The sequence below is a fragment of the Aplidium turbinatum genome, chromosome 3, assembly GCF_918807975.1.
Source record: "Aplidium turbinatum chromosome 3, kaAplTurb1.1, whole genome shotgun sequence".
Taxonomy (NCBI): domain Eukaryota; kingdom Metazoa; phylum Chordata; class Ascidiacea; order Aplousobranchia; family Polyclinidae; genus Aplidium; species Aplidium turbinatum.
In genome coordinates, this window is record NC_137474.1 from 20,787,110 (window position 1) to 20,906,922 (window position 119,813).

The window sequence follows — 119,813 nt, forward strand, 5'->3', positions numbered from 1 at the left end:
TCGCAGCATCCCAATTGTGCCGAAATTATGTTAGTGCATGGCCAGGTTAGTGTAAACGTAAATCGAGGCAATCATCTCGCAATGAGCTATTAATTTGTTATCGGTACCTGGTTGAACAATTAACGTTATTTTGTGATAATTCAACGTCGCAAGATGTCGAATTAATGTAAAACAAACGTCAATTTCTTCTTGAGCATTGTTACGCAGGCAGCAAAATTCGTTATTTTTGCATTGACTTCACGTCTGTAGACGTTGAATCAATGTAAAAATGATGATTTTTGGTCTCTGGGTACGCAATATAACCCGCCAGGAAAATTAAATCGATTTGTGCTGACTCGAACGTTGAATCAACCCAAAATTAACTTAAACCCAAAATTAACTTTTCCCCTCTGAGTTATTTAACGTAACAACGTGCGTATCGCTACTTTTAGTATTACTACATCATAACAAATCAAACAGTGCGGTCGTGATAGACTACGGTACTCTAGTATATTTTCCGCATTGGTATATTTGATATATATATTTTTTTCGAATACATTGATTCAACGTCTGCAGACGTTGAATCAATGTAAAAACGACGGGTTTTGCTAGCTGGGTTGTGTGCTTTTGTGAATGCAAGTGCAAAATCGCCCATTACGTAATCACAGAAACCCTTTTAGTGGAAGGAAGTCGAGTTGCAACCGTGCTTATCTGTCGACTATTCTTTATTCATATTGCAAAACATTTCTCCAATCTTGGAACAAGTGCATAAGTCAGACATAAATACAAACTTGCATAGACGTTGACAACTAAAAGTAGTCTACTTAGGTTATTTTATCTATAAAAGAAAGTTAAAAACCCGTTGTGTCGAATAGCACGAAACGTGTGTGGCGAAATGTTTGATGCCAGGCATTAGAACTTCGTTCAAAGCATTTTCCCGCAGTGTTCAAAATGTTCTGGAAGAGAACTCCTTTCCATAAAAATAGCAGCTTTTTTCATCTATACTTCTGAACATCTGGTCGGAAACTAGGCGGTTTTCTACATGTGAAAAACTTTCATAGCAAGTATCCAACAGTCATTTTACCAGAGCAATATTGTTAATTGGCTCAAACGGCGAAATACAAACTGGCATAGACGTTGACAACTCAACGTAGCCTAGGTTATTTCATCTATAAAAGAAACCCGTTGTTCGAATAGCACAAAACGTGTGTTGCGAAATGTTTGATGCCAGGCGTTGGAACTTCGATCAAAGCATTCTCCCGCAGTGTTCAAAATAGCGGCGCTGACGCCTTGGGAGTTTCTCATGTGAAGCGTCGCTTTTAGACCTTGCTTTGAAGTACCTGGTGCAAGAAAGTTTACGTAAGTCAGCACTCTTATGATTGCATCACGTGATGTCCCCCCCCCCCGATTGTTCCTCGACCTGACGACGTTTAGTCCTCTCTCAGTTTTTTTCCATTTTATTTTCCTTATTTTTTTTTTTTTTTTTTCTGTGAGGTACGGCGTTTGTCGAATAGTGATGGCGCGTGTCGAGTGACCTCGTTACCGAAAAAGGCAAAAATCGCAGCCCTGGATACAGCCATCTGAAGTTTGACATTTTTCGTTAAAAAAGCCAAAATTTCGGGGGGCAGGGGAACCCCTAAACATTAATATTTTTAAAAATTATTTCAAACAAGGTGTTTTTGTAGTAAATGGAAACTTTTGAGGGGGTAAGACTTAAAAATTTCAAAAGTCGGTTTTTTTGAAGCGGTCCAACGACCATATGACTATAAAATGCCCACATGGTTATTTAGAGCTCTAAAAAGGGCCATTTCTGCCTGATAGGGTTTTCAGATCCTCAAAAGATCTCTGTTAATGGCACCACAACCCTCAAACTTGATTTGACAGAAACAAAGTTTCCAAGGTATTACAAATAATCATGTTTTATAAAAATATTCTGATTGGTTTGGATGTCAGAAGCATTCAAAAATTGAAAAAAACACCTTTATACGGGGCAAAATATTAGGATTTTAGTGACCCACCTAATAGGCCTACCCATGCATTCAAAAATGTTGTTTTTTATTGTTGAATTGTATAGTAGCCTATAGTTTATAATGACCTAGCATAGTATTATTAGTTTTCCAAATTACGTTTTGCAATAGAAGTTGTGGTGCACTGAAAATAGCAAAATTTGCTATACGCTACCCCCACAAGTCAAAAACGAGGGTGGTTCTCAAAATTTAAATGACCGCCATGGACAAACCCTTTGAGATATTGATCTAAAACTTGTGATTCTTTCATTTGGTAGTCTAAGGCATATTATGACAACCTTTCACCAAATCTGAGAGGTATCATATTCGAGATATCTTTATATTGCCTGTTTTCATGTGAAATGACCCTATTTCTCATTTTTTCAAGCTCGATGTGGACCTGGTAGAGTTCATCCCAATTTGGTAATATTTTACACAATTGATTTTTTCTAGAGGTAGCACAACTTTAATATACTGCCATGAGAAAATTTTTTCATGAGGGGGGCTTGATGCACCCTAATCAACATCCTAGTCTGGTGTAGTCTAAGAATATTAGTTTTTTCTTGTAATCTTGTGGTCCTTACAATCACCTCGGCCATTGCCGACGGTAATTTCGAAGAGTGTGGTTAGTCTTTCTCACAAAGACTGCGTTTAGCGTCGCTGCAGCAATTAAGCTTTAATAGGTTGGATGTTTTCTTTCTTGCACCTTGCGATCTTATGAGCGCTACTAAACTAAACTTATTTTATGTTTTCCTTTGCGACCGAAAAAAGCGCGTGACTCGTGACCTGTCATCTTTAAAATGGTGCCTTGGGATTTGCCGCATTTTGATTTGTCAAAGCGGTTGTTTCAGTACGTCTTTAGTTTGTATTGGTTATATTATTGTCATGTTCATTATGATGTCATATTCATATTCCCTTACGCTGACCGGGAACTGAAGTTTGATTGTGACGTAACAAAAGTAAAATCACTCGGAGAAAAGATCAAACGTGACTTTCTCTCTCCAGGAATTGCCAGCTGTGGCAGTTGCCGTAACAACAACAGTGCAGTGAGTACCCTTTTTTTTCCACGCAGCGTTGTTGCGGAATTGCTTTGTTCTGTCGGATACTTAGCGTAAAACAAGTTGCGCTGTAGTTGGTTGAATAATTCAGCGTTTAAGAAAAACAAAAATAATTGTAACAAACACTTCATAAGTGTCATGAAAACAGGGTGGGCGAAACATATTTTGCCCACCCTCGTTTCACGGCAGGGTGGGCGTCGCCCACCCGACCCACCCTATTTCGACGCCTATGATTACAATTAACACTTGCAAGTGCAAGGGCGATTAAACTTTTTAACATAAAGAAAAAAATCCAAAAGGTGACAAGTTTCCTGAACTTTCGCCTTGTGAGTCATCAAACACATTTAAAAAAAAGTGATGCTATAAAAGACTCAGCAAGGCAAAATTACAGGAAACCGGCTCAGAGTGACCGCACAAATTTAAAAAAAAAGTAAAAATACGATTAAATAGGCCTATTTAAAACAATACATAGGCTACATAGCCCTATTACATTTTTTTTCTTAGTTTTACAAGAAAACAAAAACGTGCATACAATACAATTTTATTCAGTTATTACCAGTAACACTTCACACTTGCAACAAGGGCGATTTAAACTTTACCAAATTCAAGACTTACATAAATATTTAAGGACGTTGTTAAAATGTTTTATGAAAACAAGAGATTGATTGATTGAATCTTTGTCCTCGGACTGGGAAAGCTTCTTGCAGAACTTAATCCTGGCAGTTTCGCGTACTTGTAGAGGCTTTGAATCACTGACGCAGGCCCGGTCACCGAGATTGACAGAGTGAAGTTTCCGATTGTTGAAGTCTTGTTGCCGGGGAACTATTCCATCCATTAGATGCCGCTGAATGGAGAGCAGTCCTTAACGTGCGTTGCTCAAGCGCACACCCCGAGAGTCGAACCAGCGCCGCTTGATCTTGAAGCTTCTTCGTTCCAGAAGTGACGCGCTAACCAATTGAGCTATCGAGGCGGTTGAAGGATACTGAGAAGACCTTGACATCGGCTATCTAAACTGCTTTGCTTTTGGGGAAAAACATGCGCTAAATTGTTGTGCTTGACAAACATTGCACACAAGCCTACTGTATTGTCAGCTCACGGAATCTTGACCTAAGTGGTAACTTTGCAGTTGCTTGAGAGATTACAAAATTATTTTTTCTCTATGAGGAATCAAAAGTTTTGATATATCTTAGCAGAAACACTATTAGGACGAACTCAATAATTTCAAACTTACATTTTCAAATGTTGGTCTTCAAAAGCTTATTTTCACAAAAGCTTACCTCAAAACGGTGTTGGCCTATATACGGTATTTATTTCAATAAATTTGGACGTTTATGTCATCTGGAGCAAAGTTGTTTGTTAGGTTGAAAGAATCTGAAATCAATGCCTCGTTTTTGTAATGTATCGTAACGTAATCTATCAGTCAGCGCTTTTGTGCCTTTTTGTTTTCGAATACATTTCCGTGACCAATGCTGCCACAGCAAATTCTGAAAAAGCACAAGAAAAAAAGCACAAGATTTGGACACAAAAGCACAAGATTGCAAAATTGAACCTTTGCGACTCATTTTGTGCTAATTTGAAGAATAACATGACTCTGAAATCAACAGTTTAGAGAAGATACATGCTTACCGTATGGTATTAATCACTGTTCTCTTTCGATTCGTGGTCTTTAATTTAATATCACAAAAGGCTAATATATCGATCAGTGTTGTCTTCTTGTATCAAACGTTTAAAATCAGGATCATTCAACCATTGACAATTAAAAGGCTGTTTATAGCCTACCATTTTTTCGTTTTGGGATTTGGAGAATGATTGTCATTATTTGATGCTGATGTAAACTTCATCTGGTATCAAGCAACACAACCTCAGAGTCTGATGACAAGCACATACCGTACTCTCTTCAGATCAAGTTTTTAGTTAATCTTGTCAGGCTTGATAACTCAATGAATAAAATTGGTCAATATGCCTAAGTACAGTACCAGAAACCAGGTTACCAAAACCTTTTAGTTCCAGTCCTTAATTCTCTATCAAACTCAAACCATGGTAGCATAGTTAATATTATTAACTATGGTGGTAGCAACGATTAATTTGACTTTGATCAAAAAACACAAGATTTAGCCAAAAATTGATCGGAAAGCACAAGAACACAAGACCAAAAGTAAAAACACAAGATCTTGTGCTAAAACACAAGCTGTGGCACCACTGTCCCTGACAAAAGATTGGCTTTTGTAATAATGCCATCAACCGCAAATTCTCTCTTTGAATTCTCTCTTTGAATTCTCTGACTGCATTTCAAACGCTATACCATAGGCTACTCAGCAATTTTTCTAAAGCATTGTTACACTTGCACAAAATACATATAATATATCTGACAAAATAAGAGAAATATGTTGAATTGGATTATTTTTATATGGATCGTTTTTCTTGTCTTATAAAACTAAATAAAAAAAAGGAAAAAGGGTTTCTGTCGTTTGGCATAAAAATATGTATATTGAGATTTGAGGTTCACCTTGGTTTGCATTATGGAAAATGAAAATCATAACAAAGAATTGCTCAAAGTGATTTTCACACCTGTTTGATTCTTTGCGATGATATCAATTGTACCGTAGTTTCTGTCAGATCAAACCTGTTCAAATTATACCTTTTAAACTATGGTTCATTCAAGAATACTTTGTATAGGGGCTAACTTTGTAAATGACTTTTGTAGAGACTCTTGACACAGGGCCGGCTACCGAGATTTGCAGAGTGAATTTTTCTGATTGTTGAATGCTGGGGAATTATTTCATGCACTAGATGCCGCTGAATGGAAAGCAGTCCAGAAATGCGCTGCTCAAGCGCATACCCCGAGAGTCTTGGCTTTAAAAGGGCCAATCTGGCAACTCTGCTACGTATACAAATTTTGAGTCACGCATCAAAGAGCAATTTTTCCCTCATATGTACCGTACAATCAGTGTTGCCAACCTTGCGGTTTTCCCGCGAATTTGGGCTTGTTTTTTTCTGGGTTTGCGGGTTTTTTTTAAGACTTGCGGGTTGCTTGTTTTTGGGCTTGTTTTTTTCTGGGTTTGCGGTTTTTTTTTAAGACTTGCGGGTTGCTTTTTTTGGGCTTGTTGTTTTATTTTTATTTAAATATTTCATTTTATTGGTATAATTGTTAGATGTTTTAAATTATTATGACATTTTTAAATGTTCTGGAACTTTTGCTGTTTTAATTTTCTGTTTAAACGGATTTAGTATCTGGGTTCCCTTTGGGACACTGCGCGACAAAGGGAACACTGGAGAAATTTACGAACTGAGCATCTAGTTCATCAAAGGCCGCATCGGCTATGATACTGTTGATGATGATGAGTATCTGGCAACACTAGATTTAGTATCCACCTATGTTGGCTATGTTTAACTAAATTCTTTTAAAACAACAGATTGTTGATCAATGATTAAATTAGAAATACAAACGTTAGTCAGCAGTCTATCACCACGCACAGTTTTGCAATGACTGGGATTGTAACGAATTAATATTGATTACAAATGAAAAAAGGGAGAAATTCTTTGTAACGGTCGCATGTATTCTATTAAGTTTTGATAAAATTTATCGAAAAACATTAAATGAGCATATTGGTTACCGATGTTTGATCTTGTATCATATGCCAACATATAGCTCTAACGTCATAACATAATTTCGTCAATCTCATCAATCGTCAAGTGCGTTGCTAATTCAGCAAATTCTTTTAAGTGTGTTGCTTCGAAACTTATGTAACATATGATTCCATGAGGACACGCGATATACCAAAATTTCAAATAGAAATTTGTAGGGGCCCACGACCGCTTTGAAGGCACCAAAAGGGGTCCACCAAGACAAAAAGGTTGAGAACCACTGCACTAGACACTTTTCAAGAATTCCAGCACACACAACAGTCAACAACTGTCAAATTTATCTCACAATTTTTCATTTTATGTACCGTATTTCAGATTTAATTCCTGATGAGGACACACGTAAGCCTACGTGTCAAAAACGTTTGAGTGTATTTTATTTCAATTATGTTATATTTTATGTGAAATAAAGTAGGCTATGCTAAACCTGCTAAAGTTACTATGTTTTACTTCTCTGTAGAATGTTTTGTATTATAAAAATTTGCCATATTGCAACTTTTTAACTGCTATTTTGACTGTTTTTTGTTGCTTGTTTTTGTGTGAATTTGCTTGTTTTGGGCTTGTTTTTCAAAATTTTTTGCTTGTTTTTGTAACATAACCTGACAACACTGCGTACAATCAGAGTCACTATATGTATAATGTATATGGTGACTCTGGTACAATAAATGACAGGCAATGCCTGCGGTGGTGATATATAGTCTAAGCGTAAAACGTATTGACCTGGAATAAATTGCGACCTTAACAAATTAGGTATCGTTGGAAAGCTTAACTCCTCTAGATTAAGATTTTTACTCTCCTCCAACCAGAGACCCTTGGCAAAAAAAGTTATGGCCGTTTTTTTAGCAGCACTTTGCGTCGGTAGTTTCGAAAGTGCAATTTTCCTTTTGCGCAAGTTTCTAGTCTAATTTTCAACTTTTTCCCCTACGTGCATGGGCGTCCGCACATAGGGGCAAATGGGGTCTGCTGACCCCCCCTGAAAAATTGTTAAAAAGCGAGAACATGCAAAAATAGGCATGAATTCAATGAAGCTGTTCGTAACATTGAATCATACAGAAATGAACAATCAGCCACCAATTTAGTTAATCAGTTCTTGAATAAAAAGTGAAGTCGACGTGGGTCTTTGCCGAATTTTTTTATGACTTTTTGGATGAGCGAATTTTTGTCTGAGTTTATTCGGCTTCTGTGGACACTCATCATACACAGCCCAGATAGCCTGTCGTCAGACATGGTTGATCTGAGCCATGTTTTGACCCGCCTCATTGTGCTGAATGATCTTTCTACCGTCCAAGTAGTGGCGGGGAGGGCAGTAATGTTATCATCGCTTGACGTAGGGGAGACTCAGGTAAGTTGGCCCAGCAAAATGTAAAATTGAATTTGTGAGCTAATAACAAAACATATGTTAAAGCGAATGCTATTGGAGAGTAGAGAATGTATCACTCTAGAAGTGGACATATTCTTGCATCAAACCAACATTCTTAGTTATATAATTTTTCAAGTTTTCCGAAAAAATTAAAATGGGCCATCTTGCCTTCCTGTGCGGGTAATTTGGCCCACCATGGAAGGTAAGTTGGCCACGTGGCCAACATGTCCATCTATGGTATATTAAACAGTGGAAAAGTTCTCTTTCTCCTAAATTTTATTTTCTTTCTAATTATTTCTTGGTTTTATAGAGGCATAGGCTACATACATAATTGTATGGTTTTTAATATAATCTACTATTATAATGCTGTATTTTATCTCAGTAAACTTTTTTTTACATGAGTACACCAAATAAGCTTTCGAAAATAACGAAGGCTGTATCAAATATCATGTAGTTGGAGCGGCATGCTTATATTCCTAACGATCTGGTCACCTTAACGATAGGTAGGACCTTGCTTGCAGTACAATGTACAAACCCCATTTTTGCATGGGTAGGCTACCAACATCGGAACATTTTTTAATGTATCTCCGAAACGGGGTAGGCTATAGCCTACGTTTTAAACCGTCGCTTGAGAAGTGGTTGCATATTTTTCTTTGACTCACACCATTTTTCAACATCTTTAGCCCCTCTTGATACACCTGCTGAGACACATTTCCGCGATTGGTTTTCTTGATATAATTACTTACCATTATTCTATTATTACCATATGGGTTAGGACTTAGGAATAAGTTGTCGCAATCTGTGGCATAAAAACGATGTTAGGAAGTGTATTATTGTTATTGACCGTTTAATGCCGATGTAAAGCCGCGATTTAGCCTACTTACTTGGATACTTGATGATAGGCTACTTCAATCTTGCAAAAATAAGTCATCGTATTAATTAGTCAATTATTATCGTTCAATATAATACCTCATGAAGGCAAATTGGCCATGGTGGCCAACGTACCCACTCACGAAATGGGCCAACTTCCCTGCATGGCAACCATTTTGTAAAAACTAAAATTTATGTCAAACTATCGAGCTTCTAACAACGATTTCACTGTCAAAGTGAGCCTTAATAACTACCCCAGCGCTGCACTCAGTAAATAATAACCTTTCTTATATAGTACGAAAAAACTCACTCGACATCTAAAAAATTCTAAAATCTAAAATTTTTAAAAATCATAATTTTTCATACAAAAATCGTGCTTACATGTTTATCCTGCTTGCTAGAGCCTCCCAACCTGGTGATAAGGTAGTTTCAACAACACTTTCTCAGTATGCGTATGATACGTAACAATAACTATTTTACTTAAAAAATTATTTAGAGTGGGCCAACTTACCTGAGTCTCTCCTACAGCTGGAAAAAGTTCCATATTTTTCACCAAGTCCACAAATTCCAATTCTTCTTGGTCTTTGGACTGAGGAAATTTTCCTTTTATGGTTATGTCATACCACGACATGGCGTCCTGCTGAAAATTGTCAAAGTTGTAGAATTGGTGTATGGTTTTGACCACGGCTTTGTAGTCTGAACGGTCAAATTCGTCCACCTGCGCTGGATGCAGTCGGTATAACATGAATGCCGGCATGTTCGTCTCTGAGAAGCGGCTTTTCAGAGACTGGATTAAAGAGTCCATGTAAGGAACGTAAATGGAGCGGCGATAGTATTCCTCACTGGTGCCCAGTGGCGTAGCCAGAAAAAAATTTTGGGGGGGGCCAAATATTTGATGAATTGAAGAGAACGACAAAGTGTTTGATTTAAGACATCGCCACCTGATGTGCAGTGGCATATCCTGGTGGGTTAAGCAAGGGAAGCAATAAAGCTGGTGAGTGGTTAGAGCGTGCCGAAGGCACGCGTATTCTAGGGGGGTCCGGGGGCATGTTCCCCCGGAAAAATTTTGCAAAATTACACTCAAATAATGGATTATAGCGCTTTCTGGAAATACTTTCAGGGTAATGTTTGTATGAAACTTATTAGCAGATAAACAGCTGTTAACTTATTAAAGGTAGCTGTTACACACGAACGGGCAAAAACTGCTGCTAAAAGTAGAGAACACAAAAAAACTCAGCTACACAAAAACCCAACAGAGTAAGCGATTCTGAAATTGCTTCCACAGATTAGTTAAAAGAAGCGTAAATCGCGTAAACTTTGCGCGATTTACGATTTGCAAAATTTATTGGTGTCTTTCTGTGTGTCTAAAACAAGTCCTGGGGGTGTTAATAGCTAGATGTCTTGGAAAACGATATAAATTTATACAAATTATATTATATTTTTAACAAAGGGTTCAACTTCGGAATCCAAACTTTGAAAATTTGAGGGGGGCCATGGCCCCTTTCGCCCCCCCTGGCTACGCCTATGCTGGTGCCACCAGTATTTGCTCTGAATATTTGACGTACACATTGCCGTGGGACAGATATGGTGACCCCGATTTCTTCGGCTGACTTCAATGCCGCTGTATAAATGTTTTCTGCAAAAAGTGTTTCTGCATTTTGCCGATGATCACAAAACATTGATAAGAGTTTGTCAATGTGCTTCTTGACACCTAACATATTCAGTTAGACTGCCTGAAGAGCTTGGGTGACAGGCTCCAAAACCTATAGCGTTACTACAAAAGTAGCGGTTCCAGAAGCGGTCCGCAGCTGGTGTGCGGTCTGCCGTTCCTTTGCATTCGATTCGTGCTGCACTAAATTCTCCAACTGCCTGTGAATTTCGGTGAAATTTTCCGCGAAGAGTCTTATACTTTTATATTTCGCGCTCCACCTCGTTTCGCATAACAATGGCGTGTTTGGTATTAGGCATCTTTGTTTCGGGCTCTCTCTAAAAAAAATTATTATAGCCTTCACTGTTCCAATAGTGTTCCGTACATCCAAAACTGCATTCAGATTGTTGACCACGAGGTTAAGGCGATGGGCTGAACAGTGGACAAATACTGCCAACGGATAGGCCTACTCGCTTCTAATACGTGCCTGCGTACTACATTTTCTTTGCCTGCCATAGTGGAGCATCCATCGTATCCTTGACCACGTAGTTTATTTAAATTTAGACCGTACTTATTACACTGATTTATTATTGTCCCTGCAATTGTTTCTGCGTCCATTTCGTTCAGTGACGCAAAACCAAGAAACTCTTCTCGAATCACGAGATTTTTTCGTCGAAAAAAACCTCACTCCAATAGCCAGTTGCTCTTTTCCTGAAATGTCAGCGGTCTCATCCGCTAAGATTGAGAAGCCAACGGAATTGTTTGCTTCAGTAACAATTTCATCTCTAAACGTTTCTTCACACAAACTTATCATCTCGCTTTGTATACGAGCCGATGTATACTAAGCATTGTCACTTGCGTGCTCCATGTGATCTTTCAAAATTTGATCACCAGCTTCAATTCTAAAACTTAATAAATCATTCAGATCACCGGACTTGGAATCCTTGACGGTGAAAGTGAACCCACCTTGACCCCCCTAACCGAAAACCTGCGGACGCCCATGCCTACGTGTATAAGAAAGAGACAACTCACATTTGAAAAAATATTTTTTATTTTTAAAAGACGTCACTCTGACGTCATCAAATTCAAATTCCTTGCATATTACTCCCAGCCCATTGATAATAGACCTTTCCAGCAGCTCTGTGCAATGAAGCGTGACGTTGAAAACAATCACGCTGGCTGCTTCATTGGCAAGCACCAATTTGCTTGTGAATACTTGATAACTTGTTGAGTAGTTAGTAGAATCTTCGTAAAAACATGGAATCAACGTTAAAAAACAAGGATCTGACCACAGTCTCTATATTACTAGTAATAAAAGGTTTCTGCAGACTCTTAACCTCAGTTCTGGCTTCTCGGTGTTATGGGAATTGCTAATCATCAATAATTGTAGGATTCAACCAAACGTATAATAATCAATTATTCTATTTGAATAAGAGTACTGATGAAGCCGCCTTTACGGCGGCGAAAGCTCTACCAATAAATTTTTGTAGTTACCAAACCTGATCTATATTACTAGTCTGGAAGCTCAATGGCGTTGCTATGCAAGGGTGTGTCTTAGGATTTGAGACAGCGCCTCAAGTGGCACGTGGGAACTTTGCAATTCGTAGCCATAAGTCTAGGCAGGGTTAGCCGAGTAATGTCAACTGCGGGTTGTTTTAACTTTAAGTAGGCTAAATTCTTATTTGCAGATTACCGCAAAATAGGCCTAGGCTAATTTTTTTTATTACCAGATTATCCTACTAAGTTAGTCTTAAGTTTTTAATATAGAGACTGTGGTCAAATCACAGAATCTGCTTGGAAGGTAGGCTATGCAAATACAGGCATATTGCCAACTATCAACGGTGAAACTGCATGATATTGTGGTTGCAGACTGTTTTTAACTAATGTAGAATGTTTAGGATGTTAGTTACAGTTAATATTTAGCATGACTAAACAAGTAGTTAAAATATGATGTGAGTTTTCAAATTACTAAGGAATTGATTACTAAGGAATTGATAGTTTGAAGTAGTGGTATTTAAAGTTCATAAGTTTCAATGTACCAAGTATATACAGCAGCTTAATAATTGAAGTGCTCAGCGTTTTCCAACCTGAGGGTCGCAACCCCCAAAGGGGTCGCAAAGGTCATTTGAATGTGACATGTGAATTTGACAACCATGTAGCCTATGCAACAGGTAGGCTTTCTTACTCATCCCAACTAAGAACTATTACATTTTTACAAGAACTATTCATTTCAAACTAAGAACTATTACAGTGAAATGACTTTATAAATAGGCTGGGGCTATATTTACGATATAGCCTATAGTGTAATAATAACCTCAATAGTGTTGCCAGATAAGGAACTCTGCCCTAATTTGAGAAAAGTTTAAACTGTTGAAAACTAAAACTTGCATTTTGTAAAGCAATGGATATATTTATGAAGTGGAAAAAGTCCAGCAATAACAGACTTACCACTGAAACGTTTACCGCTTGTATTCAGAGCATGGGTGCAGTTCCGAAACTTGCTGAATACCTCCAGGAGAAGCATGATTATGTCCTGATGAGTGGAAAATTTATGTCTGATCTTATTGAATAGCGCTTTGGTTGGTATCGTCAAACCAATGGAGGTAACTTCTTCATGTCAGTAAAGCAGCTGCTCGAGTCAGAAAAAAGTTCGTTGTTTAAGTTTGTGACAACAGCAAGCGTTGGTATCAGCATCTTGCCTGGTTTCCTCTGACCAATCTCCCCCGGAAATTTCAGACGCTTCCTCTTTCAAATGGCTTGATGATTTCTTTGGTGTAGTTAGCATAGATGATTTATCTGATGTTGAATTGTTGATGCTAATGTTACGTGCTTTGTTAGTGGATACATTGGATTGGACATAGTGAATCTCACCGAAGAAAGTGCTCGGCTTGCAAAGAATTGCTAGTGCAAGATTATAAATGTACATCAAATCCAAGACTGTGTACCAGAGGAATTTGCCCAGTTGTTTGAGGTAGCTGATCGTGGAGGTTTGTCTGCTCCTACAGATGCTCGACTGCACTACATTATTTTCTATATGTTTGTGTAGAGATCCTACCCCAATCAAGGAACTTCAAACATCCTCCGAAACCAGGCAACAATGAGCAACGTGGCAGTCGTGATACCCCCCTTTCAAGGGTTAATATGCTTGCCCATGGCAGCAGGGGACCTGGAGCCACCGGAAACACATAGGCCTAACAATGTTGGCGTTGCAGCAGTATTCATTATCTTTGTTTAATTTTCCAAAAAAATTAATCTATATGGTCTTATAATAGCCTATTGGCGATTCCTAGAGTTAGGAAGGGTTAAGGTAAGGGTAGAGTTAGGAATAAGATTAGCGTTTTCATCTTTGCCCAGGACTAAAAAAATTTACAAAATTCATGTTTTTGTTTTCAACAGCTTTAAACTTTTCTCAAATTAGACCAGAATTCCTTATCTGGCAACACTATTGAAGTAATTATTACACTATATAGTGTAAATATAGCCACAGCTTACTCAATTTTGTGCTGAGTACCCTTTAAAAATGTTACATGAATCAGAAAGACGTTTAGATGTTATCTTTTGTTGATTTTTGTTTTGAGCGGTAGCAACACTCTTAAGGCCCATGTCGTTTTTGAGTCGGAAGTCCCCTTCTCTGTAGTTCTGGGATACCACGCCTACAGTTCGAATGTTTAGCAGTACCGCCAAAACTTCAGATATGGTAAAGTAGCCTACTCTGCAGTGAAGGGATCTAACGTCGAGAGTGAACATTAGACTAACTACTCCGGCATACTGCGCTGTATTTAAGTTACGGTGTTAATAGAAAGCCTATTTTATTTTACAAAGTAATGTGCTATGAAATCAACTTGAAAAGCATACGATGAAAGTATGCTATGATGTTTATTGTACAAATCAAAAACGGATAACAAAATACAACAGGAATTCTCCTTCAATGTTTGCTTTTAGATATGCTTAAATACTTTTCAGAGTGCTACATAGTGCACTGTTCGGCTTATGCGATTGTTTAGCTGTTTTGTTTCTACCATGTAAGAAGTCTTGTAGTGGCAAAAAATATAACCTCATTCGCATCTCCAGCACTTTTTTTATAAGTTCTTTTTTTTTTTATTTCTGACCATCACAGCGAAAACAATACACGTCATCATATTGCTTTATTTGTTCGTTTTACGTATTTTTCAAATTTTCTTCTTTTTTTACATGTGCCAGCTGAAGATGCTATTACTATAGCGAAATCGATTCTTAACTTAATAAATTACACTAAGAGGTTAGATTGTTGTGCAAATGCCAGCATTTGATGAATGCAAATTAGCAGTAACATAACAAGGGTCTAGAAAAGTTCTTCAAAAGCGCCTTCGTAGAGAGTTTCCAGTTAATGGATTGCTGTATACCTTGCACAGTCCAGGTCCGGCAATAAGCTTTCTTCGCAATAGCCATGATATGCATCAGGCAGATTAAGGTTGTTGATTTCATTGCGCAATATGTCAGTGTAATACTGTAATACCCCACTTTTTGAAGAGAATTTCCCTGTCATAGGCGAATTTCACCTTCCAAATCTTCATTCAACTGTAAATACAAATGAATTCAGTAATGCACCATTTTCATCAAGTGCCAGCATACCAGTAATCAAGCCTTAAAGCAGCCGGCGGCCATCGCGGCCATGGCCGCTAAGTAGTGCTTAAATGACCGCCTGTGCTACCTCCTCCGTCGGCCAAGTTTGGCCGCCGGTTTCTTCTAGCCAATTATTTAATTCGCAATAGAATGATCGTGGATTAAATGTCGAAAATATGTAGTATCAAAGAGTGACGCAGAATTAGGTCAGCGCATCATAGTCAATACTGTTGTATTGAATATATCCAGCTGCGATCACCAGTGCTGTAAGTCTTGTTTGCAATTCCCGATGTTTATTTTAACGAAGTGTTAATCCGAAGTGCTAATTTACATCGGCTGGCAATATTGTCGTTTTTATATCGATTCAATGTTGTCGGACATTGAATCGTTGTTAAAAAGGAGAACTAGGTTAGTTGACATCCGTGGGTAAAACACTTGTCTTCATAGTTGAGAACGCTGTGGGTTAGTGACTTCACGCCCTCTATGATGACATCATAAAGGAATAAATGGTCAGGTTTAATGAAAAGCGGTATGCAGTTGAAACAATTTACTGAGCTGCGAACAGTTAAAACAATTTAGGGTCGTTAGATGGTCCCGCAATACCGGATTACAATCCTGATAAAGCATTTAATGCATGGTACAACGATTCTATTGCAGGACGTCGCCCAGACTTCAACAACGCTAAGTGATCATTTTAACATTGTTGCAAGTTTAATGCTACCCAGCAAACATTGTACTTCGGCCCAACGTAGTGTGACAGTTGGTAAAATAATGCTCCTCCGTTGGCACTACGTTGTGGCCGAAGTTGACCCAACGTATCTTGCACCATTCGTCGCAGTTGGGACAACTTCTTTAAAATGTTTGGGCCAACGTTATCTCAACTCTGCACCCAACGTAGTTCATCGTTGGTACCCTACGATGGCCCAACGTATTTTGCACCATTTGTCGCAGTTGGGCCGACTTATTTTAAAATCTTTGGGTCAACGTTATCCCAACTCTACACCCAACGTAGTTCATCGTCGGTACCCTACGATGGCCCAACGTATTTTGCACCATTCGTCGCAGTTGAGCCGAATTATTTTAAAATTTTTGGGCCTACGTAATCCCAACTCTACTGCCAACGTAGTTCATCGTTGGTACCTACGCTGGCCAAACGCACTTTGCACTTTTCGTCGCAGTTGGCCATGCATATTTTGCACTAATCGTTGTAGTTGAGCAACGTTGGTTAAACTTAACCTGCAATTTCAAGTTGACACTGTCCTGATGATCCATATGCCAATATGATGACCATCTTCTTATACTGAGCAAATTTAAGTCAATGATGTAAACAAACGTAAAGTTGTTGAAAAATACATTTATTCGAATGGTAAAATGCACCACCCATGCACAATTCACAGCTACGACAAGACATGCATAAAAGTCTAAAAACACAGTGGACTGAGGTACTTCATGCCTCATCAGAAGACTGCGCCTGGATGTAACAACGTGATCTGTGGCGGCCTCAAACGCAAGTACCTATAAAACAATATGCAACATTTGTAAAGAAAACAGGGATGAAAGAAAATATACTGTACAGTGCAAATTAGGTCGTGTTAGAGCACCGTGAAAGAACAGACTCTAATTGCTACATATCCCATGGATATGTGTATGCAACACCCGGTTATGTTACAATAACAAGCATTTTTTTAATACATCCTAACATGCCTCAGTATGTTTTAATTCTGTAATTCGTAGCCTATACGATGGGGTGGGGAATGGGTATACCGTTATGTTCTATCAACCTCTAACATTAATGCACATTCGTTAATCGTGTTAATGCGGTTTGCCTTCTCTAACCAGTGCAAATTATTATTGTTATCGTTTGATAGATCTTCGAAGTCAAGTCTTAAAATGTGTGTATATTTCTTGAAGTTCTGCTCCAGCAATAAATTAATCGCTGGTTAAGTAAATAAAAATGCTTTTATTGCCCTTATTGAGAGAATAGTAACAATTTGTCAGTGACGGAGAGAACAAATGAACATACCCGCAGTACGTTTTGTAGCAAGACGTTTAAGCCGGCCTCCATCGCGGTCTTCCCACGTCTTAAACCAGTCGCCCAGTTTGTGGTCGATTTCTTGTAGAGTGCATGATTTCGTATTGCTCTGGACAACATCTATAAGTAAAGCAGTTTTGTAAACAAATAATGTTACATCGATTTTTATTTTTACACAATCATCTACAGCAGTGGCCAGCGGCTCTTAACATGTGGGTAATTACTCAATCTGGGGAAGTTTGAGGTCTTCCAGAGGGCAATGAGCAGGACAGTGCAAATTATTACCAATTTTTAATCAAACTTAAATCATTGTTGGGTTTGGCTTTGGCTATTCCATTCAATTGATTGCCAAAGACTAATAAAATTGGTACGAATGGAATTAATTTTATGCTGCTGTTTGGAAGTCTTAACGAGCAGATGCAGAACAACGTGTTCTTGTCGAAGGTTGCTTATTTGTGCGACTTTTTCTCTGACATAAACGCCTTGAACTGCTTGCAGGGCAAATGGACAAGGTTATGGGATTTAATAGACAAATAATAGATTTAAGATGCCCAACATGCTTAATTGCTTAAAGTGGGGTAACGGGTCAGAAAAGGTTAAGAACGTTGCTCTACAGAGTCTACAGTCTGTTTCACGTGCGTGGCACGATCATCAGGAGAGCTGTAATGAAAATAAAAGCGAGGACATCACCATAAGCATAGCCGCCGAACCCAGGAAGGTCGGCCTTCCCGACCTTTTCGCAGAGAAGGCCACCCTTCCCTGCGAAATCGGCCAGATCAACTTTCTAATCTCATCTTTTTTATTGCACACGAGTAAACAGCAGGTGTTTTTCAACTAGATCTAGACTGAGGCATTAATCAGGGATAGTAAACAGCAAATTGACAAAAAAGATTACGAAAAAGGTAAACTTCAGATGCTGCAAAACTTATGATATATCCAAGGTTGCTATTTCATTGAAAATTAATCATGAACAGTAAGTATTCTTTCTGGAGACGATATCATACCAACAAAAGGTGAATACAAAACTTAAACAAACACTTACCTACGACCATGTTCTTTAAGTTTTGCATGGAATCAAAAGAAAACTTTTTCTCTCCACTTAATTTATTTTCCCCTTCCCGGTCCGCGAGACGTAACTTGCGACTTCGTTTAACATCACCTGAGGCATCAATCGATTAACCGTGTCGTATAGGCTTTTTCCTCCTATACGACACAGTTGTTTGAACTGCAATAGAACAGATTGATGTTGAAATGCATAAGCCGAGATCGTTAAAACAGCATAGAAAGCAGACCCATCAAACAGTCGCAGTGCGTACCAGGCTACCAGCATACATAGGCGTCGAAATAGGGTGGGCCGGGTGGGCTTTATTTTAACAAAATATGTTTTGCCCACCCTGTTTTCATGACACCTATGAAGTGTTCATTACAATTATTTCCGCTTTTGTTTTTAGCTGAATTATCCAACCAACTGCAGTGCAACCTCCGAAGACTTGCAATAAACAAGATCACAGATATGCGTAAATCAAACGCACAATACCACATTCCAATTGACAACTTTGAAGGTGGGTATGTAAATGAACCCAAACCTCCAAACAGCAACATTGATACCAACATCAAATTGTTCCAAATTCCAGTTATTAACATCAAGGCTAAATATTTTCACCAAGTTGTCAACTTAAACCTCAAAGATATCAAGCATCTGCTCATGTATTTGGATTAAAACGTAGAGATGGCCTCATCACATCAGACAAAAACTAAAGTCCCGAAAGCTGACGAAATTCTTCTATACCAAACATGATTTTAATGTTTGTGCAGACTAATACTGTGTGATGCTGAAACCAGCTTTGAAATTTTTGTGTTTTCAATATGGAGTTGTGTGATACAAACCATACAACAGCATGTCTGTAAGAATGTGAAGGACTGATTCACACTAAGCGTTTTGACTCCAATATGACATTTGAAATACAAACTAAATATGCACACAATGAATTCAGTTTATTTAAAAATTTCTAAAACAAAACTATATTCTGCCTCATTGAAGCCGAACTGTGACAGTGTGAATCAGCCATAAAAATAGTGGGTTACTCGAAGTCCACTTTGAAACTAGACTGTTTTATTGATTCTTTGATTGTTAAGATCAAGTGTATTTATACTAGAAGAGGACTTCATTTGTTTGAGTAAGTTTTTAAAAGTAGTTCTAATTGATGGGGTATGTTTCACAGTCATAAGATCAATCATTATACACTTTTGACATCGTACCCACTGCATCAGTGCTTGATTTTACTTTAAAAAATCAGTAATTTGCTTGTAACTTTTTTTCTGTACATTTTTAAGAGAAAGTTCTTTGGAAATAAGATAGAAACATGTTACTTCTGCAGCATTTAAGCCAAAAACTAACTTTCTAGTATAAGCGGTTATCAAGATATGGTAAAATTAGCTATTTTCAGCTCGTTTGGTGAAATTGCACGGCCACTAGAGGGTGCAAGAACCCAAAATTATGATAGAAGTATTTCATTTGATATTTGGGGCCATATATCATGACCACTTTTTGAAATTCAATTTTTTTTATTTTTCACTCCACCCTAATGAAAAATTCGTACCGTCAGTTACCTTGAAAAGATCAAGAGAAAAAATTAAAAAAGCTGTAGTCGCTGATCGTAGTTTTCGCAAACATTTTAAAAGGATTAGATATCGATTAGCTAGGCATCGGTATCCGCAAACAAACAAACTGAAAAGATTGAGAGAAAAAAATAGAACATTGCTGATCGCAGTTTCCGTTTTTCCGCAAACATTTTAAAATTTCCGGTAATGCAAACATTTTAAAGTTTCCGGTAATGATTCTAAGAGTTTGCCGAAGTCGCTGAACGCAGTTTCCGCAAACATTTTAAAAGGGTTAAGGTTTAGGGTGTTTCCGCAAACAAACAAACTGAAAAGATCGAGTGAAAAAAAAATAGAACAAAGCCGAAGTTGCTAATCGCAGTTTCCATTTTTCCGCAGTTTCCGCAAACATTTCAAAATTTCTGGTAATGATCCTAAGAGTTTGCTGAAGTCGCCGATCGCACTCGCAGTTTCCGCAAACATTTAAAAAGGGGTAGGCCTACCTCTAAATACCCATTGTCAGGCATTAGACAAATCCTAGACAATGCCTTGAAATTACCGACAATGCCTGAAAGTAGCTACTCTACTTTAGTCTACAATGCCTGACAACCCCTGAAAATGCTATAATGCCTAACAAACCCGTCAACCACTGATAATGATCGACAATGCCTGGAAATTCCCAACAATGCCTGAAAGTAGTTAGCCTACTCCACAATACCTGACAACCCCTGAAAATGCTCCACAACCCCCCAAAAAGCCTACTATGCCTGACAATACCCGACAATGGGTATTTAGAGGTACCGTTTTAAAAGGGTTAGGCTTGATTAGAGTTTCCGCAAACATTTTAACAGGGTTCGGGATTAGGGTTGATCAAAGTTTCCGCAAACATTTAAAAATTTCTTTGAATGATCCTAAGAGTTTTTGTTTGTTTGCGGAAAATTTTTTAAATGTTTGCAGAAACTGTGATCAGCGATTTCGGCTTTTTTTAATTTTTTTCTCGATCTTTTCAAGGTACGAACTGACAGTACGAATTGTTCATGGTACTAATTAGGTTGCATCCGATGCTGCGCAATCTACTTCATAAAACAATCTGCAAAAAACTTGTGGTATATACATAATGCGGTGATAGTAGCAACACTCAAATCCTGATAAAAGCACTTCTTCTTGACATAATAGTCATTTTTATGCCACTTGAAAGTGAAGATACCACTTTTTGCAAAATCGAGTAGGCTACTTCTAAAAATGTTACTTCAAAACCAATAAACAGGTCACGTAATTGCCGTAAAAAGTATTAAATAGTTTACCCTGAAGAATAGATCTGAGTCAACTGAAATAAACCTTACCTGAGTTTCATAATGATCATTCATTTGGGCAGTGCTCTCATAAATGAAAACCTGAAAGTCCCCAAAGCTACGTCTAAAAATTCCTAGATTACATCAAAGTTCCCTAAATCATTATTACATTCGAACAGTTTCACGTTCTGAAACAAAAAGCAAGAGTTAAGCGGTTTAAACAACAACACTAGCAAAAACCATTCTACATAACTTTGTTGTATTAGTGGGCAAAGTCTCACAGCAAAAAGCAGTACGGTATGTTAAATTACAGTGATGTTTAACATTACAGGGATACAGTGAAGATTTCCCAATGCTTATCACATGCTAAAAATGACATAAACTGTGCACGACTATCGACTTATTCATGAGAGCTAATTCGACTAGTAATTACCTAGTTGATTAGTTCATGTGCTTCAGCATCTGTAGCTGAACTCTTCATGAGCCCTTGCCAACTGCAACAATTTAGCTTGATCCCTTAATCCCAGTTTGTCAGCTGACTTCATACCTTGGGTGTGTAGCAAACCAACTAAACTTTCTCACTTTAAACTGTTCCTGTAGTCAGTTTTAATGTTCTTCAAGCTATCCGTACTAACAAGTCATTCAACTGGGGCATTTAAACATGGTAGGGACATTAGGCAAGTGACTACTTTGCTATGAACTCAAATATGGAAGAAAACTTGACAAATAAACTTCCATTCATTCTGTAAGCGAACAAGACAAAACTGCAAATGCAAATGTCGTCCAACTCCATTTGGGTTTTCGCGCGTTTTTTACGATTCACGTCACAGACAATTGTAGTTTCTGACTGCGCATGCGCATCGTCATCTCTTTTTAGCGAATTTTGAAAAAGCACGTTCAGATCAGAGCCACTATATACATAGTCTGGAAAGTCATGTTTTGAGGTTGTTGTTTACAGCGCCACCTAGGAGAGCTATGGTTAAATCACAAAATCTGCTTGGAAGGTATGCAAATACAGGCATATTGTCTACTATCAACAGTGAAACTGTTGATGATATTGTGGTTGCAGACTTGTTTTAAACTATTGTAGAATGTTTAGGATGTTAGTTACAGTTATTATCCAGAAAAATTCGTTTGGTCTACTTTTCTGAGGCTTAGTTTAGCATGACTACAAGTAGTTAAAAGATGATGTGACTTCAAATTACTAAGGAATTGATTAGTTTATAGTTTGAAGTAGTGGTCTTTAAAGTTCATAAGTTTCAATGTATCAAGTGTATACAGCAGCTTACTAATGGAAGGGTTTAATTAGTAAATATTTGTGAAAGCTTTAAGTTGAAGTAGGCTTGAAATTAGTACCGTAATTGGCAGATGCTGCTTAGCCAGCATCATTTTCAAAAACATTGATTGATCAACTAATTCAGTTGACAGTTATTTAAAAAAAGTGTATAAAGATACAACAAAAGTTGATAGGTTTCAATCTGTGGCACTCAAAATAGCCACTCCCAAAAATAATTTGTAAACAAAGAGCATTAGCAAGACAATTTTGAGTAGGCTACTGTACCGGTAAGTATGCAGGTTCAGTAATTTAAAGCAACAATGTCACAAAGGTTACAAGTCCTGAGATTTAACTTAAAACTAGTTAGGCTGAGGGAAGATACAGCAGAATCAGATCGTCGTCGTTCGTATGAAGCAGAAAGTTTATGGTCAGCCGAATGGAAGGACTTGGAGCCAACTTTTCGTCAAGTCATCTAGTGTACGGAGGCCTGTTATTCCATTGGGAGGGGAATAGATGGGACACCCAAAGATAATGTGGTTAGCTGTTTGCTCCGTCGCACCGCACTGACAAGCAGCAGAGTCCCTTATGCCCCAGCGTGTCAAGCAAGCATTGAAGCGGCCAACTCCCGTTCTTATTCGGTTCAGTGTCACCCACTCCCTTCTCTGAAGCTCAGAACCAAGTGGGAGTGAAGAGGCAGGAGAGACATCGAATAGAACGAGGCGAGACTTTATTTTTGGCACAGTGCTCAATTCCTCGGACCAGGCATCTGACGTGCTGAAATCAGCGAGCTGGAGTTTTGCAGCATGCCTTACAAAAGGGCGCCGTGATGGTAGGCGTTGTATGATTGGGACATTGACAGTGGATACGCAATCGTGTAGTATGTGGTTCGGATCAGCACAGGCTTTATTTACCAACGAATCAGATAGGCTACCGTAACGTGTTCCGTATTTGAAGAACCTGGTTTGCGACATATATAGCATCTTAATTGATTACGTACAGACTGGAAATTTGATTGAATAGACCAGTTAAGGCAGTTATGCTGACAAAGGTTATGTTTTGTTTATTTCCTTTGTGTTGTAATTTCCTGTTATCTTAAGCATGCCGTTCTTTGAAGATCAATTAGTCTACTTTGAGACTACTAGCAGACACTAATGCATTAACCGGTTAACCACTACCTTTGTTAGCAATTATCTTTTGTTGTTATTAGCATTACAGTTCATAATCAAATGCTGTACTCTATGTAGGGTTGTGAATTATCTTAGTTATGATTATTTAGTTTGATAATGTCCCAAGTTAAGCGTAAATGGGGTGGAATAAACTGCTGTTTACCACAATGTAACAACACTACAAATATGGGATTTTGTTACTTGTACAAAGTTCCAAGTGATGAAAAGAAAAGGTTTTCTGTTTCAACAGCACAGTGGGAAAAACAGTTTCATCAGGTAAGATCAACACAATAAAATAGTATAATTTTATGCTGTATGTCATGATGGTTGACATTAGTAAAAATTAAGAGCTTATGCCTAGTGAATCACATAATGTGTCACACATATTATGTTTTTTTTTAAATTTAAGCAATAAGCATATGGTGCTCACTGCTACTTTACTCGTATATTGAGAAGATTCACTAATCTAGCATCCCTGTGTAGTGTGTTTGTTTGTTTGTTTATCTTTATCCTGCATTGCGGGAAAGCGGACTTGAGCGCTATGCATCGGTGTACGCTTTTCGACGTACACCTGACCCACGCTGCAGCCGACTGCAATGTCTGTTTCCGGTTGTCTACTCTACTTATGACTTAAATTTGGTACTACCCATTACTCGAAATCGATCACTAGGTAGAGGCAATTATCGTAAAGTTTCTTGCCCAGAGAAACAACAGTAAGTGCGGGTGGCTGAAGTCGAACATGCAAGCTCTCGACTGCGAGCCCAACGCGCTAACCACTCGGCCTCGGCCCCAACGCGCTAACACTAGTTAATTAGTAATGAACACGTGTGCTAATTGTAACATACATTGCTAAATGTTATTTATGATAGGTCATTGATTTTCAGATTTAGTTGGGGATGTCAATAGAGAGAATATGCTACTAAGTAAGGCTTCAGATGCTCTTCTCGTATCGTCCTTACCAGCAATAATTTGGGAAACGTCTGCTACTGGCGCAGATTATGTACCATACTTGCAAGAATAAAGCAGGATCCTCTTGAACATTACTTCGGTCGACAGCATCAAAGAGTTGCATGTGATACTGCGTCTACAGTTCGAATGTTTAGCAGTACCGCCAAAAGTTTAGATATTGTAAAGCACTCTGCAGTGAAGAGATCTAATGTTGAGAGTGAACATTAGACTAACCACTCTGGCATACTGCGCTTTACTCAAAACTGCATAAAACAGTGATTGAAATTGGCACTTTGAGAATCCGTACCTGCATTGAAGGAACTCCGTATCTACAATGCATACTGTATATTCTGGTACAGTAAACCTCACATATAACATACAGTATGGGTATATAAACGAGAATTTTAATCCGCATGGTTTCTTATACTTTTTAGTTCATTCGAATGAATGGGGATTATAAAAGTGGTTTACTGTACTTTCACTGCAACTACATCATTGCCGCATTGGCACCCTTCTGTGTACTTTTTACAGTATTTAAGTTACGGTATAATAGAAAGCCTATTTTATTCTTTATTAAAGTAATGTGCTGTGAAATCAGCTTGAAAAGCATGCTACGATGTTTATTGTACAAATCAAAAACGGATAACAAAATACAACAGGAATCCCCCTTCAATGTTTGCTTTTAGAATTGTTTATACTTTTCGGAGTGCTAGGCCTACGAAGTGCACTGTTCGGCTTATGCAATTGTTTAGCTGTTTTGTTTCTACCATGTAAGAAGTCTTGCAGTGGTAAGTAAAAATATGACTCCTCATACGCATACAGCACTTTTTTTTATAAGTTCAGTTTTTTTTTTTATTTCTGACCATCACAGCGAAAGCAATACATGTCAACATAGCAAGGGTCTAGAAAAGTTCTTCAAAAGCGCCATCGTAGAGGTTCCAGTTAATGAATTGCTGTATACCTTCCACAGTCCAAGTCCGGCAATAAGCTTTCTTTACATTTAGTTTACAATACTCATGATATGCATTAGGCAGATTAAGGTTGTTGATTTCATTGAGCAATATGTCAGTGTAATTCCCCACTTTTCGAAGAAAATTCCCCCTTCATAGGCGAATTTCCACCATCCAAATCTTCATTCAACTGTAAAATACAAATAAATTCAGTAGCCTAATGCACCATCTTCATCAAGTGCCATTAATATCTCCGAACTAAGGTGACCATGTGATGCCATTGTTCTTTAGCATACCAGTAATGTAAAATAAGTCACGTTCAATTGCTATATATAGTATGCAAAAAAATGGCATCCAAAGAAGAACGTTCATTACTGGTATCTCAAAATTATTGAATTAATGCACTTCTAAAGTAGCACCAGCATAATCGTGTATATTGCATAATATGCTTTTGAAAGCTAACTTTTTCAACCTGAAGGCCCTGAAGCAGTTAAGTATTTCATTGGTTAGATTTCCAAATTTCATATTGATAATATTATTATTACAATTTATTTGCATCACACCAATAAGTCCATATTAATTACCATACATGCAAAAAGACAAAAAAAAATACAAGAATAATCACAATATAATAACCCGGTTAACAGATAATGCTGTTGCGGAGAATTGTTAACCAGTAAGCTTTAGGTTTAGATAGTAATAACTATATTTGGTTGAATAGTATTTTGCATGTAAAGAAGTCAAGCTCAACATACCTTATCGAAAAATATAAGATGTTCTTCACTCATGTCTTGAAGAGCTTCCAAGCATTGTGACAACATTTTAATGACTTTTAAGAATTGTATAATTGTAAACCTTTTTGTACACTTATTGCTGCATTGTAAGAAATATATATATATATATATTATATACTGTATTTATGAACATTCTCTATTTGTATTAAGCATATAAATTGTTTTCAAAATCAGGAATGACAGGCCCACAAGTAACATGCTAAAATGTAACATATCTGAAATATTCAAATTGTCAAAATCAACAACTTGGCAGTTCATTTTAAATATGTGAATTAGTTAAGAAATTGGGATGCAACCTAATGCCAAGTTGTTGATTTTGACACGTTATGATAGCCTATAGGTATTTTGTAACATATGTCAAGCAGATCACAAGCAATTAGTAACGGTAGCCACTTCAACAAGAAAAACTTCAGCCATGCCACTGAAACCTCAAGCAGTCATAAGCTAGCCTATGTTTTCTGTGATGTGAAAAAGGGCGAAAAGAAGATGATACAAAGCAAAGTAGTGGTTAACCGGTTACTGCATTAAACCAGTGTTTGCTAGCAGTCTCAAAGTAGACTGATGACCTACAAAAAAATGGCATGCTAATAAAAAATTACAACACAAAGGAAATAAACAAAACATAACCTTTGTCAGCATAACTGCCTTAACTGGTCCATTCAATCAAATTTCCAGTCTGTAGCCTACATAACCAATTATGCTATGTCGCAAACCAGGTTCCCCAAATATGGAACAAGTTACGGTAGGTACCGTATCTGATTCTGCTGTATCTTCCTTCAGCCTAACTAGTTTTAAGTTAAATCTCAGGACTTTTAATATTTATGACATTGTTGCTTTAAATTACTGAACCTACATACTTACCGGTACTCAAATTTGTCTTGCTAATGCTCTTTGTTTATACATTATTTTTGGGAGCGGTTATTTTGAGTATCACAGATTGAAACCTATCACCGTTTTGTTGTATCACATAATAAAACAACTTTATAGACCTTTTTAAAATAACTGTCAACTGAATTAATCGATCAAACAATGTTTTTGGAAATGATGCTGGCTAAGTAGCATCTGCCAATTACGGTACTAATTTCAAGCCTACTTCAGCTTAAAGCTTTCACAAATATTTAGTAATTAATCCCTTCAATTAGTAAGCTGATGTATATACTTGGTACATTGAAACTTATGAACTTTAAAGACCACTACTTCAAACTATAAACTAATCAATTCCTTAGTAATTTGAAAACTCACATCATCTTTTAACTACTTGTAGTCATGCTAAACTAAGCCTCAGAAAAGTAGACCAAACGAATTTTTCTGGATAATAACTGTAACTAACATCCTAAACATTCTACAATAGTTTAAAACAAGTCTGCAACCACAATATCATGCACAGTTTCGCCGTTGATAGTAGACAATATGCCTGTATTTGCATACCTTCCAAGCAGATTCTGTGATTTAACCATAGCTCTCCTAGGTGGCGCTGTAAACAACAACCTCAGGCAGATTTGCCATTGACTTTCCAGACTATGTATATAGTGACTCTGTTCAGATGTCCGCCATTTTTTACAATGTACCAATTACTCGCGTTTGTCAATGCTTTAGATATGGCGTGCTGTGCATATGGATGTAGAAAACGAAGAAAATACAATTCAGATGATAAAAGGAGTAAATATTATTCCAAGATATTTACTAATCTCTCGGATCATGTGTTTGAATGCACCGTTACCAATAATCATATTTTTACACTAGTCAAAACTGTGTCCAAATGTTATTTAAAAATTAGGTTTTACCGCATTGGTAAGAAAACCTGCAAGCAAATACAAGCTAAATTGGTTCGTAAAACGCTTAACAAAAATTCTGTCTTAACAAACGTCTGTAGACGTTGAATCAGTGTAAAAATGACAGATTTTGTTGTATGGCTTGGCTGTAACAGCGCAGCTTTCACGCAAATTTGAGACAGTAACAATGGCGAATGCCTTTTTTTAATTTCTTCAATCGAGATGCGCTGTCTAGTTGTTATAAGATGTTTATGGTTTTTTTAAAGTGCTTGCCTGAAACACATGGTACGGGAAACTGTGGTCCAATTATTCAGCTTAGTGTTGTCATAATTTTTTTCGAAAATAAAATGAAAACTTCGAAAACAAAAATGAACGGAGCACGTAAAAATTGCGAGATGAAACTACAGCCCTGATCAATTTTAAGAAGGCAGAGTATAGTTATTTAGAGCCATAGTAGAACAATAAAAAAACTAGCTGCTGCTAACAAACTTGAAAAACTGCAGCTAAATTTGCAAATTAGTGTTTTATTTTTCAGAATTAGTGATATTCATAGTGATGCATGATTTAGAAAAACATTTCAAATTTTTTTTTTGCTTATCGCAATAACGTAAAAAAATTGAGGGGTTACCGTAGTTCGCCCGCAAATAATGACGTTGGCCCAACGTTCTGTACAACTGCACACCAACATTGGAAAAACCGACTTCCTAATTTTAAGTTTTTTTGCATTTTCATTGTCCCATTACAATTGTAAAAGGAATACGATGAAGCAAACTTAAACAATTCTTCGAAGGTATCTTCAATTAAAATATTTCAAAAGTTGGCAAAACTACACTACCCTCAGCCAACCCGAACAACTGTCAGCCAACGTTGGGCCAAGGAAAAATGTTTACTGGGTATTTACTTGTGGTATCGTTATTGTATTTTGGCCTCCAAGCACGCAGATTTGGCCGCCGAGAAGGAGCTCTCGGTAGGCCACGATGGCTGCCGGAAAAAAAATACGAGTTTTAAGGCTTGAGTAATGTACGTAATTCATATGTGTAAAATAAGTCACGTTCAATTGCTATATATAGTATGCAAAAAATGGCACCCAAGGAAGAACGTTCATTATCGGTACCTCAAAATGTATATATAGCTACGGAATTATTGAATTAATGTACTTCTAAAGTAGCACCATCGTAATGGTGTAAGTTATATATAATTGCATAGGCCTATTATGCTTTTGAAAGCTAACTTTTTCAACACGAAGGCTAACCCTGAAGCAGTTAAGTATTTCATTGGCTAGATTTCCAAACTTCATACACTGCTTCATACCATATTGATAATATTATTATTACTATTTATTTGCATCAGACCAATAAGTCCATATTATTTACAGTAGAATTCGCCTATAACGGCACCTCTAGGGGATTGCAAAAAGTGACGTTATAGCCGAATTGACGTTATAGACGAACTACCGCAAACTATTCCAAAACTGTCTTTTGATTAAAGAAAGAGGTGTATAATCCAGTCAGGTTTACTGTGTACCACCAAACTGACAAAAGTCATGCAGAAAACACAGTAAATTAAGAAATTATTTAAAAAAAATAATCTACAGCAAAAGGTACAGGAAATTTGCGCAATACAGCTCATTACACACAGTGGTAGCAGGCCCGAATTTAGGGGGGGGGCAGTTGCCCCGGGCCTCTTGACTTTTGAAGGGCCCCCCTATGTGGAAAAAAATGTGATTTTGTGTTATTTTTTTCCTTTTGGCCTTTAAAGTTTCTGCAAAATGCTGTGCAGTACTGGACTGATGCTACTGTAAACGTAGAGACGGTTTTTCGCGCCGTGAGCGCAAAAAAATTTTTTGTACGGAGGCCCCCCGATCTAAAAGTGCCCCGGGCCCCCCATCGGCTAAATCCGGCCCTGAGTAGTAGAGAAGTTTATTAGCAAAAAAGGCATTGATCTTCAGCTGTTTCGGTTTTGACACGGATTTTTCTACCACATAGCGTTCAGCTTTTGCTAAATAATGTAGGATTTGCTCGCTATCGTCGTGACTTCGGAAGTATCGGTCTAGTTGTCTGATTGACTTCAGGGCTTCTACTGGGGTTGAAACGGCTTCTACAGGATCGTCGCCATCACCATCATCATCGGCCTCCTTTTGTACGATATCTTCTGCGGCAGTTTGTACATGTATGTCATGCAAAATGTCGCTCTCTGTTACTGTTTCACAAGTTATGACGTTTTCATCACTTTCGGAATACTCAGTAAAATCACACGTTTCTGGAATTAAAGTCCATGCTGCGAACGACGTAGCAAAATATAGGGAAGACATTTTGCAAGCAGCAGCGCTAACTGGATTAAAAGACTGACCGTTCGTGGTGAAGGCTTAAAGTGACGTTATAAACGAACAAAAGACCTCTGGGGACCAATAAAGGGTGCTGTTACATGCAAATTGACGTTATAGGCGATGCTGTTATAGCCGAACTACAATGTACGTAAAAGATAGGAATTCTGCCAGGACCGAGCGAAATGTGACGTAATAGGCGAATTGACGTTATAAACGAAGCCGTTATAGGCGAATTCTACTGTATGTACCATACATGCAAAAAGACATAGGCTAAACAAAAAAATACAAGAATAATCATAATAACCCGGCTAACCGATAATGCTGTTGTGAAGAATTGTTAACGAGTAGGCCTAAGCTGCAAACATTTGGCTAACTCAACACTATTGGCTAGACTATCTCTTTTCTCCTTGTCAGTAACGTCTTCACAATTATCTGAGACTGACAAAAAACTCAAGGATCCATTCCATCACCCACCAGGACAAGAAACAATAACTTACACTGGATATCAAACCTCAATCGTCTTAGGCTACTGTGTGATGTGCAGTCTAACCATAGAAAGAGCTCAACACCTGCTCTCCTGGGCCACATTGAAACGGGCTTTTGCCTGAGGATGGGTTTCTTTTATGTCCGGTTTTCTTTCTCCATCCTATTATTATTATTATTATGACTGCTCATCCACATCAATATTGGAACTGGCAAATTCAATCCACAATACTTTTCATTAGGCTGTCATTCAATACTACATGTGTGCTTTTCTGTTTTTGTTTTATTTTTTGCTATTTGTTTTTTGGGGTTTTGTGGCCGTGCTAACTACTGATATATAGCCTACTACATAATTTTTCATTCAGGCACGTTTTAAACCTTTCAAGGTTTTGCCATCTTTTCCCGTTCGTTAACGTGCTGGTAGGTTTATATCGATTTTTGTAGTTAGTATCTTTTTCGTCCCAGACGCGTTAATGACAAAAAATAAAATGATTGATTGATTCATGATACTAACTCAGTCTGACTGTGTACACTACATTACATGTTGTATACACAGTACATAGCCTAGCCTCTATTATTATGACACCATAATCAGTTAGCATAGGCATAAACTAACTTTTATAAACCGGAAAGATATCACTAGCTTAAGCTTATCATACCTAACTGTACGTCGAAAGTCGAACCTCAGTGAACTTTGTCATTGCTACTCAAGTTCAACTGTAAATCAACGGATTACCTAATTTTAACTAAAAGAATTGAGAACTAACTCACTCACTGGCCACTGCACTCGCGTCTAATTCCCAAAATGGCGAGAAAAGAAATTAAACGACAGAAAGGTGAGAAAGAAATCAAGCGACAAAATAAAATGATTGAAAATGAAAAATGATTTGAGGATGGGAAAGAGAGTAAGAGGATTCTGGATGTCGAGGGACGACGGAAACCAGCTGATCATTGTCATTCCAGATCATATTAAAAAGTTTTTCTTTAAAATTGCTAAAAACAACAATTCCCTTTTTAAGACAAAGTTACCTTGTAAAATTGTTAAAAATCCTTAAAAAATCCTTCCTATCTTCTGTTCTTTCTTTTTGTTTATCCTTCGAAGCGTTGAAAAATCCCGATTTCGGGATAAAATCCTTCAAAGTGGAAGCACTGGCTATGCTTTCATAATATTCTGATGCACCACTAGGGGCGCTGTTTCACGAGCGACAACAACTGCCTTTTTCGTTAGCCTTCCAGATTAGTAATACAGAGACTGTGATTTGACTGTTAAATTTTATTCAAGTTGCTTTTATATGAAAAACAAGCCAAGAATGAAATGATTGTGTATATTTTCAGATTTATTTTCGTCGACTAAAAAATTGCGACTTATCCAGACGGGCATGCACAATAATCGATCATCCAAAAGATTGTTTTATGTAAACTATGAGCACCTGGAATTTTTTGTGTTCGTGATCACATTGTGTTTCTTTACTATCGTTTGTGTATATTGCTCAAAATCCAAGTCGAATGGCAACTGAATTGTTGTCTTGTAAAAGAAAACTTCCATTGATTTGATATTAGGAAACTCTTATCATGGAGAAATTCTGAGAAGGAAATAGTTTCATTTTATAACGAAACAAAATGGTCAAACAACATTAAAGTGCATTGGCCGGGAATCGAACCCGGGCCCCCCGCGTGGCAGGCGGGGATTCTACCAATGAACCACCAATGCTGAAACATTTTCCCAGATCGGAATCGAACCCGGACCGCGTGGATGAGAGTAACGAATCCTAACCACTAGACCACTTGGGATACAATCAAACACTAAATCTTCCACAATTGGATAAGAACGTTGATAACAATCAGTTCGATCTCATTCGGCATCGCCCAAATCTGTGAATTTCCATGAACAGTCCCCATCCTCCACTCATCTCTTTCTGAATGGAACAACAATGGCACGGTTGAGGATTGAAACTCCTTTTATTGCAAGTGGAAGGTTGCACAAAGCTCGCAGCAGCATGTCATCATCTGCCTCATTTCAGAATATCACGTCAGAATAAAATAGACATAAAGTGGTAAAATATTTCAATTAAAAGGAAAACAAATTGTAAATTGGCTAATCAGAAAAATTCAAATCAACAAAGAAGCTATAACGATCAACTTTTTTATCGGAATGAAAGGTTTGTGTATTTTTTCAGATTTATTCTTGTTGTCAAAAGAAATTAAGACTTATGCGGACGAGCATGCATAACACAGGCCAACAAAAAAGATAAAAAAATTTGTGTCTGCAATGTAAGATGTGATTTGGGGTATATTGAGGCTGCTGATTTCAAAAATCACATCAGATTTTACCCATCACATCAGGTTTTTGAGATTTTTGCATGATATTTTTTCTCATAATATTGGCTTTTTGGCCGAATTTTCTCTTACTGTTACCGTTTTATAAAGACCTTATGAGCCAATAGTGTTTGAAAATTTGTCATATTCATGGAAATGATTTTATTTTGTAACACTTGGAGATGTATGATGACCATGACACCATGACTATTGGAGTGACCAACCTATCTTCAGAAGGTACACTAGTCAGAAGCCCCCCTAGCTAGATGGTCCACTGGTCAAATGAGTCACCTAGACCATCTGGCTAGTGGACCATTTGTCTATGGTAGACCATCCAACTTATGTACCTTCTGAGAAAGAACTGTCCATAAACCACTCCTTACAGGCAGGGTGACATGCACTTTCGCCTGAATGCTTAGTACCATTCTACTTTTTGATATATAACATCGGTTTTATCTTTTTCGCTGAACGTGGAGATTTAAGCTTATGTGAAACTTGTCTATGACTCATTCTTATTTGAATTTTCATGTATTCAGATTTTTTCATATTAGCAAGGTGTTAATTCTGTTTGTGGTGTGAATAAGTAGCAGAATGACATCTTCAAAAAAGTGTGAAAATGACCCTGATGTTCTTTGTTACATATGTGGCAGTTATAAGCTACTGTTCCAAACCAAAGCTCTCAGCAGCAACATGTTATCGTCTGCCTCTTTTCAGAATCTCATGTCAGAATAAAATAGACATAAATGTGGTGAAACATTTCAATTAGAAAACAAATTGTAGTTTTGATCAGAAAACTTCAAATCAACAAAAAAGCTTTTAGAAACTTCAACTGTTTTCATCGGAAAGAAATGATTGTGTAGATTTTCAGATTGATTTTGTCGAATAAAAAATTGCGACTTATCCAGACGAGCATGCACACTAATCGATCATCCAAAAAATTGTTTTATGTAAGCTATGAGCACCTGGTATTTTTTTGTGTTCGTGATCACATTGTGTTTCTTTACTATCGTTTGTGTATATTGCTCAAAGTCCAAGTCGAATGGCAACTGAGTTATTGTTTTGTAAAAAAAAAGTTCCAATAATTTGATATTAGGAAACTTTTATCATGGAGAATTTGTGAGAACGAAATAATTTCATTTTATAACGAAACAAAATGGTCAAACAACATTAAAGTGCATTGGCCGGGAATCGAACCCGGGCCCCCCGCGTGGCAGGCGAGGATTCTACCAATGAACCACCAATGCTGAAACATGTTCCCAGACCTGGAATCGAACTCGGGCCGCGTGGGTGAAAGTAACGAATCCTAACCACTAGACCACTCCTGGTACAATCAAACACTAAATCTTCCACGATTGGATAAGAACGTTGATAACAATCAGTTTGATCTCATTCGGCATCGCCCAAATCAGTGAATTTCCATGAACAGTCCTCATCCTCCATTCATCTTTCTCTAAATAGAACAACAATGGCACGGTTGGGGATTGAAACTCCTTTTATTGCAAGTGGAAGGTTGCACAAAGCTCGCAGCAGCAGCAGCAGCATGTCATCATCTGACTCATTTCAGAATATCACGTCAGAATAAATCAGACAAAAGTGTGGTGAAATATTTCAATTAAAAGGAAAACAAATTGTAAAATAGCTAATCAGAAAAATTCAAATCAACAAAGAAGCTATAACGATCAACTTTTTTATCGGAATAAAAAGTTTGTGTATTTTCTCAGATATATTCTTGTTGTCAAAAGAAATTACGACTTATGCGGACGAGCATGCATAATCGATCATCCAAAAGATTGTTTTATGTAAACTATGAGCATCTGGAATTTTTTTGTGTTCGTGAACACATTGTGTTTCTTTACTTTACTATTACTTACTTTACTTACTTACTTACTTACCCACTTACTTACTTACTAACTTCACTTTTACTTTACTTTGCTTTATCGTTTGTGCATAAGTCGAATGGCAACTGGATTGTTCTCTTGTAAACAAAAAGTTCCAATGATTTGATATTAGGAAACTCTTATCATTGAGAAATTGTGAGAACGAAATAGTTTCATTTTATAACGAAACAAAATGGTCAAACAACATTAAAGTGCATTGGCCTGGAATCGAACCCGGCCCCCCGCGTGGCAGGCGAAGATCCTACCACTGAACCACCAATGCTGAAACATGTTCCCAGACCGAAAATCGAACCCGGGCCACGTGGGTGAGAGCCACGAATCCTAACCACTAGATCACCTGGGATACAATCAAACACTAAATCTTCCACATTTGGATAAGAACGTTGATAACAATCAGTTCGAACTCATTTAGCAGAGCCCAAATCTGTGAATTTCCATGAACAGTCCCCATCTCCCATTCATCTCTTTCTAAATGGAACAACCATGATGATGGCACGGTTGAGGATTGAAACTCCTTTTATTGCAAGTGGAACATTGCACAAAGCTCGCAGCAGCAGCAGCATGTCATCGTCTGCCTCATTTCAGAATATCACGTCAGATTAAATCAGACAAAAATGTGGTGAAACATTTCAATTAAAAGGAAAACAAATTGTAAATTGGCTAATCAGAAAAATTCAAATCAACAAAAAAGCTATAACGATCAACTTTTTTATCGGAATGAAAGGTTTGTGTATTTTTTCAGATTTACTCTTGTTGTCAAAAGAAATTACGACTTATGCGGACGAGCATGCATATTCGATTATCCAAAAGATTGTTTTATGTAAACTATGAGCATCTGGAATTTTTTTGTGTTCATGAACAGATTGTGTTTCTTTACTTTACTATTGCTTACTTTACTTACTTACTTACTTACCCACTTTTTTACCCACTTACTTACTTACTTACTTACTTACTTACTTACTTACTTACTTACTTACTTACTTACTTACTTACTTACTTACTTACTTACTTACTTACTTACTTACTTACTTACTTACTTACCCACTTACTTACTTACTTACTTAATTACTTCACTTTTACTTCACTTTGCTTTATCATTTGTGCATATTGCTCAAGTCAATACCCAAGTCGAATGGCAACTGGTTTGTTGTCTTGTAAAAGAAAAGTTCCAATGATTTGATATTTGGAAACTCTTATCATGGAGAAATTGTGAGAACGAAATAGTTTCATTTCATAACGAAACAAAATGGTCAAACAACATTAAAGTGCATTGGACAGGAATCGAACCCAGGCCCCCCGCGTGGCAGGCGAGGATTCTACCACTAATGCTTAAACATGTTCCCAGACCGGGAATGGAACCCGGGCCGCGTGGGTGAGAGCCATGAATCTTAACCACTAGACCACCTGGGATACAATCAAACACTAAATCTTCCACAATTGGATAAGAACGTTGATAACAATCAGTTCGATCTCATTTGGCATGGCCCAAATCTTTGAATTTCCATGAATAGTCCCCATCTTCCACTCATCTCTTTCTAAATGGAACAACCATGATAATGGCACGGTTGAGGATTGCAAGTGGAAGGTTGCACAAAGCTCGCAGCAGCAGCAGCATGTCATCGTCTGCCTCATTTCAGAATCTCACGTCAGAATAAGATAGACATAAATGTGGTGATATATTTCAATTAAAAGGAAAACAAATTGTAAATTGGCTAATCAGACAAATTCAAATCAACAAAGAAGCTATAACGATCAACATTTTTATCGGAATGAAAGGTTTGTGTATTTTTGCAGATTTATTCTTGTTAAAAGAAATTAAGACTTATGCGGACGAGCATGCATGCATGATCATCTAAAAGATTGTTTGATGTAAACTATGAGCATCTAGAATTTTTTTGTGTTGATGAACACATTGTGTTTCTTTACTTTACTATTACTTACTTTACTATTACTTACTTACTTACTTACTTACCTACTTACTTACTTACTTACTTCCTACTTACTTACTTATTTACTTACTTACTTACTTACTTACTTACTTACTTACTTACTTACTTACTTACTTACTTACTTACTTACTTACTTACTTACTTACTTACTAACTACTCTACTTTGCTTTATCGTTTGTGCATATTGCTCAAGTCAATACCCAAGTCGAATGGCAACTGGATTGTTGTCCTGTAAAAGAAAAGTTCCAATGATTTGATATTAAGAAACTCTTATTATGGAGAATTGTGAGAACGAAATAGTTTCATTTTATGACGAAACAAAATGGTCAAACAACATTAAAGTGCATTGGCCGGGAATCAAACCCGGGCCTTCCGCGTTGCAGGCGAGGATTCTACCACTGAACCACCAATGCTTACATGTTCCCAGACCGGGAATCAAAGCCGGGCCACGTGGGTGGGAACCACGAATCCTAACCACTAGACCACTAGACCACCAATCAAACACTAAATCATCCACAATTGGATAAGAACAATTGGAACCGAACAGAGATACTCAACTATAGAAAAGGAAAGTCTTGCAATAATTTGGGGCATTAACAAATTCCGTCTGTTTCTGATGGGAAAACAATTTATTTTGCAAACGGATCATAAGCCATTAACTTTCCTTTCTAAATGGAACAACCATGATGATGGCACGGTTGAGGATTGAAACTCCTTTTATTGCAAGTGGAACATTGCACAATGCTCGCAGGAGCAGCAGCATGTCATCGTCTGCCTCATTTCAGAATATCACGTCAGAATAAAATAGACATAAATGTGGTGAAATATTTCAATTAAAAGGAAAACAAATTGTAAATTGGCTAATCAGAAAAATTCAAATCAACAAAGAAGCTATAACGATCAACTTTTTTTATCGGAATGAAAGGTTTGTGTATTTTTTCAGATTTATTCTTGTCAAAAGAAATTAAGACTTATGCGGACGAGCATGCATAATCGATCATCCAAAAGATTGTTTTTATGTAAATTATGAGCATCTGAAATTTTTTTGTGTTGATGAACACATTGTGTTTCTTTGTTTTACTATTACTTACATTACTTACTTACTTACTTATTTACTTACTTACTTACCTACTTACTTATTTACTTACTTACTTCCTTACCCACTTACTTACTTTCTTACTTACATACTTACTTACTTACTTACTTACTTACTTACTTACTTACTTACTTACTTACTTACTTACTTACTTACTTACTTACTTACTTACTTTCTTACTTACTTACTTACTTACTTATTTACTTACTTACTTACTTACTTCACTTTTACTTTACTTTGCTTTATCGTTTGTGCATGTTGCTCAAGTCAATACCCAAGTCGAATGGCAACTGGATTGTTGTTTTGTAAAAGAAAAGTTCCAATGATTTGATATTTGGAAACTCTTATCATGGAGAAATTGTGAGAACGAAATAGTTTCATTTTATAACGAAACAAAATGGTCAAACAACATTAAAGTGCATTGGCCTGGAGTCGAACCCGGGCCTCCCGCTTGGCAGGCGAGGTGTCTAACACTGAACCACCAATGCTGAAACATGTTCTCAGATCGGGATCGAACCCGGGCCGCGTGGGTGAGAGCCACGAATCCTAACCACTAGACCACCTGGGATACAATCAAACACTAAATCTTCCACATTGGATAAGAACGTTGATAACAATCAGTTCGATCTCATTCGGCATCGCCCAAATCTGTGAATTTCCATGAACAATCCCCATCCTCCACTCATCTCTTTCTAAATCAGCGGTTCTCAACCAGTGGGCCATGGCCCACTGGTGGGCCAGAGAGCATTTTGAATTGGGCCACAGACCAATATAAAAAACCTCTATTTATTTAAGAATTTACTTTCATTTGTGTCACTATACTCAGTGTTGGGCGCGATAACTCATTTTTCAGTTAAGCGATGACGATAATCGATAAACGAAAAATGCCTAAAGCGATAACGATAAACGATAAATCAAAAAAAAGTTAAGCGATAACGATAAACGATAAATTATCGCCGATAATGTCCGATAACGATAATTTTTTTTTTTTTTTGATTAGCGCTGCCCCATCCCATGCAGCACGAACTGTTTTCATCAACATGCCAAAAAATCGAACATAATATACTGTAAAGGGACAAAACTTTTTGTAAGTTATGCATACATAGAATCGCAATAGCGGCAGTGGGTATCGAATCTTCAACCTCTTGATCCAGAATCAAATCACTGGGGTAACCGTTGTGCTTATAATTATAGCCTACCTTCAGATACCAGTTGGATGCTTTTATCAATTGAGTTACACTGCCGCTTACGTGCAGTTGGCAAAATAATTAAATCAAATGAAAATACCAAAGTCAGCAATAATTGAAAAAATTCCCAAAAACGCAAAATGCTTGAAAATTTATCAGTAATCTTAAGCGTTATTGTAGTAAAAATGTGCATACTGTGAAATCCATCACGCTTGTCAAATTAGTCGTGTTTGTTTAAGAACAATAACATAATTATCGTAACTTACTGATAATTTCAGATAATTTTTTTTTGTTTATTTTGTGAACACCATCATTAAAGCAATGGCAGAACGCTGAGTTGTTGAGATAAGAATTACAATGTAGGCACTGTATTAGTGGGAATAAAAATATTTGATTGAGGTAGGCTATGTCACATAGGTAGGCTACAGTAAATGAGAAAGGTTATACTGTATTTAGCATAATTTTACCACGTAACTCGATCCGCCTATTGTCATGCAAAAACTACTACAAGATGCAAAAAATGTGATGTCGGTCTGCATGTTAAATGCTTCAAGCAATATCATATTCCGCAATGACTTGTTTTAGTGATGTTGTGTTACTTTGCTAATTTTCATCTTCATATTTTTGAACTTTCATTTCAATAAAATGCTCGATGACAATAATGACATGAACAAGACATTTCCCATTTATCAGTTTGAGCGATAAGTAAAATGTAATAACGCTTAAGCATTACGCACAAGAAACTTGTAAAATTTGATAACGGATTTGTCTAGCGTCTTATATATAGGACGACTTTTTTCTCAAAAAGTACAAACACAATTAGAAAACAAATAATTGTGATATGTTTTTTAGGTCATAATTATGCAATATTTAAATTTTCCGAAAGTTTTTTTAAGTACTTTCACTTTTGGCACAAATGGGTTAACTTTTTAAGTTAAATGGCACTTACGCATTCGGTTATTATTTTTGGATTAAAGTTATATCGCCAAGCTAGAAAAAAATCGATCTTACAGTCTATAACCGATGTGTTGTTATTGTGTGTGAATTTTGTCTTTTAATCTGAGTTTGTGACGTAACCGCACGTCTCAAGGCAAGTTCTTGCAATTTTAGTTAATCTACTCATCTAAAGATTTAATGCGCTTAAAACAGTAAGTTTCATGTTTTGACTAGAGAGATATTTTTTGACGAGATTATTTTTTTACGACAATTACTAAAAACTAACACATCCAACGAAAAAAGAAAAAAACAAGAATAAAATAGTTGATCGTGAGGTGGCGCGAAAGACCATGTTTTCAATGTAAAAGCGGCCTCGCATTGCGACACTTTAACAAACCACTTGCCAATTTCTTTCGCTTTGCTTCAAAGGAAGTTGTGCCGCCTGTGCGCTTACATTTTAATTGTATAATTCACTCGCGATTGCCCATTGCAGCAAAACAACAAGAGACTTGTTGCATGCATTTCATTGCATTGCAACTCTAAAAATTATTGTGTTTTCAGGGCCGTCGCTGCAGGGGGGCGTGCCCCCTCCCCTGATAACGACCTGTGCACACACACTTCAGGCACTGAAGAAGAACTGGTTTTAATTTTAGTTTCATTAACTAGGTGGCTAGTAAAAATATTACTTTTCATGATCTTTCCACTTGTGTGTTGATCCAAAATAAAATTTATCGGCGATTAATTATCGGCGATAATCAAATATTGCCTTTGGCGATAACGATAAACGATAAATGAAAAAATAATTGAGCGATAACGATAAGCGATAAAAGTTTATCGCCGATAATTATCGCCGATAATGCCCATCACTGACTATACTTATTACATGTTACTATACATGTTACATCAACGTTGAGTCTTTACGGGGTTGCCAGTTTTAATGCCAAATTTCAGAAACTTGGCTTTTTCTTAGGTGGTTTGGCTGGAAAAAATGTTTTGTCAGTTAATTCAATTTTTTGGCATTTTTTCATGATAAGTTACCCAGCAAACATTGATTGCTGGGCCAGCATTGGCTATATGCTGGGTATGTTGGCACAAGGTCGGCAATTTCGTCCAACATTTTGCCAACATTGCCAACAATACGCCAACAATTTCAATACTTCTTATTGAGCGTTGAAAAAGGTCTCAAAGATTTTATTTCAGGTTTATTTGTTTTAAACTTGAAAAATACTAACACAAACCTCTTTTCATGTGGTATTGCTTCAAAACACAGTTGTGTGATTGGTTAACATCGGTCAGAAGCATTGCCAACGTTGTGCCAATTCATAACAATTTTGGCGTTTTCTTTCAAATTATGCAAATGTATGCCATCATTTTGCTACAATTTTAAATTTTAATAATAGGCGATCAATGCTGTTATTATTTTCTGATACCGTACAAGTATATTATGAATATTTAAGACCAGCGTTGGTCAGAAGAGTAGCCAATGCTTTGCCAACAAAGTAGTTTCATTTCAGTTTGTTTATGCCAAACTGAGCAGAGATCTAGAAAAAGGTAGGAGCAACAAAACGCGAACGAGATAACGTGCTTGACCGAAACAGTTTAAAGTTTCCATTAGCCTACACGTTTCCACAAAATAAACAATTGCAACGTTGGCTATATGCTGGATGTGAGGGCACAAGGTCGGCAATTTTGTCCAACATTGCCAACAATATGCCAACAATTTCAATACTTCTTATTAAGCGTTCAAAAAGGTCTCAAAGATTTTATTTCAGGTTTATTTGTTTCAAACTTGAAAAATACTAACACAAACCTCTTTTCACGTGGTATTGCTTCAAAACACAGTTGTGTGATTGGCTAACATCGGTCAGAAGCATTGCCAACGTTGTGCCAATTCATAACAATTTCAGTGTTTTCTTTCAAATTATGCAAATGTATGCCATCATTTTGCTACAATTTTAAATTTTAATAGTAGGCTATCAATGCTGTTATTATTTTCTGATACCGTACAAGTATATTATGAATATTTAAGACCAGCGTTGGTCAGAAGAGTAGCCAATGCTTTGCCAACAAAGTATAGTTTCATTTCAGTTTGTTTATGCCAAACTGAGCAGAGGTCAAGAAAAAGGTAGGAGCAACAAAACGCGAACGAGATAACGTGCTTGACCGAAACAGTTTTACAGTTTCCATTAGCCTACACGTTTCCACAAAATAAACAATTGCAACGTTGGCTATATGCTGGATGTGAGGGCACAAGGTCGGCAATTTCGTCCAACATTGCCAACAATTTCAATACTTCTTATTAAGCGTTCAAAAAGGTCTCAAAGATTTTATTTCAGGTTTATTTGTTTTAAACTTGAAAAATACTAACACAAACCTCTTTTCACGTGGTATTGCTGCAAAACACAGTTGTGTGATTGGCTAACATCGGTCAGAAGCATTGCCAACGTTGTGCCAATTCATAACAATTTCAGTGTTTTCTTTCAAATTATGCAAATGTATGCCATCATTTTGCTACAATTTTAAATTTTAATAGTAGGCGATCAATGCTGTTATTATTTTCTGATACCGTACAAGTAGGCTATATTATGAATATTTAAGACCAGCGTTGGTCAGAAGAGTAGCCAATGCTTTGCCAACAAAGTAGTTTCATTTCAGTTTGTTTATGCCAAACTGAGCAGAGGTCTAGAAAAAGGTAGGAGCAACAAAACGCGAACGCGATAACGTGCTTGATACCGAAACAGTTTGAAGTTTCCATTAGCCTACACGTTTCTACAAAATAAACAATTGCAACGTTGGCTATATGCTGGATGTGAGGGCACAAGGTCGGCAATTTCGTCCAACATTGCCAACAATACGCCAACAATTTCAATACTTCTTATTAAGCGTTCAAAAAGGTCTCAAAGATTTTATTTCAGGTTTATTTGTTTTAAACTTGAAAAATACTAACACAAACCTTTTTCATGTGGTATTGCTGCAAAACACTGTTGTGTGATTGGCCAACCTCGGTCAGAAGCATTGCCAACGTTGTGCCAATTCATAACAATTTTGGTGTTTTCTTTCAAATTAAGCAAATGTATACCATCATTTTGCTATGATTGTAATAATAGGCTATCAATGCTGTTATTCTTTTTATGATACCGTACAAATATAACTTACCGGTACTATGAATATTTAGGACCAGCGTTTTAGTTGGTTTATGTCAAACGAAGCAGAGATCTTGAAAATGGTAGGAGCAACAAAACGCGAGCGTGATAACGTGCTTGATGCCGAAACAGTTTAAAGTTTCCATTAGCCTACACGTTTCCACAAAATAAACAATTGTAAGGTTGGTTATTATATGCTTGATGTGTTAGCACTTCATTTCAGCACTTGTTTTATAATTTAAAAATACCAATAGCCTAAATGACTCTTTCATGTGGTTTAGTAGAAAAACATAGTTTTTCCAGCATATTCTGGCACCAACAACATTATGATATAAATCGTTTGTTCATATTCAATTGCTTCAGATAATTTAGTGCAAGAGATATCTTGTGATTCAGAGGGCACTTCCAGGAAGTTTACGCTTTGGCGCCACCAATATATTGTTAGCAACAGCTAACAAATAATAAAAATAAAAACGTGGTTGCAAATTCAAGTTGCCAGGTCTTCATTTTTTTTCCTGGAGTCAACAACAGCTTTATTAACTTTCACGTTTAACAATACTATAATGTGTTTTAATATTTTGTCAGGAGCAGTCATGTTGCGTCGAAATCTCTCCTCAATTTCTTGAAGCGAGATTTCACAAAACGATCGCTACTTTTACTTTCAACGATCCGGCAAATCGTTTTTTCTTCTCTCGCGGTGCATAGAGCAATACTGCAGGCACAATAATTGTTGTGAAAACTCCATTATGACGTCACTACTTAAACTTTGACTGGGCAATATGACGCGTTGAAGTGAAATAGGCAACAAAGCTTTAGAATGCGGCGATGTGTTATATCAACGTGAGAAGACGCAATTTAGAAGAAGAACTTGGTTTTTTTTATGAAGGAAGACAAAGGCCATGACTTAATCCTTTGCTAAAGGGATTATGACGTCACTCGATTCACTTCGACTGTTCAAGCATGGCGGTTGTGCGCAATACACAATTACGTGGAGAGCCGAAAGCACAATGTTTATGTGAACAGCGCTAAGAGGAATTTTCGCTTCTTGCATCGAAAATATAAAAAAATCGAATTCAATTGAAATATTACGGCCGAAAGGAGTTTTAGAAATGATCAAAATGAAACTATAGGAATGACTTACTACAATGTTTATGAAAACCTGGTAAGTGAATGTCTTTTATTCATTGAACCTGAAATAATTGTGTAAAGTCGTTTTTGTCACTAGGCTACGTTTACTCAGTTTAAAGAAAGTTATAAAACTCAATGACCAATGGAAAACTTTCATATGAAATATTCTCGTGACAAATTTAGTGCCAGTGCTCTTAGATGAGTGCTAAGAGCATATCAGCAAAGTAGCAGAGCTTGTGATGCCCCACAACATGTGTTGTGTAGGGTTTTACTCAATCTTTGATTTTGCTGCTCCGGCGGTGTTTGCCTGACTGCTTGAATGTGTTCGTATTTTTATGTCGTGTGGATAGGTTTGTGATGGTTGTAGAGTATTTGCAAATGTAGCTTTCATTGCAGTCAGCTGAATAATAATAATAATAATATGTTTTATTTTGCGCCCATTGCGACAACATATAGACTACAGTAGCCTACACTGCGACCTACATACGCAACACAACAGACGACTGGAATCCCAAAATAAACTTTAAACGTTGGTTGTCATTTGTAACAGTCGAAAATGTCTGTAACAAGTGCTGAAGCTTTTTAATATGATGGATGAAACCCCTGTCATTACATTCGATTTACATTTTGCAGGTCGCAAATTTAAGTCAAGTTGTTGGCAAAAATGCAAGCGATTGTATCAGTGAACTTATGTCAACTATTATTATCGAACACAACACAGTTCAAGTCATGTCGAGAACAAAGAAAGAAAAGAAAAAAACATCGTGAAGTCTAAGCACTCGTTTGATTGTTTAAAAAAAGAATCTGAAAAAAGTTGTTCTTGGTGAGTACGGATAAATGTTTCTACTACGACTAAATGATTATGTCATAACTATGCCATTTTGCTCTTTTGATTAATGTATGATGTAATTGTGAAGAGTATTGAGTAATGTATGAAAATGTTTTAGTGGTGTACTCGCATTGATGTGAACAACGAACATGGTGGTTAGTAGGCTATGTCGGCATTTATACACTGATTTAACACTTCTTTTTTTACTTTCATGATTAGACATGGTGATGGCGCACGACAAAGCTGCTGCCGTGCAGCAAATTGATGAAGAGTTTCAGAGTGATTTCGAAATTGCAAGGACAGGCAATTGGTGGCCGAAAAGGGCAAAAACTAACTTTTGGTGAGCTTGTTATATGTTTGAAAGACAACAGCGAATGTGTTGCTTTAGTTGTTGAATAACTACTGTACACGCAATTAGAATGTATTGGAACTTGATTATTGCTCTGCGTGGCTCAGAATCGAATGATAAGTTTTTTGTCACGCACGTTGGAGAGAGGGATATTACATTGATATTGCAGATTGTCAATTAACTTCGTATTATCCTGGACGACAACTGATCAAAATCCTACACTGTTGCCAAACAGCCCTCTTGAATTAAATATTTTTGTTTCATTTGCAGGAATTCAGAATGATAAAGATACACAAGAAAAAGCTGCTGATGTGCAATGAATCTCCATCTATCAATACGATTTGATGTGGCTTGTTTCTAATAAATGTGAAAATATACGAAGCTCGGCTGTTACTTTGCTTTGTCACAAAGGGAGTAGTGTTGCTTATAAATCCGTGTTGCTGCTGTTCTTTCGCCCAAGGATTAGCTAGGTTCAACAATAAACTTTTGGTGATGAGCGAGGTTTAGGTACAGAGACGTTTGGCAAATGTAGATGCCAATGCTGTTCAGATGTTTTATGCACCAGCTTGCTTCGCATGTCCAACCTTGGTCAAAGCGCGGGCATCACAATAGTCAATAGGTCAGAAGCAGCATCATGGTGCATAAAAGTCAACCAGAATTTAGGCGCCAGATGAAGCAAAATGGTGCACAAGCCATCTTGCCAACGTTGGCCAGACACAGATGCCAACGTTGGCAAGATGAAGCAAAATGGTGCATAAAACATTTTGCCAACGTTGGCAAGATACAGAAGCCAACGTTGGCTAGATGCAGAAGTCGACGTTGGCTAAATGCAGACGCCAACGGTGGCAAGATGCAGACGCCAACGCTGGTCAGATGCATCCAAATGGTGCATAAAACATTTTGCCAATGTTGGCAAGATGCAGAAGCCAATGTTGGCAAGATGCAGAAGCCAACGTTGGCAAGATGCAGAAGCCAGCGTTGGCAAGATGCAGACGCCAACGCTGGCCAGATGCATCCAAATGGTGCATAAAACATTTTGCCAACGTTGGCAAGATGCAGAAGCCAACGTTGGCAAGATGCAAATGCCAGCGTTGGCAAGATGCATAATCCAATGTTGGCAAGATGCAGAAGCCAACGGCGGCAAGATGCAGACGCCAACGCTGGCCAGATGCATCCAAATGGTGCATAAAACATCTTGCCAGCGTTGGCGTCTGCATCTTGCCAATGTTGCGGCCAACTTCTTGCCAATGTTGCCCCAACAACCAATGTTTACTGGGTAGCTGGAAAAGTATTGTGTGGCAGTTATGCCATTGATTGACATTTTTTTTTTGCTTTTTATGATTTGGAAAGAAAAAATAAATGGTTTTACTAATCACATTCTTTTAAATTTCGCTGCGCCATTTATTATAAAACTATCCTTTTCGCATCTATAGGTAAAATTTTTTCGGAAAATTATGTTAAAAACAGAACTTTTTGCCGTATGCTGCTTTTACAACCAGCCGTATTTCAGTACCAAAGTAGGCCAAATGATGTATACAGGGTGGTCCAAACCCTGGCACGCGGGCCGCATGCGACCCGCGTGAAGCTTTTGTGCGGCCCGCGAACACTTTGTGCATGCCGGAATTATCAGTGCTAAATCCAAGGTTTAAAAATACACCTTCGTTTTATAAATACATTATACATTCGCCACAACCCTAAATAAGTCGCGCATAATCGGGTCAATAGGTAATAGAGCAGGAGTTACATGGCTTTAATTACATTTTTATTAGGAATTTCAGCAATGACCTTTCTAAATGTATTTTTGGACGTAGAATCCAAAAATCGAGTGCTTACTAGGCGAAAACTGGACATTTTTGAGATATTTGCATTTTTGGGCTAGCAAGAGAATGACGTCAAAGCATTACAACAGGTGTAAGCGATTACATGATTTTCTTGCCACTGCGTTCAGGAAAAAACATGTAGAGTCGTTCTTAGAGCAGATGAAGGACAATGTGAATAGACATGCTACCATCACAGCAATGCTTCGAAACAGAATACAATATACATATTGAAGATGTAGAGAAATCAGATGCCTTTAAAGGTCTTATGAATGATTATGAGAAGTTCTGTGACGACACACGGAACGGAAACCATTGCGGTACAGCCCAGTTCTGGTTTCTTTACATCAATCTTGTACAGCGATTTTTACTTATGAAGAGCTGTAAAGACGAATGATATTGAGCTCTTCACTTATGTCTGACAACAATAATCCCTGTGTTTTTGCATGCAACAAGCCCAACTATTCCAGACACATGCTACTGTACTTCCTGAAGCTGTTGAACATGGACTACACACACCCTGGCATACGTGATCAGCTAGAAAAAGGAGCCTTCTCTGTGAGGTTGTCTGGACATTCCTTCTCTAGATTAGGCTACCTGTTGATCAAGCGGTGGAGATGACTGTGAATGCGGATGCTGCATCCAGGATGACTGGTATAAGTGCGTTCACCCAGAGTTTTCCTTCCCACCGAAGATGGAATGTCACGAGGTATGCAAGTAGTCAAGTGATAAATTATGCGATGGAGAAGGCTGGTATAAAACATTATGAAACTGCTTACCAGGAATAAAAACCCTACAGAATAAAAATAGACCATGCTGATTTCAGGAAGATTGGTGAAACTATCGATTCGACCATGAATCCATTTCAACATGTTGAACAAAGCAATCACTTGATCAAGATCTATCGTCTGGAAAACCAGCTCCAAATGAGATCAGAAATGATCTCTGGAACACAATTAGCAAAGGTTCTGAATGGCAACAGGAGTTCCTTGATGAAATAGAAGAAGATCCAGCTCGAATTAAAAAGTCCATCAAGAGAAGGAAAGTTAGAAATTTTGCTAGCAGTTCGGCAGCAGCAGCAGTGGCCGAGTAATTCGGCAGCAGTGGCCGAGTGGTTAGCGCGTTGGGCTCGCAGTCGAGAGCCTGCATGTTCGACTCCAGCCACCCGCACTTGCTGTTGTTTCTCTGGGCAAGAAACTTTACGATAATTGCCTAGTGATCGATTTCGAGTAATGGGTAGTACCAAATTTAAGTCATAAGTAGAGTAGACAACCGGAAACAGACATTGCCGTCGGCTGCAGCGTGGGTCAGGTGTACGTCGGAAGGAGTACACCGATGCATAGCGCTCAAGTCGGCTTTCCCGCAATGCAGGATAAAGATATGACAAACAAACAAGCTAGCAATGTAACAAAGGTTTTCGTCACCACAAAAGATAAGAAAGTGGTAGAGCTGAAATGTTCCAGAGACATGTTTGGTAGACTTCTTTACTTGTCCTGCCAAAAAAAGCTTAACTTAAGAAAAGTCCTGTCTCACCCACCGTCAGTAGTTCCCCTTAGTCTATGCAATGTAGATGGAAGTATGACCACAACCAACAAGTCCAAATTGGCTGATCATCTTGAGTCACTTGCGACGGCAGCTAATGAACCATTGAATACGGGAAGCGATGTGAGTATTTTTGATGGCATGTTCTTGATCAGAATGATTGCGAACCTTCCTTCTACTTATGGTGGAATTGTCAAAGCTCTCTGAACTATGATTTATAAAGCTACTAGCGAAAAAGTGCACTTTGTATGTGACGATTATACTCAGAACACAATCAAAGACTCGGCTCATGAAATTCGGGGGGACACCGACACTGTCATCAGCATTACTAGTCCTAGCCAAAAAAGACCTAAAGACTTTGCAAAGTGCCTATCCTCATCACAGTTCAAAGATTTTTTCCTTGCTTTCTTGTTTATGAGTGGCAGTCAAATCTTATGCTGAAGTAATCGGGAACAAGAAAGTAATTGTGGCAACGGGAAAAAAAGTGCTATGAATTTAGTGTGCAAAGTGACAATCTTGTAATAAGACAGAACTGCTGTTTATATGACTGCGAATACAATGAAGCGGACACAAGGATGGTGCATCACATCTTTCAGCTCTACAAAAGTAGTACGGTAACAATCCTCTGCGAGTGAATGTGCGTTGTAATGACACAGATGTAATTATCATTCTCTTGCATTATTGCAGCGATGTGGACCGGCAAACAAAAGTTTTATTAGAAATGGGTCATGCTTACAACAATACTCGGCGTATTGTTAACATCAGAAGCATGATGGAGGAGCTCAGTGAAATTAATGGCTTATTCTGTACAGCTTTGCCAGGATACCATGCCATCACAGGGTGTGATCAAAATTCCTGTTTCTTTGGCAAAGGAAAAACTAGACCATTCTTAATTGCATTAAAGTACCCTTAATTCCTTCAAGCACTGGCAGATTTAGGCAGTTCCATCAGTGTTAGCTCTGCCACGGAAGCTGCTCTCGAAGAGTTTGTAGGCTATGTGCAACATACGGGAAAAGGCAACTTCGTGACGTCAATGAAGCCCGCAGAGTTATATTTGAAACGAAGTTTACGCCAATACATGGTGAGTGGCCTCTGCAAAAGGTAAAAGGTTTGGAACCTACAGCAATGCCTACTTGCAGGGCAGCGTTTATCCAGCACATTAAGCGAGCAAATTTTATTGCAAGGATGTGGAAACTTGCAAATGAATTCAAGCCTGTGACAGAGTCACCCTTAGACCACGGGTGGAAAGAGAATAATAGCGGCAAAATAGTGCCAAATTGGTTTGAAGGTTCTTAGCTACCGGATTCTCTGGAAGTAGACCAATATAACAATGACAGTGACTACAAGGATTCAAATTTATCTGACGATTCAGATGACAATGGAAGTCAGAATGGTGATTTTAACATTATCTAACTAAATCTTGTATTTCACATTGTATTTTTTTACAGTTTCATATTTGAAAAACACAAAAACTGTTACAGTTACACAAAAACCATGACAGATCCCTTTTGTCTTGGCAGAATTTGACCAATTTCACTTTTGAACTAAGAAGCTGTCTTAATTCTACGACAAATTGGCAAAAGAAAAAATTAGAAAATAAAAAAGGAAGTAGCCCAGCCCACAAACATTAAAATTTGCTAATATCTCAAAAATGTCCAGTTTGCGGCGTGTAAGCACTCGATTTTTGGATTCTACGCCCAAAAATACATCTAAACAGTTCTTCCTTAAATTTCCTAATGAAAATGTAATTAAACTCGTATAACTCCTGGACTATAACTATGAGGGAACAATGTCGGTTTGTGACGACACAAACGTGCGTTGATATTTTGCTTTTGTTGCTAGCACTTTCTCCGTTATGAAGCGAATAAAAAACTGTTTGGTGACAACCCTGGATGCCTGGTTACGTCTGTCGACCACTGAATTTAAACCAGAGATCGACACTACAGTATATGCAAAAGCAAAAAACAATAAATTGTTTTGGTTTGCTAATTTGTTGACGTGTTATGTATCGTATCTTTTTTACTAGCTGAAAATCACTTTTTGAGTCGCAAGCAGAGATTAAAAAGTGAGTTAGGCGTGCAGCATGGCGACCTTTACTACAGGCCATGCAAACGTGCGGGCTGGAGTCGAAACTGGAGGCGAACGTGTTTTTACGTTTTTAGATTATTTTAGGAAATCAAAATCACATAATATCGTAAAGTTTGTCTTTTTTTGTAATAACAATCAATTATTTTGCAATGATTGTTAGTTATTTTACGTTTTTCGAAATGTTTTCGAAACATTCATCCGCCATTGTGCGCAGGCATACAAAAACAACAATGCCTTGACAACGGATTTTGCTGCGTTGCCAGATGAATAATGTACACAAGAAAGGCTTATGACCTTTTGCATCTTTAATCAGTTTCAGTACACTTTTAATGCAAGCACAACTAAAAAATTGCGGTTTGAGAAAAAAATGTATCTAAATGTAACAATTTGCTAACGGAATATAAATTTTTAAAACTTTGTGAAGCAGGATCTTAAATTTTAGGTAACTTACAATAAAATGCTTTTGTGGCAACTCTGGATGCAAGAACTAGAGAGTACGGTAGTGGAAGGTTTGAATGCTGTTAAGCTTTTTATCGAAAGTATGAAGCTATTGTAAGAACAAAATGTTAAAGTTTTATTTAATGTAAGAAAGTCTAGCCAAATATACTGCTTTGCAATGAGTCAGGTGTCTTCAATGTGGTAGACACTTTAACATACCGTAGCCTTATTACTCAGCCTAACCAGGGATGTAGCGCCACTAACTAAAATTTACAAAATCCAACAATTTATGTTGATTTTGTGACAGCTAGCTTTGTGTAGCCACAGCTACTAATTAGAAAGCTCGCAGAAGATATTTCAAAGCGACATTTCTTAGATAGTCTGGATAGTGTCGCTAGAGTATAAGAGCCTAGTTTTAGGTTTCATGTATTCTAGGCAAGTGAGAGGGATGTTAAAATTAGGTGCAAATATGGTGAGAAATAAAAGTGAGATCGTCTTGACAAAAGAATTAGTTTTGAAACAACTTGTGTTGGTTTCCAAAAAATCAAGAAATTTATACGTTGCTGCCAAATGTTGTAAGTTAATTAAGTTGTACCATAAATAAAATTAGCTATGGTAATTTCTACTACCATTTGTCGTCTACTCTACATATTCGAATCAGCCTAGTTGACGCTGTAATTTTTTTATACTTTAAGCTTATTATATGTATAATTTAGATTAGTTAAAAAATGTCAAAAAATTTGTGTTAATAGTGAAAAGAAATAGTTTTTCGTTTGCCTTAAAGTACTGGAGGAGGGTCTACTGTAAGTGTAGAATCTAGATTGCTGATCTCTATTTTCAAGCGACAATGAATTAAAAAATCGATATGCCGTATGTTTTAGCTTAGCATTATTAATGGGTCGAAAGTGTTGTGTTACCGGCTGTAATGGAAATTATGATGATGAAAATCGGGAGAAAATTTTTCGATTGCCTTCAGATCCTATTGAGCGGCAAAGATGGCTGCAGATTATACCACGCGATAACATACCGGACAAGAAAGATACAGTAGTGTGTGTGAGGCATTGGCCCAAAAACTATGCAACAATGCAAAGTTATGGTAAGGTTCGACCAAGAGATCCACCTTCCGTTTTCACTTGCGTTGAACAAAGTTTGCTACCCACGCAACCTCCACCACTAAGATCAACAGTCAAAGCTGCTGCAGAAGCACGTAACAAACTTGCTGATGAGCTTGGTGCTTTCATAAGAGCAGACACTATCAAAGATTTTATGAATTTGAAAAGTACTATCAAAACTCACAGTTTTAGTGGATTTGAATTGCTCGTTAACGTTTTAGACAGTAAAATATTTATACAGTCCACACAGTTATTACCGGGAACAGGCATATTTACTTATGTTTTAAAGATTAATGAAAACTTGTCGTTTGAAGCTTTTCATCATGGAATCAAGTGCACCGTATCCACTCTTTCTCACAACCGAATATGTAGCTTTACTCAATTCTCCCAAATTGATGAAGCTATTCGTTACTTGCACAATCTTGAGCAATCCACAAAAGAACATATCATACAGGAACAAATTGCTTCAATGGGTGCAAAAAGTGTTGGAGAAAGGAAATACTCAAATGAAATCTTAGTTCGTGGATTTGAGTATTTTGCACTCTCTCGAACCACATACCACAGATTGCGTCAAGATTTTCAGCTTCCTAGTATACGAACTTTGACTTCATTAACATCGGCTGTTAAAAATTTAAAAGACTTTTCCTTATTCACTGCTGTCTTTTCTAGTTTAACAGATAGGCAGAAAACTTGTGTTTTAATCTTAGATGAAATTTATGTGAAGTCTATGTTGCAATATCATGGAGGTACAGTTTTTGGAAAAGCGGTTAATAATCCAAAAAAGTTAGCCAATACTGTGTTAAGTTTTATGGTGGTATGCTTGTATGGTGGACCAAAATTTCTCTGCAAGATGTTACCTGTGAAAGGACTGACAGCCACTTTTCTGTATGAACAAACCAATTTGTTACTTGCTGAACTTAAAACGGCTGGAGCCAGAGTTGTTTCAATAATTTGTGATGGCAATAGAGTCAATCAAGCTTTCTTTAAAATGTTCGATACCAGCAGCAACGAGCCATGGCGTACCAAAGATAATATGTTTCTTTTATTTGATTATGTTCACTTATTAAAAAACGTCAGAAACAATTGGATCACAGAAGCAACTCAGGAAATAGAATTTTCCATCAATGGAAAGAAACAAACTGCAAGATGGGCTGATATAAAAAAGTTGTATCTTCTTGAGAGCAAACAAACTGTAAAAATGTCAAAATTGTCATATGAAGCAATAAGCCCGAAACCAATTGAAAGACAAAAAGTGTCAACATGTCTGCAAGTATTTTGCGATGAAACAGTCTCTGCTTTAAAATCTCATCCAGATATAGAAATTGCTGATGCCACTATTATTTTTTTGGAAAAAATCTTAGAATTTTGGAAGATTGTTAATGTCCATTGTTTGTTGACGGAACAGCGGATGCGTGATGGACTGAGAGCTGCCATAACATCGCCACAACATGAAAACTTGCACAAGCTGACAGAAATGAGTTTGTTTGCCGAAAACCTTAAACCAGGGGGATCTAAGCGTATTAAAACTTTAACTCGAGATACCTCAGCAGGTCTCATGCAAACTTGTGGTGGCCTCGTGGAATTAAGCAAATATTTGTTGCAAATGGAAGAATTTGAATATATTTTATTGGGCTGTTTTTCTTCTGATCCCATTGAGAAAGAATTTGGTAAGCTTCGCCAAGGCTCGGGTGGAACATATTTCATCACGGTTCAACAGATTCTGGAAAAAGTGGCTATTTCAAAAACAAAGTTGTTGCTGAGACTAAATGAAAGCACAGCTGAACATTTGTTTCAATTAGAAAGCGGACACTCTTGTTCCAAGTGTAACTTTGTCCTTAGTGAGCAACTGTGCTGCATTTTGGACCATTTGCCAAAAATGGAAAAATCACTTTCAATCGACTCCATTATGGGGTTGATCTACATTGCTGGGTATATAATCCGAAAGGATGATGACCCAACTGAAGATAGTCACTTTTATTATGAAAAGTATGGTAGTTTTGTTGATAACCTAAACCGTGGTGGTCTGTGCATTCCAGGTGACTCTGTGTGCCAGTGGACTATTTATGGCTATATTTTGTTCCATGAAATAGTAGATCAATGTTGCAGAAAATCCTTGTGTGATGTATTGACAGTTATTGCAGAACAGTACCAATTTGATGTGAAAAAACGTTACGCTATCACTTTAGCCAATATACTATTTAAAAACTATTGTTGCTTGTATTCTCCAACGTCTACCAAAGAAGTCAGGCAAAAAATTTTGAAATTGAGTTAATTGAAAATATTTACCTGTTTTGTACATTGAATGTACGGTAGGCCTACTGCAGTTTTGTACTATTTCTACTGCCATTGGGGAACGTTGAAATATTACGTAACGCTTTTTTTCCGAATTTTTGACCCCCCCTCCCCCATGTAACGCCAACGTAACGCTTTTTTCAATCCCCCCCCTCCCCCATGTAACGCTTTTTCAGTACGAATTCAGCACAAAAAACTACCATTCCGTACTCGAAAGCGTTACGTAACGTTTTGCTTGAACCCCCTCCCCCCCAATGTGACGCTAACGTAACGCTTTGCATAAACCCCCCCCTCCCCCTCGAAGGCGTTACGTAATATTTGAACGTTCCCTTGGTTGTTAAGATGTTTCATTTTATTTCAGTGTTGGAAGTTTTTATTTTATCATCTTGTGTATTAGTTTATGTGTGACATTATTCTTGTCTCCAACTGTTACTGTGCATTTTGAACGCTTGGTGTATTTTGTTTTGATTTTCTCAGTATGTTTTGCATACTGCATAGTGATTCAAACACCGTTTCGACCATTTTAGTCTGAAAAAGTTTTTGCTGAGCTTTGTTAACCACACTTTTGTTTATGGTTACCTGCTGGAAACTATTTTCGTAGTGCTTTGTACACCATAGTATTGGAGGTTTTACTTGCTTGAAACTACTGTAGTTTCGTAGCGGTTCGGCCCCAGTAACGGATCCAGGAGGGAGGGGGTGAAGACCTTTTTATTTGGACAATTGGACATCCAGCACATTTTGCAATTTTTAATTAAGATTTTCTTGTTTTTATAATTAAAATTGTCGTTAAGTCGAAATTCCAATTTTGTTTTCCTTGATTTATAAGTCACATAACCTTCCCTTCTCCCTTAGTCAAATCTTGGATCCGCCCCTATGCCGCCTTCACATAATCGTATGTGTGTGCTACTGATTTATTAGAGTGTCATTGCTGAGTATTATACTGTGTTACGAATATACAGTCTATTGTGAAAACTAATAGCACGAATCTTGCCAATGAATAAGAGTGGTTCTAATATTTACTTTATCCCAATGCTTTGTTATGCATCTGTTGGTCTTATTGGGGAAAAAGTACTGTAAAGTTATTGAATAGTTGTTCAATAGTATTATTTCGTTGCTTGGGAAACTGAATTACAAAGATATGTTCCTACTGCAACTTAATATCCAACTTTGATAAACGTTATATGCAAAAAAACAAAAAAATACGTTCGCCTCCAGTTTCGACTCCAGCCCGCACGTTTGCATGGCCTGTAGTAAAGGTCGCCATGGCGTGCAGCAAAACATTAGGTCGATCAGAGCAGCAAACTCAGTCCTTTCATTACAACTGTATTTTGTCAGCGACAAGATTTGTTAATGTTCATAGCCTGCGAACAGTAAGAATGTAGCTAAAACAGATCGAAATCTATAGAAAAGAAGTTCAAAATCGCAACCTTAGTTAAGTTTTTATTTAACAACGTTTCTACTTTCAGCAACGCGTTATCATTTCTCACTATGCGGCCCGTGAAGTTTTTCTCAGACCCTAATGTGGCCCTTCATGTTCGCAGTCTTGGACCACCTTGATGTAGTATAACATTAAAAGTGTCGATCAGCTTAAATTTGGCAGTTTTTTTTTAGCTGTTTGGCAGATTTTTAGCGTTGGTTTGGCAGTTTTTTTCAAACTCCACCTGACAACCCTGCCAGAAAACTTCTGCAGGTGCGTGTGCTGTTTGGTTCAGTTGTTCTTAAAGAGTTTAAATTTAGGTTCAGAAACTAAGACTTAGTTAAAATGTCAAAACGAAAGTTTAATGAAAATTACATTAAGTATGGATTTACACAAATTTTTGACAACACAGAAGAAAAAGGACAATGTGCTTTATGTTATAAAGTTCTTGATCGTCATTCATTGAGGCCATCAAAACTGAAACTTCACCTGGAAAAAGCTCATCCAAATTACAAGGATAAAGATGAGAACTTTTTTAAACTTAAGGAAGGTAGTTTGAAACGTCAGCGCTTTTTATGATCGCAAAGCAATGCAAACCGTATACAATTGGCGAGACTCTCATTAAACCATGCGCTGCAGAAATGGCTAGAATTGTACTTGGTGAAGCAAAATAAAATTGCTGCAAATTCCTCTTTCAAACGATACTGCACAGCGTAAAATTGCTGATTTGTCCGAAAATATAAAAGACCAGGTAATTACAGTCTACAGAAATAAAAAATTCTCAATTGGGATTGTTCTCAATTAAACTTGATGAAACTACCGACGTTGCCTCTTGCTCCCAGCTCTTGGTGTTTTGCAGATAGGCTACATGTCAGAAAAGGACATAAAAAGCAACTTGCTGTTTTGTTCTGCATTAGAGGCCAATACGAGAGCTGTTGATGTGATGGAAAAGTTGGAAATGTTTTTGATCAAGAAGGACTTGAGTGGAAAAATGTTTGTGGTATATGCACTGACGGTGCTCCTGCCATGTTAGGAGCCAGAAGTGGCTTACAAACATTAGTTTGTAGTCGTTCGCCTAATGCCGTCTCAATGCATTGCATAATACACAGACAAGCCCTTGCATCGAAAACTCTTTCAGAATCTCTTCAAGATGTTCTGAACACAGTTATCAAGGCAGTAAACTTTGTTAAGAATGGAGCATTAAACACACGCCTATTCAGAAAATTATGCTCTGAGATGAATGCTGAACACTTGAATTTACTTTATTATACTCGGGTCCGTTGGCTGTCCAACGGTAATGTTTTGGTAAGAGTTTTTGAACTACGGGAAGAATTGAAAGAATTTCTTAACAGGCAAGGAAAGGACGAATTGGAATCTTGCTTTGGTGATATTACCTTCATATCTAAACTTGCTTATCTAGTTGATATTTTTGAACAATTGAACCGCTTAAAGCTCAAGCTACAAGGAAGAGATACAACTGTACTTGATTTTATCGACGCCTTAAATGCGTTTGTGCAAAAGCTTGAAAACTGGAAACGAAAAGCTGAGAAAGGAAATTTTGCAATGTTTGAGACCCTTTCATCTGTGATTGAAGGCAACATGAACATGAATCTATCGTCTGACTCTGAAATATTGCAACATCTTGTCAATCTTCGGAAGAATTTTTGACCTACTTCCCCGAAATACCTGCTTTAGATTTGGAGCTGGTGAGAAAGCCTTTTGCAATACCAATAGAAAAAGTTGCTGATGATTCTCAGGATGAGCTCATTGACTTCAAAAACGACTTTGCCTGTAAAGACATGTTTGAGACTTTATCGATCTGTGAGTTTTGGGCAAAGGTGTGTGTTTTGTACCCACGTATCAGTAAAGAATGCATCAAAGTACTGTTGCCTTTCAGCAGTACGTATTTATGTGAAACAGGCTTTTCCACTTTGTTGCAGATGAAAACAAAGGCTCGAAACCGATTAAATGTGGAAGATGGTATGCGTTGTGCGCTCTCTTCAATCCCACCAAACATTAATGTATTGGTCGATAATGTTCAGCAGCAAGTATCTCACTAATGCATGGTTGAATAAACAATCTATCTTGAAATATGTTCTGCTGTTTTTCGTTCCAACTAAACCTATTTTATACTTTTTTCTTTCATAAAAATTTATTGGGCCACAGAACTTTTATGGCAATGAAAATGGGCCACGTAAAAAAAAAGGTTGAGAACCATTGTTCTAAATGGAACAACCATGATGATGGCACGGTTGAGGATTGCAAGTGGAAGGTTGCACAAAGCTCGCAGCAGCAGCAGCAGCATGTCATCGTCTGCCTCATTTCAGAATATCACGTCAGAATAAAACAGACATAAATGTGGTGAATAATTTCAATTAAAAGGAAAACAAATTGTAACTTGGCTAATCAGACAAATTCAAATCAACAAAGAAGCTATAACGATCAACTGTTTTTATCAGAATGAAAGGTTTGTGTATTTTTTCAGATTTACTCTTGTTGTCAAAAGAAATTGCGACTTATGTGGACGAGCATGCATAATCGATCATCCAAAAGATTGTTTTATGTAAACTATAAACATCTGGAATTTTTTTGTGTTATGAACACATTGTGTTTCTTTACTTTACTATTACTTACTTTACTTACTTACTTACTTACCCACTTACTTACTTACTCACATACTTACTTACTTACTTACTCACTGACTGACTGACTGACTGACTGACTTACTTACTTACTTACTTACTTACTTACTTACTTACTTACTTACTTACTTACTTACTTACTTACTTACTTACTTACTTACTTACTTACTTACTTACTTACTTACTTACTTACTTACTTACTTACTTACTTACTTACTTACTTACTTACTTACTTACTTACTTACTTACTTACTTACTTACTTACTTACTTACTTACTTACTTACTTCACTTTTACTTTACTTTGCTTTATCGTTTGTGCATATTGCTCAAGTCACTATCCAAGTCGAATGGCAACTGGATTGTTGTCTTGTAAAAGAAAAGTTCCAATGATTTGATATTAGGAAACTCTCATCATGGAGAAATTGTGAGAACGAAATAATTTCATTTTATAACGAAACAAAATGGTCAAACAACATTAAAGTGCAATCGCCGGGAATCGAACCCGGGCCCCCCGCGTGGCAGGCGAGGATTCTACCACTGAACCACCAATGCTGAAACATGTTCTCAGACCGGGAATGGAACCCGGGCCGCGTAGGTGAAAGCCACGCATCCTAACCACTAGACCACTTGGGATACAATCAAAAACTAAATCTTTCACAATTGGACAAGAACGTTGATAAAAATCAGTTTGATCTCATTCGGCAGCGCCTAAATCTGTGTATTTCCATGAACAGTCCCCATCCTCCACTTAACCCTTTCTATATGGAACAACCATGATGATGGAACGGTTGATGCCTGCATCTCCTTTTATTGCGAGTGGAAGGTTGCACAAAAGTCACAGCAGCAGCAGGAGCATGTTATCGTCTGCCGCTTTTCAGAATCTCATGTCAGAATAAAATAGACATGAATGTGGTGAAATATTTCAGTTAGAAGACACACAAATGGTACTTTTGATCAGAAAACTTCAAATCAACAAAAAAGCTATAAAACGATCAAGTCTTCAACTTCTTTTTATCGGAATGAAATGATTGTGTAATTTTTCAGATTTATTTTCGTCGCATAATTAAATTACCACTTATGCGGACGAGCATGCATAATCGATCATCCAAGAGTTTGTTTTATGTAAACTATGAGCATCTGGAATTTTTTGTGTTCGTGATCACATTGTGTTTCTTTACTATCGTTTGTGTACATACAGTAGAACTCAGTTAATCCGGATTCGATTTGACCAGCGATTCCATCCGGATTAGGCGAAGATCCGGATTAACTGATGACGGTTCTATCAAGCCTGACGTTACCTATAAAGGAGAGTACCGATAAAAATCACCGAAGTTGAACGCATTAGTGTGGTCATCTGCCAATTCCGAAACGCGCAATCACCACATTAGCGACCCAGTGATAGAGTTCTTTTAAAATGCAGTATGCATGTAAAATGAATGTATTTGTAGACTCTGCGTCTAACGCAAGAACACACTGGCAAAAGTTACATCTTCAGACAAGCGTGTCGGAATAATCTGAAGTCACTCAAAACTTTTGAAAGCAGTTACGGAAAACGAGTCTCTATGGAAAACTTACAAAAAATCACGGTCATACAAAGTAATCACTGGCAAATCCGGATGAAGAGATAGAGAAAGCGCAACTTTTGTCTGGAATCGGCAAAAATCCGGATTAAATAATCCGGATAATCCAAAGTTGTTTCTCAAGAAAAAGATTACAAATCATTTGTACTACTTCCAGTTTTATCCGGATTAGGCGAAGATGCGGATTAACTGAATCCGGATTAACAGAGTTCTACTGTATTGCTCAAAATCAAAGTCGAATGGCAACTCTTGTAAAAGAAAAGTTCCAATGATTTGATATTAGGAAACTCTTATCATGGAGAAATTGTGAGAAGGAAATAGTTTCATTTTATAACGAAACAAAATGGTCAAACAACATTAAAGTGCATTGGCCGGGAATCGAACCCAGGCCCCCCGTGTGGCAGGCGAGGATTCTACCACTGAACCACCGATGCTGAAACATGTTCCCAGACTGGGAATCGAACCCGGGCCGCGTAGGTGAGAGCCACGAATCCTACCCACTAGACCACTTGGGATACAATCAAACACTAAATCTTCCACAATTGGATAAGAACGTTGATAACAATCAGTTCGATCTCATTCGGCATCGCCCAAATCTGTGAATTTCCATGAACAGTCTCCATCCTCCACTCATCTCTTTCTAAATGGAACAACCATGATAATGGCACGGTTGAGGATTGCAAGTGGAAGGTTGCACAAAGCTCGCAGCAGCAGCAGCATGTCATCGTCTGCCTCATTTCAGAATATCACGTCAGAATAAGATAGACATAAATGTGGTGAAATATTTCAATTAAAAGGAAAACAAATTGTAAATCGGCTAATCAGACAAATTCAAATCAACAAAGAAGCTATAACGATCAACATTTCTATCGGAATGAAAGGATTGTGTATTTTTTCAGATTTATTCTTGTTGTCAAAGAAAATTACGACTTATGCGGACGAGCATGCATAATCGATCATCCAAAAGATTGTTTTATGTAAACTATGAGCATCTGGAATTTTTTTGTGTTGATGAACACATTGTGTTTCTTTACTTTACTATTACTTACTTTACTATTACTTACTTACTTACTTACTTACTTACTTACTTACTTACTTACTTACTTACTTACTTACTTACTTACTTACTTACTTACTTACTTACTTACTTACTTACTTACTTACTTACTTACTTACTTACTTACTTACTTACCCACTTACTTACTTACTTACTTAATTACTTCACTTTTACTTCACTTTGCTTTATCATTTGTGCATATTGCTCAAGTCAATACCCAAGTCGAATGGCAACTGGATTGTTGTCTTGTAAAAGAAAAGTTCGAATGATTTGATATTTGGAAACTCTTATCATGGAGAAATTGTGAGAACGAAATAATTTCATTTCATAACGAAACAAAATGGTCAAACAACATTAAAGTGCATTGGACAGGAATCGAACCCGGGCCCCCCGTGTGGCAGGCGAGGATTCTACCACTGAACCACCGATGCTGAAACATGTTCCCAGACCGGGAATCGAACCAGGGCCGCGTGGGTGAGAGCCATGAATCCTAACCACTAGACCACCTGGGATACAATCAAACACTAAATCTTCCACAATTGGATAAGAACGTTGATAACAATCAGTTCGATCTCATTCGGCATGGCCCAAATCTTTGAATTTCCATGAATAGTCTCCATCTTCCACTCATCTCTTTCTAAATGGAACAACCATGACAATGGCACGGTTGAGGATTGCAAGTGGAAGGTTGCACAAAGCTCGCAGCAGCAGCAGCATGTCATCGTCTGCCTCATTTTAGAATATAACGTCAGAATAAGATAGACATAAATGTGGTGAAATATTTCAATTAAAAGGAAAACAAATTGTAAATTGGCTAATCAGACAAATTCAAATCAACAAAGAAACTATAACGATCAACATTTTTATCGGAATGAAAGGTTTGTGTATTTTTTCAGATTTATTCTTGTTGTCAAAAGAAATTAAGACTTATGCGGACGAGCATGCATAATCGATCATCCAAAAGATTGTTTTATGTAAACTATGGCATCTAGAATTTTTTTGTGTTGATGAACACATTGTGTTTCTTTACTTTACTATTACTTACTTTACTATTACTTACTTACTTACTTACTTACTTACTTACTTACTTACTTACTTACTTACTTACTTACTTACATACTTACTTACTTACTTACTTACTTACTTACTTACTTACTTACTTACTTACTTACTTACTTACTTACTTACTTACTTACTTACTTACTTACTTACTTACTTACGTACTTACTTACTTACTAACTACTCTACTTTGCTTTATCGTTTGTGCATATTGCTCAAGTCAACACCCAAGTCGAATGGCAACTGGATTGTTGTCCTGTAAAAGAAAAGTTCGAATGATTTGATATTAGGAAACTCTTATTATGGAGAAATTCTGAGAACGACATAGTTTCATTTTATAACGAAACAGAATGGTCAAACAACATTAAAGTGCATTGGCCGGGAATCAAACCCGGGCCTTCCGCGTTGCAACTTGCAGGCGAGGATTCTACCACTAAACCACCAATGCTTAAACATGTTCCCAGACCGGGAATCAAACCCGGGCCACGTGGGTGGGAACCACGAATCCTAACCACTAGACCACTAGACCACCAATCAAACACTAAATCTTCTACAATTGGATAAGAACAATTGGAACCGAACAGAGATACTCAACTATAGAAAAGGAAAGTCTTGCAATAATTTGGGGCATTAACAAATTCCGTCTGTTTCTGATGGGAAAACAATTTATTTTGCAAACGGATCATAAGCCATTAACTTTCCTTTCTAAATGGAACAACCATGATGATGGCACGGTTGAGGATTGAAACTCCTTTATTGCAAGTGGAACATTGCACAATGCTCACAGGAGCAGCAGCATGTCATCGTCTGCCTCATTTCAGAATATCACGTCAGAATAAAATAGACATAAATGTGGTGAAATATTTCAATTAAAAGGAAAACAAATTGTAAATTGGCTAATCAGAAAAATTCAAATCAACAAAGAAGCTATAACGATCAACTTTTTTTATCGGAATGAAAGGTTTGTGTATTTTTTCAGATTTACTCTTGTTGTCAAAAGAAATTACGACTTATGCGGACGAGCATGCATAATCGATCATCCAAGAGATTGTTTTATGTAAACTATGAGCATCTGGAATTTTTTGTGTTCATGATCACATTGTGTTTCTTTACTATCGTTTGTGTACATACAGTAGAACTCAGTTAATCCGGATTCGATTTGACCAGCGATTCCATCCGGATTAGGCGAAGATCCCGATTAACTGATGACGGTTCTATCAAGCTTGACGTTACCTATAAAGGAGGGTATCGGTAAAAATCACCGAAGTTGAACGCATTAGTGTGGTCATCTGCCAATTCCGAGACTCGCAATCACCACATTAGCGACCCAGTGATAGAGTTCTTTCAAAATGCAGTATGCATGTAAAATGAATGTATTTGTAGACTCTGCGTCTAACGCAAAAACACACTGGCAAAAGTTACATCTTCAGACATGCGTGTTGGAATAATCTGAAGTCACTCAAAACTTTTGAAAACAGTTACCGAAGACGAGTCTCTATGGAAAACTTACAAAAAATCACGGTCAAACAAAGTAATCACTGGCAAATCCGGATGAAGAGATAGAGAAAGCGCAACTTTTGTCTGGAATCGGCAAAAATCCGGATTAAATAATCCGGATAATCCAAAGTTGTTTCTCAAGAAAAAGATTACAAATCATTTGTACTACTTCCAGTTTTATCCGGATTAGGCGAAGATGCGGATTAACCGAATCCGGATTAACAGAGTTCTACTGTATTGCTCAAAATCAAAGTCGAATGGCAACTCTTGTAAAAGTCTCTTGTAAAAGAAAAGTTCCAATGATTTGATATTAGGAAACTCTTATCATGGAGAAATTGTGAGAACGAAATAATTTCATTTTATAACGAAACAAAATGGTCGAACAACATTAAAGTGCATTGGCCGGGAATCGAACCCAGGCCCCCCGCGTGGCAGGCGAGAATTCTACCACTGAACCACCAATGCTGAAACATGTTCCCAGACCTGGAATCGAACCCGGGCCGCGTGGGTGATATAATGTTCTGCCTTTACTCACTAGTACACTTTGCTTGCTTACAGTTTCTTTTTAATAATTCTGAAATCCGTTTACATGTGCGAAGTAACATAAATACACAACGGTTCATGCAATATCAATATGAGAATATAAATGAAAGGGACTCACGAATACTACAATCCTCCCCAAGTTGTACATTTGGATTAAGGGGTATGCTTTTCATATGACGAGTACGATAAATTATAGTTGTCACAATTTTCCAGTCTGATGATAACAAAACGTTGCTTACTCGAATTACAGTTTTACACAGAACAAGAATTAATCAAACATGCTTGTCATCAATCTATACAAAGGTCATTTGTGACTGGTTTGAAGAATGAAGAGTTTCTTGTGACCACATGAGATCCTTTTTTTGCAGTGATCATCGAACCATTTATGTTAGTCACTTTGTAAGGACGCAATCCATAAGGGAGTGATAGTTTACTTTCTCTTTTAACTTTTAACAAAACCAAGTCACCAATTGAAATATCACAATTTTTAGCATGTGTACGTTTGTCTGCATATTTTTTCATTTTACATTTTGCACGAATGTCTTTCTCTCTCAACGATTGGTCATTTACAGTAGTGAGAGCTTGAGGAATAGTAATATTAGCTTTCCTCCCAAACAAGAGTTCGGCGGGACTTGTTCTGGTCGTGCAGTGTGGCGTAGCTCGATAATTTCTCAAAAAGTTATTCAAGTCAGATTGCCATGAATTGTGCTGAACATTTGAAATGCGAACAGACTTGTTAAGTGTTTTCATGAAGCGTTCAGCTTCGCTGTTGCTTTTCGGCCACAACGGAGTTATCTTTCGATGTTTGAAACCTAAACGTTGGGCAAATTGCTTAAAATCGTAACTATTGAATGGCGGGCCATTATCTGATTTAAGCACAAGTGAAATTCCAAACATCGAGAAAATTTTGTCAACTACCGGTATCACAGATGAAGCTTTGGTAGAATTGACAATTTCTACAACAGGAAATCGCGAGTACTCATCGACAATTACTAGCAAGTATTTACCAGTGTTATACGGTCCAGAAAAATCAATACACAGTTCAGTCCATGGTGCGTTAGGCAATGGTGACATTTTTAATGGTTCAACAGTGTTTTTAACGGTTGCAGCTTGGCAATAAATGCAATTTTTAACAGCGTTTTCAACAGTTTTGTCAATGCCAGGAAACCAAACTTTTTCTCGAATCAATGCTTTTGTTTTCACGATGCCTTGATGTCCTTGGTGTGCAAGAGTTACGGCTTGTTTTTCTAACACTCGCGGCATAACGATTTTGTTCTGTTTAAGAATCAAATCAGAGTTTGTTAACGTCAGCTCGTTCCTGATAGGAATGTATGGCTTGATGTCTTGATCTGGATTCTTCATAGCAGATTTCCATGCGTTGCTTTTGATGATGTTGATGATTTTCTGCATTGTGTCGTCACCTTTGACAGCATTTGTGACATCATCAATTGTCATTGCTAGTGGAATTGCTGATTGAGAAATAAAGTTCACATATTGTTCAGTGGCATCACACAATGAAGTGCAATGTGTGCTTCCCACGGGATGTCGAGACATGTAGTCAGCAGGGTTGTCTTTTCCCGGTTTATACGTCACAACGAAATTGTAGGGTTGCAATCTTAAATTCCAACGCTCAATTCTTGCTGGAGGCTTGGATGATGCATTTCTGAATATGAGTTCTAATGGCTTGTGATCTGTAATCAAATTGAAGGGTTTTTGCATGCCATATAGATACAGATGAAAATGTTCACAGCCCCAAACAATTGCTAGTGCTTCTCTTTCAGTTTGAGAATATCTTTGTTCGACAGGGGTGAGAACTTTACTTGCGTATGCAACAATCCGTGCCGGTTCGTTAACATTGCTTCGTTGAGTGAGAATGGCCCCAAGTCCTACGGGACTGGCATCTACAATAAGCTCTGTTTCTTTGTTCAGGTCAAAGTATGTTAAGACTTCATTCCCTGTCAGGCTGTCTTTGAGAGCTTGTATTGCGTCATCATGCACAGCAGTCCATTTCCACTCTGTGTTCTGATGTGTTAACTCTCGCAACGGTTGAGTGATTGTTCAAAAGTTTCTGATTGTTCTTGCACAATAGTTTGCTAATCCCAGTAGACTTCGCACTTCACCGACTGATTTTGGCGTTGCAGCATTCTTTATAGCATTTATTTTGGTGTCTTGTGCAGAAATGCCTTTGTCAGAAAATGTGTATCCATAAAATTCCAATTTTGTTTTGTTAAATTCACATTTTCTTTTGTTCAGAGTGAGATTCTTTTCTCGCAATCGTTGCAATAAAGCATCAAGATTCTTGTTGTGGTCTGCTTCAGTCTTTCCATAGACAATGATGTCATCGCTAATGTTGAGTGTACCGGGTAAGCCATCGAGTGCTTGCTGAATGGTTTTTTGAAAAAGTTCGGCTGCTGAACTCACACCAAAGTTTAAACGTTTGTAGCGATATAACCCATTATGAGTTGAGAATGTTGTTATGTATCTGCTGTCATCATCCAACTCAATTTGGTGATATCCTTTGTTCAGATCTAGCTTTGAAAACATTTTGGCTCCATTTAGTGCATGAATAAGGTCATCCACAGTTGGGCAGATGTGTCTTTCACGATGTATAGCCTTGTTTGGCATTCTCATGTCCACACAGATTCTTACTTCTTCTGGGTTGTTTGGTTTTGGTGGTGTGACAATGGGAGATGCCCAAGGTGTTGGACCATTGACTTTTTCAATTATATCATGGTCTTCCAAGTATTTCAGTTCTGTGTTGACTTTTTTCCGAATGTGAAATGGTATTCGCCTGTGTGGTATAGCTATAGGTATCACTGATTTGTCAATGTGGAGTTTGGCTTTGAAGTCTTTGAGTTTGCCTATGCCTTGAAAACGGTCAGCATATTTGTTAATGATGCTAGAATTGGTACCAGTGACAGTTTGATTGATTATGTGCAACAGGTTTAGATTAACAGCACTGTTGTAGCTCAACAAACAGCCATGTGTTCCTTCCACTACATAAAATGTGGCATAAGTTGATTTATTTTTTGTCTTTATGTCAGCATGACATTTGCCAAGTAGTTTCATTGGCTTGCAAGAACCATATGTAAAAATTTTAACATTGGTTTTGAAAAGTTTGCATTGTATTTTGTTGAAGTTTTCTTCATCAATGAGATTAGCTGATGATCCAGAATCAAGCAAAAATTTGATGTTTTTTCCATTGATGTTTAGATTTGCAGTAGGATTCTTTTCTGAATTTATTCTACATACATAAGCAATTTCTTCATTAGAATCTGATGTGTCATTACTGCTTTGCTGTTCAGATGTAGCTCTAACATTTCTTTGATATTGTTTTTGTTTAGTTAAACAGCATTTTTCAAAATGATTTGGTTTTCCACAATTTCTGCAAGTCTTTCCAAATGCAGGGCATGACTGCCTTCCCTTAGCATGAGGATAACTGCCACTGCAAAAATAGCACTTGCTGATGCTTGTTGACTGTCTGAGTTGTGTTGGCCTAGTAGGTTTTGGCTTGATTGAATGCTGTTTATTTGTTGAGAGTTTGTGCATTTTGTTGATCGATTGTGATTGACTGTGAGCCTGTTGTTCTAGATGTTCTGTTTGCTGTCGTGAAGTTTCAAGGGTTTTGCCTATTTCAAGCAAATTTGTTAGATTCAGATTTTTTGCTTCTAGAGCTCTGGTACGCAGTTTTTTGTCAGAAGTTTTGCTGATGATTTGCCTTTTAATTTCTTTGTCAATTTCGCCACCAAAATCACAAGTTTGAGCCTTTTTTCTAAGTCTGGCGTAAAACTGATTGATGGTTTCATCTGGCAGTTGTGCCATTTCACGAAATTGCAGCACTTCATAGTCAATGTTTATCTGAGGCTTGAAGTAGTTGCTGATGGCTTGTTTGGCAGCCTCATAATCATTTTCATTACCAGTGTTAGGTAAAGTTATAAAGATGTCGAACAGCCATTCTCCTGCATAGTGCAGTAGAGATGCTCGTTTGATTTTATCTTCTTTAATTTTATTGACAATAAAGAAGTTTTCTAAGCGACAAACCCACTTGTTCCACCGTTGTCCAGTTGATGAAGGACCACCCTCTTCAAAAAATGGAAATGCTTGCGAAAGACCAGTCATCTTGCTGTCTTACGTTGATGTGTTTACGTGGTTTCTGATACTCTACTCGTCGCCAGTTATAATGTTCTGCCTTTACTCACTAGTACACTTTGCTTGCTTACAGTTTCTTTTTAATAATTCTGAAATCCGTTTACATGTGCGAAGTAACATAAATACACAACGGTTCATGCAATATCAATATGAGAATATAAATGAAAGGGACTCATGAATACTACAGGTGAGAGCCACGAATCCTAACCACTAGACCACTTGGGATACAATCAAACACTAAATTTTCCACAATTGGATAAGAACGTTGATAACAATCAGTTCGATCTCATTCGGCATCGCTTAAGTCTGTGAATTTCCATGAACAGTCCCATCCTCCACTCATCTCTTTCTAAATGGAACAACCATGATGATGGCACAGTTGAGGATTGAAACTCCTTTTAATGCAAGTGGAAGGTTGCACAAAGCTCGCAGCAGCAGCAGCATGTCATCATATGCCTCATTTCAAAATATCACGTCAGAATGAAATAGACATAAATGTGGTGAAATATTTCAATTAAAAGGAAAACAAATTGTAAATTGGCTAATCAGAAAAATTCAAATCAACAAAGAAGCTATAACAATCACCTGTTTTTATCGGAATGAAAGGTTTGTGTATTTTTTCAGATTTATTCTTGTTGTCAAAAGAAATTACGACTTATGCGGACGAGCATGCATAATCGATCATCCAAAAGATTGTTTTATGTAAACTATGAGCATCTGGAATTTTTTTGTGTTCATGAATACATTGTGTTTCTTTACTTTACTATTACTTACCTTACTTACTTACTTACTTACCTACTTACCCACTTACCTACTTACTTACTTACTTACTTACTTACTTACTTACTTACTTACTTACTTACTTACTTACTTACTTACTTACTTACTTACTTACTTACTTACTTACTTACTTACTTACTTACTTACTTACTTACTTACTTACTTACTTACTTACTTACTTACTTCACTTTTACTTTACTTTGCTTTATCGTTTGTGCATATTGCTCAAGTCAATACCCAAGTCGAATGGCAACTGGATTGTTGTCTTGTAAAAGAAAAGTTCCAATGATTTGATATTAGGAAACTCTCATCATGGAGAAATTGTGAGAACGAAACAGCTTCATTTTATAACGAAACAAAATGGTCAAACAATATTAAAGTGCTATGGCCGGGAATCGAACCCAGGCCCCACGTGTGGCAGGCGGGGATTCTACCACTGAACCACCAATGCTGAAACATGTTCCCAGACCGGGAATCGAACCAGGGCCGCGTGGGTGAAAGCCACGCATCCTAGCCACTAGACCACTTGGGATACAATCAAAAAGTAAATCTTCCACAATTGGATTAGAACGTTGATAAAAATCAGTTTGATCTCATTCGGCAGCGCCCAAATCTGTGTATTTCCATGAACAGTCCCCATCCTCCACTCAACCCTTTCTATATGGAACAACCATGATGACGGCATGGTTGATGCCTGCAACTCCTTTTATTGCGAGTGGAAGGTTGCACAAAGCTCACAGCAGCAGCAGGAGCATGTTATGGTCTGCCGCTTTTCAGAATCTCATGTCAGAATAAAATGTACATGAATATGGTTGTTGTTGAAGCGCGAGAACGTTTCAATTATTTTACTTTTTCTCTTGTAAGCTTATTTTAAATGGCAAAATCGTCATTTCCGTAGGGTGGCAACAAGGGTAGCTACCTCCAACGGTTGCGCTTTGAGAACGTGGTTTTAGCAAATACTAAAATTTGTAAAGAATTATTTGCGCTCCACTATGACTCAAAACCGATTGAAACGCCTAATTAAACGTCTATAAATAGACTACGGCTACATGTTGTGCACCAATTCAGACGTCGCAAAATTTTATTATTTGATGCTGTGATACGTAACTTTGCATTGCAAAAAGTCCGGAAAGGATTGAATTAAATCAGGGATGTCCAAAGTCCGGCCCGCGCGACGTTTTTGTATCGCCCACGCCTGTTGTTGAACAATGTGTTACTTTTGGCCAGCAGGCATACAAAATTCATACAAATTCAACTTCCATTTTTTAGAAAATTAATGTAGCTGTTGGCCCGCGAACACTAATCAAATCTGGCTCGAGTAGGAAAGGTTTGGATACTCCTGAATTAAATGCTTGGTTGAACTATTTTCGTTTCCTGTATTGTGTGTTTACAAAGCTTTCTAGACAAAATAGTTTGCCTCAATGGCAGTTTTGCTGCAAGTGTAGTGCAGTGACTATTGTTGATTTTTACATTGAACGAAGTTCTTTTCATGCTGAGGAAAGTAGCCTTGGCTAATTTCAGCTTAACATGAACATGCAACGCAAGATACAAATTAGTTTACAAATTACTGTACTTTTATGTTTGTAGATATTAACAGCAAACGCAACACTCCATAATCAACACGACACGTCGCAAAAGGGGATGAGAGCTTCATCAACACCATCAGACATCATCATATATCAGCTCATCCATTCCATTACCCACCAGGACAAGAAATAATAACTTAAATTAGATATAAAACCTCAATCGTCCGTCTTAGGCTACTGTGTGATGTGCTGGCTGACCATAGAAAGTGCTCAACACCTGCTCTCCTGGGCCACATCAAAACGGGCTTTTGCCTGAGGATGGGTTTCTTTTATGTCCGGTTTTCTTTCTCCATCCCATTATTATGACTGCTCATCCACATCAATATTGGAACTGGCAAATTCAATCCACAACACTTTTCATTGGGCTGTCATTGGTCACAGCGGTAAACCATAATCTCTTCGTGGGAAAATTGTGACATAAAGTTCCCGGATCCGTTGGTCTGCAATGACCGAAAAGAAACACTCCTCCGAAAACGTCTATTCGAGAATTGTATTTCTGTAAAATATAGCCCACTGGTTGTCGAAATTGGGGTGCAACGCGATACACAACTAAACTTGTCACTACAACGCAAATTACTAGTTCAGGCCCTTAGGGGAATCTTTAGACTAAACGTGTTACACGTTGTTTTTTTGCATATTTTTGCAGTTGGTCAACCCAACTTTGATTTTAGTGAGTGCCGCAACTTTTTAGGTCACGTGATCACCCCCAAATCGGGGATTTCCCCAGAAATCACGTTTCAGCTCTTTTTACGGCATTTTTGTGCAATTACATATTTGATTTTTGCATATTTTTACTTAAAAAGCACACACAAATAAGTGAGACAAAACAAACACAATAATTTGACTGATGACGTCATTATGACGTCATCAATTTTTTATGATTTTTAACCTATTTTAGTCGTTTGCTGTTGGTTTTAGTTGGAGTACCGGTTACTAGAACCATTTCACAATTCCCAAAAGTAGTTTCGTCATGATTGCATCTTTTATGACGTGATCAGTACATTATTAAGACTAGACAACTTGAAATTCAGGAACCAAATGTAAGTTTATTCCGAAAAAAAGCGATCAACTACTATCATTATAAGTTTTGCAAATGCTTAAAATTTTGAAATTGCAAGCAATAACAATAATACCAGTACAGTATGACGCAATAATGACGCCATCAAGGGTATAACCAGAAAAGCAACTACCAGGGCTGAATTTCCCTTTTAGCCATGTTACTTCAAAATTTAAAATAATATGTAATTATGATCTACAAATCAAATGAATAGGCCTACACGACACCAGATTATGCAATGTCTGAATCTTAACACTGTGAATTCAAAATGAAAAAATTAGCGATTTTCTTTCTCTTTCGTGATCACACGAGGAAATCTCAGACATGTGCAATGTTTGATTGCTAAGAGCAGTATCTAACGATGTAACAACAATCGTAGACAAGTTTGGATCGACTGAAGTTATCACAGCTTGTTGAACCAGTTGATATAACGCAATTTTGTTGCTGTCATTTTTCAAAACTCAGACCAGTTGAGAGGATGACGAGTATTACTTGTGACAGCCACGTAACATCCAGATCGTTGCTTGTTTCTTGCAGAAGATTTGATGTTATTTTTCAGATGTACATCGTAGACAATGTCAACACGATTGTACTTTGCTGCCTTGTCAGTAACGTAAGGGATAACGATTTAAAAAATGTATTCTTCAAATGTTTTCACATTACCTCTGGGTTTTATTATTTGCATGAGTGCTGAACCGTCTATAACATAGACGTTGCAACTTGGTACAGTACATTGTGGATATCCAAAACATTCTAAAACTGTGAGGAGAGCCGATTTTGTTGTAGATCTCAAAGAACCGTTTGCAGATAATGCTATAGCTGGGTACAATGATACTTCGTGCTTGAAGAACAGCTTTGAAGAACAGGCCAGCAAGCATCTTTGCTACAAAAATAGCTTGAAACAAACACTCTATGAAGAAGGGATGATTTATATTTGACTGTGGGTTGTGTGTTCTTCTTTGGTGTTCGCGTTTTGCCGAACAAGTCTAACGATACTTTGGTTATTGGTTCTCCAAAATTTTCATCTTCAAGAAAACTGCAAGATCCAAACGATTAAAATTTTGTTTTCTCAAAGTTATGAAGGTTTAGAAGCTGTTGCATACCTTCATCATTGGAGGCTTGCCTTGAGCACATTGTCAAATGTTTTCTAGACGAGTTGGTGATAGGGTTGCCAAGCTCTTCAAACGTTTGTACCAAACAAATCAATTCTTCACGAAACCTCTCGTGATAACCTTTATTTTCATCGTGATGTAGCCATTGGAGTTTTTTGTCACTAAAGCCAATTTCATCATGGAATTTTGTCACCGTTTCTACAATCATTGGTTGAGAAATCATTCATCGTTTTAAAGCTTCTTCGCTTTAAGTACCACCTAAAGTACCTCCTTTTCACCTAACCTCCTTTCCACTCCTACCACCTAAAGTACCACCTTCACCTAAAGTACCTCCTTTACCTTTAACAACGGCATTGCACTGCTCATGATTCTGGTCAAGTGCCATTGCAGAAAACCTCTTACCGGATTTTGTAACCACAAACTTCCCTTCAGCAAAATATGTCTTCAAAGTGGAATCAGTTTGCTCAAATGCTTCAATATCACGAATGTGAACTGATGATTGTCCAACGAGCATAAATGTAAGATATTTTCTCTTCACTGCATAAGTTTTGAAGTTCACGTGTTTACGAGTGGCAATATATTGATAAATGCCCTCTTTGACGGCATAGCAGCTTTCTCCTGGCGATTCATCAACCGCAATTGATGTACTGGAAAGTTTCTTAGCTTAAAACAATATAGAAAAAACACTTTATTTTGAAAAACATTTTGGTGATTTCATATGCCCTTCAAAACACGGTGCCTCCAAGTTTATTGTGACGTAACAATTTATTGAAATCATCGCCCCTTGGGATTGCCTACAGAAACAACATTCCATGATTTCATCGAAAATATTGTGTTCGATTTGTTGTTTCTTTATTATAATTTGGGAATTTCAAAACATGTAAAAATTTATCTTAAATAGGCGCACTTGTGCCTGAAATATTATCAGACAGTTTGTAGCCAATGTTGGGCAAAAGTTCTGTTCATCTGTGAACTTGGGTTGTTTTGTCAGCCAGTTCGGACTTATTTAGTAAGTCGAGATTTGTAGAATTCGGACAAGCAGCTTTAAAGAGATTGCTTCGAATGTGAGTACAAATTGATTGCTAGTTTGTAAATTTAGCCTTTGCTATGTGTTAATCGTCTGACGTATCTAAGCTGAACATATCTATCACTATCAGTTTTGTACGCGCTGTGTTCATTTGTAAAAGAGCTTACTTAATGACTGTAACATCACTTTTGTGAATATAAAAGTTGTGTGAGCGAAATCAAAATTTTCCTATCTGGAAATTTGGTTGTCTGTTGGATTATAGAAACAACATTTAAATTCTCCCTTTGTCTGTAGCGTCCGGAAAAAACAAGTCTATTAACTATCTTAGATTCTGACAGTTTTCAGACTAAAAAGGAGTCTATGCCTCCTTTAGTCATATAGTGGCGCCCATATTTCTGAAATAGTGTTATCTTTAACTTTCAACGCATCAAAAATAGCCTGTGTTGTCGGATTCCTTCCAGTTGATTAATTATTGTGAGATTACATCTGTGTATACGTTGGCATAGCACAGTTTGACGTTGATTCTATGCTAAATGGGTTCGCTTGTTTGTAAACGTATTCCTTTGTGTCAATTTCTTAAAGATTCGTTGTATTGTGAAATACTCAGCATTAACGTCAACGAACGGCCTTTTTATGCAACTGTAACGTTTTTACATTCAGCATCAGGAATAGCCTTTTTCCTAATTCATGGCTTTAAATAGAAGAACTTTGCGTTATTTCTCTAATTCAGCAATAATAGCTCAGCTACGCGAACATTCCTTTGTGTCAATTTCACACGTATTAATGGATAGAATTGTTTAGCAGTTTAGAAATAGATTACTGTATTTGTTAACTGAGCTATTGAAATGAACTCTTGATCGTAATTTAAGAAAGGTTATATTAGACTTTCTGGAGTATTTGTTAACTATAATTCTATTCTATTTAGTCGTGATATAATGCTTAGGCGTATCACCTTGTAAATGCATTCTGGAAAAGGGGTTGTCAACAACCGGTAAATATGATTTTCATTTTATTCATAGTTTGTCTCATTTGTTAACCAGCCGTACATCTCTTATGAAGTTTAACATACCAAACGTATGATGTCTACTTGTATATTGTGGTAACTGTTTATTATTATTATACGTTTTCGTATTCGTAAAGTCACGGTTATTTTTCCCAGAGAAAAACCGCGACCTGACGAGGACAAATTGAGTGCTTCGAAGACAATTGCGCGTTTTTCCAACATAGAACAATCATCCCAGCTTGTTGGTGGTATGCGAGCAGACAAGTTCAAGTGGAATCACCTCAGTGTAGATCAGGTGTTTTAACATCAGACAACCCGCACCGTTATACGATCTTACAATGACACAGTTTTATTGCGCATTATCTACGTATCGTAACGCGTTATTTTCATTTGTTATAGCTGAATTGTAACCGCATTGGAATCCTGTGTAAAGAATTTCAGACTGTAGCTGTTGCCGAAACACACCAGCTTACTTGGCAAAAATTGGTATGGACATTTTAATAATGTGAAATTTATTGCTGATTTAATGTATTGTTATTCACACTATCTGTCCGTAAAGCGCAAAAGGTCGACGCATATTCACGATGGATGTAGCAATGTAAGAACTCACATTAATCATAATTGCCTTGTAGTTTTAGTTTAGGCAAATGCGTGATTTGTGCTTTTATGTTATTTCAGAAAACGACTTCTCTTCTCACTGTTCCTGTTGTGTTCACTCGGGATTGTGGTTTGAGAGACTGTTGACAAAAACGTCAAGTATCATTGTAATTTCGCTCCAATTTAATAAACCATTTCCATCTAAATTCGACAACAGTCGGATTGCCTTTGCGGTCGAGCCTAGTGATAGAGGATGATATCACAATAAAGGTTATGATTTAATGCAAAAAACCTAGGGCAAATGTTTTTCAGATACTTGCAGTAAATTTTCCAATTTTGCAAGTGATAACCCAGATAATGGCTAACTGGACAGACGTGTGCTAGACAGGTTCCACCAGTCCCAACATTGACCTTCGCTCATCACGGCTCTAACGCTCACAATGCCTGTCCCGAGCAAGCCTGTAAAGCGATGGAACTTCAGAATGGCTAACTGGGAGTGCTACAGCCTTCTCAGCAACGAAGCCACACAGTATATCCCATCCTCACACAACAACAACATGGAAGAAGCCTACCAGGACTTTTGTGATGCAATAACATCAGCGGAAAAACACTCCATTCCCGCGGCCGATAAAAGAACGACATGCCGTGCTGGGATAAAGAGTGCGAAAGCCTCTACTCCGACTTCCTCCACGCCCCCCAGGGCAACGATACCAACTGCTCAGCCACAGCCCTGTTAGCAAGGCTGGACTCAAAAAGGAAGGATTGCTGTTGTTATCAATCTGTTGAATCAATCGAATTCACGCACTCCAGCCTCATTAGCATGGAGCAGGCTACATTGAACAACCTAACTGGTAGATCACGTGCCTCTCGGCAACAATGTCCGGTTTCAGCAAATTCCATCGCCTCACAACTCGTGGAGAATGGGAAATACAAATCGAGAGACCGTGAATCAGACAGATCCGTCTTACAAGAAATGAAGGACCTCTGGAGGGTAAACGCCAGACGGGAACAACATCTCGGGTGAGTTCACCCCTGAGGAATTTTCCGCCGCCCTCCAACACATAAAATCAGGTAAAGCCCCGGGGTCTGACCACATATGCCCGGAGTTGATACTCCATGCTGCTGCCTCCTTAAAGTCCTGGTTAAAAGACTTCCTTTCCTGCTGTTTGCGCCACCTGAGAATTCCCAGGATCTGGAGAAGAGCCCTTGTGGTTGCACTTCCTAAGCCGAAGCCTCCAGGGGATCCGAAGAGCTACCACCTAAACTCACTGCTCTGCATTCCTTTCAAGATCCTCGAGAGACTCATCTACGCCCGTGTCGAACCAATAATAGATCCGCAGCTCCCCCGTGAGCAAGCTGGCTTCCGACACGGACGATTAACCGTAGATCAGGTCACACTTATGACCCAAGACATTGAGGACAGTTTTTCGGCTAAGAAGAAGGCTGGCGCCGTGTTTGTTGATCTCACGGCTGCCTATGATACTGTAACCGTATGACATAGCGGCCTTACCTGCAAGTTACTCCGTCTGCTCCCTGACAGACACATGGTCCATATGATGATGGAACTTGTGCAAAACCGCAGTTTTACCCTCACAACCGGTAGCGGTCGTCGAATCAGACTATGCCAACTTAAAAACGGCGTCCCACAGGGCTCAGTATTGGCTCCTCTCGCGTTCAACATATACACCTATGACTTGCCCCCCACCATCTCGAGGAAATATGCTTACGCAGACGATCTGGCACTCCTGCACTCAGCGGGAAATTGGCAGTCAGTGGAGAGGATCCTCAGCCAAGACATGCAAACACTATCAGCATACCTCCAGAAATGGAAGCTACAGCTCAGCAACGCAAAGGCAGTGTCGGCGGCCTTCCACCTTAACAACCGAGAGGCACAGCGTGAGATAAACATCAACATTGATGGGGAGCGTCTGCCATACTGTGCCGAACCTACTTATTTCGGGATAACTCTGGACAGGTCACTTACGTACCGCCGACACTTGGAGTCACTGCGCAAAAACTATCTACACGCGTCGCACTTTTGAGGCGATTGGCGGGTTCCGGCTGGGGAGCTGATGCCAAAACTCTTCGTATAGCTACCCTAGCCCTTGTTCATTCCACCGCTGAGTACTGTGCACCAGTCTGGTGACGTAGTTTTCACACCAATCACGTTGATACCGCCATCAACGATGCACTGCATACTATGACTAGATGACTGCGTCCCACTCCGACAGACTACCTAGTACCTACCCATTCTAGCAGGCATCCAATCCGCTGAGCTACGTCGTAAAGGAGCCACGACTTCTTTCGCTCGCCGCGCTCTGGACCCCGACCATTCCCTCCATGCAACATTCAAGCAACACTGGACGAACCACATGTGGAACGTCGTCGCCATTGGGCTTTGTTCGGTCCTGGTCCAAATTGAGACAAAGGCCATTCGCTTGTGTGGTTATTCAAGGTGGTCGTGACTACGCGAGGGCTACGTACACACTCTTGCCCAGCTCCATGTCCACTGCGGTCTAATAAGATCGGAACGTGCAGATTCAGGGGAACCGGTTGCAACGGGCTACCGGGTACTCTGCTCATTGAAGCCCTTTATACCTGACTTTATACCCGACGCCGATCCCCGTCCACCAGAGATGTCCTTCGCAAGGCTTGCGTGGGTCAAGCTTAACCGCCTGTGAACTGGCATCGGCCGTTTTTGTTCGGACATGCACAAGTGGGGCCTGGCTCCTTCACCAGAATGCGAGTGTGGTGCCACTGAACAGACTGCAGACCATGTCATCTACCACTGCCTAACCCACCGGCCTCCACACGGTGCGCATGGTCTGAGGGTCCTGGAAGACGAGACTGTTGAGGGGCTGATGATTTCCTGCCCTCCAATCTAGCCTGGAAAGATCTGCTCATACTCCGATGATGAGTAGTTTTTTGATAGTTACATTCATGATAGGCCTATCACTAATCAACCTGTATAAAATACTGGTTATTGCCTACCCAGTATACTAACCTGTACGAAAAACATCTGAAAAAAAAAATCACAAAACAAAATTATGACGTCATTCATGATGCAATGCTGACGTCATATTTGAAGAGGGAATTATTTTAGCATTGGTAACTTATTGTAACCAAAAAAGTAATACCAACAACAAACAAGCGACTACAATAATAATAAAAAAGAATAAAATTAATGTTAGACGTCACAATGACGCCATTAATAACATAATTTTGAATGATTTTTATCTCGTGTATTTTGTAGTGGCAGTCAGTCCAAATGTAAAAAAATAACGTATCTCATTGCAAAAAAATGCCGTGAAAAAAGTTCAAAATTGATTTGGGGGAATCCCTGATTTGGGGGTGATCACGTGGCCCAAAAAGTTGCGGCACCCACTAAAATTGAAGTTAGATTCATCAACTACAAAAAAATGCAAAACACCAACGTGTAACACGTTTAGCCTGAAAATGCTCATTTTTGCCCCTAAGGGCCTGCACTATACTTGGATAAAGACGAAAATTTCGTCCAGCTGGCAAGCACTAAGCAAAACAGTTAAACATGCGACCAATTAACCTTCAAGCAACCATTTTAAAAATGACGAGAATACATTGCAATATATCAAACGCACATATGCAGCTACTGTGACGTAAAAATGACAAGCAATGACAACCCGCACAGCAAACAATGTTGGCTGATCGGTGGCCAACGGTCGCGAACGTCGCGGTCGACTTTTCGTCGTAAAACAACCATTTGCCAACTAACATTATTTCTTTAACTGAACAAAGAATCACTAAAAAAGAGTACAACATGTTATAATTTGGTGATATAAACCACATAAAACATTTTTTTTACCAAATATATATTGTGTAAAATTTGGTTTTTGACACAACGTTAAAGCAATGGTGGGCCAACGTCGCATTTGTCGTCGTAGACATTCGGTTGAAAGCCAACCTCCAGCCACCCTCCAGCCACCGATTGTCTATTTTGATGTTCCGGGTGAAATAATCTTACATAATGAAGAGGACCCATTACAATTCTGTGAATTGAAGCTTTTATAAATTTTTATTTCAACAAACGTCAATATCATAAATAGGTTGTTTACACAACGTAGAACTAACAAAGAACCAACGTCACGCCATCACCGTGGGCATTAGGTTGTCAGCCAATCTTTTGAGAATAAATCCTAATTTTGGTGTTTCTGGCAAACGAATTAAGAAATATGGTAAATATGTTTTATAATTCTGTGAAATGAAGAATTTTTAAAGCTTTATTTCAAAAAAAAATTAATATGAATAATATAGTTGTTGACTCGACGTTGTGCCAATGGTGGGCCCCACAGCGCGTTCGTCGCCGTGGACATTCGGTTGTGAACCAATCTTTCTACAAAAAATACCACTTTTCGTATTAACAACAAAATAATTCGAAGTATTGGCCAGTATATGTTACAATTTGACAAAATTAAAGTGAACAAAGGTTTATTCTAACAAAAACGCTATATAAAAAATAGTTTGTTGAAGCGACGTTGAGCCAATGGTGGGCCCCACAGCGCGTTCGTTGCCGTGCGCATTCGGTTGTGAACCAACCTTTCTACAACAAATATCATTTTTCGTATTCACAACAAAATAATTCGAAGTAGCCTATTAGCCAGTATATGTTACAATTTGACAAAATTAAAGTGAACAAAGGTTTATTTTAACAAAAACGCTATATAGAAAATAGTTTGTTGAAGCGACGTTGAGCCAATGGTGGGCCCACAGCGCGTTCGTCGCCGTGGGCATTCGGTTGTGAACCAACCTTTCTACAACAAATATCATTTTTCGTATTCACAACAAAATAATTCGAAGTATTGGCCAGTATATGTTACAATTTGACAAAATTAAAGTGAACAAATGTTTATTTTAACAAAAACGCTATATAAACAATAGTTTGTTGACGCGACATTGAGCCAATGGTGGACCCCACAGCGCGTTCGTCGCCGTGGGCATTCGGTTGTGAGCAAACCTTTTGCCAACGAATCTTAATTTTATTTTATTTACGGTAGGCTATTCATTTATTTGCAATCAGACTCAAAGTCCATAGAATTCAAAATGCTTATGCAATTGAATCAAATAGTTTTCAATTAGAGAAAACACAAGTCTCACGAAACAAAATGTTACAATCACTCATACAAATAGCCTATATTAAAATGTTGCATGACCAAATCCTGCATAAATTTGATTAAAGAAATTTATCTTCCTTTGATAAACGTTTTTACAGCTTTTCAATAGTTTATAAGTCTGTTAATCGGTTGCATATCAGAAATTTTTGGAAAAGAAATATAAACCGTCGCCAAAAATTCATTTAAAAATAATATTTTGTTGAAAATATAACCAAGAAAACTCAAAATGCAAAAATTTTGTCTTGTTTGAGGATAAGGATTTTCATTAGCCTACATCTGCCGTATTTAACGTTTGACTAGAATTAACTACATCAAAATAAAATAATTTAATTTGGACCAAAAAAATGATTTCATCATGTTTTTACAATAACCGCAAATATCCCCCATAAAGTAGCCTACAAATGATCATATGAATGTTTGTGGTGGGCAAAAACTATGTATCATGGGCCAATCCTATAGATGTTTGCTGGTACACCCCTTCATTTTCTTTAAACATCAAATATCTTGGCACATTTCTTGATGACAAGTTGGAATTATCACATTGATGATCTATCTGGGAGATTGGCGAAAATATTTGGAATATTTTATAAATTTAGAAACTACACAAACAAACAAAGCAAAGCACGCTGTACTATGCTCTTGCATGCTCAATAATACAGTATGGCATTTTATGTTGGGGTTCAAGCACACAAAAACTGCTCAAGAAAATTTCAACAATGCAAAATCGAATCATTCGCACAATAACCTTTAGCAACAGAAGAGCAAAACTTTCACCACTGTATAGGCTACCAAGATCTTGACATACTTCCTATCAGTAATTTGCATAAACTAGAAATTTCTAAATTTGTCTTTAAATTTAAAAACATGCTATTACCTGGCTACTTTGAACCTTACTTTCAGGAAATTACTGAAGTAGGCTACATTGCCATGGCACAAGAGCTTCTCAAAAAAATAACTTTTACTTAGGCCTACGTAGTGTCAGCCATGGCCACCTGGAGATGCGGCCTGATTTGTCACATTTTGCAGATTTTGATTACAGCTACTGCTAGTGCTTCACTGACATTTTTTGAGATGTTTTTACTTTTTGTGGTTTCCTAAGGACATAAAACTTTTTTGTTGCCTTGGGGAAGCAATAGAAAATGAGAAAAAGTAAGCTGAAAAACGCTCAATCAGACTGTTATTGAAAAATTAACAGTCTGACTAAAATCTTTGAAATCAAATTTTCTTTGTTTTTCAACATGTGAGGATGTTAAAACCTATTGTGTCATCTGGGGAAAACAATAAAGAAAGCGTAAAAATCTAATTTTTAGAAAAATTTATTGATTGATTGATTGAATCTTTATCCTCGGACTGGGAAAGCTTCTTGCAGAGCTTAATCCTGGCAGTTTCGCATACTTGTAGAGGCTTTGAATCACTGACGCAGGCCCGGTCACCGTGATTGACAGAGTGAAGTTTCCGATTGTTGAAGTCTTGTTGCTGAGAAACTATTTCATCCATTAGATGCCGCTGAATGGAGAGCAGTCCTTAACGTGCGTTGCACAAGCGCACACCCCAAGAGTCGAACCAGCGCCGCTTGATCTTGAAGTTTCTTTGTTCCAATCAACGCGCTAACCAATTGAGATATCGGGGCGGCGTCAGTGATTAATTACGTTTAATTACGTCGTGATTTAAACGTTCGCCCAAAGTTAGAAAAACCTGGAAATTTCTGCAAATGTGACAAATCAGGCCGTATCTTTAGGTGGCCATGTGTCAGCTCAAGAAAAGGTTAAGGCAGTTTAAAATTCCTAGGCTCAAAAATATGGAACGATTTACATTCAGAAATAGTTGGGGCTACGAGTATTGAAACTTTCACAAAAAAACTAAAAATTTATTATATGAATGAACTTGGTCCGTGACTGTTTTTATTGTCACAACATTGACGATTATTTCGGATTGAACATTGTTAGTAGGCCTACTATACGTAGGCTTACTACTCACGAACTATTGCGCTACGTAGGCTACTACTTATTAACGAGTGCAATCTTATTAACTGTACTCAAGTCGGCCTATAAACTGACTGATTTTGTTAAAGTATGAATTTATAAACTACGATAGGCCTACTTTTAATGTTTTTGCTTCGTCCTTTATGCTAGCAGTTAACAGTTGTTGTTTTGGCATAGGTGTTTTTTTTTCACATACTAACTTACTTTTGTAGGGCATGATATTTTTTGATGTTTCAATAAAGTCACAGGAATCCACTATTTTGTTTACATTTTTGCGGAACTTATGCTTATCTTGTTTGCAACGTAATGCCGATGCTTTACATTTGTCACATTAAAAACACAGGAAGCAGCTGACTCGATGACTAATATAGTCATTCGCTGCTTCCTGTCTGTTGTTGAATAGTACCGGTTTATATTTGTAAATTGTACCGTATACTATTTCTCGCAGCAGACAAAATAAAAGGTTTCTCTCTCTCAGGCATGTTTTAAATCTTTCAAGGTTTTGCCACCTTTTCCCGTTCATTAACGTGCTGGTAGGTCTATATCGATTTTTGTTATTAGTATTCTTTTCGTCCCGGACGCGTTAAAGACGAAAAATAAAATGATTGATTGATTGATAGTTGTATATTTGCTAAAAATAATATGGGGCCTATTTTTCGTATTGTTTCTCGATCAGTGCTGACTTCTCTCGGAGGCTCTGCTCTTGACCCTTAAAGAGGTGAAAGGTTCATACGCAAAAGAAGCTTTTACTGCAAGAAATTTGTTTGTAAATTGCAAGCACACCGCCAAACTGAACAAACTGTTGAAGAAAATAATTTTAACACCCTAGTAGGCTACATATCGAACAGTTAGCCAATGTTATGTTACCACTAATGCCAAACCTAAGTTGTAACTGTTCGCCATATGGGTCATGCCCCACTTGCTATTTATTGTTTTTACGTTCTTTTTTGTTAAGCTAAGGATTGTAGAGCAGTAGAAGTTTGTGTGTTTAAGAATGACGTTGATGGCTGATGAATTTGAAGTTCACACTTAATTTTCAAATTTAATGATTTCTTGTCAATTTTAAACTATATAGCCTACACTTGTTGAGCAATACGCAAAGCTCACAAGACAAATCAGCAAGAAGAACTGTTTTAAGAGATCAATTGGTTTATTACGGTATTACCTGTAGGATACCGTATACCGTAATCGTTATTATTATGCAATCTAGTTCATACCCTGAACAGTTTGTATCCTAAAAAAATCAAGATAAAAAATTAAAAAAAGCCGAAGTCACTGATTGCAGTTTCTGCAAACATTTAAAAATTTTTCCTCTGAAAAGATCCAGAGAAAAAATAGCACAAAGCCGAAGTCGCTGATCGCAGTTTCCGCAAACAAACAAAAACTCTCAGGATCATTACCGAAAATTTTAAAATGTTTGCGGAAACTCCGATCTCAACCCCTAACCCTTTTAAAATGCTTGCGGAAACTGTGATCAGCGACTTCGGCAAACTCTTAGGATCATTACCGGAAATTTTAAACTGTTTGCGAAAACTGCGGAAAAACGGAAACTGCGATCAGCGACTTAGACTTTGTTCTGTTTTTTTTCCCTCAATCTTTTCAGTTTAACCCTAACCCTTTTAAAATGTTTGCGGAAACTGCAATCAGCGACTTCGACTTTTTTTAATTTTTTTTTGATCTTTTTCTAACCCTAACCCTTTTAAAATGTTTGCAAAAAGGCAGTGGCTATTTGACCGGCTCCGGTCTTTGAATCTGAAACACTATTTGACCGGTCATGACGTCACTACATAAGCACTTTTTTCTTTTTCTCTTTCAAAGCAAAAGACGATAAGCGCCTTAAATTTTAAATTCAACACGTTCTCTTCAACTGAGTCCGTGGCGTATACGTGACGTCTCGGGCTTCCATTCTAGAGGGAATGAGTTCGATACTATCCGGAAGTGTTCTGTTTTTTTTTTTTTTATCTGCAAAAGGATACAAACTGATATGAATCTGAATGAATCAACAAGTGAATAAAAAAGTTTCAAAACAAATTAAAAAAGTTTTTTCTAGTCTTTTTTTAACAAATTCCTTTCATTTCTTAGCACAAATTCTCTGAAAAAATCACGCCTTCTAATAGGCTGTAAGATTACGTTTCGCTGAAGTCCGAAGTTAAAAATTAAATCCAGTCTCATTGTCGCACAGCAATCAGTCAAGTTTCAAATCATCATCTCAACCAACCCTTCAAGACAACTTTCCACTTTCACTTTAGTACTTCAGCCCTCGAAATTAGCTTCCATCTACGACGGCAAAAACATTGCCGTCGCCAAATCAACAAACCTTGGATTGCGGCGGCAATTGCCGTATGCTTTAATCAAACCAAATTTTATGCGCTTCTTTTTCATCGTGTGTCACACGGCGGTAGCCCAGAGCATCACGCACGCTATTTTATGCGCTGACAATGCTCTTGTGAACTGTAAAAAGTTTGCAACCTTATAAATACTGGCTTAATTGTTACGCAAAAGTTATTCTTTCATCGAATGCTTATTTTTGACCGGTGTCGTTGCGAATATAAAAAGTGGTACAAAATTGGATAAATGGTTCTTAGGCAGTAAAGAAAAGTAATGCTTCCGATCATATGGCATCGCGCGTTCATGAACTGGCAGTTTTGCGTCTTCAAGTATTCCAGTGACGACGCGACAACCTCATCCTCCGATGATTCCGATTCTGACTAGTTCTTTATCCAATTGACTAATAAAACTTTTCTGTTTTTAGTGAACCACCCAGCAAACTGTCCACTTGAAGCGGTTGACTGTCTCTTATCAGTAGTCTCGTCCTGTTGCTCAACACAACAAACAGTGTACCAGCCTCATTTTTGTAATCAAAAATATCGATTTCGCTTTTAAAACATCTTCAGTTTAATATTGGCAAGAGCAAAATAATAATAAAAAATTCAAAATAATAATAAATAATAGTATCTAAACTTTTAACCTTTGAAGAATTTTTTATTATTATTTTGCTCTTGACAATATCAAACTGAAGATGCTTTAAAAGTGAAATCGATATTTGATTACAAAAATGAGGCTGGTACACTGTTTGTTGTGTTAAGCAACAGGACGAGACTAGTTCTTTATCCAACAGACTTTGTGTTGCTCGCAGTATCCTATTTGTGCCGAAATTATGTTAGTGTAGCCTACTGTATACGTAAATCGAGGCAATCTTCTCGCAGGGAGCTATTGATTTGTTATCGCTACCTGATTGAGCAATTAACGTTATTTCATGATAATTTGACGTCGCTAGATGTCGAATTAATGTAAAACAAACGTAAATTTCTTATTGGGCATTGTTGTTACGCGATATAACTCTACTCGCCGGGAAAATTAAATCGATTTGTGCTGACTCGAACGTTGAATCAACCCAAAATTAACTTACTTTCCCCCCCAATGAGTTATAACGTGAATCACCGTAACAGCGTGCGTATCGCGTTGATCGCTTTATCACTACTTTTGGTATTAAGCTTATTACATCACAACAAATCAAACCGTGCGGTCGTGATAGACTATTCGATTATTTTTTTCTCCACTCGTTTTACATGTTTTGGTACAATTTTTTCGTAATAAACGTTCACAGCAATTGCCGAGGCAATTTCAACTTTTGCCGTTTGGCCTCGTCAACGTTTTTGCAAAGTAAAAATATGCTAATTTCGAAGACTGCGTGAGTGCTCACAGCAAGTAAAATAGTCCGAGGTGAGGTCTTGGTGCGATGTTTCTGCTGATTAAACTCCCGCTGCGAGCAAATCAAACAGGAAGAATTTTTGAACAATTTTTGTCCAAATTAAATGCTCATTTTGCGACGGCATTTTTATTGCCGTAGCAGAATGGCCATTATGACGTTTGCGGCGGCATTTACCACGGCAATTGCCGTGTGCCGCCGCTAAATTCGAGGACTGGTACTTTACTACGCTACGGCTACGCTGAAGAGGTCGGGAGATCGAAACACTGGCCTTTGTCCGTAGTTGCTTTTCATAAGGCAGTGGCTATTTGACCGGCTCCGGTCTTTGAATCTGAAACACTATTTGACCGGTCATGACGTCACTACATAAGCACTTTTTTCTTTTTCTCTTTCAAAGCAAAAGACGATAAGCGCCTTAAGTTTTAAATTCAACACGCTTTCTTCAACTGAGTCCGTGGCGCATACGTAACGTCTCGGGTTGCCATTCTAGATGGAATGAGTTCGATACTATCTGGAAGCGTTCTTTTTTGTTTAACTAAATTTTGACCCAAAGTGCATTTTTGTCGTCAATTTTTAATTTGAGTAGCCTACAGCCCATTTTTTTAAATCTTTCCAAATGTGAGTAATAAAGTTAAGTTTTTTTAATTTGTGAATAAAAGAATAAGGCAGTGGCTATTTGACCGGCGCCGGTCTTTGAATCTGAAACACTATTTGACCGGTCATGACGTCACTCTATAGGCACTTCTTTCTTTTTCTCTTTCAAAGCAAAAGACGAGAAGAGTGCGTATATAACTTGTAAATTTGACGATTATCTTCAACTGATTGGATGGCGCGTGAGTTACGTCCCTGGTTGGTGTTCCAGAGGGAATGAGTTCAATACTTTGCGAAAGCGTTTTTTTTTTAATTTTTAACTAAATTTTGACCCGAAGTGACTCAGTCGTTAGGCTGCTGCATTTTTGTAGTCAATTTTTATTTTCGGAAACCTACAGCCCAATTTTTTATGTCTTTTCAACTATGAGTAATAAAGTCAGAGTATGTAATGCGTCGTTCGGCAAACACGGTCACATCGCAAAAATGTAATGCGTCGTTCGGAAAACACGGTCACATCCTCTTATGACAAACGGAAAATTATCCAGAGAAATTCTCAAATTCAAGAAAATTAAAAAACTCTGACTTTATTACTCATAATTGAAAAGACATATAAAATTGGGCTGTAGGCTTCCGAAAATAAAAATTGACTACAAAAATGCAGCAGCCTAACGATTGAGTCACTTCGGGTCAAAATTTAGTTAAAAATTAAAAAAAAAAACGCTTCCGCGAAGTATCGAACTCAATCCCTCTGGAACACCAACCAGAGACGTAACTCACGCGCCATTCAATCAGTTGAAGATAATCGTCAAATTTACAAGTTATATACGCACTCTTCTCGTCTTTTGCTTTGAAAGAGAAAAAGAAAGAAGTGCCTATAGAGTGACGTCATGACCGTTGACCGGTCAAATAGTGTTTCAGATTCAAAGACCGGCGCCGGTCAAATAGCCACTGCCAAAGAATAACAGTTAACCTCTCAAGTACATGTAGCTCCACACAGAGTGAAATTTACATGCCTTTTGACTCCTTTTTATTTCTTTATAGGTAGAGGTAGGGGATAAAGTGTGACCTTCTCAGATTTTGCTCTGTCCACATTTTTTGGAAAGTATTTATGATAACTATCAACAATATAAAAAATATTTGAAAAATATTTATTTTTCATCAGTAGACACAATTTTTAAAATTTTGACCATATTTGTGAGAAAAAACGTAAATATTCGATTTCGGGATGTTTTGATGAATTCATAATAAAGAGTGTAGAGTAGAGTGTAGGTCCTCTACATGCACGTATGCTAGGTACGTTCCACCTGACCCACTTTATTCTTCCACACATCCTTAATTTTATTTTGACCTTAGTTGACCCCAAGAGCAGAGGCTTGACCTTTCGTTTCGTGATCTTTAAAATAGTGAAAATTTGAACAATTTTTTTTGTGTATGAAGACAGGAAGAATATTACGAAGTTAATAGTTGAAACCTACGAGAGATTGGCTACAGCGGGTCTGCTACTATTCGGCGAGTCCGATTCGGCGAGTCCGATTCGACGAGTCCGATTCGGCGAGTTCCCTATTCGGCGAGAGCCCTTTTCGGCGAGTGTCCTATTCGGCGAGTTTTTGAAATTTTTGAAAGGAAATTATCGGGTACCGTAGCCTAATTATACTTGCCGTTTTTACATCGTTTTAACGTCGCTAAACGTTGAAATCGTGCAGAAAGGAATAAAAAGAAAATGTTTGAACTATTAAATTAAAATTCGTCATGTCAGTTCAGTTGTTTTTATTTCTGACCATCATATGAAAAACAATACACGTCAACATAGCAAAGGTAGAAGCGACAAAACGCGAACGTTAAAACGTGCTTGAATTCGTCATGTCAGTTCAGTTGTTTTTCTTTCTGATCATGATATCAAAAACAATACACGTCAACATAGCAAAGGTGTAGAAAAAGGTAGAAGCGACAAAACGCGAACGTTAAAACGTGCTTGTAACCGAAGTAAGTTATTGAGTTGAAAGAAATTTGGCACGGTCGCAACACTTGCAGAAAAATTTAAAATATGAAGGAAAAATAAAACAAAGAAAATGTTACAAAAAAAAAAGAAAAAAGATTGTGTTTATGTCTATAAGTTAGTACTTTTGAATAGTTAAAATGATTAGTTTGGACCAACAAATGTGTGGCCTACAGCTTGGATTGAAAGGAAATTATCGGGTACCGTAGCCTAGTTATCCCGACCAGCAAAAAATTGTTCCAAGAACACAGTTCATTTTTACATTGTAGTAACAGAATGAAAAGGCTAAACAAATGTGTGGCCTATCGTGTTAACGTCGCTAAACGTTGAAATCGTGTAGAAAAGGGAGCTTTTGCTGACTAGGATACTTTGAAACTGAGAAACATTCACAGAAGCCCTACGATTTGTTCCAAGAACCCATTTAGCATAACATTTCATTTGTACATTGATTCAACGTCTGAATACATTATCTTAAAAATGCAACGTATCGTAGGGCTTCTGTGAATGTTTCTCAGTTTCAACGTATCCTAGTCAGCAAAAGCACCCTTTTCTACACGATTTCAACGTTTAGCGACGTTAAAACGATAGGCCACACATTTGGTTAGCCTTTTCATTCTGTTACTACAATGTAAAAATGAACTGTTAGGCTAACTGGGTTCTTGGAACAAATTTTTGCTGGTCGGGATAACTAGGCTACGATAGCCTACCCGATAATTTCCTTTCTATCTAAGCTGTAGGAGTGTAGGTCACACATTTGTTGATCCAAACTAATCATTTTAACCATAGGCGCCTAAGCCGTGGGGGCCAGGCCCCCACGCATATTTCCGCGTGGGAGCAACTTTTTATGCGGCATTGATACATAAAACAATAGATGAACTAGCGATCGGCAGCAGGAAAACATTTTTAAATGCGAACCGCAACAGCTTCGCAGTAAATAATCACTAGAACGAGTAGCGATGCTACAATCCCACCCCAGACAAAAAATCTGTCATTTTTTACGTTGATTTAACGTCTGCAGACGTTGAATTAATGTAAAAATGACTGATTTTGCTGTGACATAGCAAAAATCTACCATTTTGCGTCGATTCAATGTCATCAGATGTTGAATGCACCCAAAAACAACATAATTTGCTACGTTGACGCAGCGTGCGTTTAACTTAATGCGCTTGCAAACAGCCTCCTGTCGCTTTCGAAAGTCGAAACCTCTGCAGAGAATTGTCGCGGCAGTGAATCGCTTGCTGTGAAAATGAACTTGAAGTCTCGGCCCGAGGTAACCACTAACCAACGTAACAAGGGCTGGTACAAACCGCACTGCCCACAGTCGCACACGCGGCATAATCAACACAACAACGGACTCGCGCAAACTGCATGGCGCACACACGACCGTTGCCATAGAAACCCGATCAAAGGCGGGAAATATGCGCATCTTTTGTTTCATCTGCAACACGAAAACGGGCGTATTACAGCGAATTAAAACTTGAAAGCTGGTCAGTCATAAGTTGCGATATTGTAGTGAAAAGGGAGCAATGTCAAGTCGAAAACTTAATCAAACGTCTCTAACTATTTTTCAAGGGCTGTTTACGGATGTCAGCAACTTTTAAATTTATTAAAGGTGACGTGCTGTTGAATTGATGTAAACATGAATGATTTTGCTTTCAACCAAATTCAACAGGTATATTTTCAAGCATATGATCAAGTTAGTATTTTCATTCCATTTACAGTATACCTTTTCGTCTCTTGTTTCATGCTAATAAATCTAGTTCGTTGCTAAACTTTATGTTGCGCTTAGCTTAAAGAGTCGCAGTCCATCAACAGCTAGCCAACGCAGACGCATAGCATGTGTTTTGGTCGAGCTTTGTTTATAATAATTAACGGTAGGTCGAACGTAGCGATAACTCCGAGTGTGGCAATAAAAGCAATCCTAGTGTGACGACATAATTACGTCATCCATCTGCGTGACATTTCGCTGAATTTACGTTGCTGCTGATGAAACACGCTTTCGCCCCCACGGCCAAAAAAATAGTTAGGCGCCTATGATTTTAACTATTCAAAAGTACTAACTTATATACATAAACATTATTTTTTTTGTAACATTTTCTTTGTTTTATTTTTCCTTCATATGTTATATTTTTCTGAAGGTGATGCAACCTTGCCAAATTTCTTTCAACTCAATAACTTACTTCGGTCACAAGCACGTTTTAACGTTCGCGTTTTGTCGCTTCTACCTTTTGCTACACCTTTGCTATGTTGACGTGAATTGTCGCTTCTACCTTTGCTATGTTGACGTGTATTGTTTTTCATATGATGGTCAAAAATAAAAATAACTGAACTGACATTACGAATTTTAATTTAATAGTTCAAACATTTTCTTTTTATTCCTTTCTGCACGATTTCAACGTTTAGCGACGTTAAAACGATGTAAAAACGGCAAGTATAATTAAGCTACGGTACCCGATAATTTCCTTTTAAAAATTTCAAAAACTCGCCGAATAGGGCACTCGCCGAAAAAGGCTCTCGCCGAATAGGGAACTCGCCGAATCGGACTAGTCGAATCGGACTCGCCGAATCGGACTCGCCGAAACGGGCCATTCCGGGCTACAGCAGCCTCACTGACTACATCTTCTATTGTCACAGCCAAGCAATTATGAGACAAAACAGATAGCCTAATGGCTGATGCTGCAGCTCTGCAAACAAGAACTTGCAGGTGGAAGAGCATGTTGCAATTGCATTGTCTTTTGACCATACCATTTGCTTTGCAAAAGCCATATCAACGAGTCAAATGTTAAAGTTCTTGCTGATTTGGCAAAGAGAGTAGAAATTAGGGGAAGTTGGAAGACTGGAACAAAGCTCTACGCCCTATTTTTAGAGGCAAAAAGGCTATTGTTGTGTCTGGTATAATTGCAATATTAAAGTTGGTTACCCATGATAAATCGGGTAATTCAACTTCACTTGCTGATGAATTTGATCTTATTGTGGAAAGAGAACAGCAAATCAAGCACATGTCACTATACCGCGAACAGCATTTCACCAAGTTGAGTTATTCAGCAGCCTCAATTCTTCATGTATTACCATTGCTTCATATGCTACTGGACGAAACATCCAGGACGAATTTGTTGGTTTAGGCATGTAAACTCTATTTAAACTGTAAGCTTTTTAATCACAGAATTGAAGGTCTTATCTGTTTTTATGCACAAGATTACTCTGCCTCTCTTGAACTGTGTGGAAGTTTCAAACCAGCCTTACCTTTTGAACATATTCCCACAACTACAGGGTCATCAATAATTAATTAACGTTATAACTTCAAACAACTGTATTTAACAAATGGTTGACAATTTTTGAGTAATAAACATACAACATTATTGTCTAAGAAATAAATATTTAGGAAAAACAAGTTTTACTCAATGTGTTCGCCATTTGCGTCGATAACAAGTCGGAGACGCTTCGAAAAGGACCTGCAAGAGCCATGAATAACTATTTGAGGTATTTTGGCTTATTCTTTTTTCAGATTAGCCTTCAGCGCTTCCAAACTTTGGTGGTATTTAGTCGAAACCTTGCTCTCAAGGTAAGACCAGATGCCAAAGTCTAGGGGTTGAAGGAGGCCATTCTTTCTTGGAAATGAAGAACGGCACATTGGCTGAAAGCCAGTTTTGCATTCTCTTAGCTCCATGTGAAGGGGCAGAATCTTATTGGAATGACCAATTACGTTTTTTGAAGTGTTTCTTTTCCCAAGGCAACAATGAACCCTCGAGAATATCATTTCGGTAGTTTTCTTGGTTCAATTTCACTCCTTGATCCACAAAAATCAATGGACTCCTTCCTGATTCGTTGACTGCGTCACTGATGCCGCCCCTTGTCTCCGAGTGACTACCCGGGGTTCCACATCACCATCTCTTGACCAAGCACGATCATTCTGAGTTAAAATGATGCTAGACATCAAATTTCTTCTCATCGCTGAACACAAGGTATGGCAGCGTGCCTCTTCTTTCAATGCGTCAGAGCAGAAATCTGACTCTGGAGGGACGTTTCTCAATGGTATTGGCATTTAGCAACTGTTTCTTCATGTGTTTGAATGGGATCATCTTCAAATCCTTCTTGAGAAAGTTCTGTGAAAATGGTTCCATAGGCCATGTTTGCCTCCTTTGCCAGTTTTTGAATTGGATCTCTTGTAACGCTAAATTATTGATGACCCTGTATTTGAAGATCTTAAGAATGGCAAAATGGATACTTTGGGTGATTTTGTTGTGCACTATTATACACGTTCCCACAAAGGTAACATGGTGGTAGAAGTTAAACATTTGCATAGAGTACAACCTAAAAGCAGCCTGCTATAGACAATTAGACATACCTCGAACACAATGACATTGAGGATGTTGACATGGAGCAAGTGTTGCCATGTAAACCAGATGGGTCTGCTACTATTTGGTGAGTCCGATTGGGTGAGAGCCTTATTCGGTGATTTTTTTGAAAATTATCGAGTACCGTAGCCTAATTATCATTGCCGCTTTTACATCGTTTTAACGTCGCTAAACGTTGAAATAAGACCCTAACTGTAATCCCTAAGCCCAAATCCCAACCCCTCATCTTAACCCCCTAATCCTTAACCCCTAACCCTATAACGGCAATGATAATTAGGCTGCGGTACCCAATAATTTAAAAAAAAATCACCGAATAGGGCTCTCACCAAAAAAGGCTCTCACCGAATAGGGAACTCACCGAATCGGACTCACCAAAACGGGCCATTTCGAAACCAGATGGTGATTGGGAAATGACTGGTGGACGCATGATGAAATTCACGCTTAAGAATGCAGATGACATTAAAAACGCATTTTTATCTTTAGGCTATATTTTCGAAGTGACTTTTTTCTAGGCTCTCCTTGCAGGAAAGTGTGAGTTTCACGCTACGGACCTACATTACCCGAATTCCTGCTACCGAAGCGTAAAACCCACACTTCCGTACACTTTCTGCTATGGAAACTGTGAAAACTGCAACTACGGTACCAGTACCCGAAAACTGTTACGCAGTGTGTGTTTTCACACTTCGGGGAAAGGAATCAGGCATGCAGCTACCATTTTCACACTTGCGCGCCCGAAAGTTTTGCTACTGTGAAGTTCCATTTTCTAGCTTCAGTTCCAGGAAAAAATGGCCAATTGGTCATGGTCACACATCTGGGGACCGAATCTCGGAAACTAGACTTGCGTACCTGATTTCCTTGAAAATTAAGGCTACCATGTATTTTGAATTGTTGGTGTGAGTTAATTGTAAACATCATTGAAATTTAGCTTTCTTTTTTGTTATTCTTCGTTTCGCAAATTTAGAAAAACTAATCTTGTAAATGATGTCTACTGATGTGTAGTTGACGGATTTTAATATTTTTCGCAGTTTTGAAGCCGTACAACAAAACTGTTTATAAAATGGTTGGACACTGATGTTTTTGACACTACCCCCAAAAAAATGTGTTGTATCCCCTACCTCTATTATAAGTAATATCTAAAAAGACATTATTGACCCAAAAAGAATGTCTAAAAAGACATTATGAAAAGCAACTACGGACAAAGGCCAGTGTTTCGATCTCCCGACCTCTTCAGCGTAGCGTAGTAAAGTGAAAGTGGAAAGTTGTCTTGAAGGGTTGGTTGAGATGATGATTTGAAACTTGACTGATTGTTGTGCTGATGAGACTCGATTTAATTTTTAACTACGGACTTCAGCGAAACGTAATCTTACAGCCTATTAGAAGGTGTGATTTTTTCAGAGAATCTGTGCTAAGAAATGAAAGGAATTTGTTAAAAATTAAGACTAGAAAAAACTTTTTTAATTCGTTTTGAGACTCGATTTAATTTTTAACTACGGACTTCAGCGAAACGTAATCTTACAGCCTATTAGAAGGTGTGATTTTTTCAGAGAATCTGTGCTAAGAAATGAAAGGAATTTGTTAAAAATTAAGACTAGAAAAAACTTTTTTAATTCGTTTTGAAACTTTTTTATTCACTTGTTGATTCATTCATATCAGTTTGTATCCTTTTGTAGCTAAAAAAAAAAAAAAGAAAAGAACGCTTCCAGACAGTATCGAACTCATTCCATCTAGAATGGCAGCCCGAGACGTTACGTATGCGCCACGGACTCAGTTGAAGTAATTTAAAACTTAAGGCGCTTATCGTCTTTTGCTTTGAAAGAGAAAAAGAAAAAAGTGCTTATGTAGTGACGTCATGACCGGTCAAATAGTGTTTCAGATTCAAAGACCGGAGCCGGTCAAATAGCCACTGCCTTGCAAAAACTGCGATCAGCGACTTCGGCAAACTCTTAAGATCACTACCGGAAATTTTAAAATGTTTGCGGAAAAACGGAAATTGCGATCAGCGACTTTGGCTTTGTTCTATTTTTTTCTATCGATCTTTTCAGTTTGTTTGTTTGCGGAAACTCCGAGCAGCGACTTCGGCTTTTTTGAATTTTTTGTTTCGATCTTTTCAGGGTTCGAACTGTTTAGGGTTCGAACTAGGTTGCACCCACATTCCATGATCATTGAAGTCCAGGTCAAACCTTAGCCGGAATGGCCCGTTTTGGCGAGTCCAATTTTTCTAGTCCGATTCAGCGAGTGCCCTATTCGGCGAGAACCCTTTTCAGGCGATTTTTTGATTTTTTTTTTAAAATTATCGGGTACCGTAGCCTAATTATCATTGCCGTTTTAGGGTTAGGGGTTAGGGTTGGGGTTATGAGTTGGGGTTAGAGGTTAGGGTTATGGGTAGGGTGCAACCTAGTTCATACCCTGAACAGTTTGTACCCTCAGTTCGTACCCTGAAAATATCTAGAGAAAAAATAAAAAAAGCCGAAGTCGCTGATCACAGTTTAATAGCACAAAGCCGAACTCGCTGATCGGAGTTGCCGCAAACAAACTCGAGGATTAGGATTAGCGGAAACTGCGGAAAAATATTTGCAGAAACTGCGATCAGCGAGGGTTAGGGTTAAAGCATAGATTACTCTATGGTTAGGGTAAAGGTTAGTGGAAACTGCGGAAAAATTTCTCAGGCCTATTCAGGGTACGAACTAGGTTGCATCCTTATAGGTAAGGGTTATAGGTTAGGGTTGTGGTTCGGGTCTTATTTCAATGTTTAGCGACGTTAAAACAATGTAAAAACGGCAATGATAATTAGGCTACAGATACCCGATAATTTTTTTAAAAATTTCAAAAAATTGCCGAATCGGACTCGCCGAATAGTAGCAGACCCAACCTTCGCAGCCGCTTAAAACAATTATCTTACCATAGATTGGTTAGATGATTTTAGCAGTAGGAGACGTTAATGCAAGCAATATCTGCGACCATTCAAATAAGACCATTAAATGCAGGAAGTCCTAGTGATAATTTTCATGTGTTTATTAGCAGATTTTGGTTTTCGTGCATCTGATAACAAAATAATGCGTTCTTTTGAATCACAATTGATCTCACAGTGGAAAGACCTTGTTGAAAATAACGCATCTAATTTACTGTAGCTGTTTTACTAATTATTAAGCTGTAATAATAGTGTTATGTCACTATTCCAGCAGCGTATGTTATTCTACGCTCTACTTTGAAATTTCCTCGCTGTATATATGTCATTGCTAATACTTAGATGAACCATCAAATTGTAGTGTTGAGAATAAGCTGTTCAATAGGGTGTGGCTGGTGCCTACCAAAAATTAAATATATACTTTACTAAATCAACTCTTCTTTTGGCATACTCTGTGGATAGGTGATACAAACTCCATTGCAAAATTTCAGCTGATTTCGTCAACATTTAGGTGTAGCACACAGGATTTAAAGATTGCGCAATCACGCGGCACCGAAAATAGTCAAAAATTGCTAATTTTTTTAATATTTTTCAATCATACTAGCATATTTTCAACTATAAAATATATTATTGGCCTATGTCAAAGTAAGTATTGTTTGCATTATAATATCTGGGTATTATTGTGATAATTTATTTGCTTTTTCTCCTAATTTCCATAAATTTTTGGTATTTTTTTTTGTCGAAGCAACTAAAAAGTTTGATTTTTGAAAATTTGTTATTTCATACAGACACAGGGGTGCAACCTAGTTCGTACCTTGAACCATTCGTACAGCCAGTTTGTACCCTGAAAAGATCAAGAGAAAAAATTGAAAAAGCCGAAGTCGCTGATCGCAATTTAATAGCACAAAGCCGAAGTCGCTGATCGGAGTTTCCCCAAACAATTTGAAACAAACTCGAGGGTTAGGGTTAGCGGAAACAGCAAAAAAATGTTTGCGAAAACTGCGATCAGCGAGGGTTAGAGCATAGATTACGGTACCCTATGGTTAGAGTTGGAAAAACCTAGAACATCACACAACTCAGGCGTAAGAGAAATTGAAAAAAGAAAACTAATCGGGAAAAAATGATGGTTTGCGAAAATGAGAGAACTTGTGTACCTGGGACTGGTATATAAGTCCCCCCCACCCCCCTTGGTAACTCATGACAAAGACAGGACTTAATGGACATGGCTCTTTCGCCTTAGTTGTGTGATGTTCTAGGCGTTACCGTTAGAGTTAGGGTAAGCGGAAAAATGTTTGCGGAAACTGCGATCAGCAAGGATTAGAGCATAGATTACTCTATAGTCAGGGTAAAGGTTAGCGGAACTGCGGAAAAATGTTTGTGGAAACTGCGATCAGCGAGGGTTAGGGTTAGAGCATAGATTACTCTATGGTTAGAATTAGGGTTAGCGGAAACTGCGGAAAAATGTTTGCAGAAACTGCGATCAGCGGACTTCGGTTTTGAGCTATTTTTTCTCTCGATCTTTTCAGAGGGAAAATTTTAAAATGATTGCGGACACTGCGATCAGCGACTTCGGTTTTTTTAAATTTTTTTTCTCGATCTTTTCAAGGTACAAACTGACGGTCCGAACTGTTCATGGTACGAACTGGGTTGCATCCCAGACACAGTAGGCTACTACATAAACACAGTTAAAACCAATATTAAATATACATATTAGCATAGCAACAATGTTTATGGATTGTGGCTATATTTACACTAATAATAGCCTCAATAGTGTTGCCAGATAAAGAACTCTGCCCTAATTTGAGAAAAGTTTAAAGCTGTTGAAAACAAACACTTGTATGTTGGAATTTTTTTTAGGCCTGGAAAGATGAAAACCCTAATCTTATTCTTAACTCTAACCCTCACCTTAACCTTTCTAACTTTAATTCTAACTCCGGCAACACCTCATTGTGGAAAGACAGCCACTTCCATGTTTATGATATACTGTATACAGAAACCAGGTTTTTGAACTATCCTCATAGGAACGTTCATGCTGGTTAGGAAGAACCTTTCGATCGTTTTCAACAACTTGGGGAATGTTCTGATACTTTTCTTCAGTTTTGGAGTGATGTAAGAAATCAGAAGCAAGCTTCACCCCCCCTTTCAGCAGTATCATTTGAAACATTCACTGTTGATAATAGCTTTATACTTTGTTGATAAAAAGCATCAAACTATCAACTTTCAACGGGTAATTCAAGGAATGCTGTATCAATTTTAAACAAATCAAAAAATATAAATGAATCAGCTCCAACAAATTGATCTAAAGAAGATGACGATGATACCTCCTTGAGAATTGGGGTTTTCCATAACCTTTTTCAGCAGCGAAACCAATTCGGTTGATGAATTTTGTATCTTTATCAAAGCTCTTGCAGTTGTTTGTTTGTTTGTTTTATCTTTATCCTGCATTGCGGGAAAGCGGACTTGAGCGCTATGCATCGGTGTACGCCTTCCGACGTACACCTGACCCACGCTGCAGCCGACGGCAATGTCTGTTTCCGGTTGTCTACTCTAATTATGACTTAAATTTGGTACTACCCATTACTCGAAATCGATCACTGGGTAGAGGCAATTATCGTAAAGTTTCTTGCCCAGAGAAACAACAGCAAGTGCGGGTGGCTGGAGTCGAACATGCAGGCTCTCGACTGCGAGCCCAACGCGCTTATTTCCTTTGAAGACAAGTTAATTTCAACTAAACAGGGAAAATGGTATCAAATCTTCTGTAAGGTACCAGTGATGCTTTGCAAATGACGCGATTGCGATAATGGAAAATTCTTCATCAACATTTTTATATGCGAAAAATTTACTTATTAGTTCCAGGTCATTGTAAAGTGCAACAACTGCAATTTGACAAGTAAACCACCATGGCACATACACAAACACTATGAAATGTACAAATCGTTTCTTTCAACTTTAAAAATTGTGATGATGACAAAATTTTTTTTTTTTCAGTTCAGTTTTAATCTTGTTTTCAAAAAGAACAATATATTTGCATACAATCTTTAATTGCATAACAGCAACGCTCGCTTTCATCTTTAATTGCTTTAATTGCATACAAAACTCCTGCCATCCACCGTGCCTGAGGGAGTGCACCAGGCTTTAGCATCGTGTAATTATCAAGTTCCACTAAATTTGAGCCAGCGTATATCAATGAAAGATCCAACTTCTCTCTAGTCATCCCTGCACCAAAATCTCGTATTCGCAGCCATCATAGAGGTAGCTGTTTCAATTAGTTGTGCTTTACAGTCGTATAAAAACTCAGCATTATTAACATCTTTCCAATTGAAAACATTCAATTCCGCATAATCCTGATTTGTAATATTGTCCCAGCTTGTTTTAAAGCGATTAAATAAAGTGCAATTTGGTCCTCTGGATGCTTCTGATTGCTGCTTCAGCCTTTTCTGAAGCCATGGGGACTTCATCAGCTCCTGATGTTCTCTTGTTCAAGCGCTTCAAAACAAGATGGCAGTTTATTGACCAGACTACATTGGAAGACTCGTTTGTCAACTGATGATTATACAGCCAATGCTGTGGTTGACATCAACAATGAGATGGTAAAGATCTTGGAGACGGCTGTGAAAGTCACTCAGCCAAGAGATGACTACATAGAACTACTGGAGCTGGCAATTATTTTTTTTTGAGTTGTCCCTCCTCAAGGCATCCACTTTGTAGCTCCCGGAGCCATGCACCGATGGATGGCAAAAGTGATCTACATTTTCAAAGTCTGGATTATTTCACAGTTTAAATTGACAGCGCGCCAGGATTGCAAGCCTTAAAGCAGCCGGCGGCCATGGCCGCTAAGTAGTGCTTGAATGATCGCCGGTGCTACCTTCTCAGTCGGCCAATTCGGCCGCCGGTTTCTTCTAGCTAATTATTTAATTTCGCAATAGAATGATCGTGGATTATCTGTCGAAAATATGTATTATCAAAGAGTGACGCAGAATTAGGTCACCGCGTCATAATCACCACTGTTGTATCATGCGGAAACGTTTGCAATTGCATGGAAAATATCCAGCTGTGATCACCCAAGTCACGTTTATTTTAACAAAGTGTTAATTCGAAGTGCTAATTTACATCGGCTGCCAATATTGTCGTTTTTATGTCGATTCAATGTTGTCGGACATTGAATCGTTATTAAAAAGGAGAACTACCCAGACAACAAGATTCGTCATTTTTACCCTGATTTAACAACTGCAAACGTAAAATCAATGTAAAAATGATGGATTTTTGTTGTCTGGGTGGGTTAGTTGACATCCAAGAGGAAAACACGTGTCTTCAGAGTTGAGAAATGTTTCCGTTGTGGGTTAGTGACTTCACACCCTCAATGGTGACATCATAACGATATACTCGTAAATGACCAGGTTTTTGTGAAAAGCGGTATGCAGTTGAAACAATTTAGTGTCGTTAGTTGGTTCCGCAATACCGGATTACAGTCCCGATAAAGCAATTATTGCGTAGTACAACGATTCTATAGCAGGACGTCGCCCAGACTTCAGCAACACTAAGTGATCATTTTGGCATTGTTGCAAGTTTAATTCTATTTACTTGTGCTGTCGTTAGTTGTATTTTAGCCTCTAAGCACGCAGATTTGGCCGCCGAGAAGGAGCTCTCGATAGGCCACGATGGCTGCCGAAAAAAAAATACGAGTTTTAAGGCCTGGGATTGCAGGAACTCTGAATATTCTTTTCCCACATCTACGTTGAAGCATGGGCAACAGCGAGCGTTGCTGTAAAGGCCTTAAAAATTACCTAAAGCTGCTAAAGCAATTGCAGAAGTATCAAACGATTAATGCTGACATCAATGCTACAGTGAAAAAGATTGCAGGCTAACTGTGCTTCCTTTCTGAGCAGTTGGTTGGCTTGGCGTTGTTTGATGACGTTTTAGACAACGGCACCAAGGACAAGATGGTTGTGGCTAAGAAAGAGAAAGAAGGGGAAGAAGAGCCATTTAAGCATGCAACTATTGACTAAAGAATGAAATCGGCTTTACGATGAGGAACTCAAAATGTCTTTTCAAAAACTTGCGTCTTTCAGATGGTTTTCTTGAACATCCGGCAGCTCAGTGAAAGGATCAGCCTAGCTTCATCAGCACATCGGCTGTCACCAACAACCACGTTGAACGTGGTGTTGCATTAGTTGAGGATTTCTGTAGCCCTCTCACAAAGGATGAGGAGCAATTTTAGTTTGCATTGAGAGTTGTTGCTGACCACCTCAAAAAGTTCCAAACATCCTGAAGCAGACCTTACTGGGTAACAATAAGAGATATTGGTCAATGGTCATCATGACACCCCTTCAGTGGTGGTAAAACATTCTATCTTTTGTGGTGGAAACCAGAGAAAATATCACAAAATTAATTGTGGAGCAGATGCATCGATTGTCTTCATGGCAAGCAATAGAAATGTTTTTCCAGTTGATCTATGGGAAAAAGTTACTTCAATAATGATAGATTCTGTCAGCAAAAATCTTGGCATCAAAGAATACATTGTAGCTACACTAGGGTGAAACAATATACCTTTGCATCAGTCATATTTGCAAAGTCTTCGATCGTGGTAGTTTAAATGTAATGTTGGAATATGAGCAAAAACTCTACATGCGAAAGATTTTGATTGCTCACATGGCCGTATTCAAATCATTTTTTCCCGTCCAGCACGAGTGTTGTATTTGCTGCTTTGGAAGCTGCATACGGGCCAACTTCCGGGGGGCAGCGCCCCCCGTAAATTTATGGTTGAGGGGCAAAAAATGGCAATTACAAGTGGTGTTTCAAAGATAAAATACTTTGCGAACGAGATTTAGATCATTTAAACGGACTTAAACAATGCTGAAAGCGAAAAACAGCCTCGTTGCTCTTGCCTCCAAAAAAGCAGCTGATGGCATGGCTTGCACGCTCACAGTCACACACTGCTTATCTTCCCGCGCATGAGGAGCAACTTCAAAGTCAAAACGCGTGGTAGCGAAAAAGCGAATGTGAGGTTGAATGTTTATTCTCATTTCACAATTTATCCAAACGTCTGTTAGATTTTTTGTGACTTCAAACATGAAATCGATTTTAGCAAACTTTATCACGTTGAAACTACCACACAATGAATAATTACGTCAATACAGCTTAAGAAAGAAATGCATTTTTCAATACTGTCATCCGTGTTTTGCTTCAATAAACAGTGTATTGATTTATATATTGTGAAAATATGTATATACATTCAATAATTGAAAATGATCTCATATATTATACTCATCAATATACCGTATATTTATCTATACCGTATACACTTCTGCACTAGCCTACTGTATATACTCGAGTATAGGTAGATCTTGTGCATAAGTCGAACCCCTACTTTTGAGCTGCAAATCGTCTCCCGTGTATAAGTCGAATAGCTTATTCCCGACACTACCATTGGATGGTCCATCAAAGTATTGACATATGGTATGGACATTTTAAAGTAGGTCGTAGAGTAAATTACTAATTTACGCCGCTATAGTCACGTAACTATTCACTGCAATATTAAGTAAATCAGCTAAACTAGACGCGCTATTTTTAACGAGGTCTTCCCGCTGTGAGATCAGTTATGCTTCAACAGAATGCATTGTTTTGTTCGCAATATGTGAGAATTAAATTGAAAACCGATAAAAGTCTTGGTCGCAGATATTGCCTGCACTAACGACGTCTCTTACGCTATTATCACTTACCCAATCTGACATTATTGTTTTATGCAACCGCTAAGGTTTGACATCGACTTCAACGATCATGGAATGTTACGTAATAAGAACGATTATACCTACACGCTAGGGTGGCCAAAAAATATTGAAATTTTTTATTTTTGTTTGCACACCCTCTCATTTGAGGAAGATTCATGAAAAAATGAGACTGTGAAAATTTGAAGTAAATCTGACAAGAGGAAGTGCTCTCCCACCGACCTCAAAGTTTGCTTTCTTTGGCAGAATTCGTCAAAATTCCTTGAATATGTGACATATATAATTCTTTTTTGACTTATCTACATTGCAGTTGCAGCATTTTTGTGTTAACCATTGTTTTACTTTGAATTTATGATACAATAAGTGTTTCCACATGCAGAAAAACAGAAATAATACACAAAATAGATCACATTAACAAGCGTTTGTATGAAATTAAATGCACTAAACTTTAACGAAAACCGCATAAAAGTACGTTCACCAGTCACGATCGCAACGCTTCATGTGACAACACATTGCCCAGAAATTGCAAGAGAAATGTTTGTAAAGAGTCAAGCCATTAGTTGACTTTATTGCACTTGTTGGAAGCAGCTTTCTGTGGTGCTCAACCACTTGATAGAGGACTTCAATTTTTTGTAAGGACTTCATTGAAGTCAGTAGCTAATTTGACTGCTCGCTCTGCACAATCATTGACGGCTTTGAGATGACGCCAAATTTTGCATGCTTCTTTATAATCATCACGATCACGCTATGTGTCGACAGAAGCAGTGACTCGAAAAGGTTAAGTGAACGCTGTGTTACAAACTGTGCCAATAAGAGACGTTGAAACTTGACAATTTTGTTTGGGGCAACACGACGAACATCTTCGGGAAATGGGTCTTTCTTACGAGCATTAACGATTGCCTTTATTTCATCATCTGTGTTATTATCACTGAATAAAGGCAGTGCAGCAAGATCCTCACTGATATGATGTACCACAAGTGCCACCTCAACTTTTTTCTGCCACTTGAGAAATTGCATTGTAAACCTGTTTATAATCCTCTGTGAGCTGTAACATTGCTAGGTCACTGGTAGGGGCAGATATTGATGAAGGTGCTGCAAACCAAAAAGTGGCATGTATGGTAGTAGTTAATATTACTTCATCTGCAACTGTACTGCACGCAAGTGGCAGTGTAATCTTATTGACCTTCATCTTGTAGTAGAGACGGTGAAGAACCACACCCCATACAGGCAGCTGACATGGCCCTCAAGAGAGTCAACAAATGGACACATACTCTAGTGTTGACTCTCTTGAGGGGTCATGTCAGCTGCCTGTATGGGGTGTGGTTCTTCACCACCTCTACTACGAGATGAAGATCAATAAGGTTACACTGCCACTTGCTTGCAGTACAGTTCTTGTGAGTGAAAGCTAATATATATCGCTACCACTGCAAAGACTCACGTTGTTACCAAACTAAAACGCATCCATCAAGAGCATATAGGAGAATCAAAGCACAAAGGGAGGCGAAATTCAGCTTTCCAGCTGACCTCAGAAGCTGACTTCACCCAGAGCTTAAGTGCATTATTTGATATTGCACATGCTAACTGGGAATGCCGCACAACAATACCAGAAGACTGCCAGTTTTTGATGGACTAATGTGGTGTATGACAGATACTGATGACAACAGAGGACCCAATGCATCGGCAAGCTGCTGCAAAGTATAGAAAGCGCAAAGATGATGAACAGAGATGCAACAGAAATCGCATTGATCCAGTACCATGAAGTGCTGCTGCTTTCTCATCTGAAAATGATCAGCAGATGATGAAGATTCTTCCAGTGACCCACTGTTCGCACCGTAAATCCAAATAACACCAAAACAAAAGAAAACCCAGAAGGAGCAGCCATTACCAAAATGCTGCATTATCGATAATCCACTGTTTAATGCAGCACTGAACAGATCTATAACATCAAGTCGTCAAGCAATGATGATCGTCACTCCTGCTCTTGCTGCAGCTGGAATTGATATAAATGAATTGACATTGACACATTCCTCTGTCATGAATGCTCGAAACAACTCAGGTAAAAGCCTGGCAGCTGCAGTGCGGCAAAAATTTAAACCAACAGTTCCACTTGTTGCTCATTTTCATGGTAAACATTTGACTAATGCCAATGGCACAAAGTGCGACTCTTTGGCCATTGTAGTTTCTGGTATGCATGTTGTTGAGATACTGCTTGGCATTCCGAAGCTGCCTGTTGGAACGGGATCACTAACGGGCCAAAAAGTAGTGGAATTCATACACGAGTTGTAGCAGAGCATTTAGCTGCACTTTGTTTTGACACGACATCAAGCAATACGAGAATCCACACTGGAGCTATCACTGTCGTGCAGCAGGCATTTAATCGAAGGCTCCTACAGGCCTCGAAATATCCGGCGGTCATGGCGAACATGACCTCCGGAATGACCTCGAATGTCTGCCGAAGCCGACTCATTGGTCGGTCATAAATGACCGCCGCAAAATTCTTGACACAAATAGAGCTAATGCAGCAAAACTATATTTTAAATATAAATTGTTACAATTGTTTGTTTAACGCGAACAAATACGGAGCTGAAACAATAATAGTACAGGCAATTGCTTTAAAGATGACATTAGAGTGGCGTAGTTAACTAGCTGATGGCAAAAGTAGCCATTTTTACATCATTTTAACGCCTTGCAATGTTGCCTTGAAATAAAGTTATTTGAACTTTTCGGCAGGATATGTATTCTAATTTTAACAGTGAGGATTATTGCGTTACATTGATCGTTTGTTAAAAAGAAACGTCACAGAGAAGCAAGTCTCAACTGGGTTCCGCACGTGCTTAGGCGAATGTGGCGACCTTATTCACGCTGATACTGATAGAAATAAGTGATCGTAGTTGTTTTTGTAATAAGGAAATTTGGATTGTTGTTTTCAATTGTGTTTATTGCGTCATTACACGACTGCCATTAACGCACTAATTTATTTGCAAGCAATCTGCTCCAGTATACTTCAGGGTCGGTTAATTAAGCCATCAACCATTGCGGAGTTATTCTGTTGTAGAAAATCTTCTTCTACAAAGACGACTACACAATACTGTAGTGTGATTTTGTGCAAAATCTACATGCAAAAAATATGTCCGGTTGAGATATTAAATGTCCGCTGAAAGAGCCAGTCGGTTAGGACATGCATGACCGCCGGAAAAAAGTACAAATTTTGAGGCCTGCTCCTATTTCTTGCATGCCATGATCTCAAAGTCGTCAATGATTGTGCAGAGCGGGCACTGGGCAGTCAAATTAGCTACTGACTTCAATGAAGTCCTTACGGAAAATGAACAACAGCGCCAGCTCCTCTATCAGGTGGTCGAGCACCACAGAAAGCTGCTTCCAACAAGTGAAAGTAAAAGCCAACATGCCAACAGCTCCATTAAATAAAATCAATGGCTTGTTTCTTTACAAACATTTCGTTTGCTTTTTCTGGGCAATGTGTTGTCACAGGAAGCGTTGCGATCGTGACTGGTGAACGAACTTTTATGCGGTTTTCGTTAAAGTTTAGTGCATTTAATTTCACACCAAACGCTTGTTAATGTGATCTGTTTTGTGCATTATTTTTGTTTTTCTGCATGTGGAAACACTTATTATGTCATAAATTCAAAGTAAAACAATGGTTAAAACAAAAATGCTGCAACTGCAATGTAGATAAGTCAAAAAAGAATTACGTCACATATTCAAGGAATTTTGACGAATTATGCCAAAGAAAGCAAATTTAGAGGTCGATGGGAGAGCACTTCCTCTTGTCGGATTCACTTCAAATTTTCACAGTGTCGTTTTTTCATGAATCCTTCTCAAATGAGAGGGTGTGCAAACAAAATTAAAAAATTTTAATTTTTTTTGGCCACCCTACTACACGCAAAAAGAAAGATCTTTCTGCTGTTTTGTCTCGTGAGCTTTGCATATTGCTCAAATTGACATTGAATCATTAAATTTGAAGTGATTGAAAATCATTAAATTTGAAAATTAAGTTTAAATCACTGCAAATAAACGTATTCAAACCTTTTACTTCGCTCGACGTCATTTCACACTCTGTAATCTTCGTCAGCAATGATTTTGCCGCAGCAAAAATGCGTTCATTAGGAAAATTGCCGAGCTGGAGACAACAGCTTGTCCCGTGTTTAAGTTGAACCTGTCTTTTTAAGGTGAAAATCACTTGCAAACATTTCGACCTATCCTCTAGTATATAGTAAATACGGTATTCGATAAACGACTTTCGATAAAAAACAGAAGAGAAAACACTTCAGCGTTGTTAACGCTTTGAAGATAAGCAATTAGCAAAATGACCGAAACAAAGTAAAATTGATGGCCAGTTTCCACTTTGCTTAAGATCATGATTTTTTGCGTTTTATTTCACTGTCTTGATCGTTGTTATTCACTCTCACGAAAAGGAAATGAAATGCATACGTTAAGCTACCGTAATCGTTTCAAGCAGGGGTTCTAATAGGTGTTAATATAAAGAAGACAGTAAGCTTAATCAAAGACTATTTTAATTGAGTATAATACCGTTATGGTTATGACGTCATCACCTTTCTTGCCCCCCCAAGGTTTTGTGAAAAGTTGGCGCCTATGCTAAACTGTCTGGTAGTGAATCTAAACTGGCAGTGAATGATGGTCATAAGTCATCACAATTCCAATTTTTTGACAAGGTCGATGCTGAATCTGGAAAATCAAAGAAGCATGGCCAGTTCAAGGAGAGGAAGATTTGGGAAGCTTGGATACACATCAGCAATGATCTTGTATCACATTCCGGAATACAGAGATCTACGTATACGCCACATACTTGCGGCGTGGACTTTTTGTTTACGCTAACGCTTGCGGCCACATTTTTTTGGATAGTTTGCGCTTGAGGCCACGCCGTAAAGTTTGCGCGGTTTTTTAGGGCATAGCGTAACACATACTTTTTAATGTATTTTTTTCGCTACAACATGCCAATACCTTCCAGCGCTGCAGTTGAAGGAATGTTTTCAATGGGCACAGACATATTGGAACCAAAACACAGCAAAATGTCAGATGAACACTTTCTGATGCTTGTGTTTCTTCGTGGAAATTCAAAATAAAACTTGTTTGTTTCAAGTGGTTTATACTGTGTGAATATTTGGCACCTAGCAAACAAAATTAGTTTACGCTAGTGTACGCGCTGACGCCGCCAACTTTTTTTACAAGTTGCGTTGACGCATACGGCGTATGGTTTTTCGAACGTTTGCGTTAACGCTGACAGCGTCAATATTTTTTGTATGCGCGTACATCACTGCCGGAATATAAGTCATTGCTCAAAAGCACAAAGTCGAATATATAATCAATTTGTGCAAACTTGCTGCATATGTTTGCAGAGGGACTTTGTTGTGTTGGGATCGAAAGTGCTTGCATGGTTTTCTTACTGTTTCACACTTCCATTTTTAAATATGGTTGAAAAAACACTCAAACAGAGCTTGTACAAATACTATCCGACTTGCACACTGAGTTGGCTGAATGCAATGCTACTATTCTCCAGGACTACCACGTTCCATATTCATTCTCTGTTGAAGAGCCCGTTTCGGTGGTTGAAAAGCATTTGTTTAGAAATAGTTGTTCCCAGGCAGCTAAAGATCTTGCCATACAACGCGGCAGAGAAGATGGTTTCGGCTCGCAGACCAGTGCCTCTTCACGTGCAACTGAAGTACACAAATTGGCCTTTTCATAGCTACAAGCTTTGCCCAGCAATAATCTTGTTTGTGAGCGCAGCTTAGCCAAATTATGTTAACATTTTGCTTCACAAATGCAAATCGTGGAATGGCCCCTTTACAACGGCTGTCAAATTGGAACAATGTGTTCAAAACTCTACAGATTACAATTCCCTGAACAATATTCTTTGAACCGAGGTTTCATTTCGAAAGCACACGTCCAGACAGGACGTAGTGACTCGGCCAAATTTGTTCAAAGTAAATCAGATTAACACAAAACAACTAAAGGCGAAGCTGAACCTGACCTTGATTCTAACTAAACAGTGTGATTTGGTGAGTGACCTTCCAGAAATTCCATCAGAAGAAGACATATTGACCGCACTGCATCTTACATATGACAACGATAATCAAGAACTGGGAGATGCTGATCACAACGATCCAGGAATGAAGATGTTGATGTTGTGGTAAATGAGCCGTGCATTGTAATTTGGGATGCTGGGAATAAAAGAAATTGGCATCTTGGAATTTGTATGAAGAACAATGGTGATACAACTGTCTTACACAATTGAGCATCTAGAAAGTGCAAGTCATCCCAATGAAAGTGTGAATCAGAGGTGGAGATATCCATTCCAAGCAGACCTGATGTCCAATGTGCTGCGTGCTGCCCAGTGTAATATACTTGGTTCATGGGATATCTCAGGAAGAAATATGACATTTCTCTTGGACAACTGCCACATCATTAAGGGATTATTCAAAGCATTTTACTACAAGTAGTTTGCTACGTAGTACTATTATCATGAATCATTGAATCAGTATAATTAGTACGTATACAGAACACTATGCTTATTAAATACTACCACAGACATTGATTGCTTGCAGCAGCACTGCACAGTGGGCATTGCTAGTGGTGAATCCAATATTTTTACGATGTAAACCAGGCTTGTAGATTCGTCTTCAGTGGGGCAAGAGTCAAGCGTGCTTTGAATAATGGTGAGAGTCTATATTTGTTTATTTCCGTAAAAAATATCACTTTTGCATAAGTCTAGTTGGAAGTAATTACGTGAGTGCCGGTGAGAGTGCGACTCTAATACTCTCCTCGAGTAGTTTGCAAGACTGTAAACAATGATCATCTTGAATGTCACCACTGTAAACAGTAAGGCCAATTATGGCTAATGGCGACATTAATGTATTAAATGCATTATTAACGTTAAAACTGTCGTTTTCATTTTTTATGCATTCCGGACACTGTTTTTGCCGGCACTGCATCAGTTTTTCTCCAAATTTATTGAATTATGGCTTAAAATGCTCAGGAGACAATATACTTCACAATAGGGGTGTCACCAAAATTATCCAGAATGATAACTTTTTTAACCATGTGTACAGCCTACCCCTAGTAATAATCACAACCATTGTTTACCTGCATTGACACTGGACCTGGGAATGCACCATGGACTGGCCTACGGGTAATTCCATGTCAAATCATCCAGGCCAGTTTGGCATAGTCGCCAAATAAGTTGCCACTTTGTGTGTTTAAAGAAATCTTCACTCTGATTTCAAGGGTAAAATTTTTTTTGAAATCGGACCACATATAACCAAGTTATAGGTGTTTGAATTATGGCTAATTTGGTGTTCGCTCAACCGTGAAATTTCATAAAAATGTTTCACAACTAACTTTAAACCTTTGTAACTCAGATTTGATTCAACAAATATCATTTAATTTTGGAAGTTTTATACTTTGACCTGCACTTGACAAGTTAGTATAGTCAAAAAAGTATTGATCAACATTAAATCACTTAACCGCAACAAAACATAATGAATGTCGTTGAAAATTACTGAAGCGGAACGGTATGGTTCTTTGCTAATATCACTGTGCTGCTAACTCCGATTTTGACAAATGAGGTGTCATATGAAAGATCTTGGTGAGAGGAATCTGAATCCAAAAGATCTTCTTGTTTATTAATGTTTATCTTACAAATATGCCATCTGGAAAAAAACATACAGTAAAATGTAAAAATTGTATCATATTTCTTATATACTTTATCATTTTTATATTGGTTTTACATTTATTGTGCATATAAGAACTGAAAAATACAGTTACACAACAGCGTTAATATATTATTTTATGTAGAAAACTTCACTCAAATCTTTTAGCATTAAAAAAGGAGCTTGGTTTAGTCCTCCCTCTAAGCACGAAATGGTGTGCTCTTGGACGTTAGTCAAAATCTTAGAGGAAACATCGGCTTGGTTGAGCAATGTCATAATCAACTTTCGAATTCCTTTACAAATTACAAGAGTACTAGGATAAACACTATCTACACTGCATATACTATATACAGCTATATTCTTCTTTTCGTGTGTCAAACAATTGATGCCTAAAGCATCACGCAGACACTTGCTCTGTTGTTGAACTCAACTCTTCCAGGTCTTGTCCACTGCACTTTGATTTCAGGTTTGGGCATTCCAAAAGATGTTCTATGGTTTTGCCAAGGGTGTCCGCAGTCACAAGTGAGGGATCATGGCTATAACCCCAGCCTCGCATAGACACCCTGCATCTTTTTAGTACATTCTTTGTATTGGATTGCATGGTTATAACTTTTCTTTTTAGTAGTGTGTCATTTTGCATTGCCAGTTTTACAGCATTAGGTCTTGAAAGCAGTTTGCATTCTTTCCTTTTACTTACCATCATCATTGTTTTAACCTGTTGTTCACTATTTGTTGTTTTGTGTGTTAATGTGCACTACTGTATTCCTTTTTAGGTGAACCAGACTTGTTTCATTAAGATTACTGAAATAAATACATTATCATAACGTAGTTTACTCCACAAGTTTGTAGTCTACTTTTCAAGTTTGAAATATGGATAACAATATCAAATTCACAATCGGTGATCTTAATACGACAGATTGCAACAAGAAAACCTATGTTCGTGAAACTGGATTATTCCAAATTAGCCAATTGAATGATGTAGAAAGGGAGCTGCTTGCAGCCAGAGCTTTCACAAATTACGATTTTCCTGAAACTGAACTGGGAAACAACAGATTTATGTCAGAAAACTCAACTATTTGTCGTCACCACAAATTTATTTATTTGGACAATTTTTCAAACATGCAAAAAAAATGTTGTGACCCACATCGTGTACACAGCAAGAGTGTTAAAGGAAGTTTAAGGTTGATAACTCTCGATTTATGTAAGAATGCAGGTACAAAGCAAATACATTTAGTTCCTGGAAAAAAACTCTGCTGTAATTGCTGGACAAAAATTTCTAACTCTATTCATGAAACATCCAGTCAAGGAAGTTGTTCAACAACTGATGAAGAGTTAATAGAGCTGGAAAACCAAGTGGAGGCAGACAAAACATGGTCTTCAATCAACTCCAGTTTGCATGAAGTGGGAGAGTCTCCAGTGAAAAGCTATATTCCTGTTGGTAGTAAGAATGCTTACAAGAAAAGAAAATTATCACAAATAAATGATGTATTTAATCAAAAGATAGCATCTGCATTAAACGTAGATCCAGAGGAAGAAAGAAATATGGATGATGATGAAATCAAGATCTTAAGAGAAAGGGCAAATTCATTTGATTCAATGTTGTATAAATTAAAAGAGAAAATTACCCAACCCAATACTACAAGAGCTGAAAAGATTCAAGCACTTACAATTGCACCATCAAATTGGTCAAGAAAAAGGACGGCAGATTTTTTCAAAGTTTCTGAATATACAGTAAGACAGGCATGCAATCTGGAAAGCACTGATGGAATTTTAGCCATGCCACCACCACGTAAGGGTAAAACGTTGGCGCCTGATGTTATTGATGCAGTAAAGCAGTATTATGTAGAAAATGAAAATAGTAGAATGCTCCCTGGAATGAAAGATCGTGTTAGTATTGGTCGAAAAATATACGAACAAAAGTGTTTAATTTTATCTACTTTAAAAGATTTGTTTTACCGTTTCAAAGAAGATCACCCAGACATGAAAGTTGGCTTTTCGAAATTTTGCAGTCTGCGACCTAAATGGTGTGTCAGTGCTGGAGCTTCAGAAACTCATTCTGTTTGCGTTTGCACTATCCACCAAAATGTAAAGCTAATGTGTCATGCTGCACAAATTGAAGAAAATTATCGTGAATTGATTGAAATGGCTGTATGCAGCAGCGAGAATCGTGACTGCATGCTACATAAATGCAAAATTTGCCCAGGTGTTAATGCTATTGCCGAGATGTTACAAGAAAAGTTTGAAGACCTGAATGAACAGATAGAATTTAAACAGTGGGTATCTGTTGATCGTACAATGATGATCACACAATGCCTCCCAGTCCACTCTTTTATTTCGTTGCTTACAAACAAAGTTTCTGATCTTGTGTCACACCACTTTATTGCACATGCTCAATCAAGTTATTTGAAGCAACGGAAATTGGAACTGGCACTTGGGACTGTAATTATTCTTATGGACTTCAGTGAAAATTACAGTTTTAAGATACAAGATGAAGCACAGGGCTACCATTGGACGCATTCATGCTGCACGGTACATCCTGTTGTGTGCTATTATAAAAATTCTGATGGTGCCCTATGCCATAAAAGTCTTTGTTTTTTATCCGAAGATCTTGTTCACGATGTCACAATGGTTTATGCAATTCAGAAGGAAACTGTCAACTATCTGAAGGAGCTTATCCCAGATTTGAAACAAGTGGAATACTTTTCGGATGGCTGCGCTGGCCAGTATAAGAACAGAAAGAGTTTTTATAACTTGTGCTGCCATAAGAAAGACTTCAATGTTTATGCCAAATGGTCTTTCTTCGCAACCAGTCACGGCAAGTCACCATGTGATGGGGTTGGCGGATCTGTTAAGAGATCAACTGCATTAGAAAGTTTTAGACGACCTTATGTCAACCAAATATTAAATGTCGATGATATGCTTAAACATTGTCGTGAAAAGATACCTTCAGTCTTGTTCAAGAACTTAGATGAAACAGAAATGAACAATTTACGTGATCAAATGGAAGAGAGGTACATAAAATCAACCACAATAAAAGGTACCCGTGGATTTCACTGTTTCCATCCACTGGAAGACTCCAAGATCGGAATGAAGCGAATAAGCAGTGACAACAGCTATGCCTTAATTGTTGGACTAAACATTGATCACACAATATCAGAAAAAGCAACAACAAAATTCAAAGTAACAATTGGAAAATATATTGCAGCAACATACGATGATAAATGGTATATTGGAATGGTTGAAGATATGGACGAGAATCAGGAGGATGCATTTGTTAATTTTATGGCACCCAATGGCCCATCTCGCTCATTCCACTGGCCTCAATCTGCTGACAGAGCATGGGTTCCCTTTGCTCACATTTTGAATGTAATTGACGCACCAATATTATCAACATCACGTGGCCAGTATCATGCAAGTGAAAGATCAATGGAAAACATAAGAAGTAGTTGGCTTGAATTTAATACAGAAGTGTAAATGAGTAGCCTACCTGTGTCTGGCCTGATTCAATAGGTATCATTTCAATGTTTTATTTATTTATAGCGTACAACTGTTTTTATTTTCATTTTTGTGCTATACAGTAGAACTTGGTTAATCCGGATTCGATTTGACCGGCGATTCCATCCGGATTAGGCAAAGATCCGGATTAACCGATGACAGTTCTATCAAGCCTGACTCATTTGTACTTCCAGTTTCATCCGGATTAGGCGAAGATCCGGATTAACCGAGTTCTACTGTATATTGTGTCATGTACTTTATTATATATCAATCATACAATACAACACCATTATTTAAGCCCTAGTCCAGGCAGGAAGGCTTTTCGCCCCTCCCCCCCAGTACACAAACCAATTTTTTGGCACTTTTATGTCCATATTTCTGTCTGATTCTCTGTGTAGCTTCCCAACTTTTACTTAGAAAACTTTTTGTGAACAAAATTGTTTGTACTACTAGGGGTCAAATGGGGTTAAATTTTGCACTTGGGGTTAAATGACGTCATTAAAAATAGTCACTAGCCTACTCTTGAAAATGCACAAAAAACATGTATATATATACATATATATTTTATTGTATAAACCTATGTTCTTTATTGTATTGAAATAAGGGTTCTAGATAAGTTTCTTCCAAGGAAACAATATCCTAGAGAATATTTTACAAAGTTTCATGACCATAAGTTAAGCAGAAATCAAGATATTAAGCTTTTTCTTAAGGGGAGGGCAAAAAATCCCTCCCCCCGCCTTTGGTTGGGTAAAAAAAAAACCTGGAGTAGGGTTAAGACTACTAACCAATTTCTTGAGCTTTAGATTTGCATTTTACTACATTTAATAGTAACATCATAATATTAACTGTGTTTTTTATACAATGTTAATTGTAAAAATGATAATTTTAGTACAATTTTTACTTTTTAGTGAATGTTTTTTCCAGGTGGCATAATTGTAAGATAAACATTAATAAACAAGAAGATCTTTTGGATTCAGATTCCTCTCACCAAGATCTTTCATATGACACCTCATTTGTCAAAATCGGGGTTGGCAGCAAAGTGATATTAGCAAAAAACCACACCGTTCCGCTTCAGTAATTTTCAACGACATTCATTATGTTTTGTTCCGGTTAAGTGATTTAATGTTGTTCAATATATTTTTGACTATACTAACTTGTCAAGTACAGGTCAAAGTACAAAACTGCCAAAAATAAATGATTTTTGTTAAACCAAGACTGAGATACCAGGGTTTAAAGTTGACTATGCAATATTTTATGAAATTTCACGGTTGAGCGATCACAAAATAGACCATGTTTCAAACGCTCATAACTTCGTCAAATGTGGTCCAATTTAAAAAACAAAAAAATCTCTAGAATCAGTGTGTAAATCTCTACAAAACTACAAAAAATCAAGAAAATTAATGATCAAAGCAAACTTTACAAAATTTTCTGGATGATCTGACATGGAATTACCCCTACCCTAGTAATTATACCGGTAATACAACTGCATTGATAGTGACGTTGTGCTATTGCTTATTACTAGGGCCGTTTTTTTTACCTAAAAAGATGACAAATATGACTTTATTTTTTGAAAGATATGATAATATATGACTTTGTTTTAGAGCATCAAATTTATGTTAATCTCCATAATTAATAACTCGTAGGTATGTAAGTTTTCACATGTATTTTGAACAATAACACACTCGAACAACTAACAAAACACAAGTGCAGTTGTCAGTCTCTCTGAACGGAAACTCACTCCCACACAACCCGTGTCCCACCTACCTAGAAGTGAAGCTCAACCGACAGTTAACCTACAAACATCATGCTGATTGCTGAAGCCTTCCATGCTAAGATATCAGCACGCAACAACTTGCTGAGATGCCCAGCTGGAACATCCTGGGGTGCTAGTACATCCACACTTCGTACAAGTGCTCTTGCGCTTGTTTACAGCATTTCCGAATATGCTTCCCCCAGTTCAGTTTATTTTTTGTTTTGTTGGCGAAAAAGAAAGACACGAAAAGCAAAAACACAATAAACACAAATAATTCGCACAACAAGGATAGCAGTGAAAGACCAAAAGGTCACCAAAGTCAGCTACCACCCAAACATTTAAACAAAAGACACAAAATTAAGAACATTAACACATATATATATAATATATAGCACAATACCAGCACTTTACATAATACATTAACAATGGAATAACACAGGGCAACATAAAAAAAAAAACTGTGTAGAGAAATAAGCGGATGATACGTTTCAGGAGTGATCATTGTACAAATTCTTTAATAAACATTTATATTTAAATTTGAACAACTTAATTTGAACAATTTAAATTTGAACAACTTGAACATTAAACAACATAACTCAAAGGCAACTCAAATTTCTCGGTCACATTATCAGAAAAGAAGATTTCGAAAATCTCTGTCTCAGCGGCCGCCTTCTCGGGAAACGTGCTCGTGGCAGACAACGAACAACATTTATATCCAATTTCAATACATCAATCAGCCAACCAAGAACACTTTGGGACACTGCGCGACAAAGGGAACACTAGAAAAATTTACGAACTGAGCATCTAAAAATTGAATAAGGCTGTTCACCAGGCATTAAATGATATGAGATGTTTTACTGGTGCAAATTAAGCTAAACTATCACAAGATGTATACAGTGACAATCTGCTTTTATTCCGACGTTTCGTCAATCAGACACGACTGACTTCTTCAGGGGGCTAGACCAGGTAGTGACTACCTGTCTAGCATGGCAAAACACAGGACATATTGCTGAAAACAACTAAACATGCAAAATGAAAATTCAACTTCTGGACAAAAACTTATCGCGCGCAAAGTTTGAAATAAGTTAGAAAAAAGGGGGACTTAATTGCGATCAACAAGAAACTTAAATAACAACAAGATAGGAGAGTGAACAGCATGAGTCATGAATCGAGTTTTGTACGCACTACTGCACAGTTTTACAATCAGCATGAAACCAATTTTAAAAAACGTCAAATCAGCACTTACAATAGTTTTTTGTAAATAGCGGGAAAAGAGATGCCATCATTGCGATTCATTACATGAGGCTTTTGATTGATGAACCAACTTTCAGAAAACATTCGCTTTTTATAATCACTTTCAACTTTTAGAATTTTAGAATTGCTCCAAGTTATTTTATGATCTGAAGTTATGGCATGCATGCAAGGAGCGGAATGTTCAGGGCGTTGATATTTGAAAGCTCTTTTGTGTTCATTAATGCGAGATTTGAGATCTCGTTTTGTTTGGCCAACATAAATTAAATTGCAATTATCACAAGAAACTTGGTACACTAAACCTGAGATTTCGCTTTGATTCAAGGGGTCTTTTAAAGATGGCAAAAATTTACTTATTGTCAAGAAAGGTTTCAAAGCGACTTTTACACCAATTTCATTTAAGATACGCCGAATATTTTCAGAAACTCCCTTAACATAAGGTAAAGAAACAAAAGACTTATACTGGGTAAATGGGGGTACTAAACTTATTAGGTTGTCGTTGGCAAGCATGCTTTCTTGGAAATCCATTGAGGCGCAAAGTATTGTGTAATGCTTTGTTCTGTCGTGAACGTTCATGCGGATCAGCCCTAACTCGTAACTGCAAACCCTTACAAAAACGTTGCCGAGGCCAAACGGCAAAAGTTGAAATTGCCTCGGCAATTGCTTTGAACGTTTATTACGAAAAAAATTGTACCAAAACATGTAAAACAAAAAGCGAAAAATATGCTAGAGTAGTCCATCACGGCCGCACTGTTTGATTTGTTGTGATGTAATAATGCCAAAAGTAGCGATAATGCGAGCAACGCGATACGCACGCTGTTTACGGTAATTCACGTTAAATAACTCACGGGGAGGAAAAGTAAGTTAGTTTTGGGTTGATTCAACGTTCGAGTCAGCACAGATCGATTTAATTTTCCCGGCGGGGTGTATTGCGTAACAACAATGCCCAGAAAGAAATTTATGTTTGTTTTACATTAATTCGACATCTAGCGACGTTGAATTATCATAAAATAACGTTAATTGCTCAACCAGGTACCGGTAACAAATTAAAAGCTCCCTGCGAGAAGATTGCCTCGATTTACGTATGCACTAACATAGTTTCGGCACAATTGGGATACTGCATGCAACACAAAGTCTATTTGATAAAGAACTAGCTGTCAGAATCGGAATGATCAGATGCTGTATCGGAGGATGAGGTTGTCGCGTCATCACTGGAATCAGACACATCAAGAGGCTCATCGCTTGGCTGTAAATCTACACTGTCTTCGCCGTTCGCAATGAAGCATCCGCGTTTTGCGGCTTTCGTGCTTTGATACCCATCCACACGCCTCTTTCGCAGAGCTCCATCAGGGTGTTGACTAAGGAACAAATCTATGGCTATGGCATAACGACTGGCAGGAATGTCTAACCATAACCTTACAAGTGCTCGTGTGGCCTCGGCATTTTTATTGCCGACGCTAACTTCAAAGACTGAGAAACTCTTTTCTTAATTAGAACAAAAGTATCGAAATATCGAATATTTTTTCAAATGTCGTATCGTTTTGTTTTTTTCAATATCGCCCAACACTAGTGGCAGTTAAACCTGCACTTGAAAAACATCTCTCTGAAGAAGCAGATGTGGCAGTTACACAAAAATATTGCGCTTGACAAGAAAGATCTCTTTAATGCGAACAACGAAACTCGTACGTTTTTCCTATGCCGGATTGTACTAAACTAAACCGATAAACAATTCTACTTTCGCTGCAGCGAATTCGTTGCGACCAGACGGAGCGGTACGGTGTCGATCGTTAAAGCGGTTTCAATTATCCGATTTCATGTGCATTTTGAAACCGGTTAGGCTTCACAACCGGTTATTCTATATTCGGTATTCTATTTTGCCCATCCCTACGAATAACTGAGACGTCTAAAAATAATATGGAGTTGTTTTTTTCATGTTCTGTTGTGAATTGAATTGAAGAAGATATGCTATTCAAATGTTGATGAAATTGGTTGACCGCAGACTTTTTTATAATGCAAAAAGTGTCATCTAGATATCTCACCCAAAGTTGCGGTGGTGTATGGAATGAAGTGATGGCAGTGCACTCATGTATTCCATGAAAATGTTAGCCACGACCGGGGAAATGCAAGAACCCATCGGCGTACCATAAATTTGACGATAAAGAACGTTATTATAACAAAATACAGTAG

At 37.9% G+C, this 119,813-nt stretch overlaps 1 protein-coding gene, 2 long non-coding RNA genes and 9 other non-coding genes across 12 annotated transcripts; 1 reads left to right on the forward strand and 11 right to left on the reverse strand.

Moving 5' to 3' along the window:
• Positions 1 to 16,497: 16,497 nt before the first annotated feature.
• Positions 16,498 to 21,278, reverse strand: LOC145767382 (uncharacterized). Its single transcript, XR_014288772.1, has 4 exons — positions 21,139 to 21,278; positions 18,240 to 18,422; positions 17,189 to 17,317; positions 16,498 to 16,680 (listed from the first exon to the last, which is right to left on the reverse strand). It is a non-coding gene; the product is annotated as an uncharacterized LOC145767382 (long non-coding RNA).
• A 3,968-nt stretch (positions 21,279 to 25,246) lies between these two features.
• On the reverse strand, positions 25,247 to 26,302 carry LOC145767014 (uncharacterized). Its single transcript, XR_014288735.1, has 2 exons — positions 26,183 to 26,302; positions 25,247 to 25,617 (listed from the first exon to the last, which is right to left on the reverse strand). It is a non-coding gene; the product is annotated as an uncharacterized LOC145767014 (long non-coding RNA).
• A 6,140-nt stretch (positions 26,303 to 32,442) lies between these two features.
• On the reverse strand, positions 32,443 to 32,513 carry Trnag-gcc (transfer RNA glycine (anticodon GCC)). Its single transcript has one exon. It is a non-coding gene; the product is annotated as a tRNA-Gly (tRNA).
• Positions 32,514 to 34,291: 1,778 nt separating this feature from the next.
• Positions 34,292 to 34,362, reverse strand: Trnag-gcc (transfer RNA glycine (anticodon GCC)). The gene has a single exon. It is a non-coding gene; the product is annotated as a tRNA-Gly (tRNA).
• A 925-nt stretch (positions 34,363 to 35,287) lies between these two features.
• Trnae-cuc (transfer RNA glutamic acid (anticodon CUC)) lies at positions 35,288 to 35,359 on the reverse strand. Its single transcript has one exon. It is a non-coding gene; the product is annotated as a tRNA-Glu (tRNA).
• Positions 35,360 to 36,354: 995 nt separating this feature from the next.
• Trnae-cuc (transfer RNA glutamic acid (anticodon CUC)) lies at positions 36,355 to 36,426 on the reverse strand. The gene has a single exon. It is a non-coding gene; the product is annotated as a tRNA-Glu (tRNA).
• Positions 36,427 to 37,307: 881 nt separating this feature from the next.
• Trnac-gca (transfer RNA cysteine (anticodon GCA)) lies at positions 37,308 to 37,378 on the reverse strand. The gene has a single exon. It is a non-coding gene; the product is annotated as a tRNA-Cys (tRNA).
• Positions 37,379 to 59,463: 22,085 nt separating this feature from the next.
• Trnag-gcc (transfer RNA glycine (anticodon GCC)) lies at positions 59,464 to 59,534 on the reverse strand. The gene has a single exon. It is a non-coding gene; the product is annotated as a tRNA-Gly (tRNA).
• A 2,525-nt stretch (positions 59,535 to 62,059) lies between these two features.
• On the reverse strand, positions 62,060 to 62,131 carry Trnae-cuc (transfer RNA glutamic acid (anticodon CUC)). The gene has a single exon. It is a non-coding gene; the product is annotated as a tRNA-Glu (tRNA).
• A 917-nt stretch (positions 62,132 to 63,048) lies between these two features.
• On the reverse strand, positions 63,049 to 63,126 carry Trnac-gca (transfer RNA cysteine (anticodon GCA)). The gene is given in 2 exon segments: positions 63,049 to 63,083; positions 63,091 to 63,126. It is a non-coding gene; the product is annotated as a tRNA-Cys (tRNA).
• Positions 63,127 to 64,569: 1,443 nt separating this feature from the next.
• Trnag-gcc (transfer RNA glycine (anticodon GCC)) lies at positions 64,570 to 64,640 on the reverse strand. The gene has a single exon. It is a non-coding gene; the product is annotated as a tRNA-Gly (tRNA).
• Positions 64,641 to 74,951: 10,311 nt separating this feature from the next.
• On the forward strand, positions 74,952 to 76,176 carry LOC145765952 (uncharacterized). Its single transcript, XM_082577610.1, has 4 exons — positions 74,952 to 75,420; positions 75,589 to 75,727; positions 75,832 to 75,918; positions 76,111 to 76,176. Exons 1-4 carry the CDS (start codon positions 75,389 to 75,391, stop codon positions 76,174 to 76,176), a joined length of 324 nt encoding a protein of 107 aa, XP_082433736.1. The 5' UTR covers positions 74,952 to 75,388.
• The last annotated feature ends 43,637 nt before the right edge of the window (positions 76,177 to 119,813 follow it).

Bases quoted from the DNA above. Each gene is read 5' to 3' on its own strand.
- LOC145765952 (XM_082577610.1), top strand. From the start codon at position 75,389: ATGCATTCTGGAAAAGGGGTTGTCAACAACCG. The intron at 75,421-75,588 runs GTAAATATGATT...TATTTTTCCCAG, and splicing joins AAAGGGGTTGTCAACAACCG to AGAAAAACCGCGACCTGACG. The intron at 75,919-76,110 runs GTATGGACATTT...ATGTTATTTCAG, and splicing joins AGCTTACTTGGCAAAAATTG to AAAACGACTTCTCTTCTCAC.